The sequence below is a fragment of the Humulus lupulus genome, chromosome 2 (genome assembly GCF_963169125.1).
Source record: "Humulus lupulus chromosome 2, drHumLupu1.1, whole genome shotgun sequence".
Classification (NCBI taxonomy): domain Eukaryota; kingdom Viridiplantae; phylum Streptophyta; class Magnoliopsida; order Rosales; family Cannabaceae; genus Humulus; species Humulus lupulus.
The window spans coordinates 185,353,019-185,497,197 of record NC_084794.1 but is presented as its reverse complement, the minus strand read 5'-3'; the positions used below and the strand labels follow the sequence as shown (position 1 = coordinate 185,497,197).

The 144,179-nt window shown below is 39.3% G+C and overlaps 3 protein-coding genes and 1 long non-coding RNA gene across 8 annotated transcripts; 2 read left to right on the top strand and 2 right to left on the bottom strand.

The window, feature by feature from the left end:
• Positions 1-1,267: 1,267 nt before the first annotated feature.
• LOC133818792 (protein FAR1-RELATED SEQUENCE 5) lies at positions 1,268-11,643 on the top strand. Of its 3 annotated transcripts, XM_062251852.1 has the most exons (4): positions 1,268-1,761; positions 2,369-2,931; positions 6,324-6,408; positions 11,019-11,192. In XM_062251852.1, the coding sequence occupies exons 1-4, from the start codon at positions 1,623-1,625 to the stop codon at positions 11,027-11,029; spliced, it is 798 nt and encodes a 265-aa protein (XP_062107836.1). In that variant the 5' UTR covers positions 1,268-1,622; the 3' UTR covers positions 11,030-11,192. The 3 variants fall into 3 exon arrangements, with proteins under 3 accessions (XP_062107836.1, XP_062107835.1, XP_062107834.1); XM_062251851.1 differs by lacking the exons at positions 6,324-6,408; positions 11,019-11,192 and adding an exon at positions 4,183-6,121; XM_062251850.1 differs by lacking the exon at positions 6,324-6,408 and having other exon boundaries at positions 1,281-1,761; positions 11,019-11,643.
• A 47,629-nt stretch (positions 11,644-59,272) lies between these two features.
• On the bottom strand, positions 59,273-63,533 carry LOC133816452 (uncharacterized). Its single transcript, XM_062248940.1, has 2 exons — positions 61,047-63,533; positions 59,273-60,960 (listed from the first exon to the last, which is right to left on the bottom strand). Exons 1-2 carry the CDS (start codon positions 61,846-61,848, stop codon positions 60,620-60,622), a joined length of 1,143 nt encoding a protein of 380 aa, XP_062104924.1. The 5' UTR covers positions 61,849-63,533; the 3' UTR covers positions 59,273-60,619.
• A 15,892-nt stretch (positions 63,534-79,425) lies between these two features.
• Positions 79,426-94,250, bottom strand: LOC133818791 (uncharacterized). Of its 3 annotated transcripts, none has more exons than XR_009886110.1 (7): positions 93,968-94,250; positions 88,162-88,983; positions 87,924-88,067; positions 87,108-87,246; positions 86,400-86,466; positions 79,794-85,675; positions 79,426-79,686 (listed from the first exon to the last, which is right to left on the bottom strand). It is a non-coding gene; the product is annotated as an uncharacterized LOC133818791 (long non-coding RNA). The 3 variants fall into 3 exon arrangements; XR_009886112.1 differs by having other exon boundaries at positions 79,427-79,686; positions 88,162-88,965; XR_009886111.1 differs by lacking the exons at positions 86,400-86,466; positions 87,108-87,246 and having other exon boundaries at positions 79,427-79,686.
• A 1,402-nt stretch (positions 94,251-95,652) lies between these two features.
• On the top strand, positions 95,653-110,091 carry LOC133818790 (uncharacterized). Its single transcript, XM_062251849.1, has 4 exons — positions 95,653-95,810; positions 97,763-98,342; positions 109,193-109,348; positions 109,540-110,091. The coding sequence occupies exons 1-4, from the start codon at positions 95,677-95,679 to the stop codon at positions 109,888-109,890; spliced, it is 1,221 nt and encodes a 406-aa protein (XP_062107833.1). The 5' UTR covers positions 95,653-95,676; the 3' UTR covers positions 109,891-110,091.
• The last annotated feature ends 34,088 nt before the right edge of the window (positions 110,092-144,179 follow it).

Here is a 144,179-nt window from a genome sequence, read left to right as displayed (position 1 = left end):
CAAAAGAATCATGAGTCTCCATCTAAAAACCAATTGATGATTAGTAGAGTTACACATATTCTTATTAATGGTTCAATATTCTTACACTTATTCTATGTGGGACACAATAGTCTAATATCCCCCTCAAGATAGTGGTGATTTTTCACTCACCAATCTTGAATCACTTGATCACAAGTAGCGCATTTTTTTTCAGCTCGCTTATTTTTTTTGGATCTCAAGTGTTTTTTTGCACCTTGCGGATCTCGTGTGGCTTGACTCACTCTTTTTGGATCGGTGTGAATCGAATGCCCGCTAGGGAATTGACTCTTAATACCATGACAAGAATCATGAGGCTTTATTTAAAAACCAATTGGTGATTAGTGGAATTACACATGTTATTATTAATGATTCAATATTCTTACATTGTCACAGCTCAAGCCAGTCACCTCCAATAGCATAAACTTTGTGTGGGCCAAGCTACTATCATCTTAAAGAACCCAATAAAACATTTGGGTATGAAGAAATCTCAAACCCATCTTAGATCTTCATACAAATAAAGCCAAACTACAAAAACACCACAAACCCAATAACCCATCACAAAAAGAAAAAAAAAATCCCAGAACTATTAAAAATCACAATAACAACAATATTCCAACCATGTTGTATGAAGAGAAATGGAAGAAAGTTTGAGGAAGAAAACCATTCATCGATGGTATGTTATAGAGTTTTTATTTTTTATTTTTGTAAGTTGGGCAATATATTAGCCATTGATGGTGTTTTTTTAGTTGCAAAAATAAAAATTGAGGAAGAAGAAGAAAATAAGAAATAATTTAGTTTTAGTTTTATTTATTTATTTAGGTTAGATTTTTGTTTCTTTCTTTTAATTTATATTTTTTTAGGTTTTATTTTAAAACATAATTTGATTTTTTCAATTTATAAAAATTATTAGAATTTAATAAAATCCAATTAATTTATAAAGTGTATTTTAGTCCTATATATACAAATATTTTAACCAAATTTGAATTCATAAAATTATTTTTAATAATATTACGAAATATGGGGTTTAAAAGTAGAAGATTCCAAATAAAATTTAACTTAAAAATAGATGAAGACAAAATGATATAATTCCTTTTTCATAATTTTTTTTGGATTTATTCCATTTTCTTTCTTAAGATCTTCCTATAAGTTACTTATGGACGTACACGTATACACGGTCCACGGACACAGAAGATATATATATATATATATACATATAAGTTTTGAATAAAGTCAATTCCAAATTATGACTTTTAAAATAATTGTATTCCGCAAGTGAACTACCGTAGTGCTCGGAGACAGGAAAAATTGTATAAAAATAGAATGAGTATGGGCTCCAGAGAAGCTACGAAACAAGACCTCCATTTTCTCGGAAAAATTTCAGAGAGCGCGAGAAAATTAAAAGAAAAAGAAAAGGGGCAACGGCTATAGACAGAACCGGGTCGACCCGAATATGAGTACTTGAGTAAGCAGGCGAGGCGAGGCGAGGCGAGGCGAGATATGATCCTCCGAGTCATGGTTTACCTCGTTGACCACGTGTCGAGAAATAAGTCATTGGGATTTAAAAGTTGACTTTTACTTTACATTGCCTCCAATCAAGTTTTTACATGTCAGCAACCATTGAGCCCCCATATTTACATCCTGAACCCTTGCGCTGCGCCTCTCTCTCTCTCTACCTTCGAAACCTAAGCAACGCCTTCTCATGTTCTTCACGATCATCTAAACCAGGATCGGTCGCAATTTTCAGTAAGTCATTTTTATTATTTTTATCCTTTATTTGTTTTAAACTATTTTTTTTTTTTACTTCTAATTATGGTTATTAAATTAGGTTTTCTTTCTTTCTTCTTTCTTCTTATTGGCTGTATTTTGGGATCAATTCTTTCCATAATTCAACTAAATTCTTTGTTTCCCATTGTATACTTCGAACTTTGCAAATTATCGACGTGGTTGTAAATTTTGTTTATTTAATTTCAAAATGAAGGTAGAGCTTTGGCTCAACCAAGTTTTTATTTTTATAGAAATTTTCAAATTGGAATTGAAAATTGCTTTTTTGGTTTGATCGAGTTGCTCTTTTATCCAATTTTCCTATAAAAGTTTCAATTTGATGAAATCAATTCAGTGCCAAATTTGGTTCATTTGAGAAAAAATTTCATTCTAAAATGATATTCTATTTGGGAATAAAATTATACTGCCAACCATACGGGTCATTTAATTCTAAGTTTTTTTTTTGCTTTGTTGATTTGTACTTTTTTTCTCCAATAATTATTTGAATAGAAGTTAGCAGTCTAGTGTTTGAATATATGAAATATATGGGCATTGGAAGTTCATAGGACAGAGTTTGTTATTACTGCAGTGGAGTTTGGGGTCGATGGAGATGTCAATGGAGAGGTTTTGCGAAATTCTGTCGAGGTTGAGAATAGTAGGGGAGGGGATGAAAATGAAACTGGTGGGAGTTCTGTTGAAGGGGCATTCCAACATGATCAGGATGAAAAGATGAACCAAGATTCTCCTGATGGGGATATGATTCCAGTAGGAGTTCCTACTACATCATTGGTTCCAGCCGATGAGCCTTTTGTGGGGCAGGAGTTTGATTCTGAAGCAGCTGCACATGCATTTTACAATGCATATGCCACACGTATTGGTTTTATCATCCGTGTGAGTAAACTTTCTAGGTCAAGGCGAGATGGAACTGCAATTGGCCGTGCACTTGTTTGTAACAAAGAGGGGTACAGAATGCCTGACAAGCGTGAAAAGATTGTTAGGCAAAGGGCAGAGACAAGGGTTGGCTGCAGGGCAATGATTTTGGTGAGGAAAGTAACTTCTGGAAAGTGGGTTGTCACGAAATTTGTGAAGGAGCATACTCATCCTTTGACACCTGGAAAAGGCCGAAGAGATTGCATTTATGATCAATATCCGGTTAGTTTCTTCTCTTCTTTGTTTGGAATTGGTGGTTTACATTGCTTTTATTTAGTGACAAATATTATTTTCTTCAAAGTGAAAATGGAACAATTTATTCCAGAAACATGAAAGGTTTAAAAAATATGGAAAATTAAAATCATGGTTAAAATATAGTGACATCTGTGATTGATTAACACACAAGTAGTTTAGTAGTCAATGAGCCAAGAAAAAATGAAGAGACTGAAGAGTTCTGAAACATATACAACGCAATTTGTTAATTGAGGATGTTTTTGCAATCAACCCTAGGAGGAATTAGATACCAGGTTGAGGAGGTCAATAAGTAAATTTTGTATGCCCATGTCTCCTTCTAACACTACGGTGAGTACTCCACTTTTTTAATTACCATGAACGTGGTGTGTTTTAGGAAGAATCTTGTTTATTTTCAAATGAGAGATACAAATTAGTAAAATGAAGAATGTAAAGAAAAACATGTGTAGATATAGAATTTTTTTGCAAGAATAAGAAAACGTAGTTCTTTGTTGAGACTTGTATGTAAGTGACTTGATAAGTGGGATCCAGAGTATTTGACTAACAATTGGAGATATTTAGCTTATTTGGGGAGGAAAGAACCACAGGTTTTGTTGACTAGCCATTCCGCTTCAAGCTTTTGAAAATAACTTCATTCTGGAATTTGTGTTTGGATAGAGTTAAGAATTGTGTTTCTGTGTGAATTATACTCCTTAAAAGAGTTCAATGCTTTTTATTATTTTCTTTAATTTTTTGAGTTAGCTAATCTGACATACATTTGGTTTCGTGTTCCTTCTTTTGCTTTTTGTTGGAGGACTTTCATTTTTTCCCGTGTATTTCTTTTTGTTTGAGGACTTCTTGTTCTCCTTTTTCTTTTTTTTTTTTGAGATGTTTCTCTTTCTTTACAAGTAATAATATTTCTTTGGAAATATCCGAGAGTTGCCTACTTTTGATTAGTTGACTGTTGATGTTGTTTCATGTTTTCTTAGAAAAGAGATGAAGTTTTAGGTCTCTTTCGTTGTTTGTGAGGATCACTGCTATATTCTTGCACTACTTGTTCTACTTGAAACATGCAGATAATACATGCTTCAAACTCACTTGCATTCATGGAATTCTTATAATAGAATAGGAGGGCAGAAGCAAGTATGAAAACCCATTAAATGGTAACTGCTTTTAGTACATGTTGAGAACTTAATAGTGCATTAAAATATAGAAAAAGACATTAAAATTTATAATTTACAGGGAAACACTATGGAAATGTTGGCAGGCATGTATTGGAAGCATGGAAATGTTGGCAGGCATGTATTGGAAGCATGCTGCTTACATAAAATTTACTTGACTCAGGCTTAGATATGGAGATCAATATACAGTGTAAAACCCAAGTTCCTGTTTGTGCGGTTTGATCATTAGCAGCTACTACATCCCCTAATCTGTTCATTGAGGTTCCAATGTGGCCACTCATGGTCTTTCTTTCTTTTCTTTTTTTCATTATGTCTTTCTTTTGAGAAAGGAATAGAATTTGTTTATGGAAAAAAGTGGAGGATGAATCACCTTTGCCTGATTTGTTTTAATGATTGTAATCACATTATCTCATGATACATACCAATCATTTTCAAACCAAAGAACAAGATAGACTTACTCAAGATCCTATTTCCCCCAAAACTTTCTCTAATCAATTGGGTCAGTTCTTTTTGTGATTCCACAGTGTCAATTTGGATTCTATTGTTCACTGTAATTTAAATGACGTGGAGAGATTTCTGATGGGCTTTGTTGTTATACATGAGGATTTTATTTTTGTAAGAGATTGTTGTCTCGAGTTTGATTTTTTTTAGTTTTTTATTTATTTTGAAATTGGTTGGTGATCTTTTTTGCTCGGTTTTCAAACACTGTTGATTTATACGAGATTGAACTCCTCCAAATGTTCCAAGTTTTTGTCATCCACATGGTGTGTTTTATACAAATCAAGTGGTAAATATATATGTTTGGACTACAAGTGTTAGCGTCAATGTGCCTAAGAATTTGTGGTATAGGTTGTCAAATTAAGTTGGGATTGAGTTTTCTCTCAAGGATGAAAGTTATTTTGTTCGGAAAGCTGTAAAAAGCTGGAACTTTGAGGAACTGTTTTATCGTAGCAAGCACTACTTTTAATGGGCTATGGTGCAAAAGGTGACATGTTATAAGCCAAGTTTTAAGATATTAATTATTGATGGGATACAGTGAAATTATGACTTTTATGTAGGTATTCAAGGCAAATGGAATTTATAGTGGGTTTAGAAGCCTTTTATAGAGATAGGATTTGCATTTCATTGTGGAGTTGTTGTAGAAATAATCTGAAATATTTGTTAGTGTTTTATAGTTCATTAGTTAGTGTTTTACACCTAAGATGTAATTAATGTGTAAATTAGTTTATACCTAGAATATACCTTTGTAGTCAGCCTATATTAGAAGCTAAAAAAATTGGGAATTTTTTCTCAGCCCTTTCTTAAAAATTAGGATTTGGTACTCTTGAGGTTCAATCTTAGAAAACTATTTTGGAGTGGTTTTCTACTCTCACCTCCGACACAGGGAATTTGCCCAACCTCCGCGAAACCCCAAAATTCGGTGCCCATCAGAGCTGCACGTGAGCCCCAGCGCCACGTTCAACCGCTGCCATCTCTGCCACGCACCGACGCGTGCAGCCTTCAACGACCATTTTTTCGGCATCCTCTTCCTCGACTTCCTTCATTTGTGGCTCTTCGCCTCACCTTGGTGTGTTGTTGCCTTTGCTGTCATTTTTTGGTTTATTCTTTTTTTTTTTTCATTCTGATCATTGAAAATCGACCATGGTCACTTCTCCAACTAATCTCAACACCACTTGTGAGTCCACCATCTCTGAAATTTCAAAAGTCTCCACTAAGGTTGTTTCCCATCACTTTGAACAACCTAATCTTCACCATTCAACTGCTGAAAATAATTTTAAAGGGTACGCTATGATGGGTGCTCAGCGTGACACCTTCTCTTTCACCACAGATCAGATTGCTCAACTCCATAGGTTGCTTAAGTCGACTTTCACACCAGATTTGAACTCTGCGGGATTTTTCACCACTCCAAACACTTTTGCTGCATTTACTGCTCAAACTTCGCCATGGATCATCAACTCCGGTGCATCTGACTATATGACTGGTCAATCTCAACAATTCATTACTTATAGTAGTAAAATAAAAATTGTTGATGGCTCTCTATCAACTGTGGCTGGTAAAGGTTTCGTTTATCTATCTCTTCTCCTTACTCTTAAAGATGTCCTCCATGTGCCAAATCTATCTTGTAATCTCCTCTCGATTAGCAAACTTACCCTTGATCAAGGTTGTATTGCAAAATTCTCACCCTCATGTTGTGATTTCTAGGAATTGTCATCAAGGAAGACGATTGGAAGTGCGAAAGAATGTAGCTGGCTGTACTACTTTGATGTTGACCCGTCATCTATTCAAGGTAATAAAAGGCTGCATTCTAGTTGTATTGCTTTCAATATTGATATTATGAGATGGTATTACCGATTAGGGCATCCTAGTTTCCTTATTTAAAACATCTGTTTCCTAGTTTGTTTTAAAAAAAAAAACACTTGAGCATGTTTAAATGTGAAGTGTGTCAATTTGCAAAACATACTCGAAGTGTTTTTCGTTCTCGCCCTTATAAGGCATCTCATCCTTTCACTCTCATTCATAGTGACATGTGGGGGCCATCGCGCATTACAAATATCTCTAATACCCACTGGTTTATATCCTTTATAGATGATCATACTCGTTTAACTTGGATATTTCTTTTAAAAGACAAATCTGATGCCGCTGCCACTTTCAAAAACTTTCATTCAATGATTAAAAATCAATTTCAAGCTAATCTCCAAGTTTTGCACACTGATCATGGTACATAATATTTTAATTCAATCTTATATGATTATCTTATCTTTAATGGCATTGTCCATCATAGTTTATGTGTTCGTACTCCCCAACAAAATTGGATTGCTGAAAGGAAAAATCGACTTCTGTTAGAAGTTGCTAGGGCTCTCATGTTTACTACTTCTGTTCGTAAGATTTTTTGGGGAGAAGCTGTTTTGACAGCAGCTTATTTAATCAATTGAATGCCTTCTTGTGTCTTACAATATCAAACTCCAATTTCTTCTCTTAAGATTTATCTCTCAGATATTCCACTAAAAACGTTTGGTTGTACAACTTATGTTCATGTTTTAGGACCTAATCATACCAAACTTGATCCTCATTCTCCAAAGTGTATTTTCCTTGGGTATTCTTCCACCAAAAAAGGGCTACAAATGTTACAACCCTCTCCCTCGTCGCCTTAGAGTCTCATCAGATGTCACATTCAATGAAGAGTGACATTTTTATCTCAAAACTTCACCTCAGGGAGGGATTGTTAGTGATACTCACTATTGGGATATTTGTTTTCCAATGATAGGACCTGAATTTAGTCCACCCATTGAGTCTAATCCGTCAATTGAGTCTAGTCCACCCATTGAGTCTAATACGCCAATTGAGTCTAACTCTGTGCTAAATTCTGAACAAAACACTCCTAAAATGGAAAAGACAGACCTAATAATGCAGAAAAAGAGTTATTGGTTTATTCCAGACGACGAGACAAACATCAAGTAATACCGCCAGCTACGGATCTCGTCTCCCATGAGTCTGAACCAGTGACAAATCCCAATATAAGTGATTCTTTGAGCCCAATTTCATTTGATTCTAATCCTAGTTCTAGTGTGATAGAATCAAATCTGCCCATTGCAAAAAGAAAGGGAGTAAGGAATTGTACTTTACATCCTATATCTAAGTATGTGTGCTACAACAAACTCACACCAAAATTCAAAGCCATTGCTGCCAAAATTGAGGAGACAATTATTCCAAAGAATATTGATGAAGCCTTGTCCATTCCTTAGTGGAAGAAAGCAGTTGAAGAGGAAATAGGGGCGTTGGAAAAAAAAATGCAACCTGGAAAATAGTTGCTCAGCTGAAAGACAAGCATGTGGTAGGATGCAAGTGGGTATTCACAATGAAATACAAAGCTGATGGTACTATAGAAAGATACAAGGCGAGACTGGTTGCAAATAGGTTCGCTCAAATTACGGGGTGGACTACAAAGACATTTGCACCAGTGGTAAAACTAAACACAGTAAGAATTCTCCCAACAATAGCTGCTAATCTTGATTGGCCATCACAACAACTTTATATTTAGAACGCATTTCTAAACAAAAATTTAGAGGAAGAGGTCTATATGAAGATTCCTCCTTGCCTCGAAGGAAAATATGGAAAAGAAACAGCATGTCACTTAAAGAAATCTCTCTATGGCTTGAAGTAGTCACCACGAGCATGGTTTGAGAGGTTCAATCAAGTGATTAAGAAGCATGGGTACAAACAAGGTCAGTCGAATCAAACTTCATTTTTCAAACATTCACAAGATGGTAAGATTGTAATTCTTATTATCTATGTTGATGATATGATTCTAACTGGAAATGATCTTAATGGAATGGAGGAGCTTTATAGACTACTAGCCCAAGAATTTGAGGTAAAAGATCTTGGTCAAATGAGATACTTTCTGGGTATGGAGTTTGCAAGAACCAAGCAAGGGAGGTCTCTCAATGTAAGTGTGTTATTGATCTACTCAAAGAGACTGGTATGCTTGGATGTAAACCAACAACACCACCAGTGGAACCCAAAGGGAAGTACAAGAAGAAAGAAAATGAGGAACCTGTAGACAAGGGGGTGTATTAATGACTAGTGGGAAAATTGATCTATTTGTCTCACACTAGACTTGACATTGCCTTTGTTGTTAGCTTGGTCAGTCAGTATATGCACAATCCTTTAGAAGAACACTTGGAGGCAGTTTGCAGGATATTACGGTATCTAAAGAAGACACTAAGAATAGGTTTGTTGTTAAAAAAAATGGAGAAAGAGGCATAGAAGCGTTCACAGATACAGATTGGGCATGTTCAATTGAGGACTGAAGATCAACATCTGGATATTGTACCAAGGTATGGGGAAACCTTGTTACTTGGAGAAGCAAGAAACAACCTGTTGTCACAAGAAGCAGTGCTGAAGCTGAGTTTAGAGCTCTTGCTCAAGGAGTACGTGAGTTGATCTAGATCAAACGAGTTCTTGAAGAATAACAACTTCAAAGGACGAATTCTTTGAAACTATACAGCGACAATAAATCAGCTATTAATATAGCACACAACCTGGTTCATCATGATAGTTACAAACATGTGGAGGTGGACCATCATTTCATAAAAGAAAAAATTGAAGAAAAAGAACTATGTGTTGTTTACGTGCCAAGCAAACAACAAGCTGCTGATTTGCTAACAAAATGATTATCAAAAGAAAGCTTTGAAGAGCAAGTGTTCAAGCTGGGTATGTGGGACTTGTATGCACCAGCTTGAGGGAGGGTGTAGAAATAATCTGAATTATTTGTTAGTGTTTTACAGTTCATTAGTTAGTGTTTTACAGCTAAGATGTAATTAATGTGTAAATTAGTTTATACCTAGAATATACCTTTGTACTCAGCCTATTTAAAGGCTAATCCTTTGGAAATGAAAATAACAATCAAGAGTATATTTTTCTAGTTATTTTGGTATGTGATAGTGTTAGCATGAGGATGGAGATTTCTAAATATTCTATTGTTTTTTTTACCAGTTTTAGCGGTTTTTAAGCCCTAAAATGTGAATATCATAGTAGCTGCCACTTTACCCCTCAGAGGTAATATAAAACTCATCCCCATGGGTGGATTTTAAATTCCACTAGTTTGAAAGTTGTGGAACCCTCGTACAATTAAAAATAAAAGGGACAAATTATAATATTTGCTAAGTAGAATATTGAATATCTAATATTATAATTATTATGTGAAATTATTACTATATCATAATATTATTAATATATTTAAAAAATAATCTTTCAGTTGCATGTCATTCTTATTTTTATATTGTTATTACTGAAAATTATTATTATTTATGTCATTTTTCTGTATAAGTTTAAAGATTCTAAAGATTCAATCTTTTAAAATAAGTTATGTTCTTGACATGTACGACCAAATATTTTTATGCGATACTACCATACGGATTAAGTGTACTACTATTTCAGTAGCAGTCCTTGCATTGTTTTAACAATAAAATGGAAAGAAAATCTCTATTTGACAGGATTTCTTCTTCCTAACCCAATACGAATTTTATTGGATTTAGAAATCATATATTGGAAGAATCATTTTGGTGCATTTATCATCATTAGATTGATGGTTTGAAATGTAATCTCTCTGACTTGGAGGAATGTCTTGAAGGACTTCTGTTTACCTGTTTGAAGTTTGATGTTTTCTGTTGTGGTTTGGTTTTCTTTTCTTTCAATTCATGCTTGATGTCTTGTTTTTATTTTTGTTATTTCTTTAGGTCTTGCTTGCTTTGTGTGACCAGACTCCGTAGTATATTCAATTAGACTATATAACCCAGAAGTCCCATAGGCTGATAGGCTGTAGACTTTGTTTCTAGTTTTTGGAGTTAAAATTTCTCCCCGGCTTGTTTATATCTTATGAACTGTTGAAACATAAACTCTATTTGGGTCAGTTTTGAAACTACTTAATGTTTGTATTTTCTCTTTTGCTAGTCTGAAAGCCTCAATTTTATTTACATTATTGGAACATTACTTGAGGCTAGCTCAAGTTGTTGGGTGGGTAGGCGAGTGTGTGTGGTCCAGAATTCAGTAATACATGTATCTTTAATAAAAATATTTGAAACATTGTATGGTAGGTTATTGTTTAGGAATAATTGGCTCTTTTAAGTTAACATTAGTATTTGTGTTTTTGGCTTAATGGTAGTAAAGGGATGTTTTTCTTCCCAATATATTTGCACCTTAAACGTATCAGAGTGAAAGAAAAGCTTAATATATTTTGCTGGAGTTGGTCTCCTTTTGATTGAATTCACATCCTATACATATATTGTTATTCCTAACTTTTATGTCCTGTGATGGCACAGCCTTTGATATTGTATCTTTTGGCTTTTATGTCCTATGATGGCACAGCCTTTGATATTGATCATCTCTTGCTTTTTGCAGAACGAGCATGACAAGATCAGGGAACTATCCCAGCAACTAGCAATAGAAAAAAAGCGAGCAGCAACTTACAAAAGGCATCTCGAACTCATATTCGAGCATATTGAGGAGCACAACGAGAGCTTATCGAAGAAGATCCAACACATAGTAGAGAGTGTGAAAGACGTGGAAACAAAAGAGCAGCAAGGTCATAGATAGTTTCAGATGATTTTTGAAGCTTCTTTAGTTTCAATCGATGAAACACAAAGTCATCAGGTGACCGTATAGAGCTCGCTGCTGGATGAAGGGGACATTAGTATGATTCTGTAACACTCTAATGCTTCATTACAGATTTAGGTACTCTAGTCAGTTTGTCTAGATGTTTGGGCCAGTGCCATTCATTAGATTGTCATTGTATGACTATGCGCCATTGTGTAAAACAGATGGTGTGGTAGGAGAGAAATCAGGTTAGTCATGTACAGATCCATTGAGCCTATTCATGGGCAAAAATCACTTAAAAAGGGATATAAAATGTCCCGGGGGAATTGAATTCTTCCATTGTGTTTCATGTGGGATCCATTTCTTTCTGCTTGTATAGAATGGAATTTTGTTTTTGTTTTAATTTATTTTTCCATGTTTAGAACCCTCCTATTAATGTGTCTTAATAATGCACTCTTAAAATATTCTAATGCATTCTTTTCCACGTAACACCTCAAAACTAATCCACTGTATTATTGAAACTACTCACCCCCTTGTTACTCGTGGCAACAATCCTAAATTGGTTGACAATTATTTCCGTAGAGGACATTTTTTTGTAGGTAAGAGGAGGGCTTTAATACTAAATAGAAGAAGTATCTTAAAAGAACATTGACAGAAGAAAATTAAAAGCATAATTTGCTAGTACGAGGCATAACATGTATTTGATTAGTAATATGCAAGGCTAATGACGATTAACCACTTTCGCTATTATATCAATAAGCAGATCCTTTATTATTAACACTCCCCACAGTTTTTCTACTTTATCATTTAAAATGCATCATTAAAATTCTACTTTCTCTATTTTACATCAAAATTTTACAAAAAACCATATATAAGATTCTTTATATATATTTTTATATCATTTAAATATTATATAATGAATAAAAAAATAAGAAAAATATTTAAAGAATCTCTAAAAAATTATATAAGAGCACTCACAACAGAATATGTATAATAGATAGTATTTAAAATTTAGCTAAAAACTATTAAAAATAACCTCCAGATGAGCTAAATTAATGATCTATTTTACATATACACCTATTTATATATACTAGGTAGAATAAACGTGCAATGCACGTTTGCTTAGTTTTAAAGTTGTAAACATTGTTTATAATTTTAATAAAAATTAGTTAACTATTTTAAAAATATATATATATATAATTAGGGGTGTTCATTGGATCACATCCAATATTTTTAGGTCTATCTAATCCGATCCAATTATTCATTGTATGTTAGTTTTTTACAACCGATCAAATCCAATTAACTTGTCTCAACCGATCCGATCTGATTCAATTATCCATTGGAATGGATCGACTTTATCCATTGGATGTGTCCCCTTGCTTAAGTATTTGATCGGATTGGAGCCATCCAATATTTTTTAGCATTTATCTAGCTTAATTTGTTCAAATAATTCATAATATAATAAATAGAACGTCTAATTTGTTCAAAATGATACATCACCATACAAATACAACATAAATTATAAGCATAATCCTAAATAGATAATTATATATTTAAAATATATATGCAATTGGATCAGTTTGATTTTATTGAATTTTTGCATATATCATCCAACAACCGATCCAATCCAATTTGGTGTTGGAAACTTATACAGGATCTTTATTTATTTTCATGTAGATCTAATATTAAAAAAATTAATATGAGAACCTAGAACATGTTTCTAAAATTGAATTAAAAGAGAAATAATGATAAGAATACTTACATTACATGCAGCGGAATGAATGAGTCATTCCTTCAGTTTGTCTAACCCTTGTATCCTTTCTGTCGTAGAGTATTACTAAGAAACTGAACCGATCTTCAATTTTCTTCACAGCATTCCAAAGTATCCTTAGAATCACCTAGACTAGGGTGGACAATTCTCAACACATGAGATAAATACAGAGAGAAGAAGAGAAAAGAACAATGAGGCTTAGAAAATGACTTATGTTTAGAGAGAATATAAAGTATATCAGAAACTTGTGTTTAAGAAATCTGAACTTATGATTTCAACTCTCTCTTAGCATTCATTTTATAAACTCAATTAGGTCACTTATTTAATTAAAAAAATCAATAAAATAATAGCCAATTAACATTCCTAGGTTGAAATTATCATGGGCTTTAGACTCGTGAAATTTCCCATTTGATTATAAGTCCATTGGACTTAAAATCAAGACATGTATTATTTTCTATTGATTTAATTAATTAAATAATTATTTAAATCATTTATCAAATTAATTATTTATAATTTGAACCTTGATTTAAACTTATTTATTAATTTAGATACCAATTTATCTTAATTAATAAATCTGCCATAATTTATTTTTTCTTCTCAAAATTACATAACTCTGTGAAACTATCCAAAATTGACCTGGTCAATTTTGATAATTTTAATTGATAATTAAATCAATTAATTGAGGCTATCTAGATGATTTTATCCAAGGTACAATGGAGACCATTGGCCTATGAAATCAAGTTCCAATAAGTTATCATAAATCTAACAAATAAATTTACTAACTTATTAATTCCTCGCGACTCCACTATAGACTCGGAATTGCATTCTTAAACTCATAGAAAATTCTATAACAAATATAGATACGCTATTAATTATCCATTGTTACAACCACAATTGTCACTCAATCCTCTATAGATGGTCTACAATGAGATAGGACTAAAATATCATTTTACCCCTTATTGTATTTTATCCTTAAAACACTTAGTTCCTTGTAAATGATATTTCAGTAAACTAATTTAATTACTGAAATGAGATCTCTATCATTTAACACCTTGAACCAAACTAAAAGGAAACCATTTTTTCACTTCTTCATCGGAAGCTATAGATGTTCATATCTATGATTAACACTCCCACTCAATTATACTACCTAGTTCCCAAGATGTAAGTATGGGCTAGTCTGTAGGGTAAGCTGGTAACGAACAAGTCAAAGAACTCAAATAATACAATCAGTTAGAATACTAACAACTCAGAATTGAGATTGAATTGACCTATGGTCAACTATATAATATGACTAGAATAGATAATAATGGTATGTTTACTTATCTTATCAACTGTCAATATCGGTCTAGTCCGATGTATCAAATACATCCGATCTTATCTACTTTGCTAATGTTCTGGAAAGAACATAACACTGTAATGTGTAAGTAGAACATATCGTAGATTGGCAAGTCAGTGTAAATCCTGTGGAGTGACTAATCTTAGGACTAACTTATTTTGAACATATAATCATATTTATATTACAGTGTGATTACAGCACTATAAATATGATTAGCTATATGCTCGGGATTTAATAGAAGTTTATATTAAACAAATAATCATGAAAATAAAACATGTGAGCAAAGTGATTGACCAAGTCAAAAAATAATTGATATTCTTTTATTGATAATAAATGAGATTACAAAGAAATTGGGTTTTAATTAGGGCATAAAACCCCCAACAAACTCCCACTTGCACTAATGAAACTGATGCCTTAATTCTAATAATCTCATTTCCTTGATACACTTATCAAATGTAGCTTCTGGTAGTGTATTTGTAAATGGATCCGCAAGATTGTCTTTAGATGCAATCTTCATAACCTTCACATCTCCCTTGGCCATATATTCTCAATAATGTGATACTTCCTTTCTATATGCTCACTCCTCTTGAGACTACGAGGTTCTTTCGAGTTGGCTATCGCTCTTGTGTTGTCACAAAACAACACAAGCGGTTTATCCATTTCTGGAATGACACCAAGATCCGAATAGAACTTCTTTAGCCAGACTAGCTGCTTCTGAAGTGGCTATGTACTCAGCCTCCATGGTGGAATCTGAGATTGCAGACTCCTTTACGCTTCTCCATATCACAGCTCCACCCCCAAGAGTGAACACCATTCTAGAAGTAGACTTCATGTCATCGACATCAGTCTAAAAATCTGAATCGGTGTAGCCTACAAGGTTCAAAGCACCATCCTTGTAGACTAACATATTGTAATGTCCTGGGTAACCAAGACTATTACACTGTGTGTTTAAAGTAGTACAAGACTCGCTAATCAAGTCGTTTAGTTGAAAACGTGCTCCTAAAGTCATAAACCAGTTAGGGTTAAAAGATTTTGGACATAAATGAATAATTTTTCATTTAAATAAACGTTTAGTACATGAGATCCCAAAAACATGGTTAAAGGACAAATTTACAAACTTCCAAAAGTCAAATACAAGCCAAGGCCACTCTAATGGAAAAATACACATTTTAGGTTTTTGTCCTTGTACAATCCCTCGACCCTGGCAGATGAGCAGCTGACAATGTACACTCGCCCCCAGAGCTCTCCAACTCATGGTTAGTCCATCTTACCCTTGCCTTTACCTGCACCACATAGCACCCATGAGTCAAAGCCCAGCAAGAAAACCATATAGCAAAGCATAATAAATAATAACAATCAAATGATCCATAAAATAGTTAATCAATTATTCAGCATGTCATAACAATCACCTAATCAGAGAGGACAATCAACAATTCACAAGCCATTCATCCCAGTATTTAACAAACTATAAGCAACGGATTAGCAATGGCAAATATCTCAATACTCATCATACAATACTCAGGGTTGACGCCCTTAGGTCGCGCCCTCTATTTAACCCACTGACTTCGACTCGCTTAGGTTGAGCTTAGTGATTATCTTGCTGACCTCAACTCTTAGTGGCCGAGCCGCATCCTATGCACAAATATCAGCCTCAAAACTCTTAGGTTGTTTATTTCATGCTCACATGACATATCATAATCATACAACATTTGTATTCAAATATAGGGAATCTCAGTCCCAACACAACCACACAAAGGGTGCAGTTTTCTTACCTTTAAATCAGAGTGGAGAAAGTGAAATGGTTCCGAGAACGATCCTCAGCCTTGAGCCTTGGTGATAAACCTTGTTACAAGGGCCAATGGGTATCCATCAACTTCCAATCAAAAAATAAAATACCTAGGAGACAGAAACCAGCCTCCGGGACCTCAATTTCTACTAAACCGGGTTGTAGAAATTGTCCCGAGCACCTAGGTTCGAACCCCCGAGCCTTACTAATTCTAGAAATAATTCTAAGGCTAAAATCCACAGGCGGGTCGCGACTTGGCTTAGTGGGTTGGGACTTGCCCCCAAGTCAGAGAGCAAGGACCCCAGCCAAAAGGGGAGGTGGGCTGCGACTTGGCCTAGTGAGTCGCAGCGCGCCCCCAAGTCAGAGACATCCCCAGGCCAAAATGGCCACACGCGCCACGATGCCCCCCAGGCTGGGTCGCAGCGCGCCCCTTTCAAACCCAGAAAATCTGGGTTTTCTCTTCTTCTTCCCAACCAAGAACTCCAAGACTCTACCCAGAATTTTCCCTATCATCTCCCCTCAATTCACCACCAAATCAACTACTAATTCAAGATCATAACACCCATTTTTTAATCCCCAAAACCTTAACAACAAAACCAAAGTCATTATCCCCAATTCATCAGCTATTATCACCTAAGAAACTCTATCAAAATCCAACCAACAATTCGAAGGTAGGAAATCAAAATTTTACCTCAATTATGACTAACTTCTCACAAGCTTCCACCTCCAAATTCTGAGCTTAAACCCCCTAGTTCCAGAGCTTCACTTTATCTAAATTCCCAGCAAAATTCCAGAATAAACACATGTTCCAAGCCTCAAACTACTCAGCCCTACACAATGAAATTTAAAATTGAAACCTTACCTCAACTATGGTTGAAACCACACCAATTCCGCTTCAATTCCTAGCTTTTTCCCAGTTGAATTCCCTTCCAAAACTCCAGCCTTAAGTCTGAACCTTGTGCCATTTTCCTTAGCCTCAATGTTCCATAAGGGGGAGAGAGAGAGAGAGAGTACGTGAGAGAGAGAGAATGAGCAGAAGGTTTCTTCTTCCTTCTGTTTTGTTCTAATAATTCTGAGTATATCCTTTACCTATGAAAAGACCATTATGCCCCTCCATATAATCCTAAATTCTTTAATTGTTCTAAGGGCAAATGGGTCATTTCTCCCCAGTTCCCGCTAATTCCTCCAATGCTCCTAACATTTACCAATGAATCTCGTCCTCAAGTTAACTTCCAATTATTTATCTAATGTCTAATAATCCCCGATATATTTTCTAAATTCCCGAAAATACCCCCAGGCTCCCCCGAGCCGGGTATAAATCCCCGTCGTGACTATTTTGCCAATCCACTCACTAGGACCGTCTCGAGCCATGTACTGCAAATATATCCACATAATAATGTGGTCTCAACAATTTATCACATATAATCACATTTATGCCGTCAACGGGCCAAAATTACAAATATGCCCTTATAAGCTAAACAAGGCCCACATGCATATTTAATACTCATAAACATGCATTTCACATATCCATATAATCATGCATGTCACATAATCATGCATTTAATCATTTAATCACACATAAACTAATTATGCCCTCTCGACACACTAATCAAGGCCCCCTTAAGCCCTAATAGTAATTTTGGGTCGTTACAATTATCCCCTCCTACTAAGAATTTTGTCTCGAAATTTACCTGAATAACTCGAGATACTGATCTTGCATTGCTGACTCAAGCTCCCATGTCGCTTCCTCGACCTTGCTATTTCTCCATAGCACTTTAACTAGAGGAATCGTCTTGTTCCGTAGAACCTTATCTTTCCTGTCTAAAACTTGAATCAGTCGCTCCTCATAAGACAAATATGTCTGTAATTCCAACTCCTCTTATTTCAACACATGAGTTGTATCTGAGACATACTTCCGAAGCATAGAAATATGGAATACGTCATGAACTCCCGACAACGACAGTGGCAAAGCTAATTTGTAAGCCACCTGCCCGATCCTCTCCAGGATCTCGAAAGGTTCAATGAATCTAGGGCCTAGCTTGCCCTTCTTCCTAAACCTTCTCACCCCACGCAGTGGTGAAACTTGCAGAAACACGTGGTCTCCAACCTGGAACTCCACGTCCTTACGTTTGGGATCAGCATAGCTTTTCTGTCTGCTCTGCAAAGCAAGCATTCGAGCTTGGATCTTCTTGATAGCCTCATTAGTCTTTTGAACCATGTCCGGTCCCAAATACCTCCTCTCACCCATCTCATCCCAATGAATGGGCGATCTACATCACCTCCCATATAACATCTCATATGGAGCTACTCCAATCGTTGATTGATAACTGTTGTTGTATGAATAATCAATCAACGGGAGATACTTACTCCAAGACCCCTCAAAGTCTATCATGCACGCTCTGAGCATATCCTCCAATACCTGAATCGTCCTCTCAGACTGTCCATCAGTCTAAGGATGAAAGGTCGTGCTGAACTTCAACTGAGTCCCCATAGCCTTCTACAATCCACCCCAAAATTTGGAAGTAAATATAGGATCCCGGTCTGACACTATAGACTTGGGAACCCCATGGAGACGTACAATCTCCCTCACATACAGCTCTGCATACTGATCCACAATATAAGTCATCCTCAGTGGCAGGAAGTGAGCTGACGTGGTGTATCTGTCTACTATCACCCACACCGAGTCATGTAGCTCCAATGTCCTGGGTAAACCTCCCACAAAATCCATCGTGATATCCTCCTATTTCCACTCAGGAATACCCAAAGGCTGTAACAACCCCGCTGGTCACTGATGCTTAGCCTTCACCTGCTGACAGGTCAAACACCTGGCCTCGTACTCTATCACATCCTTCTTCATCCCAGGCCACCAATACAATGTTCGTAGATCCTGATACATTTTCGTGGTGCCTGGATGAAGTGAGTACGGTGTAGTATGGGATTCATCCAGTATCTCACGTCTAATCCCCATATCGGTTGGAACATAGATCCGACCTTGATACCGTAGCACACCAACCTCATAAATGGAATAGTCCTTAGCCACTCCCGCTAAGACATTCCCTCTAACTTCCTATAATTGTACATCTACCAGCTGACCCTCCTTTATCCACTCTAGCAGGGTCGACTGCAAGGTAATATTGGCCAACCAGCCCACAACCAACTCTATCCTTGCTCTGGACATCTCTTCAGCCAACTCTCTCGATATCTGAGCAGAGATAAACAATTGTCCTGGGCCCCTCCGGCTCAATGCATCCGCCATTACGTTATCTTTCCCTAGATGGTAAAGTATGTCACAGTCATAGTCCTTTACCAATTCCAGCCAACGCCTCTGCCTCATGTTCAAGCCTTCTGGGTGAAGAAGTATTTCAAACTCTTGTGATCGGTGTATATCTCGCACTTCTCTCCATACAGATAATCTCGCCACACCTTTAGTGCAAACACCACCGTTGACAATTCTAGATCATGGGTAGGGTACCGCTGCTCATATTCCTCCAGCTGCAGTGATGCATAAGCTATAACCTTCTCATTCTGCATCAACACACAGCCTAAACCCAACCTCGGCGCGTCACAATATACCACAAACTTTCCTCCCTCCGAAGGAAGACTCAACACAGGTGTTGTAATCAGCTGTCGCTTCAATTCCTGGAAGCTGTTCTCACATTCGTCTGACCATACAAACTTCAAATTCTTCCGCGTCAATTATGTCATCAGTGCAGCAATCTTCGAGAACCCTTCCACAAATCGCCGGTAATAACCCGCTAATCTGAGGAAACTCCTAACCTCTGAAGCATTCCTTGGCCTTGGCCAATCTGTAACTGCCTCCACCTTAGATGGATCCACCTTAATCCCATCCTCGCCAACAATATGTCCAAGGAATGTCACTTCTAGTAGCCAAAATTCACACTCCATAAACTTGGCGTACAACCGGTGCTCTCTCAACCTCTGCAAGACCTATCGAAGATGTCGCTCGTGCTCTGCCTCTGAACTGGAGTACACTAAGATGTCGTCGATGAAAACAAGCACAAACTGATCCAAGAAGTCCTTAAACACCCTGTTCATTAAGTCTATGAAGGCTGCTGGGGCATTGGTCAAACCAAACGACACGACCAGAAACTCATAATGCCCGTACCTCGTTCGGAAGGCCATCTTTGGTATGTCCTCGTCCTTGATCCTCAGTTGGTGGTAACCAGATTGAAGATCAATCTTCGAGAACACCGTCTTTCCCTACAGCTGATCAAACAAATTGTCGATCCTTGGTAGAGGGTGCTTATTCTTGATGGTCAACTTGTTCAATTCCTTGTAGTCTATACACATCCTTAAAGTCCCGTCCTTCTTCTTCCAAAAAAAAACCGGAGCACCCCATGGTGAATAACTAGGCTTGGTAAACCCCAAATCCAGAAGCTTCTGTAACTGTATCTTCAATTCTTTCAGTTCCACCGGTACCATCTTATATGGTGCCCTCGACACTGGCTCTAACCCCGACGCTAACTCAATAACGAACTGAATCTCCCTGTGTGGCGGCAGCCCTGGTAAATCCTCGGGGAACACATCCAAGAACTCACAAACTAATCTGGTCTCTCCCGGCCCTGTTGGCAAAACTCTTGTAGTATCCACCACACAAGCTAGGAAACCTATACAACCTCCCTGTAATAGGTCTCTCGCTCTCAATGCGTATATCATGGGTATGCGGGGTTCACATACCGCACCCACGAAAACAAAGGGATCCTCTCCCTCAGGTACAAAATTCACCATCTTCTTCCTGCAATCAATGGTAGCCCCATATCTGCACAGCAAATCCATCCCTAGAATCATGTCAAAGTCCTCCATACCTAACTCAATCAAGTCTACTAATAGCTCCCTACCGTTAACCATCACTGACAATGCTCTAATCCCTCTCCTAGAAACTACCAGTTCCCCTGTAGGCAATATAGTCCTGAACCCCGCAGTATAATACTCACTAGGTCTACACAATCTATCAATCACCTTACTAGAAACAAATGAATGTGCAGCACCAGAGTCAATCAACACAGTAAAAGGAGAGCTAGCACTAGAAAGCTAACCTGTCACCACCGAGGGACTAGCCTCGGCCTCTGCCTACGTCAAGGTGAACACTCGAGCTGGAGTCAAGCTATCCACCTTCCCTGCTTCCCTTTTCTTCACTGTTGGGCAGTCCTTCTTGAGGTGTCCCACCACTTCGCACACATAATAGGCCTTGGCTCGACATTCGCCTGGATGACGTCTTTTACACCTTGTGCACTCTGGGTAACTTCTCCATGTATCACCGCCTCCCTAGCGGCCACCCTGAATACCCCGACCCCTTCTATCAGGACCAGCAGTGGTCGAAGTGATAGGGGTCTTCCTCTTCAAATCATTGGGGCCTTCGCCCCTACCAGACCCAGAATATGGAGGTACCACCTTGCAAACCTCCTGTCTCGCAGCGTTCTCCCTCCAAATCTTATTCTCCGCTTCCTCAGCGGTAAGAGCCTTCTTAATAGCCTAGGCATAAGTCTTCCCCCAGGTACCGTTGTAATTCTCACATCTTGGGATATCATAACATTAAGCCCTCTAATAAATATGTCCTACCTAGCTGTATCAGTAGGCACAAGGTCTGGTGCGAACTTCGCAAGCCTGTCAAACTTCAGGGCGTACTCTGTAATTTTCATGTTGCCCTGAACTAACCCCACAAACTCATTTACTTTCGCTGCCCTGACGGCAACATTATAATACTTCTGGCTGAACAAGTCCTTGAACCCATCCCAACTCAGCGTAGACACATCCCTGGTCTATGATGCCACTTCCCACCAAATGCGGGCATCCTCTCTTAGCATATAGGTGGCACAGGCCACCCCGTCATTACCTTCTACCCCCATGAAATCTAGGATAGAGGTAATCATACTCATCCACGGCTCGACCTTTAGTGGATCTAATCCTCCCTCAAAGGTTGGAGGATGCTGCCTTCTGAACCGCTCATACAGTGGCTCCCACCTGTTCCCAGTCTTAGGTGCCTAAACAGCTGGTGCCATAACAAGTAGCACAATAGGTGCAGCACTCCCTGACAGAGCCTGCTGTCTCAGAAGACGGATTTGCTCTTCCTAACTCTGAAGTTGGGCTTGCATGTTTGCCAGTATCTACTGCCAGTTCTCAAGGACTGGTCGAGGGTTTCTGCCTTGGTCATCATCTCTAGCCTTAGACCCAGTGTCGGCTAGTCGTATGGATCACTTTGGACGCATAGCTATCCAAGTTAATCTGCAATCAACGACTCGACGGTCAGACTATGATGACTGGGTAGCAATCTTTCCATGACCCACCATTGAAACTCAACCAATCACAAGCAATCAAGATATAACAATTATCCAAATATTCATTCACATGCAATAGCAATGCTAATAAGCATGCCTCAATATCATCACACAACAGTCAAGGGTTGGGCCCTATCAATATCTCATGCTCCCTATTCATCATACAGATTAAAACATTCATATTCCTTTCAAACACTTAAGAATTTAAGCACGAATATACAATTACCAAACCTTGAGTCAAGCTTATCTTTAGTGGTGAGTGTACATGTCTAGCCAGTCTTCAGGAACCCTTAAACATAGGCAGCTCTGATACCAACTTGTAACGCCCTGGGTAGCCAATACCATTACACTGTGTGTTTAAAGTAGTGAAAGACTTGCTAATAAAGTCGTTTAGTTGAAAACATGCTCCTAAAGTCATAAACCAGTTAGGGTTAAAATATTTTGGACATAAACGAATAATTTTTCATTTAAATAAACGTTTAGTACATGGGATCCCAAAAAAAGGGTTAAAGGACAATTACAAACTTCCAAAAGTCAAATACAAGCCAAGGCCACTCTAATGGAAAAATACACATTTTAGGTTTTCTGTACCTGTACAATCCCTCGGCCGTGGCGGACGAGCAGCTAACAATGTACACCTCGCCCCCAGAGTTCTCCAACTCATGGTTGATCCATCTTTCCCTTGCCTTTACCTGCGCCACGTAGCACCCGTGAGCCAAAGACCAACAAGAAAACCATATAGCAAAGCCCAGCCGAAACCATTTCCCAGCCAAGCAGCTGCCTCCTGCTCTCCAGCTGTGCAATCCCAATTTCTCCTCCCATCGAAGCACTCATCAGCCTGCCACCAGCAGCAAAGTAGCTGCATTTTCCTCATTTTTGAGCCCAACAAATCAAATTGTCCCATAATGTTCAAAAATACCACTTTTTACCCAACTTTCTACACATTTTACCCCAAAACATCATTATTACACCCCTATAATTTACCCATATTTGCCATATTATAATTAATTAAATTAATTTAATCAATTTAATTAATTTAAATTGATTATTTTAATACCTCATTTTGGCTATAAATAGAGAGTTTTGAAGACCATTTAGGGTGTCAATTTTGAGAGAGGTTACCATACCAAAAATTCTACACATTTCAAAACATCTCTATTCTCTTCTTCTTCTTCTTCTTCTTCTTTTGGTTATTTTTCTATGTATTTTTAGAGGAAATTTTGGGGGTTTCTCCTCCAAATTTTCCTATTTATGTTTGTATTTGCTATTTTAGTTATGAGTCTCTAATCTTTTTAAGATTATTAAGGTGATGATGAAACAATATGTAACTAGATAGTATTTATTTTGTATGTTGATTTCCCATTTTGTGCAACAAAGTTTATGGAGTTTTCTTCTTCAAATATCTTCTTTCATCTTAAATATCATGTATTTTGGATTGTTAGCACATATTTACACTTTGTTCTTCATTAGTGCAAAAACATAATATTCTTTGTGTAAGATGTGTCATTAAATTGTACACATCCATGCTTAGACCAAAAATATTATGTTTTGCCTTATAAATAATGTTCATTGATTTATTTGTTATTTCATTAGATTGATTTACACTAAATGTTTTGAAATTATAATTTTGAAAAGTGAAGAAAAATCTTATCTTTTTAGAAGTAATTTGTGCTTAAAATTATAAACCTATTTGAAAAATGATAGTTTGATTTATTTTAACTATCACTAAAACTTGAGAATCAATGTACTTATAAATATTATTAAACTTATATTTTGTGGATTCTAATCCTTAATAATCTTATTTTACCATCTTGTTTAAAATTATTAATTTATGTTTATATATTGTCTTTAATTTCTCTATTATTATCTTTTATTTTATTTTTATTATACAAAAATTCTCATCAATCTTTGGAGCTAGGTTAGAATTTATTAATTTTGGTTTAAAATAGTTTTCTTTTTGATTTTAGACAACTCATTTGGGTTCGATCTCGTGCTTACACGAACACTATATTCCATATACGATTCGTGCGCTTGCGAGTTATAAATATTTAAAACATACTCGTTTTAGGTCCATCAGTCACCTAATCAGAGAGGACAATCAATGATTCACAAGCCATTCAACCCAGTATTTAACAAACCATAAGCAACATATTAGCAATGACAAACATATCAATACTCATCATACAATACTTAGGGTTGACGCCCTTAGGTCGCGCCCTCTATTTAACCCACTAACTCCGGCTTGCTTCGGCCGAGCTCAGTGATTATCTAGCTGACCTCAGCTCTCAGTGGCCAAGCAGTGTCCTGTGCGCAAATATTAGCCCCGACACTTTTAGGCCGTTTATTTCATGCTCACATGGCATATCATAATCATACAACATTTGTATTCAAATATAAGGAATCTCAGTCCTAACACAACCACACAAAGAGTGCAATTTTCTTACCTTTAAATCCGAGTGGAGAAAGTGAAATGGTTCCGAGCACGATCATCAGCCCCGAGCCTTGGCGATAAACCTTGTTACAAGGGCCAATGGGTATCCATCAACTTCCAATCAAAAAATAAAATACCTAGGAGACAAAAACTAGCCTCTGGGACCTCAATTTCTACTAAACCAGGTAGTAGAAATTGTCTCGAGCGCCTAAGTTCGAACCCCCGAGCCTTACTAATTCTAGAAATAATTCTAAGGCTAAAATCCACAGACGGGTAGCGACTTGTCTTAGTGGGTCACGACTTGCCCCCAAGTCAGAGAGCAAGGACCCTAGCCAAAAGGGGAGGCGGGCCGCGACTTGGCCTAGTGAGTCGTGGCGCGCCCCCAAGTTAGAGATATCCTGTAACGACCCAAATTCACTAATAAGGCTTAAGGGCCTTGATTAGTGTGCCGGGAGGGCATGATGGGAATTATGTGTGATTATTATGATTAAGATGCATGATTATGATTTTAAGCATGTTATATGACTATGTGAATTATATTATGTGATAATTATGATGTGTGAATCGTACCGCGTAGGTGCTGTGATACCAACGTGATGCACGTGCCGAGACGGTCCTAGAAAACTAGATAATGGTAACTGGTAATTTGGTAACCTGCGTAACTGTTAGTAACCATAGAGAGTAACAGGTTTTATGGGGAAAGTGGTAGAATTGCAAAGCTGGTGAAAAGACAGGTATGGCCTTGAGGTTTAGTTAGGAAGGGGTATTAGTGGAAGGGTAGAATAGTCATTTGGTAGGATAAATGATCATTAGCTGAAGGGAAAATATGATATACGTATAACACTTGGAGAAATGGGTTTATGCTGAAATTGGGGACCTAGAGGAAGAGCAAACCTAAGAAGAAGAAGGGAGAAGCTGAATTTAGTTTTGGAAGAAGAATTTAAGGGTGATTGAAGTTGTCAAGCAAGCTTAGATCAAGGATAATCAGAGGTAAGATTTTGATTATGATTATGATATATCCAAGTTTTAAGTCTTGAATTTTAGGTAATGAATGTGAATTGAGGCAAGTTGGTGGCTGGTTTTATGTAATTTCAGAATTGGGAAATCAAGGGGGAAGGAGGTTTAGAGCTGGAGGTTGGACTCATCATTCAAGGTAAGGTCTCTGTGTGTTTATTAGGCTTGTTTCTGTTAGGGTATAGGGAGTTTGGAGTGTGGTTTGTGTTTGAGCTCAAGCTGTTCTTAATTTTCTGGTTTGAGTTGTTAAGTGTGAAATTCAAGAGTGAATTTTAGGATTGAAGGTGTGAGTGAGCTTGGGCATAATGTTTTTGGGTTGTTGTGAGGTTTATTAAGGGTTTAGAGTTGGTTTTGGGACTTAGGATGGAGTTTGGGGTGATTTGGAGAGGTTGGAGCTCGGGAAAATGCGAAGGAAAAACCCAGAATTCTGGGCTGCGAAGGCGTGCCGCGGCACGGGTTTTGTGTGCCGCGGCTTGGAGTCTCTGACTGATGGGTGCCGCGGCACAAGGAAGTGGTGCCGCAGCACAAGGCTAATTTCAGAGTGTCACTTTTGGCAATTTTTGGCCTTTGCTCCGGGGGGTTCGGGGGGATGTCTCCGGGGTATTGTTCTAAGGTTTTGGGGGTTCCGAGAGTGTGGGTTAGGTTCCGGGAAGGTAGTCTTGGATTGGTTAATGACAAATAATATTATATTTGTGTTGTGATTAGGACTTTGGAGAGTCTTGGAGTAGAGGACCGTGCTTGTGGCTACGTGGCATCGGAAACCAGTGAATCGAAAGGTAAGAAAACTACACCTGAATGTATGATTGTGATGGGACTAAGTGTTCCCGAGAGTTGTATTGTGTCATCGTTGGTATTATGCCAAGGGACACGTATAAGCGGTCTAAGAGTACCGTTCATGATTTTAGCGCACGGGGCGCGAATTGGCCATTGGAAACCAGAAACAATAGGTTAACAGAGGGAGCAGCCTGTGAGCGCTAGCCCTGGTTAACATTTGTGTTTTGTGTATTTGAGCTGAGATGCTTAGTATGTGGTATACTTGATTGATGATATACTTGAATTTATGAGATGCTATATGAGTAATTGACTTGATTGTTAGTTGTTCATGCTCTGTTATTGCTGTGTTTTCTTGCTGGGCCTTGGCTCACGGGTGCTTCGTGGTGCAGGTAAGGGCAAGAGCAAGCTGGACCAGGCCTGAGGTGGAGAGCTCCGAGGTGAAATGTACATAGCCAGCCGTTCGATCACCATGGTCGAGGAGTGTGTCAGGACAGAGATTACCTAACTGCTCATTTTGCCTTCGTATGGCTGTTAATGTACTTAAACTTTGTAACTTTTGTAAATGGCTTTTAAACTGTCATTTTTGGGATCCCATGTACATAAACAATGTTTAGTAATGAGAACATAACTTTTGAGGCCAAAACGCTTTTAACCCTAGTACCTCTACTATTTCAGAACACGTTTTTACTTTAATGTCTTGATTAGCAAGTCTGGCACTTTACAAACACACAGTGTAACGGTCTTGGCTATCCAGGGCGTTACATATCCTAAGGCAAAATAGCCACACGCGCCGCAGCGCCCCCCAGGCTGGGTCGCGATGCGACCCCATTGAACCTAAAAAATCTGGATTTTCTCTTCTTCTTCCCAGCCATGAACACCAAGACTCTACCCATAATTTTCCCCATCATCTCCCCTCAATTCAACACCAAATAAGCTACGAATTCAAGACCATAACACCCATTTTTTAATCCCCAAAACCTTAGCAACAAAACCAAAGTAATTATCCCCAATTCATCAGCTATTATCACCCAAGAAACTCTATCAAAATCCAACCAACAATTCAAAGGTAGGAAATCATAATTTTACCTCAATTATGACTAACTTCTCACAAGCTTCCACCCCTAGTTCCAGAGCTTCACTTTATCTAAATTCCCATCAAGATTCTAGAATAAACACATGTTCCAATCCTCAAACTACTCAGCCCTACACAATGAAATTTAAAATTGAAACCTTACCTCAACTATGGCTGAAACCACACCAATTCCAACTTCAATTCCTAGCTTTTTCCCAGCTGAATTCCCTTCCAAAACTCCGCTCCTAGCACTATTAATGACCTTATGCTTGATCCATTCATGAACAATCCGGAGAGAAAATTCCTACTCTCTTGAGAGGCGACCCACCTCTAGGTTCACATAGGTGAAATAAGGATGAGTTAATGTTGGTTGCTACCAGACATGAGGGTTAAGTCATAGGATTTTAATGAAATTCAGTTGAAGAGCAACAAGAATCTCTAAAGGTAGTAAATATGCTATAAGTTTTTCACTTATGTGTACCTAGAGGTGGTGCCATTTCTCAAGAGAGTATGAGTTTTCTCTCCGAATGGTTCATGAATGGATCAAGAACAAGGCCATTAAAAGTGCCAAGCATGAAAAGTGGGAAATACATGAGTAATCAGATAGTGGTTTGTGAGACATTATCAGTTTTATCACTAGGAATTTTGGGTTCAATATTTTAAGAATACATTAGCATTTCGCTAGAAGCTTTGTAGTGTTTTCACTAAGATAATGTTCAAACCCAAAAGGTACTTTATTTTATGCACTAATATCGTTTGGCTAGAGAATTGTGGATGTACTTAACCTAGTGGGGGAATGTTATGATTGGTTAAATACTGTTGGGGTTTTATGCCCTAATTAAAACCCAAATTCTTTGTAATCTCATTTTATTATCAATAAAAGAATAGAAATCATTTTTTGACTTGGTCAATCACTTTGCTCACATGTTTTATTTTCATGATTATTTGTTTAATATAAACTTCTATTAAATCCCGCACATATAGCTAATCTTATTTATAGTGATGTAATCACAGTGGAATATAAATATGATTATATGTTCAAAATAAGTTAGTCCTAAGATTAGTCAATGCACCGGATTTACACTGACTTGCCAATCTACGATATGATCTACTTACACATTACAATGTTATGTTCTTTCCAGAACATTAGCAAAGTAGATAAGATCGGATGTATTTGTTACATCGGACAGGACCAATATTGACAGTTGATAAGATAAGTAAACATACCGTTATTATCTATTCTAGTCATATCATATAGTTGACCATAGGTCAATTCAATCTCAATTCTGAGTGGTTAGTATTCTAACTGATTGTATTATTTGAGTTCTTTGACTTGTTCGTTACCAGCTTACCCTACGGACTAGCCCATACTTACATCTTGGGAACTCGGTAGTATAATTGAGTGGGAGTGTTAATCATAGATATGAACATCTATAGCTTCTAATGAAGAAGTGAAATGATGGTTTCCTTTTAGTTTGGTTCAAGGTGTTAAATGATAGAGATCTCATTCCAGTAATTAAATTAGTTTACTGAAATATCATTTACAAGGAACTAAGTGTTTTAAGGATAAAATACAATGAGGGGTAAAACGGTATTTTAGTCCCATCTCATTGTAGACCGTCTATAGAGGATTGAGTGACAATTATGGTTGTAACAATGGATAATTAATAGCGTATCTATATTTGTTGTAGAGCGTTCTATGAATTCAAGAGTGCAATTCCAAGTCTATAGTGGAGTCACGAGGAATTAATAAGTTAGTAAATTTATTTGTTAGATTTATGATAACTTATTGGAGCTTGATTTCATAGGCCCATGGTCCCCATTGTACCTTGGATAAAATCATCTAGATAGTCTCAATTAATTGATTTAATTATCAATTAGAATTATCAAAGTTGACCAGGTCAATTTTGGATAGTTTCACAGAGTTGTGTAATTTTGAGAAGAAAAGAGAAATTATGACAGATTTATTAATTAAGATAAAGTGATATCTAAATTAATAAATAAATTTAAATCAAGGTTCAAATTATAAATAATTAATTTGATAAAAGATTTAAATAATTATTTAATTAATTAAATCAATAGAAAATAATACAGGCCTTGATTTTAAGTCCAATGGGCTTATAATCAAATGGGAAATTTCACGGGCCTATAGCCCATGATAATTTCGACCTAGGGCTTCAAAATGGCTATTATTTTATTGATTTTTTAATTAAATTAAATGGCCTAATTGAGTCTATAAAAGGAGTGCTTAGAGAGAAGATTTTAACGACGACAGATAAGTCACAAGTCAGATTTTCTGATAGTTTTATATTCTCTCTAAACACAAGTCCTTTTCTAAGCCACTTTGTTATTTTCTCTTCTTCTCTCTATATCTATCTCATATGTTGAGAATTGCCCACACTAGTCTAGGTGGTTCTAAGGATACATTGGAAGATCGTGAAGAAAATAGAAGATCGGTTCAGTTTCTTGATAATACTCTGCGACAGAGAGGATACAAGAGTTAGAGAAACTGAAGGAATGACTCTTTAATTCCGCTGCGTATACTGTAAGTATTCTATTTTTTGTTTCTCTTTGAATTCAATTTTAGAAACATGTTTTAGGCTATCTCGTATTAATTTTTTTAATATTAGATATACATGAAAATAAATAAAGATCCTATATAAGCTTTTTCCAACAAATACATGGTCAAATTGGTTAAGCACGAAGAGGTGCAAAAACCATAACAATTTTACAAAATTCAACATGTGAGAGTTGACTTTCAGTATAGGCATTTATAAATCATCTTTTTGGGTCAAAAATTTTGGGAGCATTTGAGGATGTTTTGAGACAAGTTTTGGAGTGAGGTGACGCGTTGCTCAGCCACGAAACGATTGACCAAGCGACGTGCTGCCTGGTGCTAGGCGACACGTCGCCTAGGCCGTCCGTACGGGTCCGTACAGTGACGTGGTTTTTTCTCCAAAATTAAAATTAAAATGCTCTAATCTCGTTGGTTGAGTCTAATAAGGTTCCTACACTATTTAAAGGGTTCATTTTGAGTTAATTGGTGACTTGATCACTCACCTCTCTCTCTCTTTCTCTCTCTCTCTCTCTAAAAGGAACTCTCTTTCTCTCTCTCTAGCTTTCAAGATGACTAGTTTTCTCCAAGATCTTCATCAAGAAAAGTTGACTTGTATGAAGGATCAAGGTTTGTGAATCTTAATCTCATTCCATTGTTGTAGCTTCAAGCAATTCCAAAGAGAAGGCTAGGAATAGAGATTTTTGGACAAAAAATCTTCATTTGTGTCAACCCTTGTAACATTTGTGGTTCACATAAAATCATAGACTTATGATTTTATGTTAGAAGGTTGTTCTTCAAGAAAGGTCCATTCTATACTTTTATTTGTGTTTATGTACTTTGTGATTATCTTCCATTAGAGTTAGATTTTTTGAGTTGTAATACAAAACCATGGTTATTAGCCTTATCCCCCAACAAATACAACCTTTGAATGAACAATTTAGTCTTCAAACTTGGGGAAACATCAAAGGCTTATACACGAGTAGTATCGTTGTCCAAAATCTCTATTCCAAGCATTTCCAAAGTTGTTTGAAGCTTCACCAAAATGGAATGAGAAGTGAGATTTAACAAGCATTTGAAACTCACACAAGTCAAGCAATTCTTGGTGAGTTTCTTGGAGCAAATGAGTATTCTTAGAAAGCTAGAGAGAGAAACGGGTTAGAGAGAGAGAGAGAGTTGAAAAGTGTGATCAAGACTTTACAACTCTAAAAGACTCATTTTATAGTGTAGGCACCGTCTTTAGGCTCAACCAATAGAATTATAGCTTTTAAGCACATCATTTGGAGCAAAAAGCATAACTGTACGAAACAATGAGGCGACATGTCGCAACACTGCGATTCAACTTATCAAAATTGACCTTAATCAACTCCAAATGCTCCCAAAATTTTTGGGCATGCTTATATACTTCATTGTATCACATTATACCCATAACAATCAATTGTAGATGCCTACAACAAAATCTCATATTTTCACTTTAACTTATGAGAAAACCATTAAGTGTTTTACACCACATTGTGTCAACAACTTAACCATAATATATAACCAATCTCAACACTGGTCCATGCACTATCTGTTAGGAGTATGTCCTAAAAGCATGTAAAAGATATTTATTATTGCAATGAATAAATAAATACAATGGTTTATTATTATTATATTTAGATTATTAAATTATTATTTTGAATAATTTTGTAAATATCAGAAAAACTCCATATTCATTATTGAGGATGTGATCTTGTACTAGTACGAGAGAATTAAGATCACATGAATGAATAAAAATAGTCAACAACAACAAATTGAAGTTATGGAATTCTTTAATTGGGGTTGTAAGTACGGTTTACTGAGTATCATATTGATACAAATAATCTAGATTCAGATTATTGATGTGGTAAGACATCTCGGTAAAGGTGCTTTATATAATATGATTATATATGACATGGACCGATATGAATAAAAGTCTTTATCCAAAAACTGTTTAATAATAAAGATTTGTAATTCATATCATAACTAATGATCATTTATAGATCAACCTAAATCATGAGTGTTCATGAACTCCTGTTCATGTTTATTAAATCTTTTGATTCATTCGTTAAGGTCTCTTCATAGAATGAGGCTAATGACTTTTGTTTTGGAGATTTAATATCATGGATGACTGGGAACATGCATCAATAATACGGAATTTAATCTTTCCTAACAGATCGTATATTGGTTCCCTTAAGGGTTAATTCTGGAACTGAATGATTTTGAGCTCAAATCTATAACTAGATTATAGATTAATTATTCATTAGTGAATTAATGGTACTTAAGGAATAAGAAGTAAATTAGAAAGGAAAAATGGTAATTCTTCCATTCTAATTTATGAACTAATTAATTAGAGGGTTGAACTATTGTAAGATGGTTATATCAATGGACGACTTAAAATAAGATTTCTGTAAAAATATATCTATAACATAAAGAGTTCAATTATGAATTTATAGTGGAGAAATATCATAATTAATAAATTAACTATAATGATTAAAGAGTTTAATTATTTAGTTTTAATTTAATGGAGCTTGATGTTATAGGTCCATGGTCCCCGAAATGGCTCAAACAAATACTGACAAAGGTAAATACAAAAATGGGCAAAATGACTTATTTGATAAGTAAAATATTTTTCTATGCACAAAACATAATTATTGTATAATTATGTGTAATTAATTAATTGATAATTAATTAATTATTTGATTTAACAAAAATATAATTAATTTTGAATTAATTTATTTTTGGGATTTTTGGTATTTAAATAATAATAAAAATTAGGAAAAATCACATGCCTTCCTTGGCATGTGGTACACGTGTAGCACAGTGCACCATCACTGTGCTACACGCATAAGAAGCTCATGGTAGTTTCTTAGTTCCACAATTTTAGTTATTTGAATATTAAATAAATAATAAAATATTGTAATATGATTAAAATATTATTATTTAAACAAAATCTGATAACTGATTAGTTATTTTCAAATTGTTTAAAATAACTAATATTTTATTTTTAATATATTGGATACATTAAATATAGGATATCATTTTTTTAGAGTGATATTTTTCATTGATAGAAAATATATCGTGAAATCTCCCTGAGAGAAAGAGAACAGTGCTACAAGCATAGGTCACTGTTCTTCACAAACTTAGGTCCAAACTTTATCAGATTTCATGTGTTGAGAACATCTGATAAATAGATTTTGCCTATTATTTTGTATAGTGAGCCCATACTCGTTCTTTGTGTGCTGAGAACATTTTGGAAGATCTTGGTGTGAGATCTCAAGGATTTTTACCATACAAAAAGATAGCAGCAAGGAAGGACTTGAGGTAATTTTCTATTCATCTCTTTGATTCAATATATATATATGTATGTGAAGAAGTAGATCTAGAAATCTTGTGGGGTTAAATTAACAATTTTGATTGTTGTTCCGCTACCTATAATCTCTAATTTTATCTATAAAAACCAACACTATCTGCTTCTGAACAACTACATGTTTTCGTCCACAATGGTTTCAAGTGATAGACTCACCATATGATACTCTATATGTTTGATGGCATACATGCCACAATCTCCACTGCAAACAAGAGAAATTAAACATCATTAGTGAAGTATTTTAAAGATAATATTGATTTCATATTACACTAGTGTACACATTTTACCTTGTTGCACCATTTGAAGGGTTGAGGTCTGTTGCTAGGTTGCAACTGCAGCATCTCATGGTCATTGAATAACCCAGACTGATACAACAAACTATGGAAGAACTTGCACCGATGCTTCATGACTTACCCTAAAACGGTGTCACACATGAATGAAATATTTGAATCATATACGATCAAGGCCTGATGGATAATTGAGACCTCAATGGAAACCCAATGTTGTGCATCTGGGATGTGTAAGGCAAACTATAAATCATAAACATCCTTCCATGATTCAAAAAACTAATCAGGGATACATGTTGTGTAGCTTAATATGTCTTCATCGCACAGAAACTTCTGACCAATTTTCTTATAATTCACCAAAAGACCAATGCACACCTGGGGGAAGAATATATTTAGTATAAGAACATCTTGGTGAAACTTTTCGAGGTTTTATGCCCTGTGTAATACAAATTTTCTATGTAATCTCATTTCATTATCAATAAAGAATAGAAATAAACTGTGACTTGTCATTCACATTGCTCACTTGTTTATTTACATGATTATTTATTTAATGTAAACATCTATTAAATCCTGAACATATGGATAATCAAAGCTATAGTGACTTGGTCACAGTGGATTATAATTATGGTTATATGTTCTAAAGCATTAGTCCTAAGATTAAGTTAGTGCACATGATTTACATTGACTTGTTAACCTACGATATGATCTACTTACTCAATCTGGTGTGATGTCCTATCTAGGACATTTCCCAAGTAGATAAGATCGCATGCATTTTGTTACATCGGACTAGACCGATATTGATTATAGATAGATAAGTAAAGTACCATTATTATATAATCCATTCATATCATAAATTTGACCATAGGTAAATTCAATCCCAGTTCTGAGTGATTAATATTCCACTTATTATATTATTCAAGTCCTTAGATTTGTTCGTTACCAGCTTACTCGACGGACTAACCCATACTTACATATTGGGGACTTGGTAGTATAATTGAGTGGGAGTATTTATCATAGATATGAAATCTATAGCTTCTATCTAAGAAGTGAAATGATGATTTCCTTATAGCTTAGTTCAAGCGTTAAATGATAGAGATCTCATTTCTGTAATTACGTTTACGAAAATATCATTTACCAGGAACTTAGTGGTATTTAAGGATAAAATACAAATGAGGGGTAAAATGGTAATTAGCACCCGTCTCATTAGTAGACCATTTATAGATGGTTGAATGACTGTAATGGTTGTAACAATGGATAAGGTATTTATATTTGGTGTAAATCGTTCTATGAATTCAAGAGTGCAATTCTGAGTTTATAGTGGAGTCACAAGGAACTAATAAGGTAGTGAAATTATTTGTAAATAAATTCACGGTAACTTATTGGAGCTTGATTTCATGGATCCATAGTCTCTGCATCACCTTTGAGTAAATCATCTAGAATGTCTCAATTAATTGATTTCATTATCAATTAGGATTTTTAAAGTTGACTAGGTAAATTTTGGAAAATTTTACAGTGATATGTGATTTAGAGAATAAAAGAGAAAATTGGGCAAATTTATTAATTATGACAAATTGGTGTTAAATTAATAAATAAATTTAAATCAATGTTCAAATTATAAATATTTAATTTGAATAAAGATTTAAATATTTAACTTATTAATTATGGTAAAAATAAAAGGGATTTGAATTTAAGTCTAATGGGCTTGAATTTAAATTGCAAAAATCCAAGGCCCAATGCCTATAGTGGATTTTAACCACTACAGGGATTTTTCTCTATTATTTTAATTAATTATTTATTTAAATAATGCTTAAGTGGAGTCTATAAAAGGATACTTAACTTTGGGGTTTGGTACAAAGAGTTGAATTGGGTAAGTTTTATTCAGAAGAACAATTCCCTAGAGCATCCATTCAGAGTCTTTTAGTTTGTCTTCTTTTATTCTCTATTTCTTATCTCATGTACTATGAACAAGTCCACACTAGTTCTAGACTGATCAAAGGCTTAGTGAGAAAGACTGTGTTGTTGACTGTAGACACTCAGTATTCCGCGCCCATAAAAGAACCAAGCCCCGCGTGCCCAAGCTCACGCCCCAGCAGCATCGACCTCGCGTGGCCTCACGTCCGAGCGAGGCCCTTGATGCACGCGCCTCGCGTCCGAGCAAAGCCCTTGATGCGCGCGCCTCGCGTCCGAACGAGGCCCCTGATGCGCCTGCCTCGCGTCCGTGCGAGGCCCCTGATGCGCCCGCCTCGCGTCCGAGCGAGGCCTCTGATGCGCGCGCCTCGCGTCCGAGCGAGCCCCTGCCTCGCGTCCGAGCGAGGTCCCTGATGCGCCCGCCTCGCGTCCGAGCGAGCGCCTGCCTCATGTCACGGGCCGGCTATTTGGGTGCTCCAACTAGACGGAACGTGCGGCACTTGCAGACTCTTCAAGCTAACAAGTCAGCCTACAACACACACCTACAGGCAAACAAACTCAGCGGTTAGCCACATACACATCTCGGACATGCAACGGGCGATAACGAAGTATGAGCAAGCACAAAGCAAGTCATTCCTAGGAACGTCCACACAACACAAAGCACACAACAAGGCAAGTGGCACACAATGGCCCAACGAAGGTAACGAACAAGTAACACATAAGCAACAAGGAAGCACACAGGGGCAAGTATGGATAAATGTTATTTCATTAATATATAGCCTTGATAGGGCAAGGGAGTACACAGCTTTGGCCCCTATCTGCTGATGGCCATGGTGCTTCCCTAAGTCACCAGGTCACCTCCCCCTAAGGAGCCTTCTAGGGAAATAAAGTCTTCCCAGGAACATATATGATTTTTGTCTGGGAGACATATGCAATATTACAAAACTGCCACTACCCTATCCCATGAGGTTGCTTGGTGCAAGACTTGACTAATGATCAAGCACCAAGGCATGCTCATTACAAAATGGCCCCATGTGGGTGCGCCAAAGGGGAAGCACGCCACACCTCACGTCCGAGCGAGGCCCCTGGTGCGCCCGCCTCGCATCCGAGCGAGGCCCTTGGTGCACGTGCCTCGCGTCCAAGCGAGGCCCTTGATGCGCGCCCCGCCTCGTGTCCGAGCGAGGCCCCTGATGCGCGCGCCCACCTCGCACCCCGAGCGAACCGCACCATCACATGGCCACGCGTGAGGAGGAGGGCCTCGTGAGCAGCTAGAGAGCCGCGCCATCAATAGGCCTTCCAAGGGGGCCTCGCGAAGGCATAGGGGCCACGCCACCTGGTGGCCACACGAGTGGAGCCATGCACCAAAGGAGCCGCACCACCAAGGGGGTCGCAAGGAGGGCGTCTCGCCACGCATCCTTAGACATCCGTCAAGGCCACATGTCTATTGCCTAGGCTCGTGGGTGACCTCGGGGTGCTTCAGGCATCTCGTGCCAGGGACCCAAGATCCCCGCGTCACGTCACGACCATTACACACACCAAGGGTCCCATTCCTTACACCTTGAGACCCCTATGCTTAGAGGCTCCAGTACGAGTCGAATGGAACATACTTGTACGATCTAGTACTGAGTACGGACACCAGTACCAGTGGGAGGGTGGGAGTGTTGGAATAAGAGTGATGGCCCGTACGTCTACGGCCAGGAGTCAGAGTCGACACCACTACCACCTGCGCCACTATGTCTGCCACCACTCATCAGACATGGGTACGGACAAGTAGTGGAGACATCCTCCTGACACCTGCCCCTGTACTGGATGTACAACCACAACCTCTGAAGCCACCCTCTTGCCAGAGTACTTATGTACCCCTTTGGTCCCCAGGACCACCATGTACCCAAGGCCATTAGAGCCTACTATAAAATGAACTCTAACCCCACCTGAAAAGGGGTTGGAAATTTTACTGTAGCAAAGGCTTGAGAGTGAATGAAAGATTGATTTCTCCATTGTTATTCTATCATTGTTCTTGAGTTATAACTTAGATTTCTATAGCTTTTTTATTGACGATCCTTACTTGATAATTTTTTCCAACTTAACTTAGTTGACGAGTTCTCATCGTCAACAGTTTGGCATCGTCTGTGGGAACTTTAGTTTCAAGCTACTGTTCCACCACTGTTTCCGGCAAGAAGAAAATGCCAAGACGTTCAAAGCGACTGAGGGACCCACGAGAGGTAGAGGTTCACCTGAATGAAGTCCAGCTGAAGGCCTCCATGAAGGACGCTCCTCCACCCAGAGACGTGGAGCCCCCGAAGGACCTTGAGGTTCACGGAGGTGATAGAGTGGCCTTGTCACCGGCCGCTCCACCTGGAGAAAGTCCTCCAAGAGCACCACCGGGAAATGCTAATGAGTTCCCTCCTCCAAAACCACCACAGGTACCGAACTCTGGCCGGCAGGACCCGGGCCCCTCTACCCGTAGGCATGATAAGCATCCCCGGGTCCATTCCGTGAGCTCAAGTTCGAAGTCTCGGTTCTATGAAGAGGAAATACGTGAGCTCCACCGTAAGAACCAAAGGTTGGAAACCACCTTGGAGAACATGCAAGAGGTCCTGAACGGCCTGTTGCAGGGTAAGTCGAGCGTGACCTTGCCTAAGAGGAAGGAGAAGGGCAAGGATGGGGTGGAGACCACTGTACCGGTAGATGATTGGAGAACCCGATACTCAACCAGTAACACCCCCCGAGCGAAGCAACATGAGCACCCTGAACCGCCTAAGCAGGCCCAGAAACCAGCGCCGAGGACCAACGCTGCCCCTCGCAATGAGGACGAGGTCACCTCTAAAAGAGCACCCTCAGACTTACTAGAGGAGCTCAATAAAAAGAGGGCGGGCAAAGGGACCACGCCCCCTGTGGCGCCTCGAGAGGGCAAGGGAAAGGCGAATCTTAGCCCGTCCGCTTTGAGGGACACTCTAAGCAAGAGGAGGCAGGACCTGGACACGGAGACGAGGAGCCTGCGAAGCAAGATCGTCACCACATCAGGCGGCCAGGTCTTTGAGGAAGAATTCGACCATGAGTCGCCCTTCGTGAGGGAGATACAGGCCATCCGGCTCCCTGACAACTTTAAGGAACCCAATATGACCCCCTACGAAGGGAACACGGATCCAAAGTACCACCTGGATACGTTTAACGATCTGATGAAACTAAGAGGGATTGGAAGCGGTGCCAGATGCCACTGCTTCGCTGTCACTTTGAAGGGACCCGCCTACAAATGGTTCAAAAGGTTAAGGCCGGGGTCAATCAGGTCCTGGCAGCAGTTCTCTGACGAATTCCTCCAACAACACCATGTCGTGCGGGACTACACAATGCCGAGCACCAGCCTGGCCAACGTGAAGCAAGGGGAGAATGAGAGCCTGAAGAGCTACATTCACCGGTTCAATATGGAGGCCACGAAAGTGGGGAGCCTAACTCGCCAAGAGTTAAAAATGGCCATTACAGCCGGAGTGCTCCCAGGAAGCAAGTTGTGGGACAACATGTTGAAGAGGGAAGTCACTGATTTAGATGACTTCTACGAGAGAGCGCAGAAGTACATCCGTGTGGAGGATGGCCACGCCAACTTAAAGGCAGGAAAGGAGGAGCCCCACGCGAAGCCCCCAGCTAACGACGAGTCGAATGTAACAAAGAAGAAAAGGGCGTACAATGGGTCAAGAGATGACCAGCAGAGGAAAAACAAACGAGGGAATGATCATAGGCAAGCGGCTTATACTTATTATACGAACCTCACAGATACCAGGGAGCATATTTACCTCACCAACGAAGATCGAGTTCCCTTAAAAAAGCCCCCACCAATGAGAAAGGATCGGTCCAAAAGAGACCCCAGTAGATACTGCCAGTACCACAAGGACATCGGTCACACCACGGCAGAGTGTATCCATTTGAAGGAAGAAATTGAGGAGCTCATCCGCCTGGGACACCTAGGCCATTATGTCAGGAGAGAAAGGCAAAGGCCAGAGGACGAGCTTGCGGCACCCCAGGCACAAGAGCGAGCCCCAGAAATACAGGGGGAGGTCCGAACCATTTTTGGAGGTCCAGGATTTGGGGGGGACTCTCGGAAGGGGCGAGATAGATATGCAAGAGAGGCTCGGCGAAGTCCACCCCCCTGCGTCATGAGTTTAGAACAGCGACCCCCAAAAAGTTTCAAGGGGGAAAACGACCCGATAACATTCACTGAGGAGGATGCGCAGGGGGTACACTTTCCCCATAATGATCCGCTGGTGTTAACAGTTCAATTGGAAAATATGCACGTGCATCGAGTCCTAGTGGACAACGGGAGCTCAGTGGACATCCTATATCGCCCTGCCTTGGAAAAGATGGGGCTGGGCATTCGTCATCTGAAGCCCTGCCAATCATCCCTATACGGATTCACGGGGGACTCAGTGCAACCCCTAGGAATGATCGAATTGACACTCACCATGAGGGAGCAACCCCGGCAGACCATAGTCATGGCTAACTTTGTTGTAGTAGATTGTGCATCATCCTTCAATGCGGTATTAGGGAGACCATCCCTAAGAGAATTGAAAGCCATAACTTCAATATATCACTTGGTTGTCAAGTTCTCGACTCCAGGAGGGGTCGCTTGTATGAAGGGAGAACAGAGAGAGGCAAGGGAGTGCTACAACACTTCACTCCGTGCGCCTGTGAAACCGCGGGAACCAATAGCCATGGTAGTACATGAGGAACTACATAGGCCCGCGGGGGGTCCACAGGAGTTGGACCCTCGGGTCGTGGATGAGTCAAGAGCAGAACCAGTGGAGGAAGTAGAGGAAGTTACGGTGACGGTAGAACCATTAAGGAAATTGAAGATAGGGAGAAGCCTGCAAAGTGACGTGAAGGAGGAGTTGATAAATTTTTTGAAAGATAATCTAGATGTGTTCGCATGGAGTCATGAGGATATGGTGGGTATAGACCCCGGTGTGATGTGCCACCATTTGAATATCTCCCCAGAAGCGAGGCCCGTCAGGCAGAAGAGGCGGGCGCTAGACCCAGAAAGATACGCAGCATTAAAAGAGGAGGTTGACAAGCTGAAGGTCGACGGGTTCATCCGTGAGTCTTTCTACCCCGTGTGGGTGTCGAACCCAGTACTCGTGCCGAAGCCAAATGGGAAATGGAGAACCTGCGTCAATTTCACGAACCTAAATAAAGCTTGTCCTAAGGACAGCTTCCCACTTCCAAGGATAGATCAGCTAGTAGATGCGACGGCAGGACATGAATTACTGAGTTTCATGGACGCCTACTCAGGATACAACCAGATCCCAATGAACCCAGCAGATGAAGAGCACACGTCATTCATTACAGACAAAGGGCTCTACTGTTACAAGGTGATGCCCTTCGGGCTAAAGAACGCGGGTGCCACTTATCAGAGGTTGGTGAATAAAATGTTCGCTAACCAGATAGGGAGGAATTTGGAGGTGTATGTGGATGATATGTTAGTGAAGACCAAGGAAGCAACAGAGCTCAACAAGGACCTTGGTGAGATGTTCGACACACTTAGGAAATACCGGATGAAGTTGAATCTCGTCAAGTGCACCTTCGGTGTATCCTGAGGAAAATTCTTGGGCTTCATGGTCAATTCCAGAGGCATCGAGGCCAATCTTGATAAGATAAAGGCACTAATAGAGATGAGCCCGCCAAAGAACAAGAAGGAAGTGCAGTGCCTAACGGGAAGGGTGGCGGCCCTTAATAGATTTATCTCAAGGTCCACCGATAAGTGCCTCCCCTTCTTTGACATCCTCAAAGGGAGCAAAAAGTTCGCTTGGGATGAAAAATGCGAGGAAGCATTTGTTAAGGTGAAGGAGTACTTGGGGAAGCCCCCCCTATTGGCAAAACCTGAGAAGGGCGAGAGGCTGTACCTGTACTTGGCAGTGTCTGAGCATGCCATCAGCGCAGCCTTGGTTAAAGGAGAGAAGAAGCAGCAACAACCCGTGTATTATATCAGCAAGCGTTTGGTGGACGCGGAGAACCGATATCCGGAGATCGAAAAATTGGCCTATGCGTTAGTTGTGGCTTCGAGGAAGTTGAGGCCTTACTTCCATGCACACACAATTGAAGTCCTGACGTATAGTCCTTTGAGGCAGGTCTTACATAAACCTGAGACCTCAGGGAGGCTGATGAAATGGTCGATCGAGTTGAGTCAACTTGACATTGTATACACCCCAAGAGCTTCCATCAATGGACAAGTGCTGGCGGAATTTATAGTAGAGCTCACCCATCAGCCGAATGAAGGAAGGAATGAAGAAGGGGAGTAGCCTGTTATGGAGGAAGAGCGAGGGAGTTTAGAGGAATGGAGTTTGCACATTGATGGGGCGTCTAATGAAGGAGGATCCGGAGCGGGCATCATGATGACCGGGCCCGAGGGACACAGAATGTATTGTGCGATCCGGTTCGGGTTTGAGGCCTCCAATAACGAGGCAGAGTACGAGGCGCTCCTGGCTGGTCTGCGTTTAGCCCAGGAGCTGAGAGTAACGCGCCTTCGTATCTTCAGTGACTCTCAATTGGTAGTGTACCAAGTAAAGGGGGAATACCAGGCGAGGGGACCCAAGATGGCAGCCTACTTGGAGAGGGTGAAGGGCTATCTGGGACGGTTGGTGGCATATAACATAGAGCAAATCCCCAGAGAAAAGAACACCCATGCTGACGCACTCGCGAAGCTGGCGTCTACCAAGGATGGTGATATCTTGGAGTCGATACCCGTGGAGTACTTACCCAAACCCAGCATCGAAGACGCGGACATACATATGATTAGTGTCCCAAGGGAGTCATGGACTGAGCCGATCAAAAGGTACCTGGAAGAAGGAACCTTGCCTGCAGACAAAAATGAGTCCCGGAGGTTGGTGTACAGGGCCGCTAGATACACCTTGATAGATGGGGTCCTTTACAAAAGAGGATTCTCAATGCCAGTCCTGCGGTGTGTAGAAGAAGAGGAGGCGTTGAAAGTGTTACATGAGATACACGAGGGAGAGTGTGGCAACCACGAGAGCGGACCCTCCACAGCTAGGAAGGCCATGAGACAAGGATATTACTGGCCCTCCATGGAGAGAGATGCGCATGACTTTGCCACGAAATGGGACAAATGCCAGAGGCACGCCAACTACCCTCGGAAACCCCCAAGTGAACTGACCAGCATGACCAGCCCCTGGCCCTTCGCTATCTGGGGGATAGACTTGATCGGCGCTCTTCCTACAAGCAGGGGTGGAGCGAAATACGCGGTGGTGGCAGTGGACTACTTCACTAAGTGGGTAGAAGCAGAACCCCTCGTGAAGATAACCGCCAAGCACATCACCTCTTTTGTTAACAAATTCATCGTTTGTAGATATGGAGTACCCCACAAAATTATTTCTGACATTGGTACCCAATTCGAGGGAGGAGCTTTCGAGGAATATTGTAGAGAAAAGGGCATAAGGAGGAGTTTCTCTGCGGTCGTGCACCCACAGGCCAATGGGCAGGTGGAGGCCATAAACAGGGTCTTTAAGAAGAACTTGAAGACAAAGCTAGAAAAGATGAAGGGAGCCTGGGTATATGAGCTACCAAATGTGTTGTGGGCTTACAGAACCACCCCACGCACGACTACTGGGGAGTCCCCGTTCTCCTTGGCCTATGGATGCGAGGCCGTGCTCCCGGTTGAGATGTGAGTTGAGTTCCACAGGGTACAGGCGTATGGAGACGAGGCCAACCGCATAGCTCTGGCTGAAAGCTTAGACATGCTCGAAGAGAAGAGAGAAAAAGCACAAATGAAGGTGGCAGTATACCAACAGCGCGCTGCAAGGTACTACAATTCGAGGGTGCGAGAGAGAACTTTCAGAGTTGGCGACTTGGTGCTGAGGAAGGTACTCCCTAACACACGAGACCCAGGAGCAGGAGTGCTGGGGGCAAACTGGGAGGGGCCCTACCAGGTTGCTCAGTGCATGCCCCCGAACACTTATAAGCTGGCGCGCATGGACGACACCATTATACCCCGAGCATGGAACGCGGAGCACCTAAGGAAGTACTACCAGTTAGGCGCCCACGTCCGATGATAAAAGGACAAGTGTTGCACGTCATCTTAATATGATAGGGAGGAATCAAAGAGGTTACTTAGATAACCTCCTGAGTAGGTGTGAGTCTTTTTATTTTATTTTATTTTCTATGAAAATCTCATATATACCATTGCAACTGTTTGCATGAAACTGTTTGTTATGAATGTGATGAATGAAACTGCATGTTATGGGTGAAACTGTTTGCAACCTCATGTGTTATTTTCCTTCGCTACGTGAGCCAAAGTGCCTGCCGAAATAAATTTCACCAGACACTTGGGGGGCAAGATAGGAGGCGACAGCATACGGCTAGCAAGGGGAACCTAAAAAGGGCCCTCTAACGAAGGATCCTAAAAAGGACCCCTTGCCCTCCTAAAAAGGAGGCCCCTAAAAGGGACCCTCTACCAAGAGGACCCCAAGCCCTCCTAAAAAGGAGGCCCTTAAAAAAGGACCCTCTACCAAGAGGATCCTAAAAAGGGCCCTCCATCAGGAGGAAGTGACCCAAAAACAAAAGGACCCCCTATACTAGGGCCTTAAACGAAGTCCTTACAAGGCATCCCTTGGGATCACAAGGATTAGCTACCCTTGTGAACACCAAGGGAGGCCATAGGGACTTACAAAAAATGCATGGTAACGACTATAATAAGTCTAGAGTGGCCACCAAGCCGCCTAGCCAAAAAGGGTCCCAAAAGAGACCCTTGCAAAAATAGTACTATGAATAACGACAAGAAGGATGCTTCTCGCAAAGAAATAATAAGCGCGAGCAAGAATATATAAAAGGATAGCTAGGACCCAAGGGGTCAAAATATCCTTATAAAAGCAACCAAGAGGCACCAAAAGAGGTCCCAGAGAACCCTTTCACATGGGCTCCAAAGGACCTCTAGCCTGGTAAATAAAAGAGGGGAACCAACCAAACCCCATCATACAGGCTTAAAAGGGCCTTGTTATCCAGATTTCCGGATAGCGTTTAAATGGATAGCCTCGGGGAAGATAAATTATCAAAGTCTTTCACGAAAGGTGACCAGAGCTCGCGGATGGACAGAAAGGCTTCGCCTCTCCCGTTCAGTGTCCAGCAGACTATTTCAAGCAACCGCGACGCGGAAGCTCGTCGATTCTCCCGGACTCCCGAAGGGATATCCGTCGGGGAAGGTCCTTCCAGGAGAAGCTCCTCAGGTTACCTTCGCGGACACAGTTCCGTGTCTCGCACGGAAGAAGACCAAGCGGCCGAGTCATGGAGGAGGCATAGTTGGAATGATATCCACCTGACACAGGATCCCGCCTGACACGCCCGACAGGTCGAGGCCGCACACATCCCAGCACGCCTAAAAGTACTATTTCGCCTACTGTTCCGCTGACAGCCTGGAAAAGACAGCTGCCTTTGTGCATTCCCCATACTTTCACGTAAATATACCCACATAGAGCCTGGTAGCCAGGCGACTACGGTAATTGTGTCCCCTATTTATGGCTGGTGTAATTAAGACTCAGGGGGGCAGAGTAAAACCCTAATCAAAAACTCTGGCTATAAAGACCTCCTCATTTGGCAATAGGGGGGGGGGGGGAGAGCGGATTACATAGAGAGAACTCTGTCAAAATCTCTCTAGCTTCGTCTTCTTCTAGAGAACTCGAGAGAAACACTGTGAGTTTGTGAGGTTCTTGTACACCAACCATTTTACTGTAATTCTCTACAAGTATAATAACATCGACTCGTGGACTAGGGCTCGTTAACGCCTGAACCACGTAAAAAACTTATTTGTCTATTTATATTTTTGCACTTCTACAGTTCTTATCCTTTTATTAGTTTGTTTGTATTCGTTTCCGAAAAGCTCGGTAAACATTTTGGTGCTTTCATTGAGAGCTGTAGGAAGTTGTTAGTCAGCTCTTTTTCTGCGTACTGAAAAGATGGTGACTACGAGAAAATCCGCGGTTGACAAAAATGCTAAGGTCAACCCCGATACTATGATGGAAGATGCGGTACAAAACGAACCCTCGGCAGCCCAGACCGAAGGAGAAAGTACCCACGACTCGGACTACCAAGGTGAAGACCCGACGTCCCGCCAGGATCGGGTCAGTACTGAAGATACGACATACTTAGAAAACGAAGAAGAGTATGTCCGAGACGGTTACTACAAAGACGGCTACTACTACGAGAAGGATCCAGAACTGGTCCAAGTAGCCGAAGAACTGGTGGCCACTAAGGCCAAGCTCGCTGAGCAGGAGCGCGTCTCCGGAAAAATGCAGCGCATGATGGAGCGCCTCCAAAGTAAGTTCGGAGATCTAGGCGACTCGGACGAGGACGCCTCTGTTTTAGGTGGTGCTGATGCCACCATGCCAGATCCGCCACTGCTGGACCATCCAAAGCTGCCCCTAACAAGGGCAAAGAAAAAGTTGGGGAGCCTGTGCGCACTAACGCCCCTGCACCTCCTAAAGGCGTGAATCACCAGGCCGACTGCCCCCCCCCCCCCCCCCCCCGCGCACAGAAGGTCTCTGGCGCTTCTAAGCCCAGACGTCCTTCAGCCCCAAGGGGGCACTCTGTGCCTAAAGGGCCCGGTGCTAAGGCACCCAAGCCTAGGGGAAGGAACAACCGCCCCAGTGATTCCATCAACCTGGACGGTCGGGCTGCGGACACGCACTCCGAAGATAGCTGGTCCACGGTGGACCTAAGGAAAAGGATGGAGGCCAAGTACGAAAAGGCCAAAGGAGAAAAGGCCCGGCCTCGCGGAGATGACCTGCGAAATCATCTCAACGACAAGCTCCGGGGACGTGACCTCCCGGAGAGTGATACAAAGAGGCTCGAGGAACAGATCGCTGCCTTGACCAAGCTGGTCCGGAAGCAAAGTGGGGCCCTGTCAGACTCTGAGGAAGAAGACCCGGAACCATGTATTCGGAGGATCGCGGAAACTCCCCTCCTGGAGAACTTCAAAATGCCTCACATAGAATTATATGAGGGGAGGACAGACCCGCGCACCCATCTAGCTAAATACAACAAGATGATGCAAGTGGCGCGCGTCAGTGAGGATGCCAAATGCATGTGCTTCTCACTCACCCTTACCAAGTCCGCGGAAGACTGGTGGAAAAGATTAGCTCCCGGATCCATCCACAGTTGGAAGGAGCTACAGTCCGCATTCAGGAGGCAGTTCATCGCTGCCCGGGACCACGACATGGAGGTTGGTTCTTTAACCAACATCAAGCAGCTACCCAATGAGAGCCTCAAAGTTTTCATTCAAAGAATGATGGAAGCTGCTGCTAAGACCAAGGTCAGTGATGACATGAAGCTGATCGCCCTTCAATCGGGGCTTACCATCGGTTCCCTGCTATGGGGAGAAATGCAAAGGAGGCGAGCAGAAACTCTGTCCGAATTCATATCAAAAGCTCAAGGAATCATCAACCTTAAGGATGCCTACCAACAGGCCTTTGGAGTTCCCCCAGCTCCAACGCCCTCCGTAACTGCACCGAGCTTTTCTTCGCAAGCTCCCGCGCCAGCCCTCACGCTTCCAGGAACCCAGTTCACTCCAAGCGTGTATGGACCTTCCGCGTCTGCTCAGACGCCGAGTCAAACCCATTTCTCTGGGTACGGAGCTGTACCAACCGGATGTAGTATCGCTCCCGGCCCGTCGCAACCGCAAGCGGAAGGCCCAGAACGAAGTCTGAGCCAATCGCGAAATAAACGAGGCGGAATAAACTCCAACCGGGGGGACCATTCAAAGAAACCACGGAAGGACTATGAGCCCAAGTTCACGGAGTACACCAGTTTAATAGATTCACGAGAGAATGTCTATCGGGCGACCTGTAATATGGTCAACTACAGGAAGCCCCCGAAAGTATCTCACGGAGGAAGGCGTCCGCGAGACTCCAATAAGAAGTGTGAGTTCCACGGAGACGTGGGGCACACCACAAACGAATGTCTTCAGCTGAAGGATGAGATCGAGTCCCTGGCAAGAGCGGGACACCTCGGTTAATGGGTGAGGATACCCATAATCTATCCCGGACAGGGAGTAGTTCACGGAGCTGCATATTCTCCGGGACAGAGGGGGACCGCTAGCGCTCCTGGAGCCGGTCACCCCCAAGCTCCTGGGTCTCAGTTCCCAGCGCTTCCTGCTCCGACCTCTCCGGCACCCATTGCATTATTGGCTCCAGGACCCGGAAACCCATATCCGCCCGGCCTTGCTCCGCCACCCGTTGACGGACACGTAGCCACCATTTCCGGAGGACCGCACCTTGCCGGAAGCACCCGCAACTCCCAGAAAAGGTACTTGAGGGAGTTAGAACACACCGGAGAGATGTGCGCCTTGGTTCAGTCACCTGCTCAGCATCTCCGAATGATGGATCTTCCCATCACCTTCACGGAAGATGACGCCCGACATGTGCACTTCCCCCACAACGATCCCCTCGTGGTGGAAGCTCAGATTGCCAATAAGAAGGTATCACGGATCCTTGTCGATAATGGAAGCTCCGTAAACATCCTCTTCAAAGCTGCCTTCCACGCGATCGGATTAACCGAGACAGACCTGACCCCATGCCCCATCCAGCTTCAGGGGTTCAATGGAGATGCACTCATGCCATTAGGCAAGATTCAACTTCCAGTCACCCTCAGAGGAGAAAGCGACGCTTGTGCCTTCAAGCACTGCACATTCGTAGTGGTCGACTGCCCCACGGCGTATAATGCTATCCTAGGCCGACCGGTCCTAATCAATTGCGGGGCCATAACCTCGATACGCCACTTATGCCTGAAGTTTCCATGCGACGACGGGCGTATCGACACCCTCCGGGGAGACCAACAAAGTGCACGAAGCTGTTATAACGTCTCCGTCCGATCCGTCTACACGGTCCAGGAGGCGGTTGTTGCCGCTCCTTTAGCGGGAGATTTACTAGAAACTGGGGGTGCCCAAGGGGCATGCGTTGACGAACTCGACCCTAGAGTGGGGGTCGAGAGAGCGATAGAGCCGATGGAGGAAGTCGAAGAGGTGATCCTCAACCCGGGAGATCCCACCAATGTCATTTAGGTAGGGAAAAACCTTCCATCGGCCATTCGAGAAAAGATCGTGGCCACTGTGAAGAATAATCAGGATATCCTGGCATGGTCCCACGCTGATATGACGGGGATTAATCCTAATGTTGCGTGCCACGCACTCAACATAGACCCATCTACAACTCCAGTTCGCCAAAAGAGGAGGCCGTTAGACCCAGTGAGGGCCGAAGCAGTCAAAGTTGAAGTGGACAAGCTGATGTCCATAGGCTTTCACCAGGAGTCACACTATCCCGTGTGGTTGGCCAACCCGGTTCTGGTCCCAAAACCCAATGGGTCCTGGAGAATGTGTATTGACTTCACGGACCTAAACAGAGCCTGCCCGAAAGACTGTTTCCCTCTTCCGCGAATCGATCAGATGGTAGACGCAACTTCCGGGTATGAACTCTTATCCTTCATGGATGCATACTCCGGATACAACCAGATCAAGATGCATGTCGCGGACCAGGAACACACCAGCTTCCTCACGGACAAGGGTGTCTACTGTTACGTGGTCATGCCTTTCGGTTTGAAGAATGCTGGGGCGACATACCAGCGTCTAGTAAACAGGATGTTCAAGGACCAGCTGGGGAGGAACATGGAGGTGTACGTAGACGACATGCTGGTAAAATCCAAGACCTCCGGGGACCACAGCGACGACCTTGAGGAAGCTTTCGCCGTGATCCAAAAGTATGGAATGAAACTGAATCTGAAGAAATGTACTTTCGGGGTCTCGTCTGGGAAGTTCCTCGGTTTCATTGTCAGCTCCCGCGGAGTGGAGGCCAACCCTGAGAAAATTAAGGCATTCATAGACATGCCTTCTCCCCGGAAGCATAAGGATGTCCAGAGCGTTACCGGAAGGATAACTGCTCTCAGCCGCTTCGTATCTAAGGCCACTGACAAATGTGTCCCCTTCTTCAATGTGTTGCGAGGAAACAAGAGGTTCGAGTGGACCCCCGAATGCGAAGCAGCCTTCCAACACCTCAAGGAACATCTAACCCGAGCTCCCATTCTGTCCAAACCTGTCGAAGGAGAGGCGTTGTTCTTGTACTTAGCTGTGACAAAGCACGCCGTGAGTGTCGCTCTCGTCCGGGAAGACGGCCATATCCAGCTCCCTGTGTATTACGTGAGCAAGAGGTTACTGGACACCGAGTCCAGATATTCAATGATCGAGAAACTCTCCCTCTGCTTGCTAATCTCTTCGAGGAAGGTAAGGCCCTATTTCCAGGCGCACACCATCAGAGTACTCACCAACCACCCTCTCCGACAAGTCTTGCAGAAGCCCGAGTCTTCTGGAAGATTACTTAAATGGGCCATGGAACTGAGCCAGTTTGACATCCACTACCAGCCACGTGTTTCCATAAAAGGACAAGCTCTCGCGGACTTTATTGTGGAATGCTCGGGAATGAATGACCTCCCGGAAGATCCTATCCCGGAACTTCCCACATGGAAGGTCTATGTAGACGGAGCCTCAAATGAAAAAGGAGCTGGAGCAGGGGTCATCCTAATATCTCCCCAAGGACATCAGCTCCAGAGCGCCATCCGTTTCGCGTTCCCAGCATCCAACAACAAGGCAGAACACGAAGCCATGCTAGCTGGATTACAACTGGCCAGAGAAGTCGGAGCCCAAAAAATCGAAGTATACAACGACTCCCTACTTGTGGTAAACCAAATATCCGTGGAATACCAGACGAAAGGCGAAAAAATGGCTACCTACGTGTCTCTCTCCCGCGGCCTCCTGCAGCATTTCAAAGGCTACCAAATCCGCCAGGTCCCCCGGGACCAGAACTCACTCGCGGACACACTGGCCAAGCTTGCAACAGACCCGGAGATTGAACAATATGGCCTAGTGCCCATCGGGCACTTAGAAGCACCTAGTACCGAGACACAGAGGGTAAATGCCATCATCGACCATTCCCATTCCTGGATAGGACCCATCCTCAGATTTCTCACCACCGGAGAGCTCCCCACTGATAAAGCTGACGCAAGAAAGCTCCAATATCAAGCTCCCCGATACGTGGTTATGGATGGAAAGCTTTACCGCAGGGGGTTGTCCATACCCTTCCTTAGGTGTGTTGCCGGAACCGAAATCAGCGCCATCATCCATGAGATTCACGGAGGCTTCTGTGGCAACCATACCTCCGGGCTGAGCCTCTCCAAAAAGATCCTTCGACAAGGATACTTCTGGCCCACCATGAAGAAGGATTGTGTGGATTACGTCAGAAAATGTGAGCAGTGCCAGAGGTACGCCAAGGTTCCGCGAGCGCCGCCTACAGAAATTACCTTAATGACCTGCCCCTGGCCGTTCGCCGTTTGGGGCATTGACCTAGTAGGTTCCCTTCCGACTGGAAGGGGTGGAGTGAAGTATGCCATAGTCGCGGTAGACTACTTCACCAAATGGGCTGAAGCTGAACCTATGAACACGGTCACGTCTAAGAAAGCGCTGGACTTTGTCATCAGGAATATAGTGTGTCGTTTTGGGCTACCACGAAAAATTGTGTCCGACAACGGGAAGCAATTTGACAGTGAACATTTCACGGACTTCTGTGCTTCGCATGGAATCATCAAAAGCTTTTCCGCAGTCGCCAGACCTCAAGCTAATGGGCAAGTGGAAGCAGTAAACAAAATTTTAAAGACCACATTGAAGAAAAAACTCCAAGCATGCAAGGCTCACTGGCCAGAAGATCTTCCGCGAGTACTTTGGGCCTATCGCACAACAGAGAGGACTTTGACGGGGCACACACCTTATTCCATGACCTTCGGTTGTGAGGCCGTCATCCCAGTAGAAACTATGATCCCCTCTCACAGGCAGGACACCTACGACCCTACCCGGAACCATGCCCTTCTCCAGGAGTCCCTCGACATGATCGAAGAACTCCGGGAGCAGTCACAGGTCCAACTCAAAATGTACCAAGGCAAGATAGCCCGACACTTCAACACAAGAGTCAAGAGCCGTACATTCGAAGTTGGGGATCTTGTCCTACGGAGAGTATTTCCTGCTACGCAGGATCCGGGAGTGGGAGTCCTCGGACCCAACTGGGAAGGCCCCTACGCAGTCCAAGAAAAAGTGGGCCATGGGACGTATCACTTGAAGAGACTCGACGGATCTAAAGTCCCGCGCGCCTGGAACGCGGAGCACCTCCGCCGTTACTATCAGTAGGCCCCGGACTATCTAGTCAAAAGTCCTTGGTGGACGTAGCAAAAATGTAAAATATGGAGACAATACTCCCAGCTGTAAAACACATGCCTAACAGGCTAATTTAATAAAACACGGAGAGTTTCACTCCGCTTTTACTGCATTTTTTATCCCTTTGTTCCAAGCTGCGTTTTAACAAGTGACCACGCGGTCCGGAGACGTCCGGGCCCCACGCTCACTTGGGGGGGTATACATGGCTAAGGCATAGCCATACGCCCCTTGAACAAAACATAAAGAGAACACCACTTATGTGCTAGCATTGTGTTTGAAATTTTTAAATTGATTAAGCTTAGGTTGATTTATTGCCATGAACATATTTGCATTACGTGTCATGTGTGCATTATGTGATTATGTGAAAATTTCCATGAAAATATCTGCCATTATGCATCATGAAAATTATCTCCTGTGTAGCCCAGCGATGAACATGACTGGGGGTTGGGGGACATTCAGAGAGCTACGCCGAAACACCCCCAACTTCCTAACAAGTCCTTCGCAGAATACTCCACGACCGCTGAAAGCTTTGCTTCGCAAGCTTCAGCTCCGGGTCTCATAAAGTAATGCATGGAAAGATCCGCGACCGCTGAGAGCTTTGCTTCGCAAGCTCCAGCTCCGGGTCCCGCAAGGCGAGAGATGGCAAGACCCGCGGCCGCTGTAAGCTTTGCTTCGCAGGCTTCAGCTCCGGGTCTCACAAAATAATGCATGGCGAGCTCCTCGACCACTGCAAACTTCGCTTCGCAAGCTTCAGCTCTGGGAGCAAATATAATCGATCCCCCAATTACAGCAGGCCTTGCTTCACAAAGCCCCTGCTCCAGAATCGCACATGGTAGGTGTGACGATTTCCCCGACCGCAACGAACCTTGCCTCGCAAGGCTTCATGCTAAGTCCCCGAAGTCGGCCACCGTGGGTTCCGCGATGACAGTTAGTTTTTCTTCGCAAAGATCTAGCCCTAAGTCTAGAAACGCTCACCAAAAGAACTCCCGTTCCGGCACCATCCCGCGGAAACGTATTAAGTGTTTGCCTCGCAAGCTTTGCAAAGATCGCAATGGAGAGATGGAATGGGTCACCCTAGCCATCCCCGCGAACGGTATAACTACAAGTCCCGAGATTGGCTATTTACCTTAGGAAGGCTGAGTACGATGAAAGAGGGAGTCTGGCCATTGGAACCAGGAATCCTCCGCAACCTAGAAACTACGTGGGAAAAGACATAAGTCGTTGGAGCTTCAAGTTAGAAATGCATAGGTTCTGGCCGTTGGAACCAAAACCTAATGCGCCCCTACAGCAGTTTCTACCGTATAAAAGCCTACCCTAAACGCAAAGTTAAAGAGAACTCGGCAGAAAAGGAAAGAAAAATGCTATAATTATGGCAAATATGTCTGCAATGAGAAAAGAGTACAGGGAGCTTCGCCCCAAAGAAAAATACAAATGAAAAATAATAATCAGTAAAGAATATTTTTTACAAAAGATAAGACCCCTTCAAGCGCTGGGGGTGGCAGCGGCATCCACGACCGGGGTCTCGGAGACAGCGGTTTCAACTGGGGCTGGCGGAGTCAGCTCATTGGAAGATGGAACGTCATCAATGGCAAGTTCAGAGGTCCCCGCCTCTTCGGGATCCTCTGCCTCAGGGACTCCAGTAGGCTCGTCGATGTTATAAGTCTGGACGTACACCTCTGGGCTTTGATCCCACGCCTGTATATTTTCCCTCATGGCGGCGGTGTCCTCTCCCAGGTAGCCTACTACCTCCGGGTTTATTTTCCAAAGTTGGTGCATGAGGACCACGTGGGATAGATTGATCGTTCTATTCAGCACCACCTCGGCATCTTCCTTCTCCTTCAAGCGCTCCGCCTCAGAGGTCGCCAGCTTTGCCTCCGCGACAGCCAATTGAGCCCTCAGTTTTTCCAGCTCGGCCTTGGATGCATCCCGCTCTCCCTTAAGGGAATCAATCTCCTTGCGCTGCACCTTATTATGATCCAGCAAGGATTGCTTCTCGGTCACATGCCCCCTGACGGTGAATTGCAAGGCTCCAATCTGTTTATCCTTCTCAGCAAGCCCCAACTCCAGCATAGACGCGAGATCCTTGCTCCTCTTATGATCTTGCTCCTCCTTGTGCAGCCTATTCTGAAGAGTGGCATATTCCTCTTGTCGCTTAAGGAGGAGATCATTTTTCGATTGCAAGTGGGCTTCCAATGTATCTTTCTCCTCCCTGGGTTGGGATAGCTCTTCCCGGAGCTTGGAGGTTTCGGCCTTCAAGTCATTCGACCGCTGCTTGAACTCATTCTCCGCGCTGGCCCGGTACTCTCGATATTTGGCAAGATATTTCTTGTCCGCCTCTTCCTCAGCCGTGCGCCGGGCCTGGTCAATCTTCTCCGAAGCCTCCCCCCTTATGCTCTCGACCTGTTGGGTCAGTTTCTGTTTCTCCGCCTCCAAGGCCTGGCGAGCCACCTGGCTCTCCTCCAGCTGAACCAGAACTGCACCCACCTCCCGAAACGAGCGTTCCGCGATGAGAGAGGCCTGCAAGGAAAGACAACAGAATGAGTTAAGCGGAACCAAATGTACTAAGACAATTGATCTCGGAGCACAACAACTGACAGCTTACCCCCGAAAGTTGCTGCTTTACGGCATGTGTCAGCAACAGCGGGTCTTTACTGCTACTGATGGACCATTTCTCAGAATTGAGTTCGCACAGGCTCAGGGCCATATCCTCCATCATCTCCGCTCCGAACGGCGCCAATGAACGTCCGAGCCTAGGCACCAGCCTCTTCTCTAAGGCTGGGCCATCCAAAACCGCTCCAGCCGGGTGAAGGGTTCTCACCCCCTCGGCCAGCTCAGCTCTCTTCACAGCAGACAAGTTGTCTGCCCTTCCCTGAGTAACAGCCTTCTCGGCCTCCAACCTCCTCTTCAAAAAATTATCGGCCCGTCTTACACCCTCCAGGAGGGCAGCGGGGAAACGGGTTGGTTTATGAGGGAAGTGGAACTTCAGGCCAGGCCGAGGAAGGCTTGTTTGTTGAGAAAGTGGAAGAGAAGAAGAAGAAGGAGACCCCGAAAGGGTGGACTCCCTTTGGACTGTAGGAGGAAGTATACGGGGTATTGGGGACGGTAGCGAAGACACTACCGCCCCGCTTTGTGGTTGCTGCTGATGTTGCTGTTGCTTTTGCTGCTGCTGTGGCAGTGTTGATTGTCTTTGTGGTTGTTGTTGTTGTTGCTGTTGCTTTTGCTGTTGGAGTTGTGTTTGCTGCTGGTTGGGGGTAATCTGGTGGGGACTGCGCGAGCCCGGAGGTCTCCATCACCTCCGAGAGAAGAGTGTCTAAGGCATTTCTTCTTGTCGCCCTCAGCCTCTCCTCCGGAGCGCTTGCTCACCCTGGCCCTCTTCGCGGGGAACACAAGACCTTCCCCATCGCTGCTACTGCTCGAGACCACCATGTTCTCGGAAGGCCCCTCGACAGGAGGCTTCTCCACCACGGGCACGATTGACCTCTCCACCACCGGAGACCCTTGCGCCTCGCCACTTGTCTTCTTGGGTGTGGCAGCTTTACCTCCCCTACCAGCTCCGGCCTTTCGTCTTTTCCCCTTGGACGGGTCTTGGCTGGTGGCGGCCTTCTTGATGAGAGAGGTAGCTCTCCCCAACATCTTTGCTTCAGGATATTCTGCAAGAAATGTGCGAAGCAAGGTTAACCAACCAGCAAGCAATGTGGAAAAAGATAAGCAGAAAACAAAACAGGCACCAACATAACAACACGAACAAGTCCCCCCGGCAGGGAACAAGAAACAAAAAAGGGAAAAGTTTGAAAGGGATGACCATGCACAAGAAACTTGGATGGCCTTCCCCGAGCAAAACAAAACACCGCTTCCTGCTCCAGGAAGCTCCCGTATTCCTTGAAGCCCGGGAATGACATGCTGAGGGAAGAAGAGTCAACCATGATGACACCTTCTGGCAGACTACCGTCACTCAAACACCCGAGGAGCTCATCTACCCTATCGCAATATCTGTCAAAGGGTATCCTAATCGGATCTAGCCTAAGGAAGCGGGGATCGAACCCCACCTGAGAAGTCTGGGAAACCTCAGACAGGCTGGGGGTGTGGATCAATCGAAAACTAGTCTTACCTCTTCCGGAGGTACCAGCTCCCGGAGTCCCTTCATTGGGGTAAGCTGCGACGTGGCGAGCCTCGATCTCTTCTTCCTCCGGCTGGGGGTCGGGGAACCTCTCCGCCCAACTAGGAGATAAATTATTCTCGTCCCGGGCTGCTTGGCATATCACCTTGGACAACTCCAGGGCAATCTGCTCCCGGATGTCGGCTGACACCTGACTTTGCCCCCTGCCACTCACTGGCTCAATACTTTGGAAAGAGGCGAGGAGCCCATACTCCCTCAAAGATTCGGTGGTCACAAGTCCTTCCACCTTCAGCTCTTCCTCCGAGAGCCCCTCGTAGAATTTTGACCTCCGTATCATCTCCGCACAGCGAGGTGTCCGCGGGACGGCTTCTGCAAAATCCAAATACGAGTATTAGAGATCCTCCCGAAAGGCAAACCAAACGTAAAGAAACAAAGGTAAAAAGGAGAGGAAGGAGCACTTACCAGGGACTTTGAAGTCCAAAGATAGGGCTGGCACCCTCTTCAATGGGAAGCCAGTCGTCAGGAACCAGTACTCCCGGAGATCTGGAACCCTCGCGGTATGACAGGTGGGACACATCACGTCCAGGTACCTCTCCAGCCTGTAAAACCCCACCTTGTCTGGATGACCTCTCATGGGCTGAGACTTCAGCCCATAGAAGTATAGCACCTCCTCCGGGGTAGGGGCCTCCAGGTCCCAGGACTTGCAAAAGATGTACCACCCCGCTAGGAGCTTGTAGCTGGGGTGAATCAACTGGAAGGGGGCAATCCCCGCCTTCACACAGAAATTGGCAAAATAACTTCTTAGGGGCAAGTGCGCCCCACACACTATGTGTGCCCAGCTCCAGGCACCAAAACCCTCGTGACTCTGACTAGCAGACTCACCCAGCACCGACAGGCGGTGCCACATCAGGCCTGGGATGTTCTTCAGGCCTGCCTCTGAGGAATACAGCTCCAGCATGCCGTAGTTCCTGAACAGGTTCGGCTTCTGGTCCATCTCCCAAATTGAACTGTTGATAGTCGGTGGGCTAGCCGCGACCACTTTAGTTTTTCCTTTCCCCTTTGCGCCAGCGACAGGGGAACCTTTCTCCTGGGCAGATTCAGCCTCTACCGCAGCGATGATTTGTTCCTTTGAGGTGTTCATCACTGAACAAAAGAAACAAAGAAGAAAACACTCTAAGCAGTCAGCACCCTTGTCATACCCTAATGGTATCAAAGGCGTCGGGGAGACCCTCCCCGAAAACTGCTTGGAGAGGCTCCCACCGAGCTTGCCGAGGGGTTGGCACCATGCCACCCGAAGGACAGCAAGGAACCAAACTCAAACTCCGAGCCTAAGCCCGCCGAGAGAAGTGTTTTCCCAGAGGAAGACACCCTAAAGGCGTTCACGCTTATGCCCTAAAACAGCAAACCAGAACAGCACAAGCAGACGAGAAACAACTTTCCAAAAGAGAATCGTCAAAGCATGCAAAGAAATAACTTATCGATTCACATCAGTCACATGCCTATCAAAGCCCTATTCACGCATGCATAAAGATGACGCCGGCAGAAAACTCAACCCTAACAACTACCAACAAACTGAGGTTTAGAAGGGAAAAGCAAAGTAAAAATACTTACTGGTATTCGAGTAGTTGAAGATTGAGGGAGTAACCGGGTCCCTACACTGCACGAACGCGTGAAGTAAAGGCTGCAAAGACAAGCAACGATTCAAACCTAGAACTTCGGCGATCAAACCTACTGCCTAATCAAAAGGAAAGTTCCTGGATTCCTTACCAAAAGAAGTGGCGAATTCGAAGGAAAGGAAGCTTGGAAGCTTGAGAGTTCGAAGATTTGAGAATCTGAGAATCGGAAAGACTCGAGAATTTGAAAGCATAAAGAGGAAGAAAGGTCCGTTCCCTCGTTTTTATAGCAGGAACGAAATCGTTTCGAATTCCACAAATGGACGGTCCCGATCTTCCCATACCGCATGCATCAAATCCAACAGTTGGGGATGAAGTGCCGGTCCAATTTAAGACTCCTCGGATGGGAATAAAGTATTTATTTCCCATCATTATACCATCTCGGGCCCAGTGCACCATTAAGTACCGTCAAATCACTACTCAGCCAGTCGCCTCACGCACACGTCTTGGTCACAGAGCCATTCCCTGCATGACGCGTGGCCCTTGCCACACTTGAGTGCTTGAGTTCAAACAGAAGAAATTTCCTTTTGTTTTGTACTGACACTCAGGCGGGAAAAAGGAACTCTTCCAGGAACACAGGAGGTGACCCCTCGCCTAATCTAGAGACCAGAGCACCCGGAGGACTGTACAAGCTCCCGGACCTCTCAAGCCCCGTGACCTTGGGGGGTAAATGTTATCCAGATTTCCGGATAGCGTTTAAATGGATAGCCTCGGGGAAGATAAATTATGAAAGTCTTTCACGAAAGGTGACCAGAGCTCGCGGATGGACAGAAAGGCTTCGCCTCTCCCGTTCAGTGTCCAGCAGACTCTTTCAAGCAACCGCGACGCGGAAGCTCGTCGATTCTCCCGGACTCCCGAAGGGATATCCGTCGGGGAAGGTCCTTCCAGGAGAAGCTCCTCAGGTTACCTTCGCGGACACAGTTCCGTGTCTCGCACGGAAAAAGACCAAGCGGCCGAGTCATGGAGGAGGCATAGTTGGAATGATATCCACCTGACACAGGATCCCGCCTGACATGCCCGACAGGTCGAGGCCGCACACATCCCAGCACGCCTAAAAGTTACTATTTCTCCTACTGTTCTGCTGACAGCCTGGAAAAGACAGCTGCCTTTGTGCATTCCCCATACTTTCACGTAAATATACACACATAGAGCCTGGTAGCCAGGTGACTACGGTAATTGTATCCCCTATTTATGGCTGGTGTAATTAAGACTCAGGGGGGCAGAGTAAAACCCTAATCAAAAACTCTGGCTATAAAGACCTCCTCATTTGGCAATAGGGGGGGGGGGGGGGGGAGAGCGGATTACATAGAGAGAACTCTGTCAAAATCTCTCTAGCTTCGTCTTCTTCTAGAGAACTCGAGAGAAACACTGTGAGTTTGTGAGGTTCTTGTACACCAACCATTTTACTGTAATTCTCTACAAGTGTAATAACATCGACTCGTGGACTAGGGCTCGTTAACGCCTGAACCACGTAAAAAAATTATTTGTCTATTTATATTTCTGCACTTCTAGAGTTCTTATCCTTTTATTAGTTTGTTTGTATTCGTTTCCGAAAAGCTCGGTAAACAGGCCTCAAATGCAGTCGAATAAGAGATAAATAGCAACACACGTATATATACATTGAAAAAGAAGGTCTTGGAGATAGTACAAGAATTACCAAAGGAAAATAGTAGTGACAGTCATATTACAAAGGCCCGAAGTAAAAAAAAAAAAAAAGAAAGACTACTTTAGGGCCTCCTAATGTGGGCACTCCACAGGGCCGCTCGAGCAACGGCATGTTCACCAAAAGAGGAGAAGTCGAAATTAGGATCCTACCTCCACACATTGTAAAGGGCACGATCTATGGACCTGCGCTCGGTGGTGACCCTTTCCGCCTCCAAGGAAGCCCTCGACGCCTCCAAGGAAGCCCTCTCCGCGTCCAAGGAAGCCCTCTCCGCCTCCAAGGAAGCATTCCTCTCCTGCACCGACTGAAGTTCGGCCCTGAGGGCCTCGACTTCGGCCCCCAATTGGGTAACTCTCTGCTACGACGCGTTCGCAATGGCCTTGGCCCCCTAGAGTTCACGCTCCAAGCGTTTAATCTTGTCCTTTAGCCCCTTGGTCTTGGCCTTTGCTTCCTTCCTCTTTAATATCAAGTCGGAAAATTTGGACCGGACCTTTGACAACTTGGCCTTAGTTTCATTAAGCTCATTTTCGAGCTCCTGGACCCGGGCTGTAAGGCAGTCCCTCTCAGTAGTAGATGCGGAGAGGTTGCTTGATGAGTCAGCATACCGTAGAGACACGGTGTAGGCCTGCACAAGAAAGTTAATGGCATCAACAATAAGTAACAAAAAGAAAAACACATGTACATCTATACATAATAATGACCGACGCAGGGTGCAGGAACTCACCCAGGTCACGACGCACCTTAGGGTGTCCCCAAGGTCCGACTGAGTCACGTTCCCTAGACCACTCCAGTCGGATACAGGAAGGCTTGAGGCAATTTGAGTGTATCGCTATCCGTAAGATGATGCCATCCGAGTCACCCAAGGCTCCCCCTCCGTACTGGGGGCACCTGGTTGGACGAGGACAGACGACCCGCTCACCGAAGCGGGAAGGGGCGCAGTGGAGGTGAAAAACTGAGACCCTGGTAGATGAGAGGGGGGCTCCGCAAAGTCGATGAAATCAGCCCCCGGTGATCCAATGTCATGAGGAACCTGAGGGAAGGCATCGCAGCCATCAAGGCCAGGGGGAGCATAACATCCCGGGGCGACATGCGGGTCCTAAGGTTGGAAGGCCATGTCCTGATCGTAGGAGTCATAAGGGGGGCATCCCCCGGGGGACAGGGGTCGCTGGTGAGATCCCCCACATTCAAGGGGGGCTTCCTCCGGCTCGTCCTCAGCCTCATCATCATCTGGGAACGGCTCAGCCGGCATAGCCACTGTCTTCTTAGACCCAGTAACCGACCACAGGAGCTTGGGGTCAGAGACCGGGGACAGCTGGTGACGGTTGAGATTTGCCACAGTAAATAAAAATGGCACCTTCTTCATGGCCGAGTCGGCATTGATGAGGTCAGTCACGGCCTTCGCCTCCGACCCAATGACCGAAGGAACAACAAATTGCTCTGCATGATCCACGCCAGTGTCAGTACAAGCATGAGTACAAAACAGTAAGTTCTAATAAGAAGAAAAGAAGGACCAGGGTACTTACTGGGGGTGGCGCGAAAGTCTTCATGAACAGAGAGAGGGCCCTCTATGAAGAAAAAGTCTTGTTTCCAAGACCCTGTGTTGGACACTGAGCCCTCTATCAAGGGGAGCTCGTTGTTGGCCTTCTGCAGGTAGTAGAAGCCCTTGGACTTGGGGGATCCCATGAGGTTGTATAGGAAATGCACCTCTTGCGCCGTCGGGGTGTGTTCGGCCCGTTCCTTGAACCAAACAAAAAGGCAACTTAGGGTCAACCAACTGTTGGGTGACAGCTGAAGGGGCGTCAGGTCGAAATAGTTGAGAACCGCTACAAAAAATGGGTGCAAGGGAATGGTGCCACCCGCCTTCAAAATGTGTTCGCTCAAAGCCATAAGGCCCTTCCTAGGGCGGTCGGATCGGCATGCCTCCTGAGGAGCATGTAGGGCGTATTCCGAGGGAACACGATAGTGCTTCACTATTTCCTTCAATTTGTTCGCGGATACGTGCGACACCAGATTGGACGCCAGTAAAGGGGCGTTGTCCTCTTCCTGGATAGATACATGTCGGCGTGCCTTCGACATATCTGCAAAATCAAAAGAAAAATGTGAGGAAGAGACAGAACACTTGACCCTCCATTTTTTCTTCCTAGCAAGAGTTTTCCATCGAGGGAGCGATGGCGGAAGCGCTAAGCTAGGAAAAACTGAGACTAAGGGCTGAGGAGAGGCGGCAGCAGCCCCATGACCAACATCAGGCGAGGAAGGGTTGGGAGGTTTTGGCGGAAGGTGTCCCTCCATAAACTCTAACTCCCACCGCAATTCAAAAAGGGTCATCCTAAGGCGCTATATGGTCACTAAGGTCTGGGGGTGAAGGTCCTCCGTCTCCTCTCGACATCGAGTCAATTTCGCTCTCTACTACCCAAATTTTGCGCCTAAGTTCAGCAATGTACTCAAGGTGGCGGATGCGGGCCTGCCTTAAGGAGTCATAGTCTTGGTGAGGATTGCCCTCAGGGGACTCTAAGTCTGAGGACAGGTCAATAAATTCAGCCCCCGGAGGTATGTCGGACGGGCCGTCACTGGCCATGAGACCTCGTCCCGAAAGCGAAAAGGGGTTCGCGTATAAATGAGGGGATGGCTACAAAACACAAAGGAATAGGCTTAATATCTCTAGATGCAAGCGTTCTAAACGGCCCACTACAGGGTATAAAAAAGAGGGGAGTGTATATGGTCAAACTCACTACAAGCTCAGGCTAAGGTACCCCATCCCGAGTAATGCTAGTTCAGACCCGATAAAAAAAAAAGGGAGAGGGAGAGAAAATATACCTCAAGCGGTTAAGAGAGCGAAGTCGGGGTCAAAAAGAGGTCGAGGGGCGAAAAGCACCAAAGGGTTGATAATACGCGTCAGCAAGAATGGACCAGAAAGATGTGTTAGCCACCAAATAGATACTCCAAAAAATTAGCTCATATGTAAAAATAAATAAATAAATGAAAAATGATGATGAAAATAAGTGAAAAAATAAAATAAAAGAAACTATGGCAAAAATGAGGTTGTGAGGGATTGAACCCCTTACCTCTTGAAAAAGGAAGGGCTCTCCAAACCAATAAGCCAAAGGAGTAAGGTGAAAATATTAGGCCATGCATGAAGGCCTATTTATAAGAATCAAGGTGAATAGTCTACAAGAGCACCTAAAGGTCATCTCCTAGACTGGGGGGCAAGTGTAGACACTCAGTATTCCACGCCCATAAAAGAACCAAGCCCCGCGAGACAGCCCCGCGTGCCCAAGCTCACGCCCCAGCAGCATCGACCTCGTGTGGCCTCGCGTCCGAGCGAGGCCCCTAATGCACGCGCCTCGCATTCGAGCGAGGCCCCTGATGCGCCCGCCTCGCGTCTGAGCGAGGCCCCTGATGCGCGCACCTCGCGTCCGAGCGAGCCCCCGCCTCGAGTCCGAGCAAGGCCCCTGGTGCGCCCGCCTCGCGTCCGAGCGAGCCCCCGCCTCGCGTCCGAGCGAGGCCCTTGGTGTACGCACCTCGCGTCCAAGCGAGGCCCTTGATGCGCACCCTGCCTCACGTCCGAGCGAGGCCCCTGATGCGCGCGCCCACCTCGCACCCCGAGCAAACTGCACCATCACATGGCCACGCATGAGGAGGAGGGCCTCGTGAGCAGCTAGAGAGCCACACCATCAATAGGCCTTCCAAGGGGGCCTCGCGAAGGCATAGGGGCCACACCACCTGATGGCCATGCGAGTGGAGCCATGCACCAAAGGAGCCGCACCACCAAGGGGGTTGCAAGGAGGGCGTCTCGCCACACATCCTTAGACATCCGTCAAGGCCACATGTCTATCGCCTAGGTTCGTGGGTGACCTCGGGGTGCTTCAGGCATCTCGTGCCAGGGACCCAAGATCCCTACCTCACGCCACGACCATTACACACACCAAGGGTCCCATTCCTTACACCTTGAGACCCCTATGCTTAGAGGCTCCAGTACGAGTCGAATGGAACATACTTGTACGATCTAGTACTGAGTACGGACACCAGTACCAGTGGGAGGGTGGGAGTGTTGGAATAGGAGTGATGGCTCGTACGTCTACGACCAGGAGTCAGAGTCGACACCACTACCACCTGCGCCACTATGTCTGCCACCACTCATTAGACATGGGTACAGACAAGTAGTGGAGACATCCTCCTGACACCTGCCCCTGTACTGGATGTACAACCACAACCTCTGAAGCCACCCTCTTGCCAGAGTACTTATGTACCCCTTTGGTCCCCAGGACCACCATGTACCCAAGGCCATTAGAGCCTACTATAAAATGAACTCTAACCCCACCTGAAAAGGGGTTGGAAATTTTACTGTAGCAAAGGGTTGAGAGTGAATGAAAGATTGATTTCTCCATTGTTATTATATCATTGTTCTTGAGTTATAACTTAGATTTCTATAGCTTTTCTATTGACGATCCTTACTTGATAGTTTTTACCAACTTAACTTAGTTGACGAGTTCTCACCGTCAACATTGACCCAGTTCAGATTCTTGATTATACCATGCTACTACAAAGATTAAAGGGATAGAGAATTTGAAGGAAAGAGTTGTTCTAGTTCCATTGTGTAATGTAAATTTCTAATAATTTTACACTATTTTATGTCAATTTCATAGGAGCATGTTCTAGGCATTTGCATGTTTGTCTTGATAATATATGAATTTCAAGAAAATAAACAAGATCTTGTTATATGTATTTCCTACAACTGCCCTCAGAGCCATAGGTTGCTAGTTTATTTTCTTTATTAAATATGTATGAAATTGATTGATATGTTAGGGTGTTAATTGGATGATACATGTTATTTGATGCATGTGTTATGGTTTTATGTAAATTTAACAATAGTTTGGTTGTTTTTGGCTTGTAATTGAAAAATTGCACAAAATTTTTTTTGAAACTTTTTTTGGATTGATTTGGCGGTGTGCATGACATGCACGCGTGCAAGAGCTGTTGGAGACCCGGGGTCGTACGATGTTCGTATGGGGTCCACAGTCGAGGCACTATTCACAAAAAAAAATTAAATTTTGATCTTTTGGTTGTTTTTTAAATTGGATATTTTGTGCAGTTAAATTCAAAATATGTAAAAATTGATTATCTGATTATTCTAGATATTTTAACTCTTAAAAATATTTTGAATTAGTTATCTGATAATTCAAGATATTTTTTTTTTATTTTGTTATCATAGAAATATTAAAATTGTTTATCTGATTATTCAAGATATTTTTATTGTTTAAATATTTAGAATTTGTTATTTGATAATTATGATATTTTAAGATATTTTGGTCAAAAGATATTTTTGATATTTTAAAATTGGTTAAAATATATTTTTTTAAATATCTTGTCATTCCTAACAACTTAACAACATAGTTTAAATTAATTATTTAAAATTGAATTTTGTTTGATAAACTCTATTGTAATTTAATATTTTGCAATTTTTTTTTAATTAATTATATTGAATTTTGCTTGATGAATTCTATGATAATTAATTATGGTATTTTTGCAAATTTTTTTATTATTGTGGTATATTTGCATAAATTAATAATACATGCTCATATAGTAACATGTTAGGCTCTTCCAATTATTATCATATCTTGCATCATTAGAAATGACATTTTTGCAATTGGGCTTAGATGCACATAGTGATGGCCGATATGTTTTTGTAATATATGGTATTTTTGCAAAATAAAACTTTCTTAATCTGATAGGTTTTATTTGGGCCCATTAGAAAATGTGAAGTTTAAATTCTTCTCTTGTGGGTGATTTCATTTGTGAATGCCCATTTGTTTTGCATGATTATAATGGTCCTAATCAATTAATAAAACAAATGTTTAAATTGTTGTCTTATGGACCTTGCATGGAAGTTAGGGGATCTTAATGGGAATGACATACTGGACCAAACCCTCCTCCATGCAAGCCCAACTGTTCATGCCCATTTTCTTGAGTTGGACTTGATTGTCTTATGTTTATTATATTAGTTGAACCTAATAATTGATTAACAACACATTAATTCCGAATTATTGAATAGGTTTTCAATGGGTATTTTCTAGAATTAATGGGAAAATAAAAACTATGGTTTGTAATTATTTTTGTAATTTGGAAAATCTAAGTTAATAATTTTCAAAATAAAAATACTAATCATTATTTTTTAAAATAATGGGCTCAGTTTAAAAGTATTATTCGATCTCCATCGTAGATTTAACTAGGTTGGTGTCTTAATGGGGCCTCGCGACGCTTACATTTGTCCCCCTACGAATGGTGTTCATCAAACATTTAACATGGTTAGATTTCGTTAGATAGATAATTATAGATTAAACTCCATTAGACTCATCCCTATCCCTACAATGACTACTAGGACTAAATCTATATTATCGATATCGTGGGTCAAGCTTATAAAGTAAGAGATAATTGGTTTTCTTACTTTGATCAAATAGGAAGGTTGTTAATAATTATTTTAGACCATCATTAATTGAGTTTTCACTCTATTTAACTAATGATGTTTTGTGACTCTCGCCTACCGGGACACAAGTGTCATGGACTAGGTAAATACTTTAGAAATAGAGATATGTTTGTTTTTAGTATTTTCCCATATCTTACATATTTGATATATGTTTACTATTTCTTAAAACTTAGTGATTAGAAGTTTGTTGAGAAATGTGTTGATTACTATTTATTGATAAAATTGTAGATCTCTAGGGCTTCCAACTCCATCCGCTCTCTACTCTCCAAAGAGCTTCTCACTGGAGAAAATTTCATGAAATGGATGTCCAACATCAAAATCGTGTTGATCGATGACAACTCTAAGATCTTGATGATTGAGGAATCCCCTGAAGTTCTAGCTGAAGGAGCACCCAAGTCTGTCTGTGACGAGTATAAGCGTTGGCAGACGACTAACAACAAGGTTAAGGCGTACATGCTGGCTAGCATGTCAGACATGGTTAGGACGAAGTTGGAAGATGTCGAAACTGCATATGACATCATGGAACGTCTTCAAGAGATGTTTAGACACAAATATGGGCAAGCTCATTTCGAAGCCACCAAGAACTATTAAAATATCAGGATGGCACCAACAATGCATGTTTGTGATCATTTTATCAAGATCACAAAATACTTCCACGAGGCTGAGTTGCATGGAGCCACCATAGACGAGGAGACTCAAGTGGGGCTCATCCTGAATATCTTTGCTCCTACTTTTCTGACGTTCATCACAAACTACTTCTTGAACAAGCTGAAGTATGGGATGACTCAATTGTTGAACGAACTCCAGATGTACGAAGCGATTAATGGTGGACCGAGCAAAGGAGGAGAGAAGAAGGCTTCTACTAATGTAGCTGCTATTGAGGGTGCTTAAGCCGAAGCTAACCTAGCTTCCGCTCCAAATGACAAAAAGAGAAAGGGTGGACAGACCAACAACCCTAAACCTGCCAAGGCTGCAAAACCAGAAGGTGCTACAAAGGGTAAAAAGAAAGGCAAGAAAGAAAAAGATGCATGTTTTCCCTGCAAGGAGAAATGGCTTTAGAAAAATGACTGCTCAAAACACCAAGTAGTTAGAGACCAAGGTTGTAATGCCCCAACTCCAGGGACCGCTACAGTGCACATTGCAAACAGTGTTAAACTCGCTAACTGAGTCATTTGGCCATAAATGTGTAACTAATTATGATTAGAGGTTTAGGGATTAAATTTTTTGGTTAAGATATAACGTTTCATTAGAACGTTTACTATATACATTGGGATCCCGAAAATATAATTTCAGAGTCTATTACAAGAAAATATTTACAACAGGTCGTTCTAAGCGGCAAAACAGGGTTTAACCCTAGTTCCTCTTTCAAACCTTGCCCAAGTATTGGTCGAGCAGCTGCATATGTACACGTCATCACCTAAGCTCTCCAACTCAAGGATGGTCCAGCTTCCTTTTGCCTTTACCTGCACCACAAAGCACCTGTGAGCCGAAGCCCAGCAAGAAAACTCATATGGTCATGAACAGTCATATCACAATATCAAATCATATTTGGCATGCCTAGCGAACATAGCTTTAATCAAGCATGCAAATGAATTCAAACAATGCTGGGGTATCCAGGATAAGAAATCCTGTCCTTCTGATTGGAGGACTATTAAGTCAATCCTAATCAGATGAGTGTTTCGACACTTGAGGTTCTGATAAACCATACTGAGTGACCAACAAGCAAGTCACTACGGGGCTCAGTACCCAAAGCCATGCATATGATGATCATACAGAGCTCATAGCTCTGATCAGATGAGTGAATATCACTTTGAGGTCCTGTTAAACCATACTGAGTGACTGACAAGCAAGTCACTAAATTAAACAGAAGAGTGGCTGTTGGGTAAGCCACTAGCCTTCACAAATGAGAGACTGATGGGTAAGTCTCTAACTTAACAAATGAGTGACTGATGGGTAAGCCACACAAGCGCTTATAATATTCATCGAACTTGAGGTCGGTCCGGCATTCATGCTCTTTGAGTCATCCAATGCAGAAAGTTGATTAGATCTAATCTTTGTTGGCTTGCGTGGAACACGCGAAGGCCGTCCTGACTAATGAGTCAGCGCTATGTGACCAGTGCCCAGTACCACTGCTGAACCTGACTAATAAGTCACAGCTTCACAGTTGATACTAACACCTTTGCCAATTTTGACTAATGAGTCAGTACCATGCACAAGTAAGCATTGCTACCAAACATATATCATATGTCACACATCCAAAGATGGGGCATTCAACATGCTTACTTAACAGTTGCGAGCATAATAATGATCATGCACAAACACAGAGACTCAAGCTCTGACCAATCTCATATTCAATATCCATGGCATGCCCTAATCACATGTTTCTCGTGCATCACATGCATCACACTTAATCATCCAGCATGCCTCAATAATAATCATATGCAAATGAGCAAGATTGCTAAGCATTCATTATGCTATCAATGCTTACATTTAAACATCCAACATGCATCAATAATAGCCATGCATGTCACACATGGGGTGCAGTTTTCTTACCTTTGGTTCGAGCAAGAATTAGTAAAAGAACAACTCCTGAGAACGATCAATTCTTTGATCCTTTAGCGGTCACCTAGTCATAACCAAAATGTAGGATTCATCAATGAAAATGAAAACAAAGGTTCCCAAACCAAAACCTAGCCTCCGAGACATCAAACACTACTAAACCGAATAGTAGGATCGACCCCGAGGCCTAAGGCTTGAATCCCCAAGCTAAGAACTCATTTCTGGCCAAAAATGCCCTATGGGCCGCGACCCTCCCTAGTCGCGCTGCGGCTCGCCCCTCAGACAGAGGTGGCCCTTCTCTGCCAAGCAACATGGGTCGCGGCTCACCTAGCCATGCTGCGACTCATTATGCAAAACAGCAAGAACCAGAATTTCTCCCCTGCGTTCTTCCTTGAAACCAACCCTTCAAACCAATCCCAAACATCAACCTAACACCCAATTCATCTACAACTCACCCTCATCAAAACCCAAGATAAACACCAACCAAACTTCCATTAATTCCAACTAATCACCAAGAAATCACAAACTGAAACTTAAAAGAAAACAGGGTATAACAAGACTTTCATGGCTGAGTTTCCTTACCTCAAGCTTGATTTTGATTCCCCTCCAATGGCTAAATCAAGCTCCTAAGCTCAAACCTTGATTTCCTAGCTTATTCCTTCAAATTGGCTTCAAAATTCCAAAGAGAGAAAGAGGGAAAATGGTGCACGGGTGAGGGAGAGAAAGAAGGTTGTTGATGCTCTGTTTTTTAACAATTCCACAGCCTTCTAAACTCAAAGGGCTGATATATATCTTAGGGGTGAAAAGACTATTTTGCCCCTAGGTCAAATAAAGGCTTCTAAAAACTCCCAAGGGTAAAATCGTCATTTCCCGCCTATCTCGTTAATTATAATTAACACCCTCCAATTCCCATTATTCTCAATATTCTCAAATACCAATAATTCACATCCCGTTACCCTTTAATTCCCGGCAACGTTCTAATCACCAAATTACCCCGAGACTCACTCCGAGCCCCGAACTTAATCCCGTTATGACTAGACCGAAAACTTGCATTCCATGATCGTCTCATGCCGAATGGCTCGAACCAATCCACATATAATGTGGTATTATTTATAATTCACCCACATGCACGGAAATACACAATCACGCCCTCAACGGGCCAAATTACCAAAATGCCCTTATAATTAAAATATGAACCCATATGCATGCATTTACCATCATATAATAATATAATTCACATAAACATGCATATAATTATTAAATATCATAATAAATCAATTATGGCCCTCCCGACCTCCTAATCAAGGTCCTAAACCTTATTAGGAAATTTGGGGCATTACAAAGGTAATGATAGTTTTTCATTTGTCTTAGATGCATGTGTTTTGGAAGATGATAAACCTGTTTGGATTGTTGATTCAAGATCTAGTAACCATGTATGCACTTCTTTACAGGTGCTTAGACAATGGGAGGAGGTGAAAGATGGTGAGCTAAAGCTGAGAGTCAGGAATAGAGCGTTCGTCGAAGTCAAGGCCAGAGGAAAATCTCGTCTAAACTTTGGAACTAAATTTTTATTTTTAGATTATGTTTATTTTATTCCAAACTTTAGTCGTAATTTAATTTTGGTTTCTTTATTACATGAACAACTGTTTGCTGTAAATTTTACAAGTTTTAATATATATATATTTCTTTCAATGGATGTGAATTGTGTGTTGCATGTATGGAGAACATGCTTTATATTCTGCGACCAAACAAACTCTACGCGCTAAATAACAAATTATTCAAAGTAGCAAAACCTAGGACCGATAAATGACAAAAGATCAATAATGATAATATGATGTATCTATGACACTTACATCTTGGTCACATTAGTTTTGATAGGATTCAAAGACTTGCAAAGGATAGACCTTTGAGGGAACTCACCATTGGTGAACTACCTGTATGTGAGTCTTATTTGGAGGGCAAAATGACCAAGTGTCTATTCTTTGAAAAGGGAGACATGACCAAAGAATCGCTCATGATAGTGCATTAAGATGTATGTGGACATCTAAATGTACAAGTGAGGGGTGGTTTTGAGTACTTCGTCACTTTCATTAACAATTACTCCAGATACTCGTCTATTTACCTAATGCATAGGAAATCAGAAACTTTTACAAAGTTTAAGGAATTTCTTGCAATGGCTCAGAGTCAATTAGGTAAAATGTTAAAGATCTTGCCATCTGAAAGGGGTGGAGAATATTTGGATATGTAGTTCCAAGATCATTTAACTAAACTTGGATTTATATCTCAACTTACTGCCCCTAACACCCACACAACAAAATGGTGTTGCGAAACGCCGAAATCGCACGTTGTTGGAAATTGTTAGGTTTATGCTAAGTTACTTGACTCTTCCCACATCTTTCTGGGAACACTTGATAGAGACTGCAAATGACATCTTAAATGTTGTGCCATCCAAATCAATTCCCAAAACACCTCTAGACCGCTGGAATGGTCATAAACCTACTTTACATCATTATAGAACCTACGGGTGTCCCGCCCATGTCCTGAGGAAAAAGGAAGGAAAGCTAGAACTACAAACTGAAGTTTGCATGTTTTTTGGCTATCCTAAAGGTACTTAGGGTGGTCTTTTCTACAGTCCTCTAGACAAGAAAGTGTTTGCTTCCACAAATGTTACTTTTCTAGAAAATGACTATGTCCAAAACTTCAAACCTCGGAGCAAAGTAGTGTTAGAGGAAATACTTTCAGATTTGATTACTACCAATGTTCCATCATCATCAACACAAGTTGATGTTGACATTCCCACTCTTCCACCTCAACTGACGGAAGTTGTTTTGAATGAAGAAGACAATACCATTGTTCCAGTTCAAACAATCACGAAGCCACGTCGTAGTGGGAGGGTTTCTCAAAACCATGCTCGCTACGGTCTGGACGGTGAAACCAACATGGTCGTTGGAGACACAAGTGATGCCTACAAGTTTTTATTTAAACATGCAATGGATAGTCCTAAAAAGGAACTATGGCTCGAAGCCATGAAACAGGAAATTGAGTCCATGTACTATAATTTCGTCTGGGAACTTGTAGAAGCACCTAGTGACTTTAGGGCCATTGGGTGCAAGTGGATCGACAATAGGAAATGAGGAGCTGATGGAAAGGTCGAGACTTATAAAGATTGACTCATGGAAAAGAGTTATATCTAGAGAAGGAGTGGACTATGAGGAAACTTTTAGTCCAATTTCCATGTTAAAATCCATCTGCATACTCCTATCCATGGCAACAACTCTAGATTATGAGATATGGAAAATGGGCATCAAGACTGCTTTCCTTAATGAGAATCTTGACGAGACCATTTATATGGATTAGCCAGAGGGATTTAAAGTAATTGAACAAGAAAAGAAAGTTTGCAAGTTGAATATGTCTATTTATGGACTTAAGCAAGCTTCCCGTTCCTAGAATCTTAGGTTTGATGAAATCATTAAAACCTATGGCTTTGAGCAGAATGTAGATGAGTCTTGTGTTTACTAACTAAAGGCCAATCACATTGTGGTATTCTTGGTCCTTTACGTAGATGATATCTTGCTGATTGGAAATAATGTTAAGAAATTATCATACGTAAAAGAATGGCTGAGCACTCAATTCCGGATAAAGGACTTGGGTGAAGTGAGTTATGTTATTAGTATCCAGATCGTGAGGGATAGAAAGAACAGACTCATGTCTCTATTTCAAGCAACTTACATAGATAAGGTGCTTGAGCACTTCTCTATGACAAACTCCAAGAAAGGACATTTACCATCTCGACATGGAGTTCATCTTTCGAAGAAGCAGTCTCCCCAAACTCCTAAAGAGGAAGATGAAATGAGAAGAATTCCTTATGCATCCACAGTTGGAAGTCTGATGTATGATATGTTGTGTACTAGACCGGACATCTACCATGCAGTGGGAGTTGTGGTCAGGTATCAATCAAATCTAGGAAGGGAACATTGGGTAGCAGTCAAGCACATCCTGAAGTATCTTTGACGAACGAGGGATTATATGTTGGTCTACATGGGTGGAGTCCTAAACTCGTTAGGCTACACCGATTTAGATTTTTAGATTGATGTCGATGATAGGAAGTCAAGTTCTGGAATGGTGTTTACTCTTGGGGGTGGAGCTGTGATATGGAGAAGCGTTAAGCAATCCACGATCTCAGATTCTACCATGGAGGCTGAGTACATAGTTGCGTCTACGGTGGCTAAGGAAACAGTCTGGCTGAAGAAGTTCTATTCTGATATTAGCGTTATTTCAGAGATGGATAAACCGCTCATCTTGTTTTGCGACAATACACGAGCAATAGACAATTTAAAGGAACCTCGAAGCCACAAGAGAAATAAGCATATAGAGAAGAAATACCACATTATCAAGGAAATGGGTCATGAAGATAGCGTTTGAAGACAATCTTACGGATCCTTTTACGAAGACGTTGCCTGAGACTAGTTTTGATAATCATATCAGGGAAATGGGTTTAGTAAAAATGTCATGTTTGTTTTAAACAATGCAAGTGAGAGTTTGTTGGGTTTTATGCCCTGTGTAAAACCAATTTTCTATGTAACATCATTTCATTATCAATAAAGAATAGAAAATTTTTTTGACTTGTCAATCACATTGCTCACTTGTTTATTTACATAATTATTTATTTAATATAAACATCTATTAAATCCTAAACATATGGATAATCACAGTTATAGTAACTTGGTCATAGTGGATTATAATTATGGTTATATGTTCTAAAACATTAGTCCTAAGATTAAGTTAGTGCACATGCTTTACATTGACTTGTTAATCTACGATATGTTCTACTTACACAATCTGGTGTGATGTCCTATAAAAAACATTGACCAAGTAGATAAGATCAAATGTATTTTGTTACATCAGACTGAACTGATATTGATTATACATAGATAAGTAAAGTATCATTATTATCTAATCTAGTCATATCATAAAGTTGACCATAGGTAAATTCAATCCTAATTCTGAGTGATTAATATTCTACTTATTATATTATTCAAGTCCTTAGATTTTTTCGTTAGTAGGTTACCCTACAGACTAGCCCATACTTACATATTAAGGACTTGGTAGTATAATTAAGTGGAAGTATTTATTATGGTTATGAAATCTATAAATTATATCTAAGAAGTGAAATGATGATTTCCTTATAGCTTAGTTCAAGCGTTAAATGAAAGAGAACTCATTTCTGTAATTAAGTTTATAGAAATATCATGTACAAGGATCTTAGTGGTATTTAAGGATAAAATACAAATGAGGGGTAAAACGGTAATTAGGACCCATCTCATTAGTAGAACATCTATAGATGATTGAATGACAGTAATGGTTGTAACAATGGATAAGGTATTTACATTTGGTGTAAATCGTTCTATGAATTCAAGAGTGCAATTCTGAGTTTATAGTGGAGTTACAAGGAATTAATAAGGTAGTGAAATTATTCGTAAATAAATTCTCAGTAACTTATTGGAGCTTGATTTCATGGATCCATGGTCCCTGCATCACCTTTGAGTAATTCATCTAGAATGTCTCAATTAATTGATTTAATTATCAATTAGGATTTTTAAAGTTGACTAGGCAAATTTTGGAAAATTTTACACAAATATGTAATTTAGAGAATAAAAGAAAAAATTGGTGTTAAATTAATAAATAAATTTAAATCATGGTCCAAATTATAAATATTTAATTTGAATAAGGAAATATTTAACTAATTAATTATGGTAAAAATAAAAGGGAATTTGAATTGGCTTGAATTTAAATTACAAAAAATCGGCTTAAGGCCTATAATGGATTTCAACCACTATAGAGATTTTTCTCTATTTTTTTAATTAATTAATTATTTATTTAAATAATGCTTAAGTGAAGTCCTTAAAAAGATACTTAACTTTGGGGTTTGGTACAAAGAATTGAATTGGGTAAGTTTTATTGAGAAGAACATTTCTCTAGAGCATCCATTCATGGCCTTTCACTTTGTCTTCTTTTATTCTTTATTTCTTATCTCATGTGTTGAGAACAATCTCACACTAGTTCTAGATTGATCAAAGGCTTGGTGAGAAAGACTATGTTGTTGATCCAGTTCAGATTCTTAATTATACATTGCGACTACCAGGATTCAAGGGTTAGAGAATCTAAAGGAAGGAGTTGTTCGAGTTCCATTGTGCAATGTAAGTTTCTAATAAATTTACTATGTTTTAGGTCAATTTCATAAGAACACGTGTTAGGAAAACTTATACAGGATTTTTATTTATTTTCATGTAGATCTAATATTAAACAAATTAATATGAGATAACCTAGAACATATTTCTAAAATTGAATTCAAAGAGAAACAAAGATAAGAATACTTACAGTATATGTATTGGAATGAAAAAGTCATTCCTTCAGTTTCTCTAACTCTTGTATCCTTTCTGTCGCAGAGTATTATAAAGAAACTGAATCGTTCTTCTAATTTCATTACAACCTTCCAATGTATCCTTACAATCACCTAGACTAGTGTGGGAAATTATCAACACATGTGATAGATACAGAGAGAAGAAGAGAAAATAACAAAGAGACTTAGAAAAGGACTTATGTTTAGAGAGAATCTAAAGTTATCAGAAAATCTAACTTGTCAGAACTTATGTTTTGACTTCTATTGACTTCTCTCTAAGCACTCTTTTTATAGAATCAATTATGTCATTTAATTTAATTAAAAAATCAATTAAATAATAGCCAATTTGAAGCCCTAGGTCGAAATTATCATGGGCTTTAGGCTTGTGAAATTTCTCATTTGATTATAAGCTCATTGGACTTAAAATCAAGACCTATATTATTTTCTACTGATTTAATTAATTGAAAAATTATTTAAATCCTCTATCAAATTAATTATTTATAATTTGAATATTAATTTAAACTTATTTATTAATTTAGATACCAATTTATCTTAATTAATAAATCTGCCATAATTTATCTTTTCTTCTCAAAATTACATAACTCTGTGAAACTATCCAAAATTGACCTGGTCAACTTTGATAATTCTAATTGATAATTAAATCAATTAATTAAGACTATCTAGATGATTTTATCCAAGGTACAATGGGAGCCATGGGCCTATGAAATCAAGCTCCAATAAGTTATCATAAATCTAACAAATAATTTTACTAACTTATTAATTCCTCGTGACTCCACAATAGATTTGGAATTGCACTCTTGAATTCATAGAACGCTCTATAACAAATATAGATACGCTATTAATTATCCATCGTTACGACCATCATTGTCACTCAATCCTCTATAGATGGTCTACAATGAGATAAGACTAAAATACTGTTTTACCCCTCATTGTATTTTATCTTTAAAACACTTAGTTCCTTGTAAATGATATTTTAGTAAACTAATTTTATTACTGAAATGAGATCTCTATCATTTAACACCTTGAACCAAACTAAAAGGAAACCATCGTTTCACTTCTTCATCAGAAGCTATAGATGTTCATATCTATGATTAACACTCCCACTCAATTATACTACCGAGTTCCCAAAATGTAAGTATGGGCTAGTCCGTAGGGTAAGCTAGTAACGAACAAGTCAAAGAACTCAAATAATACAATCAGTTAGAATACTAACCGCTCAGAATTTAGATTGAATTGACCTATGGTCAACTATATGATATGACTAGAATAGATAATAACTGTATGTTTACTTATCTTATCAACTGTCAATATCGGTCCAGTCCGATGTAACAAATACATCCGATCTTATCTACTTTGCTAATGTTCTGGAAAGAATATAACACTGTAATGTGTAAGTAGATCATATCGTAGATTGGCAAGTCAGTGAAATCCTGTGCACTGACTAATCTCAGGATTAACTTATTTTGAACATATAATCATATTTGTATTCCACTATGATTACGCCACTATAAATAAGATTAGTTATATGCTCGGGATTTAATAGAGTTTTATATTAAACAAATAATCATGAAAATAAAACATGTGAGCAAAGTGATTGACCAAGTCAAAAAATAATTTCTATTCTTTTATTGATAATAAAATGAGATTACAAAGAATTTGGGTTTTAATTAGGGCATAAAACCCCAACAAACTCCCACTTGCACTAATTGAAACTAATGCCTTAATTTTACTAATCCCATTTCCTTGATATACTTATCAAATGTAGCTTCTGGTAGTGTCTTTGTAAACGGATCTGCAAGATTGTCTTCAGTTGCAATCTTCATAACCTTCACATCTCCCCTGGCCACATATTCTCGAATAATGTGATACATCCTTTCTATATGCTTACTCCTCTTGTGACTTCGAGGTTCTTTCGAGTTGGCTATCGCTCCTGTATTTTCACAAAACAACACAAGTGGTTTATCCATTTTTGGAATAACACCAAGATCTTAATCGAACTTCTTTAGCCAGACTATTTCCTTAGCTACTTCTAATGTGGCTATGTACTCAGCCTCCATGGTGGAATCTGAGATTGCAGACTGCTTTACACTTCTCCAAATCACAGCTCCACCCCTAAGAGTAAACACCATTCCAGTCCCTAGTCCGCCTTAAATACTTCAGGATATGCTTAACTGTTATCCAATGTTCTGGTCCTTGGTTTGATTGATACCTGCTCACTACTCCCACTGCATAGGAGATATCTGGTCTAGTACACAACATATCATACATTAGACTTCCAACTGCAGATGCGTAAGGAACTTTTCTCATTGCCTCTTCCTCTTCAGGAGTCTGGGGAGACTGCTTCTTTGAAAGATGAATTCCATGGCGGGACGGTAGACGCCCTTTCTTGGAATTTGTCAATGAGAAACATTCAAGCAGTTTATCTATGTAAGCTGCTTAAGATAGAGCTAAAAGTTTGTTCTTTCTATCCTTGATGATTTGGATACCTAGAACATAACTCGCTTCACCTAAATCCTTCATCTGGAATTGAGTGTTCAGCCAATTCTTCATATCTAATAATTTCTTAACATTGTTTCCAATGAGTAAGATATCATCTACATAAAGAATCATGAATACCACTATTTGATTTGCCTTCAGTTGGTAAACACGGGGCTCATCAATATTTTGTTCAAAGCCATAGGTTTTGATTATTTTATCAATCCTAAGATTCTAGGAACGAGAAGCTTGCTTAAGTCCATAGATAGACCTATTCAACTTGCAAATTTTTCCTTCTTGTCCAGCTACTTTAAATCCTTCTGGCTGATTCATATAAATGACTTCGTCAAGCTTTCCATTAAGAAAAGTTGTCTTAACATCCATTTTCCAGATCTCATAGTCGAGAGCGTCTGCTATGGATAGGAGGATGCGAATGGACTTGAGCATGGCTACCAGACTAATAGTTTCCTCATAGTTCACGCCTTCTCTTTGGGTATAACTCTTTGCCACTAATCGAGCTTTATAAGTCTCGATATTTCCATCAACACCTCGTTTCTTCTTGTAGATCCACTTGCACTAAATGGCCCTAAAGTCACTAGGTGCTTCCACAAGATCCGAGATGAAATTTGAGTACATGGACTCCATTTCTTGTTTCATGGCTTCGAGCCATAGTTCTTTTTTAGGGCTAGCCATTTCCTGTTTGAAAGACAACGGATCATCATCACTAGTGTCACCAACAACCATATTGGTTTCACCATCCATACCATAGTGAACTGGGTTCCTAGAAACCCTCCCACTACGACGAGGCTCTGTGACAGTTTGCTCAGGAATAGTGGTACTATCTTCATTTGAATCGACTTGCGTCGGTTGGATATGAAGAGTGGGAATTTCATCATCAACTTGCGTTGATGACGATGGAACATTGGTTGGAGTCAAATCTTTAACCATCTCCTCTAAAACTACTTTGCTGCAAGGTTTGAAGTTTTGGACATTATCATTTTCCAGAAAAGTAGCATTCGTAGAAGTAAACACTTTCTTTTCTGAATGACTATAGAAAATTCCACCCCGAGTACCTTTAGGAAAGCCAACAAATATGCAAACTTCAGTTCACGGTTCTAGCTTTCCCTCATTTTTCCTCAGGACGTGAGCGGGACACCTCCAGATTCTATAATGGCGTAAACTAGATTCACAACCATTCCAGTGTTCTAAAGGTGTTTTGGGGATTGATTTAGACGGCACAACATTGAGAATGTCGTTTGCGGTTTCAATTGCATGTCCCCATAACGAAGTTGGTAGAGTTGAGTAACTAAGCATGCATCTAACCATTTCCAATAAAGCTCTGTTCTGGCGTTCCGCTACACCATTTTGTTGCGGAGTACCTGGGGCAATAAGTTGTGATAAAATCCCAAGTTCAGTTAAATGATCTTGGATCTACATATCCAAATATTCTTCACCCCTATCAGATTGGAAGATCTTTAATGTTTTACCTAATTGGTTCTGAGCCATTGCTAGGAATTCCTGAAACTTTGAAAATGTTTCTCATTTCCTATGCATTAGGTAAAGACATGAGTATCTAAAGTAATCGTCAATGAAAGTGACAAAATACTCAAAACCACATCTGGCTTGTACATTCAAAGGTCCACAAACATTTGAATGCACAAGACCAAGTGGTTCTTTGGCCTTATCACCCTTTGCAGAGTATGGATGCTTGGTCAGTTTGCCTTCTAGATGAGATTCACAGAAAGGTAATTCACCTAAGGTGAGTTCCCTCAAAGGCCCATCTTTTTTAAGTCTTTGAATCCTATCATAGCCAATGTGACCTAGTCTCAAGTGCCATAAATACGTCATATTATCGTTATTGGTCTTTTGACATTTATTAGTCTTAGGTTTAGCTACTTTGAATAAATCATTGTTAAGAGCGAGGGGTTCGTTAGGCCGCAGAATATAAAGCTCGTTTTCCAAATATGCAATACACAATTGTGATCCATTGAAAGAAATAGATATATTAGAACTTGTGAAAGTCATAACAAATTGTTCTATTTGCAACATGGAAACTGAAATTAAATTTCTACAAAAATTCGAAATAAAAAAATACATCTTTTAAAATTAAGTATTTATTTCCGAACATCAGACGAGCTATTCCTCTAGCTTGGACTTTAACGAACGCTCCGTTCCCAACTCTAAGCTTTAAGTCGCCTTCATTCACTTCCTCCCACGATTCAAGAAGCTGTAAAGAGTTGCAAACATGGTTGGTAGATCCAGAATCAATAATCCAAACAGATTTATCATTCTCTAAAACACATGTTTCTAAGATAAATGAGCTATAATCATTACCTTTGTTTTTAGCTACTTGAAACTTGGGGCAATCACGTTTCCAATGCCCCTTCTCTTTGCAGTGAAAACACTTATCTTTACCTTTCTTATTTTTCTTGTTCTTCCCCTTAGGTGTCTGTGCACTCGTCTTTACAGCCTTTCCAGGCTTTGGGTTGTTGTTTTGGGTTGTTATTATTTATTTTTTAGAAAATTAATGACTATGGTTTTTCCAAAAAAATTAAACAGATTAAATTTTTTTAAAACCAAAGTCCTATAATTTCCTATTAATTCTAACGTGTCACATTGAAACAAATTCAATTAATTTAGAATTAATTTTTTGCTAATAAATATTTAGGTTTAACTAATATAATGAACCTATACAATTAAGTCCAACTCAGGTAAATGAGCCTTAACAATTAGGCTTGTATGGAGGAGGGTTGGGTCCAGTATGTCGTTCCCACTACAAAGACCCCCTATCTTCCATACAAGGTCCAAAAGACAGGAATTTAAACCTTCGTTTAATTAATTGTTATTAATTGATTAGGCCCACTATAGTCATGCAAAGCAAATTGGCCTTCATAAGTGGAATCACCCACAAAAGAAGAATTTAAACTTTACATTTTCTAATGGGCCCAAATAAAACCTATCATTTTATGAATATTTTATTTGGCAAAATATCATATATCTAACAAACATATGGGTCACTATATGCATCTAAGCCCAATTGCAAAAACACCACATATAGTGCAAATTGACATGTTATAATTTGATGGGCCTAATAATGTTACTATATGAGCAATTCTATGAATTTATGCAAAATACCACAATTTATTTCATTTGCAAAAATACCACAATTAATTATCTAGAATTTATTAAAAAAAATTCAAATTAATTAAATTTTAACAAAAAATAAGTCAATTTAAATGAAATTATCAACAATTAACAATAGTTAATTTAAATTTCATTTATCAACAATCAACTTGGTTTTAGGTTAATTTGAAAAAAAATATTGATTTAATTATAGGATTTATCAACAATTAGGTCATTTAATTTAATTAAAAAAATCAATAAAATAATAGCCAATTTGAAGCCCTAAGTCGAAATTATCATGAGCTTTAGGCCCGTGAAATTTCCCATTTGATTATAAGCTCATTGGACTTAAAATCAAGGCCTATATTATTTTCTATTGGTTTAATTAATTAAATAACTATCTAAATCCTTTATCAAATTAATTATTTATAATTTGAACATTGATTTAAACTTATTTATTAATTTAGATACCAATTTATCTTAATTAATAAATCTGCCATAATTTATCTTTTCTTCTCAAAATTACATAACTCTGTGAAACTATCCAAAATTGACCTGGTCAACTTTGATAATTCTAATTGATAATTAAATCCATTAATTGAGACTATCTAGATGATTTTAACCAAGGTACAATGGAGACCATTGACCTATGAAATCAAGCTCCAATAAGTTATCATAAATCTAACAAATAAATTTACTAACTTATTAATTCCTCGTGACTCCACAATAGACTCGGAATTGCATTCTTGAATTCATAGAACATTCTATAACAAATATAGATACACTATTAATTATCCATTGTTACAACCGCAATTGTCACTCAATCCTCTATAGATGGTCTACAATGAGATAGGACTAAAATACCACTTTACCCCTCATTGTATTTTATCCTTAAAACACTTAGTTCCTTGTAAATGATATTTCAGTAAACTAATTTAATTACTGAAATGAGATCTCTATCATTTAACACCTTGAACTAAACTAAAAGGAAACCATTGTTTCACTTCTTCATCGGAAGCTATAGATGTTCATATCTACGATTAACATTCCCACTTAATTATACTACCAAGTTCCCAAGATGTAAGTATGGGCTAGTCCGTAGGGTAAGCTGGTAACGAACAAGTCAAAGAACTCAAATAATACAATCAGTTAGAATACTAACAACTCAGAATTGAGATTGAATTGACCTATGGTCAACTATATGATATGACTAGAATAGATAATAATGGTATGTTTACTTATCTTATCAACTGTCAATATCGGTCCAGTCCGATGTATCGAATACATCCGATCTTATCTACTTTGTTAATGTTCTGGAAAGAACATAACACTGTAATGTGTAAGTAGATCATATCGTAGATTGGCAAGTCAGTGTAAATCCTGTGCACTGACTAATCTTAGGACTAACTTATTTTGAACATATAATCATATTTATATTCCACTGTGATTACGTCACTATAAATAAGATTAGCTATATGCTCGGGATTTAATAGAATTTTATATTAAACAAATAATCATGAAAATAAAACATGTGAGCAAAGTGATTGACCAAGTCAAAAAATAATTTCTATTCTTTTATTGATAATAAAATGAGATTACAAAGAATTTGAGTTTTAATTAGAGCATAAAACTCCAACAACATGTTCTAGGTATTTGCATGGTTGTGTTGATAATATGTGAATTACAAAAAATAAACAAGATCATGCTATATGTATTTCCTACAAAACTGTACTGGAAATAAATGGCGTCACCTACAAAATAAGTGTAGGGCCGCATCAATATGCTACAATAAAACAAAATTCGTAAAGATGAAGAAACTTACTTCATATTGGAAAAAAAACATATTAGTTAAAGTACTTATAGAATCTCAAAGCCAACTCCTGATTGTATTCAACTGTAAGAACCACACCATATTATGGTTCCCAATCCTCACATCCCAATTCCTGCTTGTTGATAATCTTCCCGAGTAGTCACTTCTCAAAAGTCTTCTCTTGCTTGATGACACACTTCTTCAAAGGGTCTAAAACTATCTCATCTTTATTTGGGTGCAACCATTTGTTGGGTCGGTGTAGTCTTGGAATAGTTTTGGCCTGCGTTTCTTCCTCTTAAAATCAAAGCCTGCAACCTTCCCAGGCTCAAAAATGACTACACCAATCGTACCATCATCACTGGCCTTCAATATATTGAGGCCTGGAGTAGCTGGATGATCATCAACCTGGTAATCTACATGGAAAATGTCAAACTTTGTATCTAGCTCTGCTGAGGTCAGTGGATGTTTTCTTATTGACCGATCCTCCGCCAATGACAATAACTTGGCCAATTGAGCCATGATCATTGATTGATTCTCTAGTAAATTTGCCTGGCCCTGCTCAACCCTCTCGAGCCTCTGTACCAGTTGGTTGTATTGAAGATGTACAATAGGCCTTGATGATGATGCAATTGTTGGTTGAGTGGATTACTTCTCCTTCGAGACATCCTCGTAAATAATAGTGTAACGCCCTGCTAATTAGGGCTTGTTACCACGTGTGTTTAAATTAGTGCAGGACTCGCTAAATGAGTCATTTGGACTAAAACATGTGATTAAGCCACTAATGTTTTAGGTATTAAAAATCTTGGACAAGGAATAAACATTTCCATTAAAAGAAAACTTTAGTCTTTACATGGGATCCCAAAATACAAGTTTAAAAATTGCTTACAACTCAGGGATTACAAAATAAGCCTACCTAAGTGGCAAAATAGGGTCCAACCCCTAGTTCCCTTGCGATACCTCAGCCGTGGCAGTCGAGCAGACTGCATATGTACACATCGCCTGTAACGACCCCAAATTCGCTAATGAGGCTTAAGGGCCTTGATTAGTGTGCCTGGAGGGCATCATTGGATTATTATGTGATTTAAATGTGTAATTATATGTTTGGTAATGTTTTTATGATAATATGAATTAAATATGTGATATATGTGAGAACCACATTATTATGTGGCCAGGTCTGCAGAGCACGACTTGAGACGATCCTAAGGTCAGATGGCGGGAAAAGTCACAACGGGACTTAAAATATGACTTTAGACAAGTTAGGGGTACTTTAGGTATCGGGTTATGAAAATAAATATATGGAGATATATTTGAGGTTAGGATGTCTAGGTGGGAATATTGGGGGATTTTACCATATTGCCCTCGGGGACGGTTCCGGCACCCCGAGCTTTGGGAATTAACTTAGTGGATAAGAAAAATTTGAGGAAACCCCTAGAAGGAAAATAGACCGACTCTTCCTATCAGCTTTACTCTCACTCTCTTTCAAGGAAACACAAGGAAAGAAAGGAACACAGAAATTTTAAGGGACTCAAGCTAGAATTTCTGAGAATTGAGGTGGGGGAATTGGAGGCTTACCTCAGGAATTAATCAAGAACTAAAACAGGGTTAAGGTAAGCATTTAATCTTCTTTTCTGTAGTTGGAAATTCTGAGTTTTGGTTGGGTTTTGAGGAAAATATGGTTTTGATGTCTTAAGACAGAATTAAGGAGGAAAGCTTGGGAATTTGCTAGGTTTTGGCTTGGTGAAGTGGTTCAGCAGAAGAGGTAAGTTTCAATCCATGATTTAAAGGTTTAAATTTGGATTTGAATGGCTGGTTTGGGTGTTTATAGATTTTGAGTTTCAGAAATTGAAAAGAGGAGATTAATGTATGTTAGGCTGAGTTTTCTGTGGAACTATGTGGTTTAAGTCATGCCAAAGGAGTTTGGATTAATTGGTTATGAGTTGGGGAGCTTTGGGATGGTTTAAGGGAGGTTTCAAGCTTAGAAATGGTGGGAAATCTGGGTTCGAAGGGAAGGGCCGCGACTCTGTTCTAGAGCGCTGCAGCCCTAGGATGAAGAAAAGCCAAGGAGGCTCGGCCAAGGGTGGGCGCCACAGCGCCCAAAGCAAGGGCCGCGGCACGTGTCTTTGTTCAGGTTGGCCTTGGTTCTGTTTTGAGGCTAGGGCCGCGGCTAAGCTTCAAGGGCTGCAGCCCTTGGTTGTGCACATGAACTTTTGAGGATTTTAGGCATGGGAATGTGGTCTAGTTTGCTCGGGATTGGTTTCACCACCGGGCTTGGTGGAATTCGGATCCTCGGGAGTTAGTTTTGTAACCGAAAACCTATATTTGAATATTAATGGAACCTTATACTTTGGTTATGACTAGGTGATAAAAGCTTAGACTCGGAAACGGATCATGCTTGAGGAGCGTTGCTCATAATCAATAACCGTACAGACTAAAGGTAAGAAAACAACACCTGGTTGAATATATGTGACGAGACTAAGGGTTCCCTATTGTAAAGGCTTGAAATGATGGTATTATGCCATGCAAGCTATTTAGTGAACCAACGACCTAAGGGTGCCAAGAGTTTCAATAGCGCACAGGGCGCGGCTCGGCCATTGGTAGCCGAGGACAGCTTATTATGCACTGAGCTCGGTTTAAGCGGGCCGGAGTCAGTGGGTTAAACAGAGGGTGCGGACTAAGTCATCGGCCTTGAATATTATGTGACATGAGTGATTGTTTGTGTCTTGAATTTGAGTATATGTGCTGAATTAATTGATGAGAAATCATGCTTGATGGTTTAACTGTTTGATATCATTGATTGTGTTATATATGATGTTTTCTTGCTGGGCCTTGGCTCACGGGTGCTACATGGTGCAGGTAAAAGCAAGGGCAAGTTGGACCAGCCCTGATTGGAGAGCTCAGCGAGTGGAATGTACATAGCCAGTTGCTCAGCCGCCACGGTTGAGGTTTAGGCAGGGACGCGTGACCCAAAGACTGTTTGTTTTGCCCTAGAATGGCCAGTGATTACTTATGTACCTTTGGGAGTCTGTAAACTTACTTTTAACTCTGTTTTCTTATGGGAACCCGTGTACGTAACAATTTAATTATATAAAATGAGTCTTTTGAGACCAAAACCTTTTTAACCCTAGCTTTTACATGTTTGATGACACGTTTTTAAAATAACGGCTTGATTAGCAAGTCTTGCACCTTTATAAGTACACAGTGTAGCGGTCTTGGCTATCCAGGGCGTTACATCGCCCCTAACACTCTCCAACTCATGGCTAGCCAAGCTTCTCCTTACCCTTACCTGCACCACAAAGCACCCGTGACCCAAAAAACTCAGCAAGAAAATATATTAACATATTCAGATAGTCAACAACATATAACAACATGCTTAACAATAATAATTGATACCAAGCATAACCAAGCATACACACTGTACAAGTAAGTGACCATAGGGTCACACAAGTGCGTGTCACACTCCCATTTATTCATATGGCATCCAAGCTAGTTAAGTGCATAATGCACTCCCAGGGTGGCCCAGCCATAACAGCCTGCGTTCAGCGCGCATAATTTCGACCACGACTCATAAGCCGAGCCTTGCAAACTTTCGATTCATAAGTCGAACCTTTTAAACCCTCAAATTATAAGTTGAGCCCTTGTAAACCCTCGACTTATAAGTCGAGCCTTTTTAAACCCTCTACTTATAAGTGAGCCATTTTAACCAAATATACCCTCGACTAGCAGGCCGAGCTTTTGGTTAGGTGCAATAGACAGACTCCCGAATTATAAGCCGAGCCTCCCAATCAAGAACAGACATACATATAATACATTCATCATACACAGATACAATGTATTATAATGTACTTACACAAGTATACACATGCATAATTATAATCATGCTCATTAGCTTGGCCCGAGCCTTAATCATGTTTATATTTAACAGTTGGGCCAAGCCCTAATCATATTACATTTAACAGTTGGGCCAAGCCCCAATCATGCATCTCACGCATCAAGTGTAGTTTTCTTACCTCGATCCTTGTGCGAATAGTGGAACGAACCCAAGCGCTAATCCTGATCCGTGCCTGGCGGAAAACCCTAGTCACAACACCAATATATGCTCATCAAGACTTAACCCTAGAACCCGAGTTCCAAACCAAACTCTAACTCTTAAAACCATAGTTTCTAGTTAACGGGGCGCTAAAAATGTCCACCGAGCCCCCCAAATGGCTCTCAAATCAGATTCTCGAGCCCCAGAGCCTAGCCCTTAAAATTAAAAAAACTAGCATTTCAGGGCCCATAAAAAATTTGGGGCTTCTTGGCCATTGGTGCGGTTGCGCCCCTCAACCCAATTGAAACCTGATTCCGCCCTTTCTGGGACACTAGCGTGGTCGCGCTAGGTCCTCAGAACCTAAAAATTTGCCCAGAACATGGTTTTCACCCCCAATTTTTTTTTTCCCAAAACATGGTTTTCACCCCCATCCCCCCCGCCCCCACACACACACACACACACACACACACAAAAATCATAAACTTACGATTTCCAGCCAATTTCAGACCTCAAATCTAACCCAACACAACGTTTCCAATAGAATTCCAGCCACATAAACTATAAACTAAGCCTAGGCAACAAAACCCAATGCTAAGCTCACCCAAAAACACATCATACCACTCAACTTAAGAATCAAACTTAGAAAACTCAAAAAACACCATAGAGGAGTGATGGAACCAGAGGTTACCTGAAATTCTCTACCCAAATTCGAAGGCTTGCTGAGATGTTAAGCTTAGCCACTCCAATTTCCCCAAAATAATCTCCAAACTCCACCACAACTACCCTTAGCTTGACTTCTAGGTGAAAATCTCCTCAAACTTCAATGTCTGCACCAAGAGAGAAGGTAATGAGCTGAAAACGTGAGTGAGCCTAAGTACCCAGCTGCTGGCCTATTGGTAACTCAAGTGGTCAAATGACCACTATGCCCTTTGCCCCTTTTTACCTTAATGGTTACCCTCAAGGGAAATTTAGACATTCGGCATAATTCCTGCTAACCTCAAATCATCTCATACAAACCCAAATAATCTATCAAACCAATGTTCATCAATTAATTCTCGCTACATTATAATTCTCGGTAATACACCAAATTACCAAAGTACCCTTAAGCTCACCCTGAGCTAGGTATTTTACCCCGTTGTGAATTTTCCGCTAATTAGCTCCCTAGGATCGCCTCGTGCAGGGTAACTCAAATATATCCACATAATAATGTGGTCACAATTATATATCACACATGTTTACAATTATACCCTAAGCGGGTCAAAATTATGAAAATGACATTCTAATAAGAAACATACCCACGTGCATATTTAATACACTTAAACATGCAAGCATAATAATATCATAATAAAATTCACATAATTCACATAATAGCATGCTCATAACACAAAGCACCTAACTAACTCAATTATTGCCTCCCGGCCCCCTACTCTAGGCACTAAGCCATATTAGGGAAATTTGGGCGTTACAAATAGAAGTTGATTTAAAAACTCAGCCAAATACGTACCCATTTTCTGTGGATTTGCTTTTACTCCATCCCCAAGCTCTACGTCGGCCTCATTAATTCTTAGGGCATGGTATATATGCATATCAACACCTGTGAGGCTATTGTAGTAATCTACCTCACAGGGCCGGGGCTTCAACATAGAGACTATAGTTAACCACAAAAAATAAAGAACGATATGTTAGATTAACTATATTTCACTTTACTCTAAATCATATAAATTGATAAGATGATAACATACAATTTACACGAGTCATGGCGCAACCCCAGCTGTAGAAAGGACGATGTCGCCCTTGGTCGACCAACTAAGCATCTTGAGGATCTAGTTACCACTCTTGTCAGCATATTTCTTCAGAATCTCCAATATGGCCTCATATGCCCAATACTAAAATGCGGGGGCGTAACCATTGTACTTTGCTTCTTTTTGTTTCCCTGACTTAGTGTTTTTTTTCTCCTCATACAATTTCAGTTGGTGCTTCATGTCTCTTTGATTTCCCTTAATCAACCTTTGGAAATACTGCTTCCCTCATAGATACTTAAAGACTGTCCTCAACCAACTTTACCACATCTCCCCATATGCTAGTTGCGTTCTCAGGGGCATATAGTACCCCTTCAATAAAATAACATAAACCTAGCTTAAGAGCATCTTCCACGTTTTTGCAATCCTTAAATGCATCTTCCAACTGACCTAAACTAATTTTCAAATCATCATTGAAATACTCCTTCACCAATCGATCACTGGTCACATGCTCTTTGAACTCATCTGTTGACAAAGTCTTACTAAAATTCATACCGGTCAATAAATCAAACTCCACAATACCGAATCTACAGAGTTTGTTTCCCACATAGAATTGTCCATATTCAAGATTCTTGCTCACAACCTTACGCAACATTAACTGGTGCATCATGACTCTAGAAAGCTTTAACTCCTTCACCTTGAAGAAATATATGAATAAGGATGAATTTGCCCTTTAAATCAAACCATGCGTTTGAAATGTCTCTATAATCATCATCATGTGAGCACTTCCCCTGAACGTCACACAGGCTGGAAAGTGCTTGTCAGCTAGAATAATTAGTTCAGGCATATGCAAAATAGCAAAGCAGATACATCATTATTCAGGTAATTTTAAAAAAAATCAAATCAAATTAAATAAAAAAAAATTCTCCATCAAGGTCTATCATGACACATCGAGGTAATAGGATAGATAAAGATCGAGCACCATTGAGTTAAGTAAATACATAAAAATATGTTACACTCATCAAGGCTCGTTGAGGCTTATCGAGTCTCGTCGAGGTAACATAAAACAATCATGCCATTCCTGTAACGACCCAAAATCGCTAATAAGGCTTAAGGGCCTTGATTAGTGTGCCAGGAGGGCAGGTTGGGATTTTTGTGTGATTTTGTGAGTTAAATGCATGGTTATGATTTAAAGCATGTTATTTGTCTATTTGTTTAACTGAGATGCATGGCTATGTTTACTAGTATGCATGTAGGCCCGAATCGTGTTAGAAGGGCGTAATTGTAATTTTGGCCATGTTGGGCATAACTGTATTGATATGTGATAATTGTATTCTGTGAATTGCACCACGTGAGTGTGGTTTTATTATTGTGATGCACGTGCCGAGACGGATGTTTCTTGTGTGTTGTGACTAGGTTATTGGAGAGGCTCGTGCTAGAGGACCGTGCTCGCGGCGTGAGTGCATCAGGAGGCTCGGAATACAGGTAAGAAAACTATAACACCCATAGGATGGGGCGTGGGCCCATAGTGTGATTGCGGGGCACGGCCCTATATTGCATGTTGCATGATGAGATGATTGCCGGGCGTGGCCCTATACTGCATTACATGTTAGGGTGTAGATTTAATTGAATTAGCATTTGTTTGAATGTTGCTTGATTTATGCTATGTGTGATTATGATGAAATAAACGGCAAGGGCCGAGTGCGGCGTAGGCCGGGTACGGCCGTGGGGCCGAAAGTAACACACAGCACATGGGATGCTTATATTCAGGGTGGGACCCAAGGGATACATGAGTTATCCTCGCGGTGAGAACCGATACCCCAGGGCTTTGGTAAGGTTTCTGGGGCGGCATGGCCGTGTTTGCTTAGTCTAATGGTTGACTTGTTTTTCTGTGGGTTACCTGTTATGACTTACTGTATAGTTGCATATGTTATGTTCTGCATGAGTTTTCTTGCTGGGCTTCGGCTCACGGGTGCTCTGTGTTGCAGGTAAGGGCAATGGCTGAGTCAACCAACCATGAGTACGGAGAGCGTGAAGCGACGCGTAAAGTGATTGGGCATGAAAAGTTTTAACTCGGTGGTTTGAGTTAATGTAGTTGGTTCAGGTGAACTGGTAGCAGGGTAAAACGTCGATGATACGGAATCGAGACCCTATAGTATTTTAAATTGTTGGAATGGATTTAGAGAACAAAAAAGAACAGAGTGGGAACCTAGAATTATCAGTTGATTGCAAATGAATTGGCAGTCTAAAAGTTTATCAAATGTCTTATCGAGTTGAGCGCTGAGTAGGCGAATACTTGAGGTATTAAGGGAAGTGTAATCCCTGATGAGTTAGTCGTGGTAGCAGTTGCTGGTGTCTGGTTAATGAAACGCGACATAGGACATGGTAAAAGGAGAAGGATAGTGGATACTACTATTTGGCAATGGCTCAGAGAGGAAGCCAGAGAGGCTGTTGGAATTCTTAAGGCAGGAGTGTCTACCTATCTGAAAGAATAAAGAGCTTGTGAATTGTTAAATTATGAGGAAATAAAGCTCCGGAAGGAAAGAGTTGCAGCTCTGCGTAATAACAGACGAGGATCTGTAAGGTGTTCAGAGAAAGAAGGGAGAGTTGGACTCTTGATTCAACAAAAAATTTCGAAGTTGTACTAAGTGTTAGGCCAGCGGGGCCTACAAGCTGATCCCACCTAGTAGAGGTGATGACGTTTGAGTATCTATGGAATCAGGAATAAGACAATGAATTGGTCATTGTAATCTAGGCAGACCCTGGGCTTCGGCAGGGTTGCGGTGTTAAAGAGGGGCTATCGAGAGTATGGCTATTAGACGAGATCTTGCGAGCCAAGATTGTTCTCCTGAAAGAGCGTTGGTGGGAACTAAAGTAAGGCGATGGGCCTTGGAGATTATGGTCAGATTGCGGGTTGCTGACTGATGTGTTTGGATAAATTTCGAGGACGAAATTTTTATGAGGAGGGGATAGTTGTAACGACCCAAAATCGCTAATAAGGCTTAAGGGCCTTGATTAGTGTGCCAGGATGGCAGGTTGGGATTTTTGTGTGATTTTGTGAGTTAAATGCATGGTTATGATTTAAAGCATGTTATTTGACTATTTGTTTAACTGAGATGCATGGCTATGTTTACTAGTATGCATGTAGGCCCGGATCGTGTTAGAAGGGCGTAATTGTAATTTTGGCCATGTTGGGCATAACTGTATTGATATGTGATAATTGTATTCTGTGAATTGCACCACGTGAGTGTGGTTTTATTATTGTGATGCACGTGCCGAGACGGTCCTAGAGAGCTAGTTAACTCAAGAGTCACAACGGGATTTCTGTACCCGGCTCGGGAGGAGCCTAGGGGTACCTCGGGAATTTTATGGTTAAGTTGAGATTTAGCGGGTAATGGTTATTGGAGATTTAGTAACCTGGGTAACCATTAGTTACTGCTGTGGGTAACAAGTTTTAAGGTAAAAAGTGATAGAATTGAAATGAAGTGTAAAGACTTAAGTGCCCTTTGAGGTTTAGTTAAGGAGGATTAGTAGGAAAGGGTAAAATGGTCATTTGGCAAGGGTAATAGGCAATTCTCAGCTGGGTTTTAGTGGGTCACGGTTTGGGCATTTGGGTTATAGGATGGCTTTGCTAAAAAATAAAGAGAAGGAGAGTTAGGGCAATGGGAAGAAGAAGAAGAAGAGGAAAATGGGCTGAAGTGGGAGCTTAGGAGGTGAATCAAGGGAGCTTGTTGGGTGGATTCTCCACTTGAGGTATGGATTTTATGAGCATTTAAGTTTGGTTTCTGTTTTGAATTGTGAAATCTATAGCTTGAGTTAAGTTTTAATGTTTGAGTTTGAAGTTGCTGATTTTTGTAATCTAAGGGTGGATTGTTGGGTATGTTTGTGTTTTGAGCTTGAATCTAGAGTTTATGAGTTGTTGGATGGTTCATTTGATGTGTTGAAATTGATTTTGGGGATTAGGAATTGGTTTGGGGTGATTTTGGGGAAGTTGAAGCTCGGGAAAACGCGAAGGAAAAACCCAGAATTTCTGGGTCTGCGAGGGCGTGCCGCGGCACGGGTTTTGCATGCCGCGGCAAGGAGCCTCTGGTTATCTGGGTGCCGCAGCACAAGGCTAATTTCAGGATGGCATTTTTAGGCAATTTTAGGCCTTTGCTCCGGGGGTTCGGGGGATGTCTCCGGGGTGTTGTTTTAAGGTTTTAGAGGTCCCGGGAGTGCGGGATTGGTCCCGGGAAGCGGTCTTTGATTTGATTAGTGTTGAGGGATGTTTCTTGTGTGTTGTGACTAGGTTATTGGAGAGGCTCGTGCTAGAGGACCGTGCTCGCGGCGTGAGTGCATCAGGAGGCTCGGAATACAGGTAAGAAAACTATAACACCCGTAGGATGGGGCGTGGGCCCATAGTGTGATTGCGGGGCACGGCCCTATATTGCATGTTGCATGATGAGATGATTGCCGGGCGTGGCCCTATACTGCATTACATGTTAGGGTGTAGATTTAATTGAATTAGCATTTGTTTGAATGTTGCTTGATTTATGCTATGTGTGATTATGATGAAATGAACGGCAATGGCCGAGTGCGGCGTAGGCCGGGTACGGCCGTGGGGCCGAAAGTAACACACAGTACATGGGATGCTTATATTCAGGGTGGGACCCAAGGGATACATGAGTTATCCTCGCGGTGAGAACCGATACCCCAGGGCTTTGGTAAGGTTTCTGGGGCGGCATGGCCGTGTTTGCTTAGTCTAATGGTTGACTTGTTTTTCTGTGGGTTACCTGTTATGACTTACTGTATAGTTGCATATGTTATGTTCTGCATGAGTTTTCTTGCTGGGCTTCGGCTCACGGGTGCTCTGTGTTGCAGGTAAGGGCAATGGCTGAGTCAACCAACCATGAGTAAGGAGAGCGTGAAGCGACGCGTACATGTTTGGCCTGCCCGACTGCTTTGGTTGGGGGTTTATTTGAAAATGGCTGTAATAATCTATGATTTTATGATTTACCAACTGTAAACTTATTTCAAGATGTAAATAGTTTTCCAACATTATTTTGGGATCCCAAATGTTTAATACTAGCATTTTCTAAGATTACAGCCTTAAATTTTAATTAGTCACACTTTTGTCTCAAAACCTCGGTTAGCGAGTTCATTGCACACTGTTTTGTCTTAAAAAATCACTTAGTAACGGCTCTAAGGAAGTAGGGCGTTACAATTCCAAAGTCACCAAGGCTTGCCGAGGCCTATCGAGCCTTGTCGAGGTAACATAAATCAACAAAGTCATCGAGGCTTATTGAGCCTCGTCGAGGTAACACAAATTCAATGGGTCATCGAGGTAATATGATAGATAAATATCAAGCACCATCGAGTTAAGTAAATACATAAAAATTTGTTACACTCATCGAGGTTCGTCGAGGTAAGATAAAACAAACATGCCATTCTAAAGTCATCGAGGCTCGTCAAGGCCTATCGAGCCTTGTCGTGGTAACATAAACCAACAAAGTCATCGAGGCTTCCCGAGCCTTGTTGAGGTAACACAAATTCAAGGGCCATTGAGGCTCATCAAGGCCTATCGATACCCATTGTGGTTTACCAAGATGCCTATAACTATCAACTTTTATCGAGTGTCATCAAATTCTATCGAGGTGGGTGAAAAAACAGAAAATAAACCTAAATCTAACAAGATCGAAACCCAAATAAAGAAAATTCAATTTCAAAGACAATCACATATACATAGCAATAAAAACATCTTTTCAACCAGTATAAACAATCAAAACCAATATATATATGTATTGAAAATAATGGGGTGTCGTGCCCTAACCTTTGATTTCGACAAACATGGGTTCGATTTGGTGGGGGTTTGGGCTTCGAAGTCTAGCAACGGGGGTTTGGTGTTGATCTGGATTGCTGGGCTCCTGAGTTCGTCAGGACTTATGAATTTAGGGGATGGTTGCTTTGGGGATTTAGGGGAGAAACCGACTGAGCGAGAGAGAGCAGAGAGGAGAAGAGAAGGGTTACAAAGTTAGAGAGAGAATATGGAAAATAAATGACGGTAGTATTTTTGGAAGAATACAGAAGATTGACATCAATTAGTCATGTGTATAGTGGAGGATATATTTTTCAATTAGACCCTTACTTTATGCATATGTATTTTCCTTTTATATTTTTTATGTTTGTTTTGATTTTGAAGTCTTCTAAGAGTATTCTATAAAATTATGTTTTAGTTAAATAACTTTCTCATGAAAATGTTTCATGTATTTCCTTTTTAGCATGTTTAAGATTATCTTAACACCTTAAAATCTAATTATGACACCTCATTTGTTATTAAAAATTAACATTTTATGTTCACCTTTTTCAATTTTTTTTTCCTTTTTTCATATTCTAAAAAAATACATATAAATAAAATATATTTTAAATATTTAGATATAAAAATTGGCAATAAAAAAATTATATGAAGACTTGTTAAAGTAAAAATAAAAAAATATACATTATTTAAGATATATATATATATATATAAAGACAAGATAAAAAATGATTGAAATTAACACAAAAAATAAATTAAAGAATGTCCAAAAAAAAATGAGAAGAAATGTTAAGAATAAATTAAAAAAATAATTTAATTTAATTTTTTTTTTGTTGATAAATGGAGTGTCTATGTATATTCTTGAGGTGTAAATATCATCATCCATTATGTTTTCTTAAAGAATTTATTATTTTGACTTTCTTAGTTTAAGCTTACTTGCAAGTTTAACCTCAAGTTTCTAAACAAAATAAAAATGACCTTGTATTATTTTAAATATACAAAAATAACCCCCTTTGCATGTTTTTTTCATTAAAAAATTTATTTGAAAAGACAAAAAAACTATATTTAAAATGTATTAATATCTTTATTTTTTTTATGAATATCATTTATGAAATTGATCAATAAAACTTAAACTTTAAAATAAATTAAAACACAAATAAAATATGATATTTGTCATTTTTATACATTAATATATTTATAATATTTTATAAGCAATTTAAATTAATTAATAAAACCTAAAATTACAAAAATTTAATTTCAAAACTAAAGCAAATATAATTTTTAATTGTTTTGGATTTTATTTATTTTAAATTCTATGTTTTCTTAGTCAGAATTATAAATTATATTTATAAGAAATAAAGATATTAAAGGATTCTTAAAAGAGGGTATTTTTTTCTGTTTAATGTAATATTAGGTTATTTTTTTAAGAAATTCAAAATTAAATTTAATAATGAAATTTAAATGGTGAGGGCAAAATGATAATTTTTTTTATCACTAAACACATTAATAATTGTAATACTCTGATAAAAAAGAAAAAGTAATACATCATTAAAACATAGTATTTGAAGTTATTTGGGCCAAAATCAGTTTACAGTATTATTTTAATTTATTTAAAATACAGAGCTCAAAATATAATTTAATAAAATATAAAGTCCAAACACAAATTCAGGGTCCAAAATATTATTTTTCTTAGAAAATTGATCAAATAAATTATCATATATGCGCCGATGTATAAATTTCCTACAAACGAGGATATACACAAGGCAATAAAGACTATCAAACGTGCTATTTCTCTCCCTAACAGTATCTTGAGCCGCTATCTCAGAAGTGCGCGGCTGCTCCCTTCCACCATCACCGTGAGGTTAGTAAAGTAGTTTAGTTTAACCAGCAATTACTCATGCTAACCTTAGAAAACTATGGGTACCAAAAGGGCAGCTTTGAGCAAGTTTGGCATAACTTTTTATTCTAGAAAACGAAAATAACTTTCCAAAACTTTGCTCTGACAAAAACAAAAAAAAAAAACTTTCCAAAACTTTGCTAAAAAAATGGACGAATATAGCAGATTATTGGATTATATTTGTAATCAAAATATTATTCCATATTTTCTAATTTGATTCTTAGTGATTTTAAGCAAAAATGTTTTATTTTTATGACAGTCTTGGTCTCTGCCTACCATGTGTTTGTAATAATGTTCTAATGACAATACTTGCATTATTTTTAATATCTTCTTGTTTTATCTTAATTTTATGTCCTCTCATTCAGTTGGTCATGAAAAACTAACAACATAATTTCAGTTTTCTGCAAGTGTAAGAGGGATTGAACATAGTTCTAATAACTCATTTGAATTAAATATTCATATACTCGACAAAATTAAGTCAAAGAAAGTCTTGGTTTAAAAATTCCTAAAATGGGCAATCTTGTGTAAAATAAAGAAAAAAGACACTTGTTAGATTGCTCCTGCTGCTTTTCTGTAATTTATAATCTTGACAATCAACCTCTGTTTAATGTGCATTGTCTTTGCTAATTTATTTCTGCAGTGAAGAAAGGCACTTGGTTGCTTTTATTTCCTCGATCTTTATTGTTTGGTCTTTCTTGGGCATTTGGTTTACCAGGCTATTGCTAGTAAATAATGTTGGTTGTTTAACTTCATTTGAAAAAACAAATTAGTAAAAATTCCATGCTGATGCCTAAGCTATTTTTTTCTTTCCTTTTTGATAAATTTTAAGCTCAATAGCATGACTTTATGTCAGAATGTCAACATTAATATCAAGTAGAAATGTCTTTCCCAAAAAAAAAAAAAAAAATAATAAACTTAAGTAGAAATGCATATTTTAGGTAATGAGAGCTAAAATCAATATTGTTACAGAAAGATCAAGGTTTCCAGAAGTTATTTGTGCTTAGAAGTTGAAGCAGGGATAATATTGTAGAGTTTATCTGATAAACTCTAGGATATATACGAAAACCAGTTAAGGTTGATGGAAATGGAAAATTGTTGGAATTTGTGTTCATTGCTATCGATATGAAATATTTTTTCTAACTTTTTAGATTTCAAATGGTTTCTCTGGAAAAAAAATCGTTGATTTATTTAGTTTTTTGAAATAGTTTTTAGTACACAACTTTATGAGTTTGTTGAAGGAATGTTGGAAAGTGCTGGTAGGCATTGTTCCAAGGTTCAAATTTCCGTAGACACAAAAACTTGGGGCCACTGGTAGGTCTCCCGGTCGAACTGCCAGGGCCAAAAATTAAAAAAAAAGTTTTTTTTTTATATGAAAAGTGTTAGGCTACAGTTTACGTCTCTTTGATGAATAAGATTTGCCAATTTGAATTCTTCCTGTAGAGATTTGTGCATTTTAAAAAGTGATATTCTTACGATTTAATTGGTCGGTGTCATGGACAGTTTAACTATATAGAACATTTTTAAACCCTTTATACACACATGGATCATGGCAAAGCCATAATTATTTTGGTTGAGTGATTGTATTATTATGCTTATGATTCCATAAATTTAGCTCATGAATTATGTCTTTGGCTCCTTAGCAACTTGCTTTCTATTTAGAAAGTTCCATGAGGGAATTTATTTTTGTCTTCTTATTTAAGCGGCACCATTCTGAAATCGCAGAAGTATAAGAAATTAACACAAAAACAGATTTGTAGTTTTTGTTTGAAAATAATAAAATTATGGTAATACTTTTCCTGCCTTAATTTTTGATGGATTCTTTTCCAAAAGTTAGCATGGTAAGTGATACGTTTACTTTAATTTGCTTTCTTGTTTTCCTCATTTAGTCAATTGAATGTTATGATTTTGAATAATAGGGTTTGCCATATATTCTTGGAAAAAATGAAGAAAATGATAGCCCTTGGTTTTGAGGGTTCTGCCAACAAGATTGGGGTTGGAGTTGTAACCTTAGATGGAACCATTCTATCAAATCCTCGCCACACTTACATTACCCCACCTGGCCACGGATTCCTTCCCCGAGAGACTGCCCAACACCATCTCCAGCATGTTCTTCAACTTATCAAGTCTGCTTTGAAAACTGCCGAAATAACCCCAGATGACATTGATTGTCTCTGCTATACCAAGGGTCCTGGCATGGGAGCACCACTGCAAGTTTCTGCCATCGTTGTTCGGGTTCTTTCACAATTGTGGAAGAAGCCCATTGTTGCTGTTAATCACTGTGTTGCTCATATTGAGATGGGAAGGATTGTGACTGGGGCAGATGATCCTGTAGTCTTATATGTTAGTGGTGGGAATACACAAGTAATTGCATATAGTGAAGGTCGGTATCGAATCTTTGGAGAGACTATTGATATTGCTGTTGGGAATTGCTTGGATCGCTTTGCTAGAGTTTTAACTCTCTCCAATGATCCAAGTCCTGGATACAACATTGAGCAGGTAGGTGAATGAGTTGAAAATGATGTGATGAACATAACGTGACATATATCTGTTTTTTTTCCTCTCGCTGTTTGTCACATGGTATTATTTGAAGACATTTCATATATATATATATATTATATTTATTTTTGAGTATGTGTGTATAAATAATTTTTTCCCTATTGTTTCTGGGTGTGCATAACATGGTAATATGGTATCATCAGTAATGAGTGGATGGGTGAAGATGGTATAAATATTGTTGTTCTACTATGTTCAGGTTGTGCAATTCGATAAAATATTAATTAGTATTGGTAGGTTCTGAACAGGTCCTATCTAATAAGGATCCTAAATTGTTATTTCTGCTTATTGTTTGTGTTGGCTTATGAGAAAATGTGTTGAGAATAATTGTATTTTTATTTCTGTGTATTTTACAGTATACAACCGGTAAAAAGTTGTTAGGGATTAGGACCTGCACAACACAGCTAATACAGTGCACAAAGAATAGCAACAAAGAAGAACAAGTAATAGATAATTAAACAAATCCAAAATAATCTAAAGTAAAAAACACAAAAGAAAGAACACCAAGAATACTTGGTTCAGATACAACCAGTTTAGTTGATCCTACATCCAGGGTTAGGCAGCAATGCCTAATCAAATCCACTATATTTGAAACTAGATTACACCCTCTAAGCTCTCAAGATTACAACAACACTCATTCAACTTCTCTTGAAACACTCTCTCACTTGAGTATTACAATACAGTTCTTACTCTCAGCTAAAACTCTCAGAAATTAAATATATTAGGTTGATCAGGCCTAAAACTAGATTTAGGGTCGAGATACAAGAACTAAAGAGCCAAACAGAAATTAACAGTAACTAACAACAATCTGTTATTCTGTTGCGAATTATTGGTGTTCACACAGATGCGACTGAAGAAAACATAGTTGCAACAAAAAACTGCAAACTACTGTGAGCTGTCATTATGAGTAATCTTTTGATTGATTGAGGAAAGAAGTCACAATCTTCACAATTCTCCACCTTGACTTCTTATTCTGAAACAGGATTCAGTGGATTAGACAATGCTGCCTTAGCTTTAGCTCTAAGGGATTCCCATCTTGATGCCAAGCAAGTTCAAGGCTGAAGTGAATTTGCTCACGGGTATGACCTTAGTCATCATATCAGCTGGGTTGATCTCAGTGGATATCTTCACAATCTTGACAAGTATTGAGACAGTATCCCTGAGAAAATGGAGCTTAACATCTATGTGTTTCGTTCTTTCATGAAACACAGTATTCTTAGACAAATGTATTGCACTTTGTGAATCACAATGTACAATCACATATTTTGTCTAAATCCCAGCTCACTCATCATCCCTTTTAACCAAAGAGCTTCTTTAACTGCTTCTGTGAGAGCTATGTAATCTTCTTCAGTTAAGGAGAGCTTACAACATTCCCTCCAACAGTGAAAACATACCCAGATAAAGTTCTTTTATCATAATCTCCAGTAAAATCTGAGTCACAATACCCCATAACTTCACATTCATTCTGGTCTGACTTTGTGTACAAAATCTGTAGATTTGCAGTGCCCTTCATGTACCCTAGTAACCATTTCACAGCTTGCCAATGTTTCAAGCTTGGTTTGTTCATAAACCTACTAACCAAACCAATTCCATATGCTAAATCAGGTCTTGTTGATACCATAGCATACATAATGCTACCAACAACATTAGCATAAGGAACTCCCTTCATCTTTTCTTCTTCAAAAGATGCTTTTTCTTCTGTAAGAGACTTGAGCTTGAAGTGGGCTCCAATGGGAGTGTAGACAGATCTGGCTTCCTTTTGATCAAACATACCCACTACCTTCTTAACATATCCTTCTTGAGATAATCTCAACATGCCCTCATTTCTGTCTCTAGATATCTCTATTCCCAAAATCTTGACAGCTGCCCCCAATTGCTTCATATCAAATTCTTGACTTAGCATCTCCTTGAGCCTTTCCATTTCTGATCTGTGTTTACATGCAATAAACATGTCATCCACCTAAATTAACAAGTAGATGTAACTTCTATCTTCAAGAACTTTGAAGTAAACACTACTGTCAAACTTTGATCTTTGAAATTTCTGTCTTAGCATAAAATCATCAAATCTGAAGTACCATTGTCTTGGTGACTGTTTCAAACCATATAGAGATTTCTTCAGCAAGCACACATTCTCTTCCATCCCTGGTTGTATGAATCCTTTAGGTTATTGCATGTGTATTTCTTCATCAAGATTATCATGAAGAAATGCTGTCTTCACATCAAGTTGATTCAATTCTAAATTCTGAATTGCAGTGATAGCCAATATAATTCTTATAGAAGTGTGTTTGACAACATGAGAAAACACTTCATGATAGTCTATCCCTTCAACTTGAGAAAAGCCTTTTGCCACCAACCTTGCCTTGAATCGAGGTAGCTCAACTCCTTCAATCCCTGTATTTCTCTTGTAAACCCATTTGCACCCTATTACTCTTTTGTTCTTAGGTTTATCCACCAGAATCCATGTCTCATTCTTGGATAAAGACTCCATCTCTTCCTTCATAGCCTTATTCCATTTACTCCATTCAGCACTATTCTTGGCTTCCTTGTAGCAAATAGGCTCATGTAGCTCTAGTAAATCAGCTACACTAAGGGAAAAAGTAGTAATATCAGCATGTGCAAATCTTTCCGGAGGTCTGATCTATCTCATTGCTCTATCTCTAGCCAAGAGATAATCTGAAGCTTGAGTATCTCTGTCATCAGCTTCAGAGCCATCTGCATCACTTCCAGATGCATCTCCAAGTTCACTCTCCTGAACTCCACCTTGATTCTCATTCTGTGATGTTTCTCTCAATTCAATCTGCATAGTATTTTTCTGCTCAGCTTGTTTAGAGCTGGCTTGATCACTAAATTTCATGTTAGTTTTATAAAAGTAGTGCTCATTGAATATAACATCACGATTGATAACACATTTTTTCTCATCTATTAACCAAAGTTTATAACCCTTACACCACTTGAATAACCAAAAAATACACCTTTCATAGACCTAGGATTCAACTTCCCTTGACTAATATGATTAACCTATACAACCAAAAGGTTTTAGGTGATTGTAACTTGGTTTATGACCGGATCAAACATGTTCAGGAACCTTACAATCTAATGCAGAGGAAGGTGACCTATTAATGAGGTAGCAAGCAGTAGCAGCTGCCTCTGCCCAAAATGTTTTTGGCAAAACTGAATCAGCTAGCATCCATCTAATCTTATTCATGATTGTTCTGTTCATTCTCTCAGCAAGACCATTTTGCTGAGGGGTGTTCCTAACCGTATGGTTCCTAACAATACAATTTTCAGTGCAATAAGAATCAAACTCAGCATTACAAAATTCCAAACCATTGTCAGTTCTAAGTTTCTTAACTTTCTTCATGGTTTGATTTTCTACCATAATTTTCCATTCTCTAAACCTTCCAAAAGTCTCATCCTTAGTTCTTAGAAAATAGATCCACACTTTCCTAGAATAGTCATCAATAATAGAAAGGAAATATTGAGCTTTACCTAGAGATAGTGGAACTTGGGATGAACCCCATAAATCTGAATGAATGTATTCCAATATTCCTTTGGATTTATGAGTTGAACTTGCAAATTTCAACCTGTGAGCTTTTCCTACAACACAAGTTTCACAAAACTGCAAGTCTGAAATATATTTAGAGTTCAAAAAACCTTGCTTACCAAGTTCTACCATTCCCTTGTGACTTATGTGCCCAAGTCGTTTGTGCCATAATTTTGTGGTATTAGGTTTTGTAGTTGAATCTTCAGCAAACCCAGTTGAAACTCCAGCAGACCCAGTTATGGTCTCTCCTTGTAGTATGTAAAGTTCTTGTCTTAGCTCACCTTTCATAAACACCATTGTACCTTTGGATACTCTTAAGAGTCCACCTTCAGCTTTGTAGCTATAGCCTTTGGAATCTAAAACACCAAGAGACAACAAATTTCTTTTTAGTTCAGGTATAAATTTAACATTAGAAAGTACCTTTATGGTGCCAACTCTCAATTTGATCTTGATAGAACCAATTCTTTGAATTCTGCATGTGTTGTTATTTCCCATCAATACTTGCCCTGTACTTTCTTCTTTTAGATCAAAGAACCAATATTTTCTTGGAGACATGTGAAATGTACACCCATAATTCATAACCCATTCATCCTTAGGATCACTTGTTGACACAGTTAGAACATCAACATCCACAGATTCATCTGTGACATGAGCTTCATCTTTGTTGTCTTGCTTTTGTCCTTCATTTCTTCTCTGTGGACAGTTTCATCTGAAGTGACCTTCTTGGTTACAAATCCAGCAAGTTCTCCTTGGTTTTGACTTAGATCTTGATCTCCCTCTGCTCTTTCCATTTCTATGGTTGTTGCTATCTTTTCTTTCGGGTCTTCCTCTCACATTTAGACATTCGACTTGAGATCTTGACACCTTAACATTAGCTTTTAGATCTAATTCTTTTGAGTATGTAGCAACAATCACTTCTTGCAGTGACAATGTATCTTTACCATACTTCATAGGGTCCCTCAGATTATCATAGGCCTTCGGGAGTGAGTTCAATAGAAAGATTGCTTGATCCTCTTCTTCAATCTTTACATCAATTGACTCCAAATCTGAAACTAGCTTGGTGAAGTCGTCTATATTATCATCAATAGACTTGGATTCCTCCATCTTGAATCCATAGAATCTTTGTTTCAGTTAGATTCGATTTGGTAATGCCTTGGTCATGTACAACTGTTCTAACTTCTTCCACATATCATGAGTTGTTTCTTCTTTGATTACTTTCCTCAAAACTTGATCATTTAAACTCAGAATGATTGTGTTCTTTGTCTTTTTCAGCACCTTTGCCTTGTTTTCCAACTTAGCCATCTTACTTTCTTCTTGTAGGGCTTCTTCACATCCAAGATTACCCATATGAGCCATCATCTTTGCACGCCATAGACTGAAATCATTCTTGCCATCAAATTTCTTCACCTCAAACTTGGAAGTCGACATATTGAAGAGAATCGCTCCTGGCCAGCGAACAAGTTCTCAATTGCGGAGGTACTTCGAAGTTCTTGATCTTTCTTGGAGAAATCACAGTCGAAGATGGTGAAGAATGCAGCTACTAAAACCTGGCTCTGATACCAGTTGTTGGGGATTAGGACCTGCACAACACAACCAATACAGTGCACAAAGAATAACAACAAAGAAGAACAATTAATAGACAATTAAACAAACCTAAAATAATCAAAAGTAAAATACACAAAAGAAAGAACACCAAGAATACTTGGTTAGGATATAACCAGTTTAGTTGATCTTGCATCCAAGGCTCGGCAGCAATACCCAAGTCAAATCCACTATATCTGAAACTAGATTACACCCTCCAAGCTCTCAAGATTACAACAACACTCATTCAACTTCTCTTGAAACACTCTTTCACTCGAGTATTACAATACAGTTCTTACTCTCAGCCAAAACTCTCAGAAATTAAATATATTAGGTTGATCAGGCCTAAAACTATATTTAGGGTCGAGATACAAGAACTAAAGAGCCAAACAGAAATTAACAGTAACTAACAACAATCTGTTATTCTGTTACGAATTATTGGTGTTCACACAAATGCGACTGGAGAAAACATAGTTGCAACAGAAAACTGCAAACTACTGTGAGCTGTCATTATGAGTAATTTTTTGATTGGTTGAGGAAAGAGGAGGAGGAAAGCTTGAAGGCAGGAAGTCACAATCTTCACACTGGTAATACCCTTAATTACATAATAAACAAAATTAACTCTAAAATCTATAAATAAGGAAACTAAGAGAATAACAATTATATCCAAATTATAGGATCTGATTTGATTTTCTCTTTCTGTCAACACTCCCCCTCCAAGCTGGATTATAGATATTGATTAGTCTAAGCTTGTTTAATAGGAAATCAAATACTCGCTCAGATAACCCCTTTGTGAGAATGTCCGCTAGCTGTTGATCCGTATGTAATCGAATACTGATAATTCCACCATCAATCTTCTCTTTAATAAAGTGACGATCCACTTGTACATGTTTAGTTTTGTCATGATGTATAGGGTTATGTGCAATGCTGATGGTAGACTGATTATTGTAGTAGAGCTGAATAGGGACCTCATACTCAATCTTCATTTCCTCTAATAGGCGTTTGATCCATATTGCTTCACATACTCCACGAGCCATGACTCTATACTTTGCTTCTACACTGTTTCTTGCAACTACCATTTGCTTTTTACTTCGCCATATTACCATTACCCCAAACAATTGTACAATACCCAAATGTAGACTTTCTATCATCAACTGATCTAGCCCAATCTGCATCTGTGGACACTTCAACCTTTCTTTTAGTTGTCTTTCTGAAGAGAAGGCATTTTTCTGGTGTTTACTTGAGATACCTCATAATTCTGTATACTGCATTGAGATGTCCTTGACACGGATCATGCATATATTGACTGAATAGACTTGCTGCCAAGGCAATGTTAGGTCTAGTATGTGAGAGGTAGATAAGCTTTTCTACTAGCTATTAATACCTCTCTTTGTCAACTGAACTTCCTTCAAACATTTTCCTTTTGTCTCCAAGCTCAATTGGAGTATTGCTGGGCTTGCTCCTGAGCATTCCTGTCTCCTTTAAAAGGTCAAGAGTATATTTTCTATGGGACACAAAAATATCTCTTTTGCTTCTAGCAAATTCCATTCCCAGAAAATACCTGAGTGACCCGAGATCTTTGACTTCAAATTCCTTTGCCAATATTTCTTTGATTGAATGCATTTCTTCCGTATAGTTATTGGTGACAATTATATCATCAACATACACAATCAGTATTGACATTCTTCCTTTTCCTGAGTGTATAATAAAGAGAGTGTGATCAGTCTGACCTTGCATGTATCCAAGTCTTTCGACTACTTTCAGAAAACGATTGAACCGTGATCGAGGGGATTGCTTTAATCCATAGAGAGATCTGTTTAGCTTACAGGCTTTGGTTGAATTGAGAGATTCTTCAAAACTCAGAGGCTGACTCATGTACATTTCTTCTAGTTCACCATTCAAGAATGCATTTTTTACATCAAGTTGATGCAACTCCCAATCAAGGTTTACTGCTAGAAAGAGTAATACTTTAATAGTGTTGAGTTTTGCAACCGGAGCGAAGGTTTTAGTGTAAAACCCTTGACAACTAATCGAGCTTTGTACCTCTCAATAGATCCATTTGCATTATATTTGACCGTGAACACCTATTTGCATCCTATTACTTTCTTGTCTGGTGGCAACTCCACTAGCCTCCAAGTTCCATTCTGTTTAAGTGCTTTTATCTCTTTGAGAATTGTTGTTTTCTATTGAGGAGTACCAAAAGCTTCGTTGATTTTTCTGGGAATCACAACATATGATAGACTAGAGCTAAAAGCTTTAAATGGAGGACAATTCTGAATAAGAAATGAATTTTGAAATAGGGTATTGAGTGCAAGATCTAGTTCCTTTCCTTAACGCAATAGGAATATCTAGATCTAATTGAATGTTTGAGGGGAGAGTACCCGGATCTTTTGAGAGGTGGTTCTATCACCCTTTTGGGCTCTTGACTGTGATGAGGATCCGTGACTTGTTTATTTCTTTCTCTTTTGGAATACTCTCGTATTTCTTTCTGCATGTTTTGGTCTTGAGGATGTCTTTCTATTTCAGAGGACTGATCGGTTTTCGTCTCAAGAGAGATTGGAGAGATTTCTAGCTCAAGAGAAGAGGAAGAAGTGATTTCTGGCTCAGAAGGGAATGGAGTGGCAAGGGGTAATTCTAACCCCCACGCCCACTGAGCTTTTTGATCGTGAGTGTTTACGAAAAATGTGACATTACTTGAGACATGATTTTTGGGTGAGGGGACAATAGCACCGAAAGCCCTTTTTGATAGGAGAATAACCCAACAACACCGTCTTAATGGCTCTAGGATCAAATTTATTCCGATGTATGGAGTGAACGTGCACAAAAGTGGTGCAACCAAAGACTTTGACAGGTAGAGTATTTGTAGAAAGGCGAGGATGTAGAGATTGAAGAACAAAATATGGTGTTTTGAACTGAAGGGGCCGACTGGGAAGGTGATTAATGAGATAAGTAGTTGTGAGGACAACATCGCCCCAAATATATTTCGGAACATGCATTGCAAACATGAGAGCAGGGGCTACTTCTAAGAGATGACGATTTTTTCGCTCGGCGACCCCATTTTGTTGTGGAGTATCCACACATGAGCTTTGATGAATAATTCCATGCTGTTGAAGATAGGGACTGAGGGTGGTATTGAAATATTCGGTACCATTGTCGGTAGGAAGGGTTCTAATAGAAGCTTGGTACTGTGTTTGGATCATATGGTGAAAGTTTTGAGAAACCTAACACGTTTTAGACTTATGCCTAAGCAGGTAGAGCCAAGTGATACGTAAGAGAGAAAGGGCTGAAAGGTGTATACATTTTATTAGGGAACAAAACACGTGTAAGTTTGGCAAATTAACAAATATCACATTGGAAATCAGTAACCTTTTTTATTGATAAAATAAGATGGAAACAAATGTTTTAAATATAAAAAACTTGGATGACTAAGTCGACAATGCCATAACATAATTGTTTTAGAATTCGAATCAGAAGTAGAAATAGAAAGACTTTGAAACATAAGAAGTAGAAATAGAATTTTAAACCAAACGTAGTAGAGAAGATTGCTCTTTTATTGGATGTTGTCCTTCAAAGAAATAAAGTCTGTCGTGAATCCTAGCACTGCCAATCGTCCTCCCCGATGATAGATCCTGAAAGTGACAAATTGGATACAAATTTAGCAAGGCAATAATTATCAGTAGTTAATTTGTGAATAGAGATTAAATTGCATTTCAAAGACGGAACATAAAGTACTGATTTAAGAAATCAACAGACAATTTAATGGTGCCAATGCCTGCAATAGGACAGTGAGCGTCATCTGAAATTTTGACACTAGATTTAGTGGAACATGGACAATAAGAATCAAACAGGTGAAGTAAACCTGTCATGTGGTCAGTTGCGCCTGAATCGATTATCCATGGTGTTTGGAAAGCGGAAGAGAAATTACCAGAGTTTGTAGCAGAGGCACTATGAGACTCGGGACCAGACTTGGATTGCATGGAAGATTGACTTAGGAGCGTATATAAATGTTCGAGTTTGTCCTTACTGAATGAAGGGACAACAGTATTACTCTAGGAAGAACTACTCTCTGCTTGAATTTGGTAGGCCTTTTTGTCATTCTGGCGATGAGGAGTCCAGTTTGGCGCTTTTCCATGAATTTCCTACAAGTAGACCGAGTGTGGCCATGACGTTGACAATGATCACACCAAGGTCTGTCACCCTTACGATTAGGTCGAGGGTCAGGATTGGATTTGATGTGGTGGTGGACCTGATTTGGAGACATGAGCCGAACTTTCAATGGGCTGCAGTTCAAGAATAGTGAGCATGACACTACCACACGCTTCTTCATGTCTAACCTCAGAGAATGCTTCTTCAATGTAAGGAAAAGGGGAATGCCCAACTAGACGCCCTCTGACTTCATCAAGAGTACAGTTTAGCCCAGTAAGAAACTCAAAAAACCTTTTTTTCTCTATCGGAGTATAGTGCAGTAGCACACAACGGTGTGGTATCTAGATATAGATCGAGTTCTTGCCATAAGTCTTGTATGTTTGAAAAATATTAGGTAACATTTTGATTACCTTGCTTGATTTCTTCGAGCTTGGTACGAATTTTGAAAATTTGAGAAGCGTTACTGAGATCAGAATACATTTTCCGGGCAGCGTCCTACACCTCTTTAGCAATCTTAAAAAATAAATATCTGCAACTGATTTTTGAGTCCATTGAATTAATTAGCCATGCAAGAACAATAGAATTTTCAGCTTGTTATACATTATACGTAGGATCAGTGGAAGAAGGTGCAAGGAGATCACCAACAATGTACCCAAGTTTTCCACGACCACATATGACAAGTTTAACGGATTGGGCCCATTGCAAATAATTTTTGCCATCAAGGTTGTGGGTTGCGATATGAAGGTAGCCACTGTCATGGCTATAAAGGGAGCCCATAGACCCATTGGGTTGAGTTTGGGCTGAATGGGGAACACTTTCAGCGGGTTGAGTTTGGGCCGAGTGAGGCCCAACAGTTTGAGAGGAAACATCTTTAGTAGTGGACATTGTCACGCATGCAACTGGATTTCCGAGGAGGCCGAGGGCTTCTGCGTTCACTCGTGCAACTGGGACTTATGAGGAGGCCAAACTGGAGAGGAGATCGATTGTGCTAGCGCCTGGGGAAGATGGTGTACGACTGGACTGGGACGCCGAGAGGACTGGTGCTACTAGGAAAGAAGGCGTGCGATTCGTGGCTGGCCGAGGTCGACTGGTTTGACTGGTGCGTTGAGGAAGACGATGTCTGGGTTGCCTGACTGGTTCTGCTGAGGAAACTCACCGAAGAAGAAGGGAAGCAGTGGTCGGATAGAGCAAAGAAGACCGGAGAGAGGAAAGAAAGCCTCAGGGCTATGATACCATGAGAAAATGTGGCGAGAATAGTTGTATTCTTATTTCCGTGTATTTTACCATATACAACTGGTACATTTATAGGGTTTTCACAACTAATACCCTTAATTACATAATAAACAAAATTAACTCTAAAATCTATAAATAAGAAAACTAAGAGAATAACAGCTATTATCCAAATCATAGGATTTGATTTGATTTCCTCTTTCTGTCAACAGCTTATGTAGTATTACTGTATGTCATAAAGTATTTTTTCTTGACTGTGATACATGCCTTTGTTTTTATTTTTCTTATCTAGCTTGCAAAGAAAGGAGAACAATTTATAGAACTTCCTTATGTTGTCAAAGGAATGGATGTTTCTTTTAGTGGAATTTTAAGCTTTATTGAAGCAACTGCCGAGGAGAAACTGAAAAATAATGAGTGCACCCCTGCGGATTTGTGCTACTCTTTGCAGGTGAACCTTTTGTAACGTCTGTTTGTAATGATTACCCAAATTATATTAGCAAGCACTTGACAATACAAAAATTCTATATTAGTAAAGAATTTCACTTGAAAAATATTCTAACGTATACCAAAATCAAGTTAAATGGAAACTGTTACAAGATGATCATTTTACTTCATACACAAGGGTATGATATATTGCAGGAAACACTGTTTGCAATGCTTGTGGAGATCACCGAACGGGCAATGGCACACTGTGACACAAAAGATGTTCTTATTGTTGGTGGTGTAGGTTGCAATGAACGATTGCAAGAAATGATGAGAATAATGTGCTCGGAGCGCGGTGGAAAGTTGTTTGCAACTGATGATAGGTATTGCATTGATAATGGAGCAATGATTGCTTACACTGGTCTTCTGGCTTATGCTCATGGCGCATCAACCCCACTGGAGGAATCAACATTTACTCAGCGGTTTCGGACTGATGAAGTGGAAGCAATCTGGAGAATAGAAGAGGAATCTTCGAACTTGAATGGGGTTGAAGATGTGAGTGGATAGACCTACCAGATTTTAGGTGTACACTATTGGTAGTTCCATAACCAAGTTCAATACTGACAAAATGTGTTTGAATGATCATTGAAAGTGTTATGGTTATTTAAAGTGTGATTTTTGGTATGCAGGCATCTTTGTTAGTCATTTTGCTGTAACTTGTAATAACTTAGTTTATTTTTTAAAAAACATTTAGCTAATATTGACGCAGATGCTTTATTTTTTAATTTTGGCATCACAGGTTAATGAAATTTGTTTTACTAAAGTGGTCAAACCAGGGGTAGAATAGAATAAAAAAGAAAAGAAAAGAAAGAATAAAAGGCCTAGCATATTTTGGTACTAGCGTTTATTTCATGCTTCAAATTATTGACAAACAGTAGAATTTTCTATTTGTAAAACAGGTAGTTTGATAATTTTTTTTAACGTGGATTTTGTTTTCCCTATAAATCTTTAACATGATTTGATAATTAAGTGGAAGTGCTGCATTGATTTTTCTTTTGAAGCATCAGGTACATTCAGCTATTGCAAAAAATTTCGCCAAGTAATTGTTTACTTTTTTTTTTTCTTATTTCAATTTGGTTTACAACTTTGCAAGCTTCAATGGTGATTCTCAAGCATGGTATATATTGTATTGAGTTATAGAGTTTTTCTCTATAAAAATCCGAACTCTCTACAAGGAGATACCCCAACCCTATTTATAGGAGACTGGGTCATTAATGTTAATCATCTATCAATAATATAAATTCCTCCATCTGGGGGTATTAATACTGAATTAATACAAAAAGAGCTGCACTAAATAAAGGCTATGACCCACGCAGATTGTATGGGGCCCATTGCAGAAAGTTGCGTACCAACTTTATGGGGAACATATCTCTCACTGTTAGGGTGCGGCGCAAGTTTACCTGTGTCAGATGGTATTGTGGAAAATGCCAATTGTCAAGGGTACGAACTCGACACCATTAATCGAGGCTCACAAAAAGTTGTTAGATGATCCTCTGATGGCCCGCACCCACAGTGAATGACACCTGACATCAACTATAGGTTCGAGGATCAGAATCCTGGACCTGAGAAATGGGCGAGTGAAGAGAGCCTCACGGGACATGACCTCTCCTTGAAACATCCTTGCCTCGAGGACAGGCCTCGGGGTGCGACCTCATTCGGAGACATCCATGTCTTGGAGCGTGGTTTCACCTGGAGACATCCTCACCCCGGGGGTAGACCTCGGGCATGACCTCACTTGGAAACATCCACGACTTGGCCGGTTTGGCTTTTCGGGAAGAGCTTACACTCCGAAAACTTCATGACTTCTCGCTAATTATTCATGACAACCACGTGTCGTGTGACGAAAACACTATCAACAATTATTATTATTATTATTATTATTATTATTATTATTATTATTATTATTATTACGCCAACCTCTAAAATAATAGTCTATAACTTATGTAATGGAATATTTATGTTTCACATAATGACTTTATTCATAGTAGGTAGGAGAGAGAATAAAAAAGAAAAATCTTGGTGACTTTATTAATTGTAGCATGAACCTCTTGAAATATTTGTAATTCTGGCATTCTAGGTCAATGAAAAAATTAAAAATAAAATAAATTTCTCTTTAGTCCACGACAATGAGTTATTAGAGCTCCAGGTAAATCCTTACAAAAACTTAATGTTATAGTCTTGGGGCCATTTTTTTTAAACAAAGGTTATATATAAATATTTTATGATATTAATTTTATTTTATTATTTTTCTACATAGGGGGTCGTGGCCACCCATAACCCATGTCTTCGTCAGTGATCTCACCAGTAGTTCCATTCATACTAGCTAACGAACCATGTGACTATCGAGCCTACTGCAAAGAAAGTTTGGGAGTGCTATACCAAATCTTATATACCAGCATGGTATATCCCTCAAGAGCGTCTCATATGCCCCATACCAACTTGATTATATCAGATCGAGCATCTAATCCTTCAATAACAACTTCACAAACAATGCTCAAGATCTATCAATCTCTTAGTTATGCATTTGCAATTATACTAGCATACCCATTTGCTATATAATTCTTAGGGGCAAATGCAAACTTACGATATATCTCAAAATTTTCTTCCTTTCATCCTCATGTCATTTAGCTTTGAAACAGCCGCTTGCCCAGTCATATCCCTTTAGATCGAATCAGTCATACTCTTAAGAAACATGCTAAAGTAGCAGACACTATATCTCTACCTCATGATATAATCAAAAGTCACATAGGGCACAAAAATTAGTATTATCAATAGTTACATTGATAATGAACAAGGCTCACAGGTGTAGTATGAAATACATGCTACGGTGGACTCTCTTCTTAAAAAAGCATGTCTCATCTCAAAGTTCAACACTGGACAGATCTTAGTCGCATCCAGCGCCTAACTTGAGTCTCCTGTTTGCTTGCTCTCCCTAGCGCCAAACTAAAGTCTCGCATTTGGCTACATACAGGCTCCATATAAATATGGGAATATCCACGATCAATCTTATAATATAAAAATCCCATCTTGGCTTTTACTAAGGTAACACTTATATTAATCAAGTATAGGCATTGTCCACTATTCAAGCGTTATAACCTTAATGTGTCTCATCTTTGCTTGCTTAACAAAGCACTAAAGGTGATCGCTTGTGTGAGTGAGTTGATACCAATGAGTACTCTTAGAGACAGTACAAATCTCCCAAATTGCACAATTGCAACTATGACTTCATTCAGCATAAGAAAAAGATTCCTTACAGAGTTTGCTCAATATATATGAGCTAAAGAAATACAACAAACGATCACAAATAACCAAGTAATAAAATTCAGTTAGCCTCCTCTTCCTCACGTTCAATGTGACTCGGCTAAAACAAAATCCTTGAGCCATCTTGGAGGTGCACGTACTCTCTTCCCACGAGTGGCTTGCTTCAGCTGGTTCTCTCCCTTTGCATCACTTGTATTTGCCTCTGAATTGGCTTGGGTAGCTGTTGGAGTACTTAGGCCCTGAGCTGCAATGTTGGGCCAGGATTGGGCTTGGTGCTGGATAACAGTTAGGTCTAATTGTATATGGGTTTGGCTAACACTACCCCCCCCCCCCCCCCCTCAAAACTAACCTTGTCCTCAAAGTCACTCAATACAAGTCAAGTCACAGAATGGTGTAAAATTGTTAACAATCAGAAAATAAAAAACAGAAATCAAAACGTTACCAAAGGATGGTTCAGTTTCCTAGTCTATAAGAATTCTCCTTTATTGTATTTATGTTGTATTAAAGATGGTTTGATATGTAATACTGTATATAAGCCCAATTTCTAGGTTGTAAATTGTTGGATTAGCTTATACATGATCTTTATTTATTTTCATGTATATCTAATATTAAACAAATTAATACAAGATAGCCTAAAACATGTTTCTAAAATTGAATTCAAAGAGAAACAAATAATATAATACTTACAGTATACGCAGCGGAATTAAAGAATCATTCCTTCAGTTTCTCTAACTCTTGTATCCTCTCTGTCATAGAGTATTATCAAGAAACTGAACCGATCTTCTATTTTCTTCACAATCTTCCAATGTAGACTAGTGTGGGCAATTCTCAACACATAAGATAGATATACAAAGAAGAAGAGAAAATAACAAAGCGGCTTAGAAAATGACTTGTGTTTAGAGATAATATAAAACTATCAGAAAATCTGACTTGTGACTTATCAAACTTCTTGTTTTGACTTCTCTCTAAGCACTCATTTTATAGACTCAATTAGGCCATTTAATTTAATTAAAAAATCAATAAAATAATAGCCATTTTGAAGCCCTAGGTCGAAATTATCATGGGCTATAGGCCCGTGAAATTTCTCATTTGATTATAAGCCCATTGGACTTAAAATCAAGGCCTGTATTATTTTCTATTGATTTAATTAATTAAATAATTATTTAAATCCTTTATCAAATTAATTATTTATAATTTGAACCTTGATTTAAACTTATTTATTAATTTAGATACCAATTTATCTTAATTAATAAATCTGCCATAATTTCTCTTTTCTTCTCAAAATTACACAACTCTTTGAAACTATCCAAAATTGACCTGGTCAACTTTGATAATTCTAATTGATGATTAAATCAATTAATTGAGACTATCTAGATGATTTTATCCAAGGTACAATGGGGACCATGGGCCTATGAAATCAAGCTCCAATAAGTTATCATAAATCTAACAAATAAATTTACTAACTTATTAATTCCTCGTGACTCCACTATAGACTTGGAATTGCACTCTTGAATTCATAGAACGCTCTATAACAAATATAGATACGCTATTAATTATCCATTGTTACAACCATAATTATCACTCAATCCTCTATAGACAGTCTACAATGAGATAGGACTAAAATACCGTTTTACCCCTCATTGTATTTTATCCTTAAAACACTTAGTTCCTTGTAAATGATATTTCAGTAAACTAATTTAATTACTGAAATGAGATCTTTATCATTTAACACATTGAACCAAACTAAAAGGAAACCATCGTTTCACTTCTTCATCAGAAGCTATAGATGTTCATATCTATGATTAACACTCCCACTCAATTATACTACCGAGTTCCCAAGATGTAAGTATGGGCTAGTCCGTAGGGTAAGCTGGTAACGAACAAGTCAAAGAACTCAAATAATACAATCAGTTAGAATACTAACCACTCAGAATTGAGATTGAATTGACCTATGGTCAACTATATGATATGACTAGAATAGATAATAACGGTATGTTTACTTATCTTATCAACTGTCAATATCGGTCCAGTCCGATGTAACAAATACATCCGATCTTATCTACTTTGCTAATGTTCTGGAAAGAACATAACACTATAATGTGTAAGTAGATCATATCGTAGATTGGCAAGTTAGTGTAAATCCGGTGCACTGACTAATCTTAGGACTAACTTATTTTGAACATATAATCATATTTATATTCCACTGTGATTACATCACTATAAATAAGATTTGCTATATGCTCTGGATTTAATAGAAGTTTATATTAAACAAATAACCATGAAAATAAAACATGTGAGCAAAGTGATTGACCAAGTCAAAAAATGATTTCTATTCTTTTATTGATAATAAAATGAGATTACAAAGAATTTTGGTTTTAATTAGGGCATAAAACCCCAACATAAATTTACACAGAAATAAGAAAACATTTATTCTCCTCACCATTTTATATGGTATCAGAGCCGTAAGGCTTTCTTCTTGGCATTTTTTTTTCTGTCCAGCTCCGGTTGTCCTCTTCAGCGCTGGTAGCTTCTGTTCAGCAGGCGCAGCTCTCCTCGGCAGTCTCCAGGCGCAGCTTTCCTTGGCAGTCTCCAGGCGCTGCTCTCGGCAGTACACTCTGGCGTCTTCTCCCGTCGCACGACCTCCAGCGGTTGTTTGAAGTTCTCGACCAGACCAGTCTCCAACCCAGTCTTAAGTCTGCTAGTCCGTAGCCTCAGTTGGGACTTTCTTCAAACATAAAAAAGAGGCACAAATTTCCTTGGTCGTGTGAGCCTTGGCCACTTAACACACAAACTGCCAAAAATTTACTTGCCAGCCCTAGCCACGTGTCAGCATGTTAGGCAGTGAAGAAATCTCCTCTCAAACTAGTGGGCCTAACTCAATTCCAGCCCAAACTCAGGCCCGAAGTCAGTCCTTTGGCTCCATTTATAGTCATGAAACCAGCTCTCTCCACATCACGACCCACAAACTCGATGGTAGGAATTATTTACAATGGGCACAGTCAGTAAAGTTAGTCATTTATGGACGTGGAAAACTCAGATATCTCACCAGTGACCTTCCTGCCCCTCCACTAACTGACTCAACCTACAAGGTATGGCAGGCTGAGAATTCTATTGTTCTTGCATGGCTTATTAATTCAATGGATCTAAAGATCAGTCGCAGGTATTTATTTTTTTTAAAACTGCTAAGGAAGTATGGGATGCTGCTAAAAAGATGTACTCTGGTCTTGGGAATGCCTCTCATATTTTTGAAATTCGTACCAAAATCAAAGAAATCAAGCAAGGTAATCACACTATTACCCAATACTTTTTAGACTTACAAGACCTGTGGCAGGAACTCGATTTATATCTGACCCTGTTCCATCTTGCCGTTCGTAGTTGAACCCCCAACTCTCGACGCAGACGGACCTTGCGGTGGTGATTGTGACATCTGGTTCAGGCGTTCCTCCGCCGCGACCCAATGTTGCTCCAGTAAGGTCATGGACGTCTCCTTCTGGGTTTAGGAATGTTGCTTGAATTCGGTGGACATGTTCTTCAATAACTCAGCAAGCTCGTTGTTTTTCATGGTGTGTGCTCTCAACGAAAGCACCAGTGATACCAATGAGTACTCTTAGTGATAGTACAAATCTCTAAAATTGTACAATTGCAACTATGACTTCATTCAGCATAAGAAAAAGGTCATTACATAGTTTGCTCAATATATATGAGCTAAAGAAATACAACAAACAATCACAAATAACCAAGTAACATAATTCAGTTAGCCTCCTCTTCCTCATGCTCAACGTGACTCGGCTAATACAAAATCCTTGAGCCATCTTGTAAGTGCACGTACTCTCTTTCCACGAGTGGCTTGCTTCAGCTGGTTCTCTCCCTTTGCATTAGCTGTATTTGCCTCTGAATTGGCTTGAGTAGCTGCTGGAGTAGTTGGGTCCGTAGCTGCAATGTTGGACCAGGATTGGGCTTGGTGCTGGATAACAGTTGCGTCTAATTATATATGGGCCTGGCTAACATGAGTCGATTAATGCCTGATGACATACTAAATGTGTAAGCTCAAACTAATGATTGCTAATTAATTGTGCATATCAAACTAAGATGTAGATTTCTTTAATTGATATGCGCTATTAATAGTTCTTTTCTTTCTTTAAAGCTGTCATACCTCATAAAATATCTAAGTCTGTAATATCTTACAACAATATGATGCTTAAAACTCAAGTTACAAAAAACTACATGTTTAATGGTTCCACCACGCGCAATTTAAGTTGCGTCTGTTAGATATTCATACAACATCTTATCAATAATTTTGCATATAATTTAGAACACTATAAAAAATTAAAGAATACAGAAAACATACCTGATTCAGCCATGGAGAAAATGTGAATTGTTAGTGCAATACTAACCAACTAAGCCTTTCTCCCTATGACCTCTATTTCTGAAACAGATTATCAGACTACAGAATAGCGATGAGACTATTCATATATATAGAGTTAGGGAGGGGACTTAACTTATATTAACCTAGTTGGATTGGGCCTCCTCATCAAAGGCTTCAGTTAACTAGAAAGCCCACACTTCTGCCTCAACTAGACTACTATAGATACTAAGCCCGTAAACAAGAGATCACTAAAATTAAATGGGCTAGATCAGCAACGAACTAATTATCAACTCATATTTTATAAAACATTAAAATAAATAATGTAAGCCCAAATAAAAGTCTAACATTCTCCCACTTGGGCTACATTAATTTTGTGATACATATATATATTAAAATAATTTTATTTAAAAAAATGACTCATGGGTTGAGTAACAAGAAAAATATTGTGGCCACTTTTAAAAACAATAATTCTTTGATAGTATCTAAAACAACCGGTCCAATTTAATCCTTGATATTGAACTATGATTATCACTTTGCTTTCCAATCAACAACAACAAAAAAAAAACATTCATAATCACAAATACCAAAGTATTAAATCGACATGGTCAATAAGTCTAGTAGTGTGGTAAGAGATTATGTCCAACATGTGATTAGTTATATAACATAATCTCTTTATCAATCCTCATTTCACTGATACCATGATGCCTAATAAATAAGCTAGTGAAATAACCAAAGCACTGCTTAATAAATAAGTCAGTATTATATCATTAACTGTACATAAAACAGTATGATATTCACGCCATTAAGCAAATAAACTTAAATGACGATAACAACAATATTATGAACTACATGCTTTCAACTCAACATTCTCGAGAATATAACAAAACATAAATGAAAGCATAACTATTCATTGATCAAAAGAAACCAAAAAACAAACTTTGTAGTTCATAAGTTCAATAAAGAAATTACAAATAATTATAATTCCTGGTGGATAAAAGAAAACAGAAAGAAAACTCCCACTAAACAAAAAGATCAAAGGATTCTAAAATGCCCATATCAACAACATGTTTATTAAACAATGATGCACTTAATCCTTTGGTTAGAGGATCCGCCAACATCAATTCTGTCTTGCAATTCTCTATTATAACATCTCCTTTATTGCCTAGGTGTCTAACAGTAAGATACTTGATCTCCATATGCTTCGAAGCACCACTGATCTTATTATTTTTGGCAAAGAAAACCGCATCACTATTATCGCAATAGATCAGCATAGGTAAGGAAATAGAATCAACTACTCGTATCTCTGTAATCATATTCTTTAGCCACACGGCTTGCAAGGATGCCCCATAACAAGCTACAAAATCAGCTTACATAGTAGATGAAGTAATCAAAGTCTGTTTTACACTTTTCCAAGAAATAGCTGCGCCAACCAAAGTGAAAATATATCCAGAAGTTGACTTTAAATCGTCCATAGAACCACCAAAATCAGAATCTGAATAACCAACAACTTAGATATTCTCAATTTGCTTATAAACAAGCATAAAATTCTTGGTTCTCTGTAAATATCTCAAAACTTTCTTTGCAGCAACCCACTGATCACGCCCAGGATCAGACAAATATCGTCCAAGAACATTTACCACAAAAGAAATATTAGGTCTAGTGCAAACTCGAGCATACATCAAACTCCCTACCACACTGGCATAAGGGACGCTTGTCATTTATTTTCTCTCTAAGTTGTTCTTAGGACATTGTTGCTTACTAAATCTGTCCCCTTTCAGAATAGGGACAGAACCAGGTTTACATAGATCTATGATACACCTTTTCAACACACGATGGATATAAGCTTCTTGAGATAAACCAAGAACTTTTCGTTTCCTGTCACGATGAATCTCAATTCCCAAAACAAAAGATGCTTCTCCAAGATCCTTCATATCAAAATTTGTAGACAAGAAAAGTTTGGTCTCATTTAGTAGTTCCAAATAACTACTCGCTAGTAAAATGTCATCCACATAAAGAATAAGAAAAATATAACGACTCCCACTGAAGTTCATATAAATGCATTGATCAAACTTGTTCTATATGAAACCAAATGATGCCACAACTTTATCAAACTTCAAGTACCATTGACGAGATGCTTGTTTGAGACCGTAAATAGACCTTTTCAATTTGCAGACCAAGTTCTCCCTTCCACTTTCCTTGAAACCTTCAGGCTGAGACATATAGACCTACTCATCCAATTCCCCATTCAGAAAGGCAGTCTTTACATCCATTTGATGCAACTCTAAATCAAAATGTGCAACTAAGGCCATAATAATCCTGAACGAATCTTTTGTAGAAACAGGTGAGAAGGTTTCAGTGTAGTCAATACCTTCTCTTTGAGTAAAGCCCTTTGCTACTAGACGTGCTTTGTATCTTTCAATTTTACCCTTATTATCCTTTTTGGTTTTGAAAATCCATTTACATCCTATTGGTATAAAACCAACAGGTAACTCAACCAATTCCCACACATCATTATCCTTCATGGATTCAATTTCATCTTTCATGGCTTCAATCCATTTAGAAGATTGTTCACTTTTAAGAGCTTCACTATAAGTCACAGGATCAACAACATGACCAATATCATATTCTCCTTCTCCATGATAAACCAAAAAATCATTAGAAATTGCTGACCTTTTTGCCCTCTGAGATCTTCTTAGAGGAATAATTTCTGGAATTGCTGCTTGTTGTTGAATGCCATCTTGAATGACGTCTTCAGCAGCTGGAACTTCTTCAAAGATAGGAGCCTCATCCATAATGGGAGCATCAACAACAGGAGTAGGAATAGGATCATCATGAGTATCATCTGTCTGTGTTATATCATCTCTTGAAAGAGATAAAGGAATGAAAATTCCACCAGATGACTCCCCTGTTTCAAGAGATGGAGTAGAAACTTTCTCAGCAATATCAAATTCCAAAAATTTGGCAGTCTGAGATTCAACAATTTTAGTACCGCGAGTAGGACAATAAAATCTATAACCTTTGGAATGAGCTGGATAACCAATGAAAAAACAACGAAATGTTCTGGGGTCTAACTTTTTCAAGTTAGGATCATAAATCTTCACTTCAGCTGGACAACCCCATACACGAAAATGGTTCAAATTAGGCTTTCTACTAGTCCATAAATCAAAAGAGTTTTGGGCACATATTTACTTGGAACTCGATTCAGGATGTAAGTAGCAGTCAAAATAGCTTCACCCTATAAGAACTCTGGCATATTAGATCTACTCATCATACTTCTGGTCATATCCATAAAAGTACGATTTCGTCCTTCAGCAACTCCATTTTGTTCAGGAGTACCAGGCATAGTGTAGTATGCAATTATACCACTATCTTGTAAGTAATTAGCAAAAGGCCCTATATGCTGTCCAATCTCAGTGTACTTGCCATAATACTCACCTCCACGATCCGAACGCACAATCTTGATAACTTTTCCTAATTGTTTCTCAACCTCAGTCCGGAATACTTTAAATTTATCAAGAGCATTCGATTTTTATTTAATCAAATAAGTAAAACCATATTGAGAAAAGTCATTGATAAAAGTGATAAAATATTTCTTCCTACAAAGAGTAGTAGAATAAGGCCCACTGATATCAGTGTGTATAATATCTAATAGATTTTGACTGCGAGTGACACTTTTCTTACGAGCTTTGATTAACTTCCCTCGAGCACAATCAACACAATTGTCCAAATCAGAAGCATCAAGAGGTGGAAGAATATAAACTTTAATCAATATATCAACTCGTTCTTTGGAAATATGACCTAATCGTTTGTGCCACAAGAGTAAAGAATGTTCCTTGATACGAGATCTCTTAGCCACAATATTCTCAACATTAAAAGAGGAAATCAAAGGGGCCAAAGATAATTTGTAGAGACCATCAAAATAAAAACAATTTCCAATAACTTTGGAGTCAAACATAATGTCAACTTTAGAATTGGCAAAAAGAAACGAATACCCTTGTTTATCCAAAAGCGGAAGCGAAACTAAATTTCTCTTAAAAGTAGGAACATAAAAAGTATTGTTAAAAACAAGATTAAAATTTGTGTGCCAACATAACAAACTTCAACTCCCACATCGTTTCCTACTTTAAGTTTTGACTCCCTCTGATTTGGTTTCCTGAGATCCCTTAGCCCCTGCAAGGTAGTAGTAACATGAACTGTGGCACCACTATCCAACCACCAAGAATCAATAGGAACATCAACTAGATTAGATTCAAAACAAACACAAGCTAAAGGAGTACCTGATTGTTTTTTCTTCTTTTCTAGCCAAATCTTAAATTTGTGACAATCAGTTCTTCTATGGCCCATTTTATCATAGAAGAAACACTTAACATTAACATACTTCGATTGAGCACTCTCCTTTTTCTATCCATTGTTATGCTCCGTTTTATTATCAGTGTTCTTAGGAGTGTTGTTCCTATGATTTTTGAATCTCCCTTTTCCTTTATTTGGCTTGAGTTGAGAAACATAATGAGATGACTCATTCTTCTCCTTTTTCAGCTTGGTTTCCTCAGCCACACACTTTGAAATTAGGTCATTTATGCTCCATGTTTGATTATAAGTGTTGTAGGCTATCTTAATGAGCTGAAAGATGCAGGAAGAGCATGGAGAGAATGATTAATAATATAGGAATCAGGTAGAGGAACCTTACAATCTTTTAGCTTTGATTGAATATTGACAATTTTCAGAACGAGTCCCTTACTCCTTTAGTTTCATCATACTTGATGGTTTGAATCTCATCCATAAGAGATCCAGTTTCAGCATTCTCACCAGTGTCATACAATTTTCCCACATTAGTTAAAATGTCTTTGGCATTAGGGTCTCAGGCAGACCGCTCAAAAGATGTTCAGGAATCGATCTTTTCATAGCTATAAGACTGAGACAATTTAACTTTTCCCATTGTGCATGGAGAGTTCGTTGGGCAGTAGTGCTCACATCAGTAAGAGCAGCAGGTTGATCTTCACGCATACATAGGTCCAAGTCCATGATTCCCAAACTAAAATCCACATCTCGTTCCCACTTCTTGTAGTTGGACCCAGTCAAAATTATAATTGAAGCATTGTTGTTGTTCACAGAAAAAGAAACTACAAGATAAAGGAAAAATGACAAAACTTGATTAAATGATGAGCATATCAAGAAAATATATAAATATAGTCAAGATGATCATCACAAACTCCCCTTTGGGGTGAGAATATAACACACATATGACCTATTGCCATGAAGTTAAATAGAAAAAATACATATAAATTAAGAATTTATTACCTTTGGGCAAATAAATTCTCAAATCATATATATTAATTCAAACCAAACAAAATACACATAAAAAATTATTACCTTTGGGAAAATATTTTTAAACATGCATTATAATCAACACAATTTGCACTTTTAAGAGAAACTCCAACTGCTATTTAAAGCAACATAGTGTGTTAAAAAGAAGTGAGATTCAATTTTATTTAATTCTCCAACGAATATTAAGTTCAACTTAACATACCATATTCTTGAGAATTAAGCCAATTTAATTCTTTTAATTAACAAACCTTCAATGTATCCTAGTGCACTAAATTTTGTGAGAATAAACTTAATAATATAATTCTAGAAATGCAACCTAGTTCATCAAATAATGTAAAAATTAAATAATTAATCAAAATCTACATATTGAATTCAATGCAAACTAGTGTACTTAAATTCTTTGAGAATTAAATTTCTAATTTCAACTCTTCCAATAGACATTCAATGCAACTTGATGCACTGAATTCTATGTGAATCAGATAATTAAGTTAATTCTTCTAATATATATTTAATGCAGCCTATTGCACTAAAATGTATGACAATAAATGTCTAAGAGTGTCTCTATGAGTGCTATACCCGAAATTTGGCACTTCCATGTGGTGGCCCGCAAAGCGATGATGTGTCGAGACACAACAGTCACCACTAGCTGTCGTGAGGAGTGATCTTCGCCACTTCCCCAATACACAAGAAGAGCCAGGACTCGCCAGAACTAGTCTACTTCTCACACCACGTGAAGCTAAATGATCCCAACATGGCCACACCAACACTAATTGTAAGAAGAAAAGGGTCCTAGCCATTCGCCCTAGCCAGACGCACAAGTCGGACCAACACACATCACAATGATCTGCTAAAGTCGCCATTGGCCATAGATGTGTTGGGGTTTTATGCCCTAATTAAAACCCAAATTCTTTGTAATCTCATTTTATTATCAATAAAAGAATAGAAATCATTTTTTGACTTGGTCAATCACTTTGCTCACATGTTTTATTTTCATGATTATTTGTTTAATATAAACTTATATTAAATCCTGAGCATATAGCTAATCTTATTTATAGTGACGTAATCACAGTGGAATATAAATATGATTATATGTTCAAAATAAGTTAGTCCTAAGATTAGTCACTGCACTGGATTTACACTGACTTGCCAATCTACGATATGATCTACTTACACATTACAGTGTTATGTTCTTTCCAGAACATTAGCAAAGTAGATAAGATCGGATGTATTTGTTACATCAGATAGGACCGATATTGACAGTTGATAAGATAAGTAAACATACCGTTATTATCTATTCTAGTCATATCATATAGTTGACCATATGTCAATTCAATCTCAATTCTGAGTGGTTAATATTCTAACTGATTGTATTATTTGAGTTCTTTGACTTGTTCATTACCAGCTTACTCAACGGACTAGCCCATACTTACATCTTGGGAACTCGGTAGTATAATTGAGTGGGAGTGTTAATCATAGATATGAACATCTATAGCTTCTGATGAAGAAGTGAAACGATGGTTTCCTTTTAGTTTGGTTCATGGTGTTAAATGATAGAGATCTCATTTCAGTAATTAAATTAGTTTACTGAAATATCATTTACAAGGAACTAAGTGTTTTAAGGATAAAATACAATGAGGGGTAAAACAATATTTTAGTCCTATCTCATTGTAGACCATCTATAGAGGATTGAGTGAAAATTATGGTTGTAACAATGGATAATTAATAGCGTATCTATATTTGTTATAGAGCGTTCTATGAATTCAAGAGTGCAATTCCGAGTCTATAGTGGAGTCACGAGGAATTAATAAGTTTGTAAATTTATTTGTTAGATTTATGATAACTTATTGGAGCTTGATTTCATAGGCCCATGGTCCCCATTGTACCTTGGATACAATCATCTAGATAGTCTCAATTAATTGATTTAATCATCAATTAGAATTATCAAAGTTGACCAGGTCAATTTTGGATAGTTTCACAGAGTTGTGTAATTTTGAGAAGAAAAGAGAAATTATGGCAGATTTATTAATTAAGATAAATTGGTATCTAAATTAATAAATAAATTTAAATCAAGGTTCAAATTATAAATAATTAATTTGATAAATGATTTAAATAATTATTTAATTAATTAAATCAATAGAAAATAATACAAGCCTTGATTTTAAGTTCAATGGGCTTATAATCAAATGGGAAATTTCACAGGCCTATAGCCCATGATAATTTCGACCTAGGGCTTCAAAATGACTATTATTTTATTGATTTTTTAATTAAATTAAATGACCTAATTGAGTCTATAAAAGGAGTGCTTAGAGAGAAGTCAAAACAGAAGTCACAAGTCAGATAAACTGATAGTTTTAGATTCTCTCTAAACACAAGTCCTTTTCTAAGCCTCTTTGTTATTTTCTCTTCTTCTCTCTATATCTATCTCATGTGTTGAGAATTTCCCATACTAGTCTAGGTGGTTCTAAGGATACATTGGAAGGCTGTGAAGAAAATAGAAGATCGGTTCAGTTTCTTGGTAATACTTTGCGACAGAGAGGATATAAGAGTTAGAGAAACTGAAGGAAGGACTCTTTAATTTCGCTGCGTATACTGTAAGTATTCTATTCTTTGTTTCTCTTTGAATTCAATTTTAGAAACATGTTTTAGGCTATCTCGTATTAATTTGTTTAATATTAGATATACATGAAAATAAATAAAGATTCTGTATAAACTTTTTCCAACAACTGGCCTCAGAGCCTTTGGTAATCTTTATTTTCATGCATGAACATGTTTAAAATTGGATTATTTTATATGTTTGAATAATTGGATGGTTTTCATGTTTTTATGAACATATTGATTTTATGTGAATTTTATCAATTTTTAGGTTATTTTGTTGTGCTTCTATGCTATTAATTTTTATATGTGCTTTATTTTGTGTAAAACATGTTAAAAATTAATTAGAAAATGGTTTTGGTTTGAAAAATTTTTTAATAATTTTTTTTTTTTTTTGCAGTGGCTCCCATGCGAGCGCGCACCCCAGCTCTGCGCACGCAAGCCCATCAGCAGCAGTGAACAGTGCCGTACGGACGGTACTGTCCATCAAAATTTTTTTTTAAAGAAAATTAAGAATTTTTGAAATTTATTATTTATAATCAAAACCAAAAATATCTTTTTTGTTTTATCATTTAAAATTGTTTTTTTAAAAAAAAAAATATATTTTTGTTAGTTGAGATATAAATGATTAGATATTTTCTACAAAGATTCAAATTCAAATTTATAAATGACTAACAACTTAATTTTAAATCTTTTAATATATTAAAATATTAGAATTAAGATATAAGATATTTAAGATATTTTTGTTTAAATTCTTGATTTTTTTTATTAAATCTTTATTTGAAAATATAAATATCTTTTTATTCTATAGTTTTTAATATTTAAATTATTTGAAATTTGAATATTGTTAGTTAGATATTTTTATGGATATTTGAATTTGTTTAACTATTTTGAGATATTTTAGGATTGTTATAACTATTTATATTTTATTTTATTTTTTAATTGTTAAAATATTAGCTAATAGTTATAACAACACAAGATATTTTAGAAGATAGTTAAGATATTGATTTTAAAATTTAAAATTGGTTAAATTTTGAAAAATATCCTTTTTTTCAGCCAATTAATAAAATATATTTTTTTAATGGGATTTAAATTAACTTTGGTTAATTGTTGATAAATCCTATTTAAATTAAATTAATATTTTTTTTATCAATTTAACCTAAACCAAGTTGATTGTTGATAAATGAAATTTAAATTAACTATTGTTAATTGTTGATAAATTTCATTTAAATTGACTTATTTTTTGTAAAAAATTAATTAATTTGAATTTTTTTGATAAATTCTAGATAATTAATTGTGGTATTTTTGCAAATGAAATAAATTGTGGTATTTTTGCATAAATTCATAGAATTGCTCATATAGTAACATGATTAGGCCCATCCAATTATAACATGTCTGTTTGCACTATATGTGGTATTTTTGCAATTGAGCTTAGATGCATATAGTGACCCATATGTTTGTTAGATATATGGTATTTTGCCAAATAAAATATTCATAAATGATAGGTTTTATTTGGGGTCATTAGAAAATGTAAAGTTTAAATTCCTCTCTTGTGGGTGATTCCACTTGTGAAGGCCCATTTGCTTTGCATGACTATAGTGGTCCTAATCAATTAATAACAATTAATAAAACGAAGGTTTAAATTCCTGTTTTTTGGACCTTGTATGGAAGATAGGGGGCCTTTGTAGTGGGAACGACATACTGGACCCAGCCCTCCTCCATACAAGCCCAATTGTTAAGGCCCATTTACCTGAGTTGGACTTAATTGTATAGGTTCATTATATTAGTTAAACCTAAATATTGATTAGCAACAAATTAATTGAATTTGTTTCAATGTGCAACTTTAGAATTAATAAGAAATTATAGGATTTTGGTTTTAAAATTTTTAATCTATTTAATTTTTTTTGGGAAAACCGTAGTCATTAATTTTCTAAAAATAAATAATAAAAATACTATTTTTAATTTTATAATGAGCTTATTTTAAGAATTTTATTCGATCTCCACCGTTGGTTTAACATAGTCAATAGCTTAATGGGGCCTCGAGGCGCTTTGATTCGTCCCCCTACGGAAGGTGTTCATTAGCTATTTTGACAATGTTAGATTTCGAAAGATAGATAATTATAGGTCAAATTCTACTAGATTCACCCCTACGGTGACTACTAGGACTAAATCTATGATTATTGAAACCATGGGTCTAGCTCATAAAATAAGAGATTTTGTTTTCTTATTTTGATCGAATAGTAGGTTGTTAATAGTTGTGTTCATTATTAAATGAGTTTACAACTCTATTTAACTAGTGGAATTTTTGACTCTTGCCAACCGGGACAAGGATATCATAGATTAGTTAAAAACCTAAAGAAATAGAGATATGATTGTTTTTGGTAATTTTTTCTCATATCTTACATATTTTTGGTAAATGTTGTGCTATTTCTTGAAATTTGTGTGAATAGAAGTTTTATTGAGCAAATGTGATTGATTTCTATTTTATTGATAATTTGTAGTTTTAAGCTAAGTAGTTTCTATGTCTACTCCCATCATTTCTCAACTTTCGATGGAGAAACTCACTGGAGAAAACTTCCTTAATTGGAAGCAGAATATCAACATAGAGTTGATTGGTGACAACTCTGAATTCGTCATGATTGAGGAATCCCCAGAATGAGCATCATGTCCGCACGTTAGTGATGGCACCGTCAATGCTCGTGATGGTACCGTAAATGCTTGGATAGCACCGTCTCTGCACGTTTGTGATGGCACCGTAAATTCTTGGATTGCACCGTGTTTGCATGTTCGTGCTCAACTCAACTATGGTCTGACGCAGCTCATGAACGAGCTTCAGATTATTGAACCTGTCATGGGTGGACCTAGTAAAGGAGGTGAAAATAAGACTACTGATGTTGCTGCTCATCTAGCTAAGGCTGAAGCTAACCCATCTTCGTCTTCGAAAGCTAGAAACAAGAGGAAAGGTGGAAAAAACAACAACCCCAAGCCTGCAAAGGCTGCAAAGACGAGTGCATGACCACGTGCACAGACGCCTACGGGGAAGAACATGAAAAACAAGAAAGGTAAAGATAAATGTTTTCACTACAAAGAGAAGGGGCATTGGAAACGAGATTGCCCCAAGTTTCTAGAAGTTAAAAACAAAGGTAATGATTATAGTTCGTTTATCTTGGAAACATGTGTTTTAGAGAATGATAAATCCGTTTGGATTATTGATTCTAGATCTACTAACCATGTTTGTAATTCTTTATAGCTTCTTGAATCGTGTGAGGAAGTGGACGAAGGAGGCTTAAAGCTTAGAGTTGGGAACTGAGCGTTCGTTACGGTCAAAGCTAGAGGAAGAGCTCGTCTGAAGTTCGGAAATAAATTTTTAATTTTAAAAGATGTATTTTTTATTCCGGATTTTAGTAGAAATTTAATTTCATTTTCCATGTTGCAATTAGAATGATTTGTTATGACTTTCACAAGTTTTAATATATCTATTTCTTTCAATGGATCACAATTGTGAATTGCATGTTTGGAAAACGGGCTTTATATTCAGCGACCTAATGAACCCCTCGCTCTTAATAATGATTTATTCAAAGTAGCTAAACCTAGGACCAATAAACGTCAAAAGACCGATAACAATAATATGACGTATTTATGGCACTTGAGACTAGATCACATTGGCTATGATAGGATTCAAAGACTTACAAAGGACGGACCTTTGAGGGAACTCACCTTAGGTGAATTACCTGTCTGTGAATCTTGTCTAGAAGGCAAACTGACCAAGCGTCCATTCTCTGCAAAGGGTAATAGGGCCAAAGAACCACTTGGTCTTGTGCATTCAGATGTTTGTGGACCTTTGAATGTACAAGCCAGGGGTGGTTTTGAGTATTTCCTCACTTTCATTGACGATTACTCTAGATACTCATGTCTTTACCTAATGCATAGGAAATCAGAAACATTTTCAAAGTTTTAGGAATTCCTAGCAATGGCTCAGAACCAATTAGGTAAAACGTTAAAGATCTTGCGATCTGATAGGGGTGGAGAATATTTGGATATGCAGTTCCAAGATCATTTAACTGAACTTGGGATTTTATCACAACTTACTACCCCAGGTACTCCGCAACAAAATGGTGTAGCGGAACCCTGGAACAGAACTTTATTGGAAATGGTTAGATGCATGCTTAGTTACTCAACTCTACCAACATCATTCTGGGGACATGCAATTGAAATTGCGAATTTCATTCTCAATGTTGTGCCGTCAAAATCAATCCCCAAAACACCTTTAGAACGCTGGAATGGTCATGAACCTAGTTTACGCCATTATAAAATCTGGGGGTGTCCCGCTCACGTCCTGAGCAAAAAGGAGGGAAAGCTAGAACTGCGAACTGAATTTTGCATGTTTGTTGGCAATCCTAAAGGTACTCGGGGTGGACTTTTCTATAGTCATTCAGAAAAGAAAGTGTTTACTTCTACAAATGCTACTTTTCTGGAAAATGACTATGTCCAAAACTTTAAACCTCACAGCAAAGTAGTTTTAGAGGAGATGGCTAAAGAATTGTCTCCAACCAATGTTCCATCGTCATCAATGCAAGTCGATGATGAAATTCCCACTCTTCACATCCAACCAACGCAAGTCGATTTAAATGAAGAAAGTACCACTGTTCCTGAGCAAATAGTCACAGCCTCGTCGTAGTGGGAGGGTTTCTAGGAACCTAGTTCGCTATGGTTTGGATGGTGAAACCAATATGGTTGTTGGTGACACTAGTGATGATGATCTGTTGTCTTTCAAACAGGCAATGGCTAGCCCTGAAAAGGAACTATGGCTCGAAGCCATGAAATAGGAAAAGTTTGCAAGTTGAATAGGTCCATCTATGGACTTAAGCAAGCTTCTCATTCCTGGAATCTTAGGTTTGATGAAATAATCAAAACCTATGGCTTTGAACAAAATATTGATGAGCCCTGTGTTTACCAACTGAACGCAAATCAAATAGTGGTATTCCTGGTTCTTTATGTAGATGATATCTTACTCATTGGAAACAATGTTAAGAAATTATCAGATGTGAAGAATTGGCTAAGCATTCAATTCCAAATGAAGGATTTGGGTGAAGCAAGTTATGTTCTAGGTATCCAGATCATCAGGGAAAGAAATAACAAACTTTTAGCTCTATCTCAAGCAGCTTACATTGATAAAGTGCTTGCACATTTCTCAATGACAAATTCCAAGAAAGGGCGTCTACCGTCCCGCCATGGAATTTATCTTTCAAAGAAGAAGTCTCCCTAGACTCCTGAAGAAGAAGATGCAATGAGAAAAGTTCCTTACGCATCTGCAGTTGGAAGTCTGATGTATGCCATGTTGTGTACTAGACCAGATATCTGCTATGCAGTGGGAGTAGTGAGTAGGTATCAGTCAAACCCAGGACGGGAACATTGGATAGCAGTTAAGCATATCCTAAAGTATTTGAGACGGACTAGGGATTATATGTTAGTCTACAAGGGTGGTGTTCTGAACCCTGTAGGCTACACCGATTCAGATTTTCAGACTGATGTCGATGACTGAAAGTCTACTTCTGGAATGGTGTTTACTCTTGGGGGTGTAGCTGTGATTTGGAGAAGCGTAAAGTAGTCTGCAATCTCAGATTCCACCATGGAGGCTGAGTAGATAGCCGCGTCAGAAGCAGCTAAGGAAATAGTATGGCTAAAGAAGTTCTATTCGAATCTTGGTGTTATTCCAGAAATGGATAAACCGCTTGTGTTGTTTTGTGACAATACAGAAGCGATAGCCAACTCGAAAGAACCTCGAAGTCACAAGAGGAGTAAGCATATAGAAAGGAAGTATCACATTATTCGAGAATATGTGGCCAGGGGAGATGTGAAGGTTATGAAGATTGCAACTGAAGATAATCTTGCAGATTCATTTACAAAGACACTACCAGAAGCTACATTTGATAAGCATATCAAGGAAATGGGATTAGTAGAATTAAGACATTAGTTTCAATTAGTGCAAGTGGGAGTTTGTTGGGGTTTTATGCCCTAATTAAAACCCAAATTCTTTGTAATCTCATTTTATTATCAATAAAAGAATAGAAATCATTTTTTGACTTGGTCAATCACTTTGCTCACATGTTTTATTTTCATGATTATTTGTTTAATATAAACTTATATTAAATCCCGAGCATATAGCTAATCTTATTTATAGTGACATAATCACAGTGGAATATAAATATGATTATATGTTCAAAATAAGTTAGTCCTAAGATTAGTCATTGCACTGGATTTACACTGACTTGCCAATCTATGATATGATCTACTTACACATTACAGTGTTATGTTCTTTCCAGAACATTAGCAAAGTAGACAAGATCGGATGTATTTGTTACATCGGACAAGACCGATATTGACAGTTGATAAGATAAGTAAACATACCGTTATTATCTATTCTAGTCATATCATATAGTTGACCATAGGTCAATTCAATCTCAATTCTGAGTGGTTAATATTCTAACTGATTGTATTATTTGAGTTCTTTGACTTGTTCGTTACCAGCTTACCCTACGGACTAGCCCATACTTACATCTTGGGAACTCGGTAGTATAATTAAGTGAGAGCGTTAATCATAGATATGAACATCTATAGCTTCTGATGAAGAAGTGAAACAATGGTTTCCTTTTAGTTTGGTTCAAGGTGTTAAATGATAGAGATCTCATTTCAGAGTTTATTGAAATATCATTTACAAGGAACTAAGTGTTTTAAGGATAAAATACAATGAGGGGTAAAATAGTATTTTAGTCCTATCTCATTGTAGACCATCTATAGAGGATTGAGTGAAAATTATGGTTGTAACAATGGATAATTAATAGTGTATCTATATTTGTTATAGAGCGTTCTATGAATTCAAGAGTGCATTTCTGAGTCTATAGTGGAGTCACGAGGAATTAATAAGTTTGTAAATTTATTTGTTAGATTTATGATAACTTATTGGAGCTTGATTTCATAGGCCCATGGTTCCCATTTTACCTTGGATAAAATCATCTAGATAGTCTCAATTAATTGATTTAATCATCAATTAGAATTATCAAAGTTGACCAGGTCAATTTTGGATAGTTTCACAGAGTTGTGTAATTTTGAGAAGAAAAGAGAAATTATGGTAGATTTATTAATTAAGATAAATTGGTATCTAAATTAATAAATAAATTTAAATCAAGGTTCAAATTATAAATAATTAATTTGATAAAGGATTTAAATAATTATTTAATTAATTAAATCAATAGAAAATAATACAGGCCTTGATTTTAAGTCTAATGAGCTTATAATCAAATGGGAAATTTCACGGGCCTATAGCCCATGATAATTTCGAGCTAGGGCTTCAAAATGGCTATTATTTTATTGATTTTTTAATTAAATTAAATGGCCTAATTGAGTCTATAAAAGGAGTGCTTAGAGAGAAGTCAAAACAGAAGTCACAAGTCAGATTTTCTGATAGTTTTAGATTCTCTCTAAACACAAGTCCTTTTCTAAGCCTCTTTGTTATTTTCTCTTCTTCTCTCTATATCTATCTCATGTGTTGAGAATTGCCCACACTAGTCTAGGTGGTTCTAAGGATACATTGGAAGGCTGTGAAGAAAATAGAAGATCGGTTCAGTTTCTTGGTAATACTTTGCGACAGAGAGGATACAAGAGTTAGAGAAACGGAAGGAATGACTCTTTAATTCCGCTGCGTATACTGTAAGTATTCTATTCTTTATTTCTCTTTGAATTCAATTTTAGAAACATGTTTTAGGTTATCTCGTATTAATTTTTTTAATATTAGATATACATGAAAATAAATAAAGATCTTGTATAAGCTTTTTCCAACAAGCTGGTCCTCGAGGCCCTCACCAGTCGCCTATTGCCAAAAGCCATCACCGCTCGCCAGTGGCCCTCGCCACCCTAGTCTTTTTCTGCACTTGAGTACTCCTTCAATCATTAAATGGACATGACACATCATATACCATTGTAACTAATCCAGGACCGTTACACCGTGTGTTTAAAATAGAGCTTAATTCGGTAAGCGAATCATTTGGACTCAAAAGTGTAATTAAAATTAAACGATGGTTTAGGTACTAAAAATTTTGGTTAGTAAACTTAAAATTTTCAAAGGTTTGACTAAATACAAGGGATCCCAAAGGTTTTAAATCAAAATACAAATTTATCATAATTACAAAATTAGTCGACCTAAGCGGCAAAATCAAACTATTAACCCATGTTCCTCAAAAGTATCTCGACCGTGGTGGCCGAGCAGGCTGAGTATGTACATGCCGCTCCTACACATCTCCAACTCATGGCTGGCCCATCTTTCATTTGCCTTTACCTGCACCACGAAGCACCCGTGAGCTAAGGCTCAGCAAGAAAACCCAAAAAAGTAAACAAATATCCAGATAGACATTAACATGTACAATATACTTTATAATCATCACAGGTTCATAAATTCTCCAATCAATATACGACTCATGACGAGTAGATGCACGTTGCACCCTTACAATGGCCCCGCAACTATGGTGCATATTGCACCCCTATAATGGCCCTGCCACTACGACCTACATTACGCATGTAATGCCGATAACGGTCTCACGACCGAGCGATCGCGATCACAATCAATCAGTATAAGCAGTTATAACCATAAAGGTTTCTGCAAAGTAGATATTTAACTTTAAATAAATTTATGACACGCTCATCCCCGTGGCCTATAATTGGGGCCCATGCCCTACACTCGGTGAAAATGCCGATTTTCTTACCTTGAGTCCTGAGCGATTTAGTTTAGCGACCCTGAGTGCGATCCTTTTCCCTCAAGCCCAGTGGTACACCCTAGTCACAACCATAACAAGGAATAACCATCAAGGAACGAACCAATAAATGTTTCTAGACCAAGTCCTAGATCCTAAGACCTTTAATCTTACTACACCGGGTAGTAGAACCATTCCCGAGCCATTAGGTTTGGGTTCCCATAACCCAAAACCTAATTTTTGACCTTTTTCCCATTTGAGTTGCGACACCCCCACAAAAGAGCTGCAGCGCCTGACTAGGCAGAGAGCCTGACCCAAAAATCTTCTGCACTTACGTCGTGGAGCAACCCGCCAAGTGCCGCGGTGCAACCCTGCGAACCCAAAATCCCATCGATTTCAGAAATCGCAAATCCTCCCAAAACCATCCCAAAACTTAGTTTTAACCCAAGTCAACCACATAAATGGTCCCAACAACATAGATAAACAATAAACAACTTTACAACTCATTAGAACAACACCAAATCCCAAAGTTCAGAAACTCTTTAGGAGCACCCAAAAACGAAACTTAAAAGCTTAGTAAAATGAAGTTACCTTTGGAATTCAAAATTCCCTAGATGAACTCCTTAATTTTGATAGCCTAATCCTCAAGAAAAGCTAATCTCCTCTTGAATCACCTCCCAACTTGATCTTCCAAAGCCAAAGTCTTCAAAAAAACTAAGCAACCGCCTTTGAGGGAAAGAGAGAGGAAGAGTGTATATTGAGAATGTGAAGGGTGTAGAATTCTTAAGACTCAGCTGTAATAGGCGCGAAAGACCCATTTTCCCATGCCTCAATTAATCCTCACAACTAGCCCCCAAGGCCATTTTAGTTATTTGACACCAATTCCCCAGTAAACCTCAAATTACCCTTAAAACTCCCAATTAAATCCGCTAATCTTCCAAATACACATATTTTCTCCAAATACCTCTCATACCCCAATAATTCCCGGTATTCACCAAATTACTTTAATACCCCTATGCTCACTCCAAGCCAAGTATTAATCCCTGTTGTGACTTTTTTGCTACTTTGCTCAAAATGATCGACTTCTGCCAAATATCTCAAATATATCCACATAATAATGTGGTCTCAATCATAAAACATATATAATTACAAATATACCATCAGCGGGTAAAAATTACAAAAGTGCCCTTTTTAATAAAAATGGGCCCACAATCATATTAATACACTTAAACATGCATAAGAAGTCATATCATAATATAACTCATATAATTTACATAATCACAATTAAATCATATTAACACATAGAAAATCCAATTATGCCCTCTTGGCACACTAATCAAGGCACTAAGCCTTATTAGCATATTTTGGACATTACAACTATCCCCTCCTTATAGAAATTTTGCCCTAGAAATTTACCTGAGCAACTCGGAATACTGATCCCCCATGTCTGATTCTAATTCCCATGTCGCCTGCTGTTCCTCCATAAAATCTTAACCAAGGGTATAGTCTTGTTCCTCAAGACTTTATCCTTTCTATCCAGGATCTGTATTGGGCGCTCCTCACAGGACAAGTCTGTTTGTAGTTCCAAATCCTCATAACTCAATACATGAGTTGCATCTGACACATATTTCCGAAGCATCGAGACATGAAATATATTGTGGGAAAGTTCTTAACACATGAGATTATATTAGAGAAGGGAACAAGAGAATGAGCGACCAAGAAGAGAATTAGACTGTCTAGATTTTCACTTACCCAATGAATCAACTGAGACTAACTTATGAAAACCCTAGACATCACATCCCTTATATAGGCAACTTATTGAGCTTTATTTAAATATAAATTTAAATTATTTAAAATAATAAACAAAAAATCAAAGCCTTGGGCTCCCACAAATGGACTTGGGTCCAATATCTTTGTTTTGAACTTAAATCCCAATTGAGTGTAAATTCAAAATCTTTATATTTATTTATCTTTCAATTAATTAATTAAATCATTTTTCAAATTAACTAATTATAATTTGAAACTTGATTTAGTATTATTTATTTATATTGACACAAATTTATCAATATTAATAAACTTGCTCAAAGATTCTCTTTTATTCCCAAATTCTTATTACATGTAAATATCACTAAATTGACCTAGTCAATTTGATATTTCTAATTGATAATTAAATCAATTTTTTGAGACTATTACACTGGATTTGATAAGAGGTGACATGGGGACCATGGATCCATGAATACAAGCTACAATAAATTCCTGTGAGTTTATTTATTAAATAAATGATCTCACAATTTATTAATTCCTAATTGTTCCACTATAGATTTGAAATTGAACTCTTGAATTCATAGAACGCATTTTCCAAACCACAAATAAGTTATAACCATTACAGTCAGTCAATCTTCTATCGATGACTTACTAATGAGTTGGGTACAAATTACCGTTATACCCCTCATTTGTATTTTATCCTTAACTCCCACGAAGTCCCTTGTAAATGATAGATCTGTGAACTTAATCACAAATATGAGCGCTCAATCATTTACCATTTTAGACTAAGCTATTAAAAAAGTCATATTTTCACCTCTCATTCAGAAGCTATAGATTTCATATCTATGATTACTACTTCCACTCAATTATACTACTAAATCTCCAAGATGTAAGTAAGGGTTAGACCTTATGGTAAGTTGATAACTAACAAGTCAAGAGATTTAAATAATATAATTTACAGAATATTATCACTCAAAATTAAGATCAACTTGACCTATGGTCAACGTTGTGACATTGATTAGATCCGATAATAATGATACTTATTTATCTATCAATAATAATATCGGTCCTAGTTCAATGTACCCATATACATTCGATCTTATCTACTTGGTCAATGCCTTGGATAAGACATCACACCCCGAATGTGTAAGTAGATCATATCGTAGATTACAAGATCAATGAAAATCCAATGCACTGACTTAATCTCAGGACTCGTTCTTTTGAACATATAATTATAATTATAATCCACTGTGACCTAGTCACTATAATTGTAACTATTTATATGTTTGAGATTTTATAAATGTTTTTACTATTCCAATAATCATGTAATAAAATAAGCAAGCAACATGGTTGTCAAACTAAATGATTTATACTTCTTTTATAGACAATATAAAATCGCGTTACATGTCCGACATCGTTTTATAAGGGCATAAAACCCAACAAACTCCCACTTGCCCTTTTCAACACAAATGGGACATATTTCTCAAAACCATTCGTTCTTTATGCTTCAAAATTATGCTCTTTGCTTATATCTTTGTAAAGGGATATGAAAGATTGCCTTCCAATGCTATCTTCATTACCTTAACATCATGCATTTGCTACACATCCCCGATAATGTGGCACTTTCTCTCTCTATATACTTTGCTCTTTTGTGGCTTCGAGGTTTTTTCGAATTCGCTATTGGCTCATTATTGTCTCTAGAAAAATTAGTGGTTTATCCATTTTTGGAATAACAGCGAGATTCATATAGAAATTTCTCAGCCTGACTATTTCCTTAGCTGCCACAGACACAACTATGTACTTTGCCTCCTAGGTGGAATCTGAAATGACATGTAGCCTAATGCTTATCCAAATAATAGCTATTGAGATGGTGGATAACCTATCGCTTCTCCAAATCATAGCTCCACCCCAAGAATAAATACCTTTCTCAGAAGTAGACATCCTGTCATCAACATTAGTCTAAAATCTGAATCTGTGTAACCTAATAGGTTTAAAGATCCACCCAAAAGACTAACATATAGTCTCTAGTCCATCTAGGATACTGGCCATTATCTAATGTTCACTTTCAAGGTTTCACTAGTACTTGCTCACCATTCCCACTGCATAGCAGATCTTCGGTCACAATACACAACATAGTCTACATTAGACTTCTAATTGCAAATGCATAAGGAATTCGTTTCATCTTTTCTTTCTCTCGAGGAGTCTGTGGAGACTGCTGCTTAGAAAAATAAATTCCATGTCAAGATGCTAAACATTCTTTCTCGGAATTTTAACAGAGTAACGCCCAATAGAGCCACTCCATTTCATCCCAATGGATGGGTGATGTACATTTCCTACCATACAACATCTCATATGTTCAAATGGATGGGTCATATTTCCTCTCACCCATTTCATCCCAATGGGTGAGTGATCTACATTTCCTACCGTACAACATCTCATATGGAGCCACTCCATTAGTCGACTAATAGCTGTTGTTGTAGGAAAGCTCAATCAAAGGAAAATACTTACTCCAGGACCCTTCAAAGTCCAGTACAAACGCCTGAAGCATGTCTTCCAATTTATGAATTATCCTCTCAGATTGTCCATCTGTCTGAGGATGATAGGCGGTACAAAACTTCAACTGAGTACCCATAGCTTCCCATAGCCTTATGCAGGCTTCCCCAAAACTTAGAAGTAAAGGTGGGGTACCGATCTAACATAATAGACTTTGGAGCCCCATGGAGACGTACAATCTCCCTGAAATATATCTCAACGTACTAAATTACTGTAAAATTTGTCCTCACAGGCAGAAAATGGGCTGACTTGGTATATCTGTCTAATCACCCATACCGAGTCATGCTGCCCTGTCATTCTGGGCTAGCCCACCAAAAAATCCATAGTGATGTCTTCCCACTTCCACTCAAGAATACCTAAAGGCTGTAACAATGTAGCTGGCCTCTGGTGTTCAGCCTTCACCTACTGACAGGTTAGACACTTAGCCACATATTCCGTCACATCATTCTTCATCCCATGCCACCAATATAAAGATTTCAGATCCCGATACATCTTTGTGGTGATCAAATGCAACGAGTAAGGTGTAGTGAAATTCATCTAGAATCTTTCGTTTGATAGCAGAGTCCATCAGAACACAAATCTGCTCTTTATACCTCATCAAACCCATCTCTGAAATAGTATAGTCCTTAGCCACTCCATCTAGGACTTCCCCTCTGTGCCTCATTAACTGACCCTCCTTTATCTTCTCCAAAAAAGTAGATTGTAAGGTGATGTTGGCTAACTAGCCTACCACCAACTCTATCCCTGCTTTAGTCATATCATCTGACAACTCCTTTGATATCTGCTTCAAACTGAATAACTATCGTGGACCTCTTCGACTCAAGGCATCTGCCACCACATTGGCTTTCCCTTGATGACCGAAGATTTCACATTCATAATCCTTTACAAACTCCAGCCAACGTCTCTATCTCATATTCAGACCCCCCTGAGTAACGAAGTACTTCAAACTCTTGTGGTCGGTGTGGATCTCACACTTCTCTCCATATAGATAGTGTCGCCACATCTTCAATGTAAATGCCACTGCTTCTAGTTCCAGATCATGTGTAGGGTATCACTATTCATATTCTTTCAACTGCCGTGATGCATAAGCAATCACCTTCCTTGCCTGCATAAGAACACATCCTAACCCTTACCTTGAAGCATCATAGTAAACCATAAACTTCTCTTGATTTGATGGGAGACTCAATACTGGATCAGTGATCAATCGTCGCTTCAACTCTTGGAAGCTGTTCTCACATTTTTCTGACCATAGAAACTTCAGATTCTTGCGTGTTAACTCTGACAGTGGTGTAGCAATCCTTGAGAACCCTTCTACAAAGTGTCGGTAATATCCCGCCAATCCCAGGAAACTTTTGATCTCTGAAGCACTCCTTGGCCTTGGCCAATCTCTAACTGCCTCAATCTTGGCCGGATCCACCTTGATTCATTCTTTACTAACAATGTGGCCAAGGAACGTTACCTGAGGTAACCAAAACTCGCACTTCTTGAACTTGGCATGCAATCTGTGCTCCCTCAACCTCTGTAGTACCAAGTGGAGATACTGCTCGTGCTCTACCTCTTACTGAGATCTACCTCTTACTGAGAGTAAACTAGGATGTCGTCAATCAAGACTATCACAAATTTGTCTAGGTAGTCCTTGAACACCATGCTCATCAAATCCATAAAAGCTTATGGGGCATTAGTCAATCCAAAAGACATGAATAAGAACTCATAATGCCCGTACCTCGTGTGAAAGGTCGTCTTCGGGATATCCTCTCCTTTGATCCTCAACTGGTGATAACTAGATCGAAGATCAATCTTCAAAAATACTATCTTGCCTTGCAATTGATCAAAGAAGTCATCAATCCTTGGCAGTGGATACTTGTTCTTGATAGTCAGCTTATTCAATTCCCTGTAGTCAATGCACATCATTCTTCTTCACAAATAATACTGGTGCACCCCAAGGTGAGAAGCTAGGCCTGATGAATCCCAAATCCAGTAACTCTTGCAACTGTACCTTCAATTCCTTCAATTTTTTCAGAGCCATTCTTTAGGGTGCCCTAGATACTGGTTATGTATCTGGTGCCAACTCTATGACAAACTCAATCTCCCGCTGTGGCAGTAACCTCAGTAGGTCCTCTGGGAACACATCTAAAATCTCACAGACCAATTTGGTCTTTGCCGGTCCAATTGGCACATCCCTGGTGGTATCCACTACAACAGTTAGGAATCCTATGCAACCTCCTTGCAATAGTTCTCTAGCCTTCAGTGGCGAGATCATAAAAATGAGAGGCCTGTTCACAACACCCATAAACACAAACGAGTCCTTTCCCTCGGGCTCAAAGGTCACCATCCTTCTTTTACAATCCATGCCCATAATCATATCAAAATCCTCCATAGCTAGCTCAATCAAATCTAATGACAACTCTCTACTATCCACTTCTATTGGTAAGGATCTAATCCATCTCCTAGAAACTACTAATTCACCAGTAGGCAATAAGGTCCCAAACCCCACAACAACAAAAAATCACAAGGTCTACACAGTTTATCAATCACTATACTAGAAACAAAAAAATATGTAGCACCAGAATCAATCAATACAATGTAAGTAGAGCCATCTCTAGAAATCTGACCTGTCACTACCGAGGGACTAGCCTCAGCCTCTGACCGGGTCTGGGTGAACACTCGGGTTGGAGTCAAACTGTCACCCTTCTTCTGTTCCTCTTTCTTCAGCTGCGGGCAGTCTCTCTGGAGGTGTCTCACTACTCCACAAAGGAAGCATGCCTTAGCACGTCATTCTCCAAAATGGCACCTCCTGCACCTGGCACACACTGGATAACTTCTCCGGGCCTCATTGTCGCCCTGGCGGCCACTCTGAGTATTGCAATCAGGAGTAGTAGAAGTGTTAGGGGTCTTCCTCTTCTGGTCACTAGGGCCTTCGCCCATACCAGATCTAGTAAATGGAGGCACAATCCTCCTGGCATCACGTCTCGTGACGCTCTCGTGAGTATTCATGAACTCTTGTTTGTGTTTATTGGATATTTTGATTCACTCGTTAATGTTTCTTAGTACAATGAGGCTAATGAATTTGTTTTGGGGATTCAATATCATGAATGGTTGGGAACATAATTTACAATAATGGAATCCATACTTTCCTGATGGATCAAGTACTGGTTCCCTTAAGGGTTAATTCTGGAACTGAATATTTATTGAGCTCAAATCAATAATTTGATTATAGATTAATTATTTTCTTGTGAATTAATGACACTTAAGGATCAAGAGGTAATTATAAGGGTAAAATGGTAATCTTGACCAACTCTAATTAACGAACCAATAAATGGAGGAAAAAACTACATTTATTGATTATATCAATGGACTACAAGAGAAAACTCTATAAATATAATTCTATAAATAATTATAGTGCGATTCCATATTTATAGAGGAGTAATCATGGAGTTAATAAAAAAAATTATTAGATTGAAGAGTTTAATTAATGATCTAGTTTATTGGAGGTTCCTATTATAGGTCCATGGTCCCCAGATCACCTCTGTCCTACACTGTCAAAGGTAAGGATGCCAAAAGAAAGATTTGTAGAGAGAAGGATTTAATTGCAAATGAATTAATTTTCCAGGGCAAAGAAATAATTATGTGATAATTATGAGCAATTGATTAATTATGAATTAATAAATTATTTAACTATATAGATTTTATGTTGAAAAACTATATGTTAAAATAAATATTAATCATGTTTAGATTAATATAAAGAGAGATTAATAAATATCTTATTTATAATAAGATATTTATTTATTTATCTAAAACTGATATTTTAAGATAAAGTTAATTTTGAATTAACTGATATTTATTTTAGGATAAATATATTGTCTTAAATATTGATTACACAAAAAAAATAAGAAAATTAGGGATAACCCTAATAATGTGGGGTGACACACTCACTGCACAGTGAGTGTGGCACCATACACATGATATTTGTATCCCTGGGATTTGAATTTTGAATTTCAAAAAATTTGTGTATTTAATTGTATATATATTTAATTATTATTTTTAAATATTATTTAAATTAAATAATTTAATAGGTTATAACTAATTGTGGATGCCGAAATTTTAGTTACACAAGGCCCCGCCTCGTGACCCTCAAAATATAGGCTCGGGATGGAAGTAGCCAAGACTGGCCTTGCACCTTGCGCCAAAGGCCTCACAAGGCATGTGCCTCTCTTACAGAGATTCTCTTTGTGCCCAAGCTCACGTAGGATCACCCCTCAAAACTAACGACGTGTCTCGCACTGAGGGTCCCAAGGGGGCGCATGTCTTGCTAATAATGGCCAATCTCTTGCCAAGGCCTCGCAAGGCACATCCTCGCGCTCGCATGCCTTCGTCCTTCATCTCACTCGAGCATGCCTCGCGCCACGAGCCCCCATCTCATGCCAAGGCCTCGCGAGGCACAGCCTCGCGCTCGCATGCCTTCCTCCTTTGTCTCGCACAAGCATAGCCTCGCACCCATATGCCTTCTTCCTTCATCTCGCACAAGCATGCCTTATGCCACGAGCCCCCATCTCGCGCCAAGGCCTCGCGAGGCATAGCCTCGGGACCGCATGCCTTCGTCCTTCATCTTGCGCAAGCATCTCATGAGGCATGGCCTCGCGCCACGAGCCCCCATCTCATGCCAAGGCCTCAGGAGGCACATCCTTGCGCCCGCGTGCCTTCGTCTCGCACCATAGGTGTAACAACCCAAAATTACTAATAGGGTTTAGTGCCTTGATTAGCGTGCCGGGAGGGCATAATTGGATATATGTGTGTTTAATTGGTTAAATGTGTGACTATGTGGCATGAATGATTGGTTATATGATTATATGAATATATTATATGCATGTCTATGAGTATTAGATATGCATGTGGGCCCTTTATAGCTTATAAGGGCATATTTTTAATTTTGGTCCGTTGATGGCATAAATGTGATTTTATGTGATATTTGGTTGATACCACATTATTATGTGGATATATTTGCAAATTATGGCTCGAGACGGTCCTGGTGAGTGGATTAGCGAAATAGTCACAGCGAGGTTTAATGCCCGGCTCAGGGGGAAGCCTAGGGGTATTTTGGGAATTTAGAAAATATTTTGGGGTCTATTGGGTAATGAATAAATGTTTGGTAATTAACTGGACACGACGAGATTAATTGGTAAATGTTAGGAACACGAGGAATTAGCGAGAACTAGGGAAAAATACTATATTACCCCTAGAAAAAACTAAAGGACTAAGTAATCCAAGGGGGGTAGTTTGGTCATTTTGAGTTAAAGATTAACTCAGTGGGGGTAAATCTAAACTCAGCTAGAAACCACCCAAGAATACTAAACTCTCAGCTCTCTCTCACTCTCTTACACGTACTCTCTCCATCTCTCTCATTGTGCCTTAAAGCTAAGCAAGAAGAAGGAAAAAAACTCAGGAGGTGGGGCTGGGAATTCAGTTGTGGAAACCTAGGGGGATCAAGCTAGGATCATCCAAAGATATTCCTGATGAATTAGGTTGCAACTTGAGGTAAGAATTCAAGTTAGTTTCTCTAATTTTGTTGAAAATATGTTAAAGGTTTGAGTTTGCATGAGTTTTAGTTTGTTAGCTAGATTTGAGTGTTTGATGGTGTAAGAAAATGGTTATAGGCTAGTAGTGATGGTTGGGATATAAGGATGGGAATTTTGGGATTGAATTTGAGTTTGGCTGCTAGTTTGGAATGGAAGTTAGAGGTTAAGTTCGTGGAAAAATGCTGAGAAAAATTGGTTTTTCTGGGTTTAGGGTCTCAGGTTGCGGCCCTATTCTTCAGGCATCGCGATCCGCATGAATTTTGGAGGCTGGTAGCCTCTGTTCGCCACACGTGTCGTGACTCGGGGGAGAGTAGGTCGCCACCTGTGTCCCCCATCAGAGGGGGATTGAACCTCTATGTAAGGGACAGGCCGCGGCCTTCAAGGGCAAGTCGTGGCCCGCAATGGGGAACTAAGGAGAAATAAGTTGCCCTTACTATTTATGGTTTTCTTGTTGGGCCTTGGCTCATGGGTACTACGTGGTGTAGGTAAAGGCAAAGGGAAACTAGACTAACCATGAGTTGGAGAGCTCTGGGGGCACATTGTACATAGTCAGCTGCTCGTCCGCCACGACTGAGGGAATGTACAGGGACAGAGGCCTAAAACTTGTATTTTTCCATT

Excerpts from the sequence above, each read along its gene's own strand:
- LOC133816452 (XM_062248940.1), bottom strand. The coding sequence starts at position 61,848 with ATGACCCTTTTTGAATTGCGGTGGGAGTTAGAGTTTATGGAGGGACAC. Across the intron at positions 60,961-61,046 it reads AGACTTTCGCGCCACCCCCA|AGCAATTTGTTGTTCCTTCG; the intron begins GTAAGTACCCTG and ends TGGATCATGCAG.
- LOC133818792 (XM_062251850.1), top strand. The coding sequence starts at position 1,623 with ATGTCAGCAACCATTGAGCCCCCATATTTACATCCTGAACCCTTGCGC. Across the intron at positions 1,762-2,368 it reads AGGATCGGTCGCAATTTTCA|TGGAGTTTGGGGTCGATGGA; the intron begins GTAAGTCATTTT and ends TTATTACTGCAG. Across the intron at positions 2,932-11,018 it reads GCATTTATGATCAATATCCG|AACGAGCATGACAAGATCAG; the intron begins GTTAGTTTCTTC and ends TGCTTTTTGCAG.
- LOC133818790 (XM_062251849.1), top strand. The coding sequence starts at position 95,677 with ATGTATAAATTTCCTACAAACGAGGATATACACAAGGCAATAAAGACT. Across the intron at positions 95,811-97,762 it reads CCTTCCACCATCACCGTGAG|GGTTTGCCATATATTCTTGG; the intron begins GTTAGTAAAGTA and ends TTTGAATAATAG. Across the intron at positions 98,343-109,192 it reads CTGGATACAACATTGAGCAG|CTTGCAAAGAAAGGAGAACA; the intron begins GTAGGTGAATGA and ends TTTCTTATCTAG.